Source organism: Erythranthe guttata, chromosome 7 (assembly GCF_056151865.1).
Source record: "Erythranthe guttata isolate IM_541 chromosome 7, IM_541, whole genome shotgun sequence".
Classification (NCBI taxonomy): Eukaryota; Viridiplantae; Streptophyta; class Magnoliopsida; order Lamiales; family Phrymaceae; genus Erythranthe; species Erythranthe guttata.
Window position 1 is genome coordinate 8,637,138 of NC_142539.1, and position 144,179 is coordinate 8,781,316.

General features: G+C 35.2%; 3 protein-coding genes, 1 long non-coding RNA gene and 1 pseudogene across 5 annotated transcripts; 4 read left to right on the forward strand and 1 right to left on the reverse strand.

The window, feature by feature from the left end:
• The first annotated feature begins 19,863 nt into the window (after window positions 1-19,863).
• LOC148769151 (uncharacterized) lies at window positions 19,864-22,100 on the forward strand. Of its 2 annotated transcripts, XR_016032028.1 has the most exons (4): window positions 19,864-19,972; window positions 20,607-20,665; window positions 20,923-21,217; window positions 21,864-22,100. It is a non-coding gene; the product is annotated as an uncharacterized LOC148769151 (long non-coding RNA). The 2 variants fall into 2 exon arrangements; XR_016032027.1 differs by lacking the exon at window positions 19,864-19,972 and having other exon boundaries at window positions 20,561-20,665.
• Window positions 22,101-37,309: 15,209 nt separating this feature from the next.
• LOC105950359 (uncharacterized) lies at window positions 37,310-87,652 on the forward strand (annotated as a pseudogene).
• Window positions 87,653-89,543: 1,891 nt separating this feature from the next.
• On the forward strand, window positions 89,544-92,998 carry LOC105950358 (uncharacterized). Its single transcript, XM_088820264.1, is given in 6 exon segments — window positions 89,544-90,186; window positions 90,281-90,699; window positions 90,758-91,593; window positions 91,595-92,112; window positions 92,115-92,156; window positions 92,652-92,998. Coding segments are annotated over 6 exon segments (2,805 nt in total).
• A 37,708-nt stretch (window positions 92,999-130,706) lies between these two features.
• LOC148769152 (uncharacterized) lies at window positions 130,707-133,075 on the reverse strand. Its single transcript, XM_088820265.1, has 7 exons — window positions 132,889-133,075; window positions 131,912-132,027; window positions 131,682-131,809; window positions 131,411-131,480; window positions 131,120-131,296; window positions 130,975-131,034; window positions 130,707-130,865 (listed from the first exon to the last, which is right to left on the reverse strand). Exons 1-7 carry the CDS (start codon window positions 133,073-133,075, stop codon window positions 130,707-130,709), a joined length of 897 nt encoding a protein of 298 aa, XP_088676391.1.
• A 3,716-nt stretch (window positions 133,076-136,791) lies between these two features.
• LOC105950357 (uncharacterized) lies at window positions 136,792-138,860 on the forward strand. The gene is made up of 3 exons (XM_012973706.2): window positions 136,792-137,356; window positions 137,509-137,880; window positions 137,950-138,860. The coding sequence occupies exons 1-3, from the start codon at window positions 136,792-136,794 to the stop codon at window positions 138,858-138,860; spliced, it is 1,848 nt and encodes a 615-aa protein (XP_012829160.2).
• Window positions 138,861-144,179: the final 5,319 nt, after the last annotated feature.

The window sequence follows — 144,179 nt, forward strand, 5'->3', positions numbered from 1 at the left end:
GGCTTAAGTCATTGGGCTTGACCCACTGATGCATTAAGCCCATTCCCTCGTCGGCCTCGTTTCTAATAAACGATCGTCGATACGAGTGCCTCTTCGAAATTTCCAATTTCCAAAATTGGAAACTTCCTCTTTAGTGGACTTGCTAAATCGGGAAACTTCCCAATTTAGAAAGTTCACTAAATTCCGCATTTCTCTTTCTCCACGTTTATTCCGACTCGTAATCCACAATCACGAATCTTGGACTCAATCATATTGACCTCCAACTTTGCAAAGATTAACATATTAATCTATGCTCATTGTTATCAAGGATCCATGTTACACGAGAAGTGTGACCCTCAATGGTTCAGGTGTATGCTAGCCGTGGGCTCACAACTCTTTGTGATTCGAACAACACATTGTTCTTATACGAACTCCTCCCAAGAGTCCCGATTAGAGTAAAACTCATTTTACCTAATCCCGATCAAATCGGTGCCCAACGAATCAAGATTGGCGTCTAGCAACTACGCATCATGATTCCCTAGATACAAATGAAGTGCCTGCAAGAACCTTATGATATAGTTAGCGTACAGTACGATCCCTTCGTAGCACATGTCCCGATTGAACTAGAGGCATTGGTTCACCGAGACCTCTTATAAAGTTCAATAACCGTGCGAACGTTCTAGGTATTATAAATCCGTTCGTGTGCGACTTAGGGAAACACATTTCCCTAATCACCCCACTATCAACTCTGGCCAGAGATTCCATGGATTATAAACCGTCAGAACACACAGGACATCCATGACTACTCAAGCGCTCGAATCCCCTACTACAATGCACATACTTCACACTAGATTTCGGATTGCACGAACGTTGGCCCTTGGAGCGGTCCGCGGTGGGACTCAGGGACAGGTCACGATACAATCGGTCCTCTAGTGAAGTCACGGTGATGTCTGGGTCTTAAGGACTAATGGTGTACAACTATATCTTAGAAACCTATTACTCGATGAATGAGAACCACTTATAGATTTCTAGGGCGAGGGAGTTCAGTGAACTCATCCAGTATGAGCACCCACTCAAGTATGCCGATGTCACAACACCGAGGACTGATGAGACGCAGTACACATACACTAAGTGCTAGTCTCAAAAGGGAAAGGCCGGTATCCTCATTATTGGCGTAACCCATCGACTAGGAACAAGGTTTAACAGTTACATTACATTGCTGAGTTATCTCATGATTCTACTAGATCAACTCACAGTAATAGAGTAACTCGTTAGGACTATATATATGCTGCTTGCATGGGATAACAGATATAGAATGCCAAATAAGATATTTTATTATTACGAACGAAAAACGATTGTTTTATTACAAAGAAAAGAGAAAGACCACAGCCACAAGTTGGCTTGCCGGTCACCTACTCTAACAATCTCCCACTTGACCTAAAGCCAACTACTCATAAATCTAAGTCCCATCGACTCTCGATGTTTCTCGTGGACCGATCCTGACAATGGCTTGGTGAAGGGATCTGCAATATTGTCCTCCGAGGTGACTCTGTCTAGCTTGACTTCACCTCTCTCTATGATCTCTCTGATCACATGGTATTTTCTCAACACGTGCTTCGACTTCTGATGAGCTCTTGGTTCCTTAGCTTGCGCTACGGCTCCGTTGTTATCGCAGTACAGCCGTACTGGATCGCTAGCGTTCGGAAATACACCCAACTCTTGGATGAATTTCCTAATCCATGACCCTTCCTTTGAAGCATCTGATGCTGCAATATATTCAGCCTCGGTGGTGGAATCAGTCGTCGTGCCTTGTTTGGAACTCTTCCAACACACGGCACCTCCGTTGACTTTGAATATATACCCCGAGTTTGACTTCGAGTCATCCACGTCCGATTGAAAACTAGAATCCGTGAAGCCTTCTATTTTCAACTCGGTATCCCCATAGACCAAAAACAAATCTCGAGTTCTTCGCATGTACTTGAGAATGTCCTTCACAGCCTTCCAATGGGCTGGGCCGGGGTCGGACTGATATCTGCTTGTGACGCTCACAGCATACGCAATATCAGGTCGTGTACACAGCATGCCATACATTATGCTTCCTATAGCGGATGCATAAGGTGTCCTTTTCATCTCCTCGATTTCCATTTGCGTTTGAGGACGCATGGATTTCGAGAGACGAACCCCATGGGACATTGGCAAGAATCCCTTCTTGGATTCTTCCATGCTAAACCGTTTAAGAACGGTGTCTATGTACATGGATTGGGACAAGCCAAGCAATCTCCTCGATCTATCTCTATAGATCCGTATTCCCAATACGTAGGATGCTTCTCCCAAATCCTTCATCGAGAAACGTGTGGATAACCATACTTTAGTCGACTGCAACATCCCTACATCATTCCCAATGAGTAGTATGTCATCAACATAAAGTACAAGAAAAGTCACTGCACTCCCACTAACCTTCTTGTAGACACAAGGCTCCTCCGGGTTTTTCACAAATTCAAACTCTTTGATAGTTGTGTCGAACCTTTTGTTCCAACTACGGGATGCTTGTTTCAATCCATAAATGGATCGCTGGAGTTTGCAAACCTTTTGCTCATCTCCAGAAGATATGAAGCCTTCCGGCTGCGCCATGTAAATTTCTTCCTCAATGTCCCCATTAAGGAAAGCGGTCTTCACATCCATTTGCCATATCTCGTAGTCATACCACGCAGAGATGGCCAGCAAAATCCTAATGGACTTAAGCATAGCAACTGGAGAGAAGGTTTCCTCATAGTCAACTCCTTGCTTTTGAGTATAACCCTTCGCTACCAATCTAGCCTTGTAGGTCGATACCTTTCCATCTACTCCAATTTTCTTCTTATAGATCCACTTGCAGCCTATGGGAACGATTCCCTCGGGTGGATCTACCAAGGTCCATACCTTGTTGGAGTACATAGAGTCCATTTCGGATTTCATGGCATTTAGCCAATGTCCCTTGTCTGTATCCGATACAGCTTCGTTGAAAGTTCTAGGATCACATCCTTGGTCAACTTCATCAACGAGGAATAACCTATCGGGCGCTCTCCGAACTCTTTCGGATCTACGCAGCGACGGTTCAGGAGGTATATTAGTGGTTTGTTGAATTGGTTCATTATCTGATTGTTGTGCTTGAACTTCAGATTGTGGTTCTCGAACTTCTTCGAGATCAACTACACTGCCCTTTCTATCCGATAGAAATTCCTTCTCAAGGAACACGGCATTTCTCGAGACGAACACCTTAGCCTCGGAAACATAGTAGAATTCGTATCCCATGGAATCCTCGGGATACCCCACAAAATAGCATAGGTCGGATTTTCCATCCAACTTATCTCCCACTAGCCGCTTCACGTAAGCGGGACAACCCCATATCCTAATATGTTTAAACGTGGGTTTCTTGGAGTGCCAAAGTTCATAAGGTGTGGAGTTAACTGCTTTGGTATTAACCCTATTCAGCAAATACACGGCAGTTAGGAGTGCATGACCCCACAGGTATGTCGGTAGCTCGGTGAACCCCATCATAGATCGAACCATGTCTAACAGTGTTCGATTCCGACGTTCGGAAACTCCATTAAGTTGAGGAGTTCCAGGAGGAGTCCATTGAGACAGAATCCCATTCTCTTTAAGATAGTCTATAAACTCAGTACTTAAGTATTCGCCACCACGATCGGATCGTAGTTTCTTAATACGTCTACCGAGTTGGTTTTCTACCTGGTGTCTAAAATCTTTGAACCTTTCAAATGTTTCAGACTTATACTTCATTAAGTACACGAAACCATACCTAGAATAATCATCGGTAAAGGTAACGAAGTAGTTAAAACCACCCCTAGCACTAACGCTTAGTGGACCACACACGTCTGAATGGATCAAATCCAAAAGACCCTCGGCCCGTTCCATCTTCCCTTTGAAGGGAGTCTTGGTCATTTTTCCTTTGAGGCAGGATGCACAAGTTTCAAGTGATTTCACGTCCTCCAAGGAGAACATTCCTTCACTTACAAACTTGTCCATCCTTCTCAAGGAAATGTGACCTAGTCGAGCGTGCCAAAGTTGTGCGGGGTTAAGACTTATATCTTTTCGTTTTGCTGATATAACGTTAATAGGTATTTCATTTGGATTCAGTTCATATAAGTTGTTTATAAGTTGTCCCTTACAAATCATATTTTGTTCCTTTTGTATAATGCAAATCGAATTTCCAAAAACAAAAGTAAAACCTTCATTATCCAAAACAGGAATAGAAATAAGGTTTCGAATAAGTGACGGAACAAATAAACAATTGTTCAAAACAATGGAAAAACTAGAATCCGAAACAGAAAGATAAATTGTCCCAATGGCTTCAGCTGCAACCCTTGCTCCGTTGCCCATTCTTAGGTAGGTCTCACCCACATTAAGCTTCCTACTTCTTGTCATGAGCTGCAAATCATTACAAAGATGTGAGCCACAACCAGTATCCAATACCCAAGCAGAAGATTTAACGGACAAGTTAACTTCAACTAAATACGTACCCTTTTCAGAACGTTTCTGATCGAGGTAAGCCTTGCAGTTGTGTCGCCAATGGCCCTTCTTTCCACAATGATGGCAAGCGTCATCAACTTGCTTGGTGACCTTGTCATTCTTCACTCCGCTCGACTCGCCCTTCTCAAGTTTCTTGCTCGGGCCGAAACTCCTTTCTTTCCTTTTCTTCTGGAAAGAACCTTTCTTCACAGAAGGAGCAACTAGGAGAACAAATTTCTCCTTCTTGATTGTGGACTCATAGCTGACCAACATGTTCAACAACTCATCCAATGGTGGATCGAGCTTGTTCATGTTGAAGTTCACTATGAACGATTCATAAGAACTAGGAAGGGACAGTAGGATCAAATCCACCGAGAGCTCGGCCGGGAGGGTGACATCGAGGCTCACCAGCTTCTCAAGGAGAGTGATCATCTTGAGACCGTGCTCGTGGACCGAAGCCCCTTCACGCAGCCTTATGGTGATCAACTCCTTGGTAGCTGAGTACCTCGATGCCCTAGTATTCTCACTGTACATGCTTTCAAGATGGTGCTTGATATCATAAGCATGCACGTGAGACTCATACTTCCTCGCGAGCTCTAGGACCATGGATGCTAGCATGTAGAACCTCGCATGGAGGTCGTCCTTCTTCCATGCCTCGAAAGTGGCAGTCTCGTCAGCAGTAGCAGTCGCAGGAAGAGCAGCGGGGGGACGTTCATTGAGCACATAGAGACGCTCCTCGACTTGGAGCACAAGTTTCAGATTGCGAAGCCAATCCAAATAGTTTGGACCGGTGAGTTTGTTTTGGTCGAGGATTGAGGAAAGGGGATGTTTGGACATTGTTGCTGAGAAAATTTTAAGAAGACAATAATTAGAGTTTAGTTCGTAATAATCGTTACAATTAAAATTTTGGACTTTTATGTTTTAATTGTTCTCCCACTAATTTTATCGAATTCCACCACCCTCTAGCAGACAATCGAGAAAACTTATTTTTCTTTAATGGGCTTTAGGTCCAATAGCGCTAATGTAACCCGTAGTTAATCTATCCCGATTACACAAGCCTAAAGGTAGAGTACTATCAATCACATCACTATGTGACCCTAAAGATCGATTTACCTCACACTTGATAATGACCTAAGTTAATCTAGCGAATATCAAAATCTTCGTGTGTCAAGTCTAGCCTACCAATATGAGATGTCATAGATCCAACTATATCAAACTAATGCAATCCCTAGTTAATCTAGCCGACCACATTAATCCAACATAATTTTATCTATGACCGTATCTCCATCTAATGTCAATTAAATTACAGCTTATCCCACAATAGCACTCCCCGCTAACACGGCTTACTGCACTATTATGAGAGGCTACACATAATTTTATTGTTGGTAGAAGGAAAGAAAAATTCAACAATTTGGTTTTTCTTTATAGCTTGATAATTATTCTTGATTAAGAATGAGGGATTTTATTTATTAAATCTTATTAGCTCATCGGAAGTTTTAGGTTATGATCGTTTGTGATTCCTACAACTATGTTCTCTAGGTATGTGGAAACGCATATTAATCCTAAGAGAGACATACGATCATCATCGTACTTAATCACAATTATTCATCTCATGAATTAATTAATTAATACGATAAATTGCAAATATAATTAACGGACCTCCTTCATTCATAAATCATTCAAATAAGAACGAAGCCCATTAATTATTTGCCATCTAATTTGTGTTCCATTAATTAAACTAATTTAACGATTAAATTAAATAATTAATCCAACACTATCCTTTGAATTCAAATTAAATTAATGGATCAATTATCTAATTGGGTTTAATTGATAAATAATTTCAAAAATTAAAAATCAATTAATTTTAATATTAATCTCAGAAAATCAATAAAAGAATTTTTTTTTTTTTTTTTTTTTTTTTGTTGTTGCTGACCGGACCGGTCGGACCGGTCCGACCGGACCGGTTCGGTCAGCTGGGGAAAAACAGCAGAAAAACGAGTTTTTAAAAAATTTTATATTTTCTGAAATATTCAAAATATTTAATTAATATTAAACCACCCAATTTGATAACACCAAAAATTCAACAATTCAACAAATCGAAGCATGCTTTCGAAAACGATAAACACGTTGACAAATAAACGATTAACCCGTGGCTCTGATACCACTGTTGGGGATCGTGCATGTATACGCAGCGGAATTTAAAATTTATATCGAACTAGTTTCGATTACATGCATAAACTAATCACATAGTCAACGTACCTTAACGCTTCCGCCATACATATGGTAATTTTCGATTTAATTGAAAATACGTATAATCGAAAATCACGAAACATGCTTATACATCATTTAATGAAATCGAAACACGTAATCGCATATTACTCATAATCATAAATTACAATTCATACAAACATGTTCGAATTAATTTACGACAGTTTCGATTTGTTTACCTCTTGTAGCGTGAGATTTCGACGAATCGAAATCAAGAACCAATCACGTACAAGCTGCAATTACCAATCCTCGTGGCTGCAGGAACACCACCGAACGGCAGCTGGTCCGAAGGTGGAGCGACGGCGGCGCGTGGGTGGTGCAGCGGCGCGTGCGGCGGTGTGGCAATTCCGTCGGGGCAGCAGCTCCTCTCCAATTAGGTTTCACCTCGAATAAACGGATCTCCCCCTACTGTAGCACTAGATACAAAGGGGTTAGATAACAAGGGAATACGATAGAGAAAGGAGAGGGAAAAACCGGCGGATTCCGGCGGCGGACGGCGGTGGTGCGGCGGGGCAGCAACGGCCGAGAGGGAGGACGGCTAGGGCTTGAGCGGCTAGGGTTTTGTTGTGTAAAAATCTGATCTCAAACTCTTGTTTGAGGTCTATTTATACCTAGGGTTTTCAACCCTAGCGGGCTTAAGTCATTGGGCTTGACCCACTGATGCATTAAGCCCATTCCCTCGTCGGCCTCGTTTCTAATAAACGATCGTCCACAAAATTATAACAAAATTATATTTGTGACGAGCTCAAAGTCTTCGTCGATACGAGTGCCTCTTCGAAATTTCCAATTTCCAAAATTGGAAACTTCCTCTTTAGTGGACTTGCTAAATCGGGAAACTTCCCAATTTAGAAAGTTCACTAAATTCCGCATTTCTCTTTCTCCACGTTTATTCCGACTCGTAATCCACAATCACGAATCTTGGACTCAATCATATTGACCTCCAACTTTGCAAAGATTAACATATTAATCTATGCTCATTGTTATCAAGGATCCATGTTACACGAGAAGTGTGACCCTCAATGGTTCAGGTGTATGCTAGCCGTGGGCTCACAACTCTTTGTGATTCGAACAACACATTGTTCTTATACGAACTCCTCCCAAGAGTCCCGATTAGAGTAAAACTCATTTTACCTAATCCCGATCAAATCGGTGCCCAACGAATCAAGATTGGCGTCTAGCAACTACGCATCATGATTCCCTAGATACAAATGAAGTGCCTGCAAGAACCTTATGATATAGTTAGCGTACAGTACGATCCCTTCGTAGCACATGTCCCGATTGAACTAGAGGCATTGGTTCACCGAGACCTCTTATAAAGTTCAATAACCGTGCGAACGTTCTAGGTATTATAAATCCGTTCGTGTGCGACTTAGGGAAACACATTTCCCTAATCACCCCACTATCAACTCTGGCCAGAGATTCCATGGATTATAAACCGTCAGAACACACAGGACATCCATGACTACTCAAGCGCTCGAATCCCCTACTACAATGCACAGACTTCACACTAGATTTCGGATTGCACGAACGTTGGCCCTTGGAGCGGTCCGCGGTGGGACTCAGGGACATGTCACGATACAATCGGTCCTCTAGTGAAGTCACGGTGATGTCTGGGTCTTAAGGACTAATGGTGTACAACTATATCTTAGAAACCTATTACTTGATGAATGAGAACCACTTATAGATTTCTAGGGCGAGGGAGTTCAGTGAACTCATCCAGTATGAGCACCCACTCAAGTATGTCGATGTCACAACACCGAGGACTGATGAGACGCAGTACACATACACTAAGTGCTAGTCTCAAAAGGGAAAGGCCGGTATCCTCATTATTGGCGTAACCCATCGACTAGGAACAAGGTTTAACAGTTACATTACATTGCTGAGTTATCTCACGATTCTACTAGATCAACTCACAGTAATAGAGTAACTCGTTAGGACTATATCTATGCTGCTTGCATGGGATAACAGATATAGAATGCCAAATAAGATATTTTATTATTACGAACGAAAAAAGATTGTTTTATTACAAAGAAAAGAGAAAGACCACAGCCACAAGTTGGCTTGCCGGTCACCTACTCTAACAAGTTTTGCGTGAGTACTTTTGTGCATGCTTTTGTACTTTTACTCAAGTGCGTCTCCTTTCTAGCGAGTGTTTTTGTGCACGTTTTTTGATGTGCATTCATGTCCTCGAACTGTAGCACGTATTTTCATGATCACTTTTGGAATCCAATTTTTACCATGTTTGAGTCCGAATTTGGAAATTTGAGGTTAGACAGGAATTGTAGCCAGCTGAAATAGCTTTCTAATGCCGCCGTATCTAGTTGATTTGGATTTCGGACGAGAAAGTTATGCTCGACTTCGTAGACACTACCGAAGATGTTGAGGGATCCTCTCTTCTAATTTGATTTTATTTTCCTAATTGCAACTCTTTTCTTCCTCTTTGATCATTTTTGCTTCATGGACACCGAATTATCGATTTGTACCTATAAGATACTAAATCCACCAATTAAAATTGAAATATAAATTAATTAAAAAAAAATCCACGTAAACGTAAATGTAGAGTGTTATTTCTACACTCCAATGTATCTTTTGTATCTAGTGTATTTGTTATTGTTTGGTTATGCGTATTAAAGTCCTAGTGTTCTAGTTCGTGTTTTTAAGAACAATGTTGCTAATTGACTTTTGCGCATGTTTTTTTACATGTACGTTTGTGCATGTCTAGTTGAGCGAGTGTGTTTGTGCATGTTTGTTGATTTGTTTTAATGTCCTAGGATTGTAGTTTGTGTTTTCATGATCCTTTTTGCGAATGCACTTTTGCGTGAGTACTTTTGTGCATGCTTTTGTACGGTTACTTATGTGCGTATATTTTCTAACGTAGAGTGTTATTTCTACACTCCACTTTATCTTTGTATCTAATGTTTTTGCTGTTGTTTGGTTATGCGTATTAAAGTCCTAGTCTTGTAGTTTGTGTTTTTAAGAACGTTGTTGCGAATGCCCTTTTGCGCATGTGTTTTTACGTGTACGTTTGTGCAGGTCCAGTTGAGCGAGTGTGTTTGTGCATGTTTGTTGATTTGTATTAATCTCCTAGGATTATGGTTTGTGTTTTCATGATCCTTTTTCCGAATGCAGTTTTGCGTGAGTACTTTTGTGCATGATTTTGTACTTTTACTTATGTGCGTATCTTTTCTAGCGAGTGTTTTTGTGCACGTTTTTTTATGTGCCTTCATGTCCTCGAACTGTAGCACGTATTTTCATGATCGTTTTTGGAACCCAATTTAAACCATGTTTGAGTCCGAATTTGGAAATTTGACGTTAGACAGGAATTGTAGCAAACTGAAATAGCTTGCTAATGCCGACAGGAACAAGTTGATTTGGAGTCCGGATGAGAAAGTTATGCTAGAGTTCGTGGACACTACCGGAGTTGTTGATGGATCCTCTCTTCTAATTTTATTTTATTTTCCTAAGTGCAACTCTTTTCTTACTCTTTGATCATTTTCGCTTCATGGACATCTAATTATTGATTTGTACCTATAACATACTAAATCCACAAATTAAAACAGAAGTATAAATTAATCCAAAAAAAAATCAACGTAAACGTAACCGTAGAGTGTTATTTCTAAACTCCACTGTATATATTTTGTATCTAGTGTTTTTGCTGTTTGTTTGGTTATGCCTATTAAAGATCTAGTGTTGTAGTTTGTGTTTTTAAGAACGTTGTTGAGAATGCACTTTTGCCCATGTTTTTTTACATGTACGTTTGTGCATGCCCATTTGTGCGAGTGTGTTTGTGCATGTTTGTTGATTTGTAATAGTGTCCTAGGATTGTAGTTTGTGTTTTCATGATCCTTTTTGCGAATGCACTTTTGCGTGAGTACTTTTGGGCATGCTTTTGTACTGTTACTTATGTGTGTATCTTTTCTAGCGAGTGTTTATGTGGACGTTTCTTGATGCGCATTCATGTCTTCGAACTGTAGCACATATTTTCATGATCACTTTTGGAATCCAATTTTGACAATGTTTGAGTCCGAATTTGGAAATTTTATGTGAGAAAGCAATTGAAGCCAGCTGAAATAGATTTCTAATGCCGCCGGAACTAGTTGATTTGGAATCCGGACGAGTAAGTTATGCTCGACTTCGTGGACACTAACGAAGATGTTGAGCGATCCTCTCTCCTAATTTGAATTTATTTTCCTAATTGCAACACTTTTCTTACTCTTTTATCATTTTTTCTTCAGGGATACGTAATTATCGATTTGTACCTATAAGATACTAAATCCACCAATTAAAACATAAATATAAATTCATCCCAAAAAAAATCCACGTAAACGTATACGTAGAGTATTATTTCTACACTCCACTATATCTTTGTATCTAGTGTTTTTGCTGTCGTTTGGTTATGCGTATTAAAGTCCTAGTCTTGTAGTTCGTGTTTTTAAGAACGTTGTTGCGAATGCACTTTTGTGCATGTGTTTTTACATATACGTTTGTGCATTTCCAGTTGAGCGAGTGTGTTTGTGCATGTTTGTCGATTTGTATTAATGTCCTAGGATTATAGATTGTGGTTTCATGATCCTTTTTGCGAATGCAGTTTTGCGTGAGTACTTTTGTGCATGCTTTTGTACTTTTACTTATGTGCGTATCTTTTCTAGCAAGTGTTTTTGTGCACGTTTTTTGATGTGCATTCATGGCCTCGAACTGTAGCACTTATTTTCATGATCGCTTTTGGAATCCAATTTTGCCCATGTTTGAGTCCGAGTTTGGAAATTTGACGTTAAACAGGAATTGTAGCCAGCTGAAAAAGCTTACTAATGCCGCCGAAACAAGTTGATTTGGAGTCCGGATGAGAAAGGTATGCTCGACTTTGTGGACACTACCGGAGATGTTGAGGGATCCTCTCTTCTAATTTGATTTTATTTTCCTAAGTGCAACTCTTTTCTTACTCTTTGATCATTTTTGGTTCATGGACACCTAATTATTGATTTGTACCTATAACATACCAAATCCACCAATTTAAAGTGAAATATAAATTAATCCAAAAAAAAATCCACGTAAACGTAACCGTAGAGTGTTATTTCTAAACTCCACTGTATATTTTGTATCTAGTGTTTTTGCTGGTTGTTTGGTTATGCCTATTAAAGTCCTAGTGTTGTAGTTCGTGTTTTTAAGAACGTTGTTGCGAATGCACCTTTGCGCAAGTTTATTTACATGTACGTTTGTGCATGTCCATTTGTGCGAGTGTGTTTGTGCATGTTTGTTGATTTGTATTAATGTCCTAGGATTGTAGTTTGTGTTTTCATGATCCTTTTTGCGAATGCACTTTTGCGTGAGTACTTTCGTGCATGCTTTTGTACTGTAACTTATGTGCCTATCTTTTCTAGCGAGTGTTTTTGTTGACGTTTCTTGATGCCCATTCATGTCCTCGAACTGTAGCACGTATTTTCATTATCGCTTTTGCAATCCAATTTTGACCATGTTTGAGTCCGAATTTGGAAATTTGACGTTAGAGAAGAATTGAAGCCAGCTGAAATAGCTTTCTAATGCCAGCGGAACAAGTTGATTTGGAGTCCGGATGAGTAAGTTATGCCCGACTTCGTGGACACTAACGAAGATGTTGAGGGATCCTCTCTTCTAATTTGATTTTATTTCCCTAATTGCAACTCTTTTCTTACTCATGGACACCTAATTATCGATTTGTACCTATAAGATACTAAATCCACCAATTAAAACAGAATTATTAATTAATCTAGAAAAAGAATCCACGTAAACGTAAACGTAGAGTGTTATTTCTTCACTCCACTTTATCTTTGTATCTAATGTTTTTTCTGTTGTTTGGTTATGCGTATTAAAGTCCTAGTCTTGTAGTTCGTGTTTTTAAGAACGTTGTTGCGAATGCACTTTTGCGCATGTGTTGTTACGTGTACGTTTGTGCATGTCCAGTTGAGCGAGTGTGTTTGTGCATGTTTGTTGATTTGTATTAATCTCCTAGGATTAGAGTTTGTGTTTTCATGATCCTTTTTGCGAATGCAGTTTTGCGTGAGTACTTTTGTGCATGCTTTTGTACTTTTACTTATGTGCGTATCTTTTCTAGCAAGTGTTTTTGTGCACGTTTTTTGATGTGCATTCATGGCCTCGAACTGTAGCACTTATTTTCATGATCGCTTTTGGAATCCAATTTTGCCCATGTTTGAGTCCGAGTTTGGAAATTTGACGTTAAACAGGAATTGTAGCCAGCTGAAAAAGCTTACTAATGCCGCCGAAACAAGTTGATTTGGAGTCCGGATGAGAAAGGTATGCTCGACTTTGTGGACACTACCGGAGATGTTGAGGGATCCTCTCTTCTAATTTGATTTTATTTTCCTAAGTGCAACTCTTTTCTTACTCTTTGATCATTTTTGGTTCATGGACACCTAATTATTGATTTGTACCTATAACATACCAAATCCACCAATTTAAAGTGAAATATAAATTAATCCAAAAAAAAATCCACGTAAACGTAACCGTAGAGTGTTATTTCTAAACTCCAATGTATATATTTTGTATCTAGTGTTTTTGCTGTTTGTTTGGTTATGCCTATTAAAGATCTAGTTTTGTAGTTTGTATTTTTAACAACGTTGTTGCGAATGCACTTTTCCCCATGTTTTTTTACATGTACGTTTGTGCATGTCCATTTGTGCGAGTGTGTTTGTACATGTTTGCTGATTTGTATTAATGTCCTAGGATTGTAGTTTGTGTTTTCATGATCATTTTTGCGAATGCACTTTTGCGTGAGTACTTTTGTGCATGCTTTTGTACTGTTACTTATGTGCGTATCTTTTCTAGCGAGTGTTTTTGTGCAAGTTTTTTGATGTGCATTCATGTCCTCGAACTGTAGCACGTATTTTCATTATCGCTTTTGGAACCCAATTTTGACCATGTTTGAGTCCGAATTTGGACATTTGACGTTAGACAGGAATCGTAGCCAGCTAAAACACCTTGCTAATGCCGCCACGAAAAAGTTTATTTGGAGTCCGGATGAGAAAGTTATGGTTGAGTTCGTGGACACTACTGGAGATGTTGATGGATTCTCTCTTCTAATTTTATTTTATTTTCCTAAGTGCAACTCTTTTCTTACTCTTTGATCATTTTTGCTTCATGGACATCTAATTATTGATTTGTACCTATAACATACTAAATCCACAAATTAAAACAGAAGTATAAATTTATCCAAAAAAAAATCAACGTAAACGTAACAGTAGAGTGTTATTTCTAAACTCCAATGTATATATTTTGTATCTAGTGTTTTTGCTGTTTGTTTGGTTATGCCTATTAAAGATCTAGTTTTGTAGTTTGTATTTTTAACAACGTTGTTGCGAATGCACTTTTCCCCATGTTTTTTTACATGTACGTTTGTGCATGTCCATTTGTGCGAGTGTGTTTGTACATGTTTGCTGATTTGTATTAATGTCCTAGGATTGTAGTTTGTGTTTTCATGATCATTTTTGCGAATGCACTTTTGCGTGAGTACTTTTGTGCATGCTTTTGTACTGTTACTTATGTGCGTATCTTTTCTAGCGAGTGTTTTTGTTGACGTTTCTTGATGCGCATTCATGTCGTCGAACTGTAGCACATATTTTCATGATCGCTTTTGGAATCCAATTTTGACAATGTTTGAGTTCGAATTTGGACATTTTATGTGAGAAAGGAATTGAAGCCAGCTGAAAGAGATTTCTAATGCCGCCGGAACTAGTTGATTTGGAATCCGGACGAGTAAGTTATCCTCGACTACATGGACACTAACGAAGATGTTGAGCGATCCTCTCTCCTAATTTGATTTTATTTTCCTAATTCCAACTCTTTTCTTACTCTTTGATCTTTTTTTCTTCATGGACACCTTATTATCGATTTGTACCTACAAAATACTAAATCCACCAATTAAAACAGAAATATAAATTAATCCCAAAAAAATCCACGTAAACGTAAACGTAGAGTGTTATTTCTACACTCCAATGTATCTTTGTATCTAGGGTTTTTGCTGTTGTTTGGTTATGCGTATTAAAGTCCAAGTCTTGTACTTCGTGTTTTTTAGAACGTTGTTGCGAATGCACTTTTGCGCATGTGTTTTTACATGTACGTTTGTGCATGTCCAGTTGAGCGAGTGTGTTTGTGCATGTTTGTTGATTTGTATTAATGTCCTAGGATTATAGTTTGTGTTTTCATGATCCTTTTTGCGAATGCAGTTTTGCGTGAGTACTTTTGTGCATGCTTTTGTACATTTACTCAAGTGCTTATCTTTTCTAGCGAGTGTTTTTGTGCACGTTTTTTGATGCGCATTCATGTCCTCGAACTGTAGCACGTATTTTCATGATCGGTTTTGGAATCCAATTTTGACCATGTTTGAGTCCGAATTTGAAAATTTAAGGTTAGACAGGAATTGTAGCCAGCTAAAATAGCTTTCTAATGCCGCCGGAATAAGTTCAATTGGAATTCGGACGAGAAAGTTATGCTCGACTTCGTAGACACTACCGAAGATGTTGAGGGATCCTCTCTTCTAATTTGATTTTATTTTCCTAATTGCAAGTCTTTTCTTACTCTTTGATCATTTTTGCTTCATGGATAGCGAATTATCGATTTGTACCTATAAGATACTAAATCCACTAATTAAAATTGAAATATAAATTAATCAAAAAAAAATCCACGTAAACGTAAACGTAGAGTGTTATTTCTACACTCCACTGTATTTTTTGTATCTAGTGTTTTTGCTGTTTGTTTAGTTATGCCTATTAAAGTCCTAGTATTGTAGTTCATGTTTTTAAGAACGTTGTTGCGAATTCACTTTTGCGCAGGTTTTTTTACATGTACGTTTGTGCATGTCTAGTTGAGCGACTGTGTTTGTGCATGTTTGTTGATCTGTATTAATGTCCTAGGATTATAGTTTGTGTTTTCATGATCCTTTTCGCGAATGCAGTTTTGCGTGAGTACTTTTGTGCATGCTTTTGTAATTTTACTTATGTGCGTATCTTTTTTAGCGAGTGTTTTTGTGGACGTTTCTTGATGCGCATTCATGTCCTCGAACTGTAGCAAATATTTTCATGATCGCTTTTGGAATCCAATTTTGACCATGTTCGAGTCCGAATTTTGAAATTTGACGTTAGATACCAATTGTAGCCAACTGAAATAGCTTTCTAATGCCGCTGGAACAAGTTGATTCGGAGTCCGGATGAGAAAGTTATGCTCGACTTCGTGGACACTACCGGAGATGTTGAGGGATCCTCTCTTCTAATTTGATTTTATTTTCCTAAGTGCAACTCTTTTCTTACTCTTTGATCATTTTTGCTTCATGGACAACTAATTATCGATTTGTGCCTATAACATACTAAATCCACCAATTAAAACAGAAATATAAATTAATCCAAAAAAAATCCACGTAAACCTAAACGTAGAGTGTTATCTCTAAACTCCATTGTATCTTTTGTATCTAGTGTTTTTGCTGTTTGTATGGTTATGCGTATTAATGTCCTAGTGTTGTAGTTCGTGTTTTTAAGAACGTTGTTGTGAATACACTTTAGCGCATGTTTTTTTAGTTGTACGTTTGTGCATGTCCATTTGAGCGAGTGTGTTTGTGCATGTTTGTTGATTTGTAATAATTTCCTAGGATTGTAGTTTGTGTTTTCATGATCCTTTTAGCGAATGCACTTTTGCGTGAATACTTTGTACATGCTTTTGTACTTTTACTTATGAGCGTATCTTTTATAGCGAGTGTTTTTGTGGATGTTTCATGATACGCATTCATGTCCTCGAACTATAGCACGTATTTTCATGACCGCCTTTGGAATACAACTTTGACCATGTTCGAGTCCGAATTTTGAAATTTGACGTTAGAAAAAACTTGTAGCCAACTGAAATAGCTTTCTAATGCCGCCAGAACTAGTTGATTTGTAGTCCGGATGAGAAAGTTATGCTCGACTTTGTGGACACTACCAAAGATGACGAGGGATCCTCTCTTATAATTTGATTTTATTTTCCTAATTGCAACTCTTTTCTTACTCTTTGATCATTTTTGCTTCATGGACACCTAATTATCAATTTGTACCTATAGAATACTAAATCCACGAATTAAAACACAAATATAAATTAATCCATAAAAAAATCCACGTTAACGTAAACGTTGAGTGTTATTTCTAAACTCCACTGTATCTTTTGTATCTAGTGTTTTTGTTGTTTGTTTGGTTATGCGTATTAAAGTCCTAGTGTTGTAGTTCGTGTTTTTACGAAAGTTGTTGCAAATGCACTTTTGCGCATGTTTTTTTACATGTACGTTTGTGCATGTCCATTTGAGCGAGTTTGTTTGTGCATGTTTGTTGATTTGTATTAATGTCATAGGATTGTAGTTTGTGTATTCATGAACATTTTTGCGAATGCACTTTTGCGTGAGTACTTTCTTACATGTTGTTGTACTTTTACTTATGTGCGTATCTTTTCTGTCGAGTGTTTTTGTGTACGTCTCTTGATGCGCATTCATGTCCTCAAACTATAGCACGTATTTTCATGATCGCTTTTGCAACCAAATTTTGACCAAGTTCGAGTCCGAATTTATAAATTTGACGTTAGACAGGACTTGTAGCCAGCTGAAATAGCTTTCTCATGCCGCCGGAACCATTCGATTTGGAGTCCGGATGAGAATGTTATGCACGACTATGTGGACACTACCGAAGATGTAGAGGGATCCTCTCTTCTAATTTGATTTATTTTCCTAATTGCAACTATTTTCATACTCTTTGGTCATATTTGCTTCATAAACACCTAATTATCGATTTGTACCAATAAGATACTAAATCCACCAATTAAAAAAGAAATGTAAATTAATCAAAAAAAAAATCCACGTAAACGTAGACGTAGAGTGTTATTTCTACACTCCACTGTATCTTTTGTATCTAGTGTTTTTATTGTTGTTTGGTTATGCGTATTAAAGTCCTAGTGTTGTAGTTCGTGTTTTTAAGAACGTTGTTGCGAATGCACTTTTGCGCATGTTTTTTACATGTACGTTTGTGCATGTAAAGTTGAGGGAGTGTGTTTGTGCATGTTTGGTGATTTGTATTAATGTCCTAGCATTGTAGTTTGTCTTTTCATGATCATTTTTACGAATGCACTTTTTCGTGAGTACTTTGTTGCATGCTTTTGTACTTTTACTTATGTGCGTATCTTTTCTAGCAAGTGTTTATGTGCACGTTTCTTGATGCGCATTCAGGTCCTCGAACGGTAGCACGTATTTTTATGATCGCTTTTGGAATCCAATTTTGACCATGTTCGAGTCCGAATTTGGACATTCGACGTTAGACAGGAATTTTAGCCAGCTGAAATAGCTTTGTAATGCCGCCGGAACTAGTTGATTTGGAGTCTGGATGAGAAAAGAATGCTCGACTTCATGGACACTACCGAAGATGTTGAGGGATCCTCTCATCTAATTTGATTTTATTTTCCTAATTGCAACTCCTTCCTTACTCTTTGATCAGTTTTGCTTCATGGACACCTAATTATCGATTTTTACCTATAAGATACTAAATCCTCGAATTATAACAGAAATAAAAATTAATCCAAAGAAAAATCCACGTAAACGTAAACGTAGAGAGTTATTTCTACACTCCTCTGTATCTTTTGTATCTAGTGTTTCTGCTGTTGTTTGGTTATGCGTATTAAAGTCCTATTGTTGTAGTTCGTGTTTTTAAGAACTTTGTTGCGAATGCACTTTTGCGCATGTTTTTTTACATGCACGTCTGTGCATGTCCATTTGAGCGAGTTTGTTTGTGCATGTTTGTTAATTTGTATTAATGTCGTAGGATTGTAGTTTGTGTTTTATCATGATCCATTTTGCGAATGCACTTTTGCGTGACTCCTTTGGTGCATGCTTTTGTACTGTTACTTTTGTTCTTATCTTTTCTAGCGAGTGTTTTTGTGCACGTTTCTTGATGCGCATTCATGCCCTCACACTGTAGCACGTATTTTTTCATGATAGCTTTTGGAATCCAATTTTGACCATGTTCGAGTCCGAATTTGGAAATGTGACATTAGACAGGAATTGTAGCTACCTGAAATAACTTTCTAATGCCGCCGGAACCAGTTGATTTGGAGTCCGGATGCGAAAGTTATGCTCGACTTCGTAGACACTACCAAAGTTGTTGAGCCATCCTCTCTTCTAATTTGATTTTAGTTTCCCAATTGCAACTCTTTTCTTACTCTTTGATCATATTTGCTTCATGGACACCTAATTATCGATTCGTACCTATAAGATACAAAATCCACCAATTAAAAAATAAATATAAATTAATCCAAAAAAAAATCCACATAAACGTAACCGTAGAGTGTTATTTCTACACTCCACTGTATCTTTTGTATCTAGCGTTTCTGCTGTTGTTTGGTTATGCGTATTAAAGTCCTATTTTTGTAGTTCGTGTTTTTAAGAACTTTGTTGCGAATGCACTTTTGCGCATGTTTTTTTACATGTACGTCTATGCATGTCCATTTGAGCGAGTGTGTTTGTGCATGTTTGTTAATTTGTATTAATGTCCTAGGATTGTAGTTTGTGTTTTCATGATCACTTTTGCGTGACTACTTTCGTGCATGCTTTTGTACTGTTACTTATGTGCCTATCTTTTCTAGCGAGTGTTTTTGTGCACGTTTCTTGATGCGCCTTCATGCCCTCGAACTGTAGCACGTATATTCATGATCATTTTTGGAATCCAATTTTGACCATGTTCGAGTCCGAATTTGGAAATGTGACGTTAGACAGAAATTATAGCTAACTGAAATAGCTTTCTAATGCCGCTGGAACCAGTTGATTTGGAGTCCGGATGCGAAAGTTATGCTCGACTTCGTAGACACTACCAAAGGGTTTGAGGGATCCTCTCTTCTAATTTGATTTTATTTTCCTAATTGCAACTTTGTTCTTACTCTTTGATCATATTTGGTTGGGACACTTCATAAGTTGCATCTAATTACCACACCTCTAGGGACATTTATACCTCCAAACTGAATTACCGTAAAAAATAAACAAATTATAGCAAAATAAAAAAACAAAAATAAAGTCGTCTTGAAAGTCTTTTTTTTTTTTTTGAGTAAGAAAGTCTTATTTATTACTTTATTACTTTCTACCCCATTTCTTCATTTCTTCTCCCAGCCCTCATTTCCTGTGCACCACATCACATCTTCTCGAAGTGGAGATTTTATTGAGTGAAAAATTATGAAGGTCAGATCTTCTACTCGCTCTTCCGATTCCCCCCGCCCCCAAATCGTTATAATCTTTTGAGGCTAGGGTTTACAGACAATTTACGTTCGCCGAAAAGAGGTTAGGGCTAGGAATGTTTTCCCCCATTTTCTGTTTGACGGCAATTGATTTTTGTCTCTCTCGCATATCTTTTAATCATTTGAAACTAGATTTTAAAGAAAATTTAAATTCGACAAAAAAAATTAGGAATAGGATTAGGAACGTTTTCCCCAAATTTTTAGTTTCACGGCAACTATCGCAGTGAATGCTGAGCGTTGATGAGTTTAATTCACTTTTGAGTTATGGCGGACATGACAAAACAAGGTATTTTTTTTCTTTTGACGAACTTGGGACAACGAGGCTGTTGAGTTTTGATGTGAATTAATTCTTCATAGAAGTGTTAAGTTGATTGGCGATTTTTGGAAAATCAAGTCAAGGCTCTTTCTCTGGATTCCACATTTGAATTCGTAATTTTTCTTTTGTATTATATTACAGTGCTCAATTTTGATGATCCTGACTATTCTTTTGCAACCTATTTACTTTGTTTAAATTTTGATTTTGATGATACATACTATTATTTTGCAATCTATTTTTTTTTTTTAATAATTGTTTCAAGATGTTTGCTGGCTATAGGGGGAGGCTGACTTTAACAAACCTATAGTCAAGACTATTCCGGTATTATTTTGTTTCCGTTATAGTTCCTTATAAGGTTAATCGTTCATATTCATTGTATGTACTTGAGCCCTCAAGGGATGTCCATTATTATTTTTTGTTACTTGATTGTTTGTTGAAATTGCCCATTTTCTTATGTTTTATGTCATATGTCTTGCAAGAACAAAGTTCAAAGATTTTTATTCAGACTAGAAACATTGGCAAAAGGTTAGGTTTACATTTGCATTATGTTTATCCCTTATTTTGTTTGTTTTGGGCAGTAGGTATTGATTGAGTTGGAGAGTCTTGATATCCATTTGAACAAAGAAGCAAGAATAAGTTTCAAACACACATATGCTCAAACAATTGGATAACTCTTGGAATACATATTGATTGAACTTTTTTATTGGTTTGTTTTCTTTTATTTTCTCCTTGTCTTTTTCTTATTTTTGTTACGAGTTATTGAATTGAGATTCTTGATGCTAGGCAAAAAGAAAGAGACGAAAGATTTTCTCCTCTGATATTGAGATAATTGGAAAGGCTCTTCGAGTACATACCAATTGCCCTCTTTCATTGGTATATTTTCCCTTTTTCCCTTGTTTTTTAACTTGTTATCGATTGCCTCTTTCTTTCGTATGCTTTCTTTTTCTCCTGTTTTCTGTAACTTATTTTCGTTTATATATTATGAACTTATGTTCGTTGGCTATTATATCGAGTTGTCTATTATATTTGGTTATCAGTTGTTTATGCTTAAAGAAAATTGATCTTTGGAGAGAATTAAAGTGAAAAGAATAATCATTTATTTGGATATCTTGCTCATTTCCCATTGAATCTCAATAATGGTAACTAGAACCTTCTGCTATGTTTTGTTTTTGCTGAAAAATAAGAGTTGATCACTATTATTTGGTTGTTACTTGGATGAGTCAAAGGGGGAAAGTTGATAAAGTTACATTTGTAAATGGTTAAGAATACAAATAGTTTTATTAATCTTAATCTTTCAATACCATTCAAATTCTTCTTTGTTATTCCCATTTTTCTTAAGTGCTTGTTACGGTATATTATAAGTTTTTCAATTGTTTGTGGTACTTATTGATGAGAGCTACACTTTTATGGGAGATCTTATGTTGCGTTTTGTTTTTATATGTTTACTCATCACTGAAAGTAATGTTATTATAACTTGGTTTCTTATTGCACTCAGTAATGTGTATTTTTGTACTTGCAGGTTGCTTATGCAGTTGCTTTGAATCATTAATTTCATTGTTGATTCAAGTCATCTAGAATATGATGGGAGGGAATCATCTTCTTTAATTTTTGTAGTGTTAGAGATAATAATATTAGTTAATCCTGATATTCAGATTCTATGTTATAGGATTATGATTCTCATTATGATATTCAGTACTATAACACTGATCAGATACATTTGAAATTTTGATTAATGAAAATCGAGAATATTGTTATATTTTGTTTGTTGCTTACATTTATATTTTGTGTATATTTTAATAATACTAGCAGGATGTGAAGTTTACATAATGACACGTATATTGTCCTAAAATCGAATTCTTGCAACATAAATAAATGTCTCTACGTCTACGCAAGTGTCCCAAAAAGATGATTATCAAAGACATGGAATTCTTAAGAGGATACATATTTGTGTCTCAAAAACAATTTATTGGGACATATATGAGTATCCTGAAAACATAAACTTGTAGGGACATATAATAAATGCCCCAAAGGCTAATGCGACACACAACTAGGCGACATATGTTTTATTTGCCCCTAAAAGAATAAATGTCCCAAAATAGTATAAATTGGGGCATTTTTTTGTGTCTACAAAGATGCTTTTTGTTGTAGTGGTAGAGTGTTATTTCTACATTCCACTGTATCTTTTTTATCTAGTGTTTTTATGGGTTGTTTGGTTATGCGTATTAAAGACCTAGTGTTGTAGTTCGTGTTATTTAGAACGTTGTTGCGAATGCACTTTTGCGGATGTTTTTTTACATGTACGTTTGTGCATGTCCATTTGAGCGAGTGTGTTTGTGCATGTTTGTTGATTTGTATTAATGTCCTAGGATTGTAGTTTGTGTATTCATGATCCTTTTTGCGAATGCACTTTTGCGTGAGTACTTTTGTGCATGCTGTTGTACTTTTACTTATGTGCGTATCTTTTCTAGCGAGTGTTTTTGTGCTCGTTTCATGATGCGCATTCATGTCCTCGAACTGTAGCACGTATTTTCATGATCGCTTTTGGAATCCAATTTTGTAACACCCCGCGTTTCTGATACCCGGTTTCCGTATTTTCCCTCTCGTCTTCTTTGCATGAATATGTGTTTTATGTGCGAATTCAATTAATTGCTTTCTAATTTGCTATATTTGCTATTTATGTGAATTTATGTGAACTAATGTGCATTATATGTCTACATGAATATTCTTGATTTTATTCTCTATTTGCGCAACTAAAATGTATTTCATGTGTTTAATATAATTGAGCACGTGAAGTTATGTGATCTACAAGGTTTAGTTTCCGTAGCCTAAGAATTTATTTTCTCACACTCGAAAGTTTATATGCTTAATTGATAGTAATTTCCCCTCTTTAAATTGCCTAGGATTGTATGTGTTGCATGCATACACTTATTCCATGTGCATTTCCACTTGGCTTTTCATTTAGCCTTATTTTTAAGATAACTTAAATGAAATTGCCTAGAAGTCCCTCTAGATTATTTCAAGTTTCTCCTAATTGCAAAAAAGACCCCTCTTCATAATTACCCATTAAGAATACAAGCCTCTCCAATTCTATAAATACCACCCTCTCCTCTTCATTTCCACACACCAAAAATCAGCTAAGTCCCCTTCTCCTTCCCCATCTCCATCGATCAAAATAGTCCAAGTAGAATAAGAAATCTCTTCTTCTAATTCAAGCCTTCCCCATTAAATCTCTTCCTTCTTCTTCATCTTCTTCTCGTTTTTTTCATTAATTCCTAGCTAGTATAGTTCTTCATCTCCAAAAGGAGATTCTTCAACCAAGAAGGGTAAGCAAATATTTGTTCTTTCTTTCTTTCTTCAATTTTAGAAAATCCCCTAAGAGCTTTCTCTAATTTTTGAATTTCTTGAAGGATTCTCTAGTGGGTTGCAAATATCCACAAAGTTCTTCAAATTTGTAAAAGATCCTAAGGTAAGAATCATGGAATTCTTGCTACATCAAGCTAACATCAATAGTATTTCCTTCTCTTCTCTTTTTGAAAAACTCCCCTTCTTGAGTGTTTGAAGAAATCGAAAGTTTTATGAAAGAAAGTGCTCATAGTATGTTATATTATATGTTTAGTCTCATGCATGTTAAGATCCATGCTTGAATCCTTGATCTTTGATGAGAAAAATGATGATGATGTGTTGATATGTTTAATTTCATGTTTAAAGCTTTGCATGTGAGAATCTAACTCTTGATTCTTGATTCTTGAAAGAAAATAGAAGATTGGTGAGAAACCCGAAATTTGATGATGATATGCTATGAAATTTATTATCCTTATGGTTATAATCATTGCATGTTAATATTATTGATTTACTAGTTGTGATCTTATATGTTTAAGGTTTGGATTTGAGTCATCTAAGTTGATTGAGTCTAGAATCTTGAAATAGATGGTTATATGTAAAATTTACAGATTCATAGGTACGGATTTTAACTCATGTTTCACCCACGAGTTTATTTATGAAAACTACGAAATTTTTTATGAGGATAGATCTCTCTGTTATGGTCATATTGATATGTGACTTGTAATGTTTGGAGAAGAAAAAAATAAGTTATGAATTATTTACCGAAACTGTACAAAACTAGAGTTAGTTTAGAATTAGTAATGAAATCTAACGTTTCCCTCTTTCAAATTTAGTGAATCAACTTGGAACAGAACCCCAACTTAGAAAACACATTTGAGATAATATTTGGCAGTGTTTGACACAGTAGATAATTTATAAGAAATTTTTGAAGTCCCCTCCCCTGTTCTGAGTTTTAAACTGCACTACTGTACCATTTTACTTATTTATCCTAATTTCCTAAGTATTTTCTAAAACTGTTTTTTTGGGGTATATAAGACTCCTAATAGTATATAGAGTTAAAATTTCAAAAGTTTTGGATGAATCTGTAAAGCAAAATGAATTTTTAAAGTCACTCCCTCTGTTCAGATTTCAAAACTGTACCACCTTAGAAATTTATTTATATCTTTTACTCTGATGATGATTTTTATAAATTGTTTCTTACTGGTTTTAAAGACATATAAAGGAGTATGTTGTAAAAGTTTCAAAGGCTTTTGATTGGTGGTTCAAGAGAAATGATTTTTCAAATTTAGGATACCAACACTGTTTGATTTTCTTAAGATGACTATTTTTATCAAAGTATGATTTGTGATCATGGTTCTAATATCCGAGGTAGGAAAGATAAGTTAGTGATGAAGGTGAAATCTCTAAGTTATGGCCTAATAATCTAAGTTTAGGTATCTTGTTGCATGTCCTAAGAAAGAATTACAATCTACTAGCCTAGAATGGTGTTAATGAGCAAGTACAATATTTAGAAATAGGATTAACTGATTTCTATGATGAGTTAGAATACTTGATTGTTCTCGTATATTATTTGTTATGATGTGTGTCACTTTTGAAATAAATGTGTATGTATTAAGTAATTAGAGTAAAGAAATGTCGTATGTGGTAATTTTCATAATTCATGATATGAGTGATATTGATATGCTATGAATGATATGATTATGTTATTATGTGATTATAATATGGTTAAAGTTGAAGAATGCCCTTCTTGGTGTTGCTATGTGATATTAAATGTTTATGTGTACTTATGAAAATGAAATGTGAAACAAAAGTGTTATGCTCTATATGATTATGTGCTCAGTAATTTGATTGAAGTTGTGAAGTATAGATGTTTTCGTACTTGTTACTTTTATGCTTGTTTATGTGGAAGTAAAGATAGATAAATCATATGATTCATTAGAAAGTCTAAGATGCATAAATCATGATTTTTCAAAGTTAAAAATGTTTGGAAATTGGTTGTGGATCTAGGTGAATAAGTATGGGATACGGGGGGCTGGTATTCCGTTAGTGGTTGATAGTTGGGGTCCACATACGGGCCTGTCCACATAGGGACTGATTCACATAGGAATCGGGATTATAAACCACTAACTCGGCTATAGTAAAGTTATAGCCGTGACTATATTCCGGTTAGTGGTTGATAGTTGGGGTCTACATAGGGACCTGTCCACATAGGGACTGATTCACATAGGAATCGGGATTATAAACCACTAACTCGGCTATAGTAAAGTTATAGTCGTGACTATAGTAAAGTTATAGATCACAAGCTCCAAAATACACGGCTTATTGCCGAACTCCACGATTGTTTTTTTCCAAACGGGCCCAATGTTTTCTCATAAAAAGTTTTAAAAGTCTAAAGTCTCATTTTCATGCATATTGCATATTAAAGTAAAGGAAATAAGGGTGTTAAGTACCCGATTTTTGAAAGAAATGAAAGGATGTTAAGTATCCTTGAAAGATTCAAATGAAAGGTAAAGGTAAGGTATAGTAAGCGTAAGTTTGAATGATCGTAAGTTTATTATGTGTTCGTGTATGCCTATATATATGTGTGTGTATATATATAAATTATGTGTAAAGACTTTTTCAAAACCTTGTTATTACTTCCGGATTCTTATTGAGTCTTTTTAAAGGCTCATATAGATGTTATCTTGGTGTAGGTAACTGATGATCCGAATCTGAGGAGCAAAGTTGAACAAAGTTCGGGGAAAGCCGAGGGATCTAGCCGTATGGAATTTATGTGGATTTAAGCCGAGGGATCCACTTAAATGTTTTTAGTGGATTGTAATCCGTATTACTTGAATATGTTTTCGGGAAGCGATTTTAACCCTTATGTATAATATAATGTTTTACGACTATTCTCGTTATTTTCTAATGTTGATTTCTTAAGAGCTCCACCACAACCCGATTCATTATTTGAAGTAAGAAAACGTTTAAAGGAAAATGTGGCACCGAATAAAAAGAGAATGTTTTTTTTTTTTCTAAATCTATGTAGTGTTCGACTTCAAAGGTTTTTCAAGAAAGATTTTTATTGAACGAAAATTGAAGCGAACCACTTCAAGTATTTTGAAAACTATAGAAAACTTTACCACTTTTCTCTAGAACTTTGTTTCGAAAAATAAAACCGTATATTCAAAAGGTCTTCCGCTGCAACTTATTATAAAAACCTTTATACTATTTTCCGGTATAGAGTGTAAAGTAAACGGGGTGCTACAAATTTTGACCATGTTCGAGTCTGAATTTGGAAATTTGACCTTAGATGGGAATTGTAGCCAGCTGAAATAGCTTACTAATGACGCCGGAACCAGTCGATTTAGTGTCCGGATAAGAAAGTTATGCTCGACTTCGTGGACACTACCGAAGATGTTGAGGGATCCTCTCTTCTAATTTGATTTTATTTTCCTAATTGCAACTCTTTTCTTACTCTTTGATCATTTTTGCTTCATGGACACCTAATTATCGACTTGTACCTATAAGATACTAAATCCACCAATTAAAACAGAAATAAAAATTAATCCAAAAAGAAATCCACGTAAACGTAAACATAAGAGTGTTATTTCTACACTCCACTGTATCTTTTCTATTAAGTGCTATTGCGGGTTGTTTGGTTATGCGTATTAAAGTCCTAGTGTTGTAGTTCGTGTTTTTGAGAACGTTGTTGTGAAAGCACTTTTGCGCATGTTTTTTTACATGTACGTTTGTGCATGTCCATTTGAGCGAGTGTGTTTGTGCATGTTTGTTGATTTGTATAAATGTCCTAGGATTGTAGTTTGTGTTTTCATGATCCTTGTTGCGAATACACTTTTGCGTGAGTTCTTTTGTGCATGTTTTTCTACTGTTACTTATGTGATTATCTTTTCTAGCGAGTGTTTTTGTGCACCTTTCTTGATGCGCGTTCATGTCCTCGAATTGTAGCACGTATTTTCATGATCGCTTTTGGAATTAAATTTTGACCATGTTCGAGTCCGAATTTGGAAATTTGACGTTAGACAGGAATTGTAGCCAGCTGAAATAGCTCTCTAATGCAGCCAGAATCACTCGATTTGGAGTCTGGATAAGAAAGTTATGCTCGACTTCGTGGACACTACCGAAGATGTTGAGGGATCCTCTCTTCTAATTTGATTTTATTTTCCTAATTGCAACTCTTTTCTAACTCTTTGATCATTTTTGCTTCATAGACACCTAATTATCCATTTGTACATATAATATACTAAATCAAGCAATGAAAACAGAAATATAAATTAATTCAAAAAAAAATACTGGTTGTTTGGTTATGTGTATTAAATTCCTAGTGTTGTAGTTCGTCTTTTTAAGAATGTTGTTGCGAATGCACTTTTGCGCAGGTTTTTTTACATATACGTTTGTGCATGTCCAGTTGAGCGAGTGTGTTGGTGCATGTTTGTTGATTTGTATTAATGTCCTAGGATTGTAGTTTGTGTTTTCATGATCATTTTTGCGAATGCACTTTTGCGTGAGTACTTTTGTGCATGCTTTTGTTCTTTTACTTATGTGCGTATCTTTTCTAGCGAGTGTTTTTGTGCATGTTTCTTGATGCGCATTCATGTCCTCGAACTGTAGTACGTATTTTCATGATCGCTTTTGGAATCCAATTTTGACCATGTTCGAGTCCGAATTTGGAAATTTGACATTGGACAGGAATTGTAGCCAGCTGAAATAACTTTCTTATGCTGCCAGAACTGGTTGATTTGGAGTCTGGATGAGAAAGTTATGCTCGACTTCGTGGACACTACCAAAGATGTTGAGGGATCCTCTCTTCTAATTTGATTTTATTTTCCAAATTGCAACTCTTTTCTTACTCTTTGGTCATTTTCGGTTCAGGGACACCTAATTATCGATTTGTACCTATAAGATACTAAATCCACCTATTAAAACAGAAGTATAAATTAATCCAAAAAAAAATTCCACGTAATTGTAAACGTAGAGTGTTATTTCTAAACTCCAGTGTATGTTTTGGAGCTAGTGTTTTTGCTATTTGTTTGGTTATGCGTATTAAAGTTCTAGTGTTGTAGTTCATGTTTTTAAGAAAGTTGTTGCGAATGCACTTTTGTGCATGCTTTTTTACATGTATGTTTGTGCATGTCCCTTTGAGCGTGTGTGTTTGTGCTTGTTAGTTGATTTGTATTAATGTCCTTGGATTGTAGTTTGTGTATTCATAATCCTTTTTGCGAATGCACTTTTGCGTGAGTTCTTTTGTGCATGCTGTTGTACTTTTACTTATGTGCGTATCTTTTCTAGCGAGTGTTTTTGTGCTCGTTTCATGATGCGCATTCATGTCCTCGAACTGTAGCACGTATTTTCATGATCGCTTTTGGAATCCAATTTTGACCATGTTCGAGTCTGAATTTGGAAATTTGACCTTAGACGGGAATTGTAGCCAGCTGAAATAGCTTTCTAATGACGCCGGAACCAGTCGATTTAGTGTTCGGATAAGAAAGTTATGCTCGACTTCGTGGACACTACCGAAGATGTTGAGGGATCCTCTCTTCTAATTTGATTTTATTTTCCTAATTGCAACTCTTTTCTTACTCTTTGATCATTTTTTCTTCATGGACACCTAATTATCGACTTGTACTTATAAGATACTAAATCCACCAATTAAAACACAAATAAAACTTAATCCAAAAAGAAATCCACGTAAACGTAAACATAGAGTTTTATTTCTACACTCTACTGTATCTTTTGTATCTAGTGTTATTGCGGGTTGTTTGGTTATGCGTATTAAAGTCCTAGTGTTGTAGTTCGTGTTTTTAAGAACGTTGTTGCGAATACACTTTTGCGCATGTTTTTTTTACATGTACGTTTGTGCATGTGCAGTTGAGTGAGTGTGTTTGTGCATGTTTGTTGATTTGTACTAATGTCCAAGGATTGTAGTTTATGTTTTCATGATCCTTTTTGCGAATGCACTTTTGCGTGAGTACTTTTGTGCATGCTTTTGTACTATTATTTATGTGCGTATCTTTTCTAGCGAGTGTTTTTGTGCACGTTTCTTGATGCGCATCCATGTCCTCGAACTGTAGCACATATTTTCATGATCACTTTTGAATCCAATTTTGACCGTGTTGGAGTCCGAATTTCGAAATTTGACGTTAGACAGGAACTGTAGCCAGCTGAAATAGCTTTCTAATGCTGCCGGAGCTCGGTGATTTGCAATCCTGATGCGAAAGTTATACTCGACTTCATGGACACTACCAATGATGTTGAGGGATCCTCTCTTCTAATATGATTTGATTTTCCTAATATCATTTTTCCTTCATGGACACCAAATTATCGACTTGTACCTATAAGATACTAAATCCACGAAGTTAAAACAGAAATATAAATTAATCCAAAAAAAAATCCACGTAAACGTAAACGTAGAGTATTATTTCTAAACTCCGTTGTATCTTTTGTATCTTGTGTTTTTGCTGTTGTTTGGTTATGCATATTTAAGTCCTAGTGTTGTAGTTCTTTTTAAGAACGTTGATGCGAATGCACTTGTGCGCATGTTTTTTTACATGTACGTTTGTGCATGGCCATTTGAGCGAGTGTGTTTGTGCATGTTTGTTTGATTTGTACTAATGTCCTAGGATTATAGTTTGTGTTTTCATGATCCTTATTGCGAATGCACTTTGGCATGAGTACTTTTGTGCATGCTTTTGTACTGTTACTTATGTGCGTATCTTTTCTAGCGAGTGTTTTTGTGCACGTTTCTTGATGCGCATTCATGTCCTCGAACTGTAGCACGTATTTTCATGAGCGCTTTTGGAATCGAATTTTGACCATGTTCGAGTCCGAATTTGGAAATTTGACGTTAGACAAGAAGTGTAGCCAGCTTAAATAGCTTTCTAATGCCATCGGAACCAGTTGATTTGGAGTCCGGATGAGAAAGTTATGCTCGACTTCGTGGACACTACCGAAAATGTTGAGGGATCCTCTCATCTAATTTGATTTTATTTTCCTAATTGCAACTCTTTTCTTACTCTTTGATCATTTTTGCTTCATGGACACCTGATTATTGATTGTACCTATAAGATACTAAATCCTCCAATTAAAAAAGAAATATAAACTAATCCAAAAAAAAAATCAACGTTAAAGTAAACGTAGAGTGTTATTTCTAAACTCCGCTGTATATTTTGTATCTAGTGTTTTTGCTGTTGTTTGGTTATGCGTATTAAAGTCCTAGTGTTGTAGTTCGTGTTTTTAAGAACGTTGTTGCGAATGCACTTTTGCGCATGTTCTTTTACATGTACGTTTGTGCATATTCAGTTGAGCGAGTGTGTTTGTGCATGTTTGTGTATTTGTATTAATTTCCTAGGATTGTAGTTTGTGTTTTCATGATCCTTTCTGCGAATGCACTTTTGCGTTGGTACTTTTGTCCTTACTTTTGTACCTTTGCTTATGTGCGTAACTTTTATTGTGACTGTTTTTGTGCACGTTTCTTGATGCGCATTCATGTCCTCGAACTGTAGCACGTATTTTCATGATCGCTTTTGGAATCGAATTTTGACCATGTTCGAGTCCGAATTTGGAAATTTGACGTTAGACAGCAATTGTAGCCAGCTCAAATAGCTTTCTAATGCCGCAGGAACCAGTTGATTTGGTGTCCGGATGAGGACGTTATGCTCGACTTCGTGGACACTACAGAAGATGTTGAGGGATCCTCTCTTCTAATTTGATTTTATTTTCCTAATTGCTAGTCTTTTCTTACTCTTTGATCATTTTTGCTTCAAGAACACCTAACTATCGATTTGTAACTATAAGATACTAAATCCTCCAATTAAAACATAAATATAAATTAATCCAAAAAAAATTCCACGTAAAGTGTTTTTGCTGTTGTTTGGTTATGCGTATTAAAGTCCTAGTGTTGTAGTTCGTGTTTTTAAGAACGTTGTTGCGAATGCACTTTTGCGCATGTTTTTTTACATGTACGTTTGTGCATATCCATTTGAGTGAGTGTATTTGTGCATGTTTGTTGATTTTTATTAATGTCCTAGGATTGTAGTTTGTGTTTTCATGATCCTTTTTGCGAATGCACTTTGGCAAGTGTACTTTTGTGCATTCTTTTGTACTGTTACGTATGTGCGTATCTTTTCTAGCGAGTGTTTTTGCTTCATGGACACCTAATTATCGATTTGTACCTATAAGATATTAAATCCTCCAATTAAAAACAGAAATATAAATTAATCCAAAAAAAAATCCACGTAAACGTAAACGTAGAGTGTTAATTCTACACTCCACTGTATGTTTTGTATCTAGTGTTTTTGCTGTTGTTTGGTTATGCGTATTAAAGTCCTAGTGTTGTAGGTTGTGTTTTTAAGAACATTGTTGCGAATGCACTTTTGCGCATGCTTTTTTACATGTACGTTTGTGCATGTCCAGTTGAGCGAGTGTGTTTGTGCATGTTTGTGCATTTGTATTAATGTCCTAGGATTGTAGTTTGTGTTTTCATGATCCTTTTTGCGAATGCACTTTTGCGTGGGTACTTTTGTGCATGCTTTTGTACTTTTAATTATGTGCGTATCTTTTCTAGCGAGTCTTTTTGTGCACATTTCTTGATGCGCATTCATGTCCTCTAATTGTAGCACGTACTTTAATTATCGCATTTGGATTCCAATTTTGACCATGTTCGAGTCCGAATTTGGAAATTTGACGTTAGACAGGAATTGTAGCTAGCTAAAATAGATTTCCAACGCCGCCAGAACCAGTTGATTTGGAATCCGGATGAGATGGTTATGCTCGACTTCGTGGAAACTACCAAAGATGTTGAGGGATCCTCTCTTCTAATTTGATTTGATTTTCCTAATTGCAACTCTTTTCTTACTCTTTGATCATATTTCCTTTATGGATACCAAATTTTCGACTTGTACCTATAAGATACTAAATCCACCAATTAAAAAAGAAGTATAAATTAATCCAATAAAAAAATCCACGTAAACGTAAACGTAAACGTAGAGTGATATTTCTAATCTCTGTTGTGTCTTTTGTATCAAGTGTTTTTGCTGTTGTTTGGTTATGCGTATTAAATTCCAAGTCTTGTAGTTCGTGTTTTTAAGAACATTGTTGCGAATGCACTTTTGCGCATGTTTTTTTACATGTACCTTTATGAATTTCCATTTGAGCGAGTGTGTTTGTCCATGTTTGTTGATTTGTATTAATGTCCTAGGATTGTAGTTTATGTTTTCATGATCCTTTTTAGGAATGCACTTTGGCGTGAGTACTTTTGTGCATGCTTTTGTACTGTTACTTATGTGCGTATCTTTTATAGCGAGTGTTTTTGTGCACGTTTTTTTATGCGCATTCATGTCCTCGAACTGTAGCACGTATTATCATGATTGCTTTTGGAATCGAATTTTGACCATGTTCGGGTCAGAATTTGGAAATTTGATGTTAGACAGGAAGTGTAGCCAGCTGAAATAGATTTCTAATGCCGTCGGAACCAGTTGATTTGGAGTCCGGATGAGAAATTTATGCTCGACTTCGTGGACACTACCGAAGATGTTGAGGGATCCTCTCATCTAATTTGATTTTATTTTCCTAATTGCAACTTTTTTATTACTCTTTGATCATTTTTGCTTCATGGACACCTAATTATCGATTTGTACCTATAAGATACTAAATCCTCCAATTAAAACATAAATATAAATTAATCCAAACAAAAATCCACGTAAACGTAAACGTAGAGTGTTATTTCTACACTCCACTGTATGTTTTGTATCTAATGTTTTTGCTGTTGTTTGGTTATGCGTATTAAAGTCCTAGTGTTGTAGTTCGTGTTTTTAAGAACGTTGTTGCGAATGCACTTTTGCGCATGTTTTTATGCATGTACGTTTGTGCATGTCCAGTTCAGCGAGTGTGTTTGTGCATGTTTGTTGATTTGTATTAATGTCCTATCATTGTAGTTTGTGTTTTCATGATCCTTTTTGCGAATGCACTTTTGTGTGAGTACTTTTGTGCTTGCTTTTGTACTTTTACTTAGGAGTGGATTCGGTACGGTTGCCAAACATTTGGCTCAATACCGTGTACCTACCATACATTGCGGTATTGAAAAATTTCATACTGTTACCGTACCAAAAAGTTCGGTGTACCAATGTTCGGTATACCGTTATTTTCGGTATGGTACAATCGGTACGGGGTACTCTACCGTACTTGGTGATGCATCAAATATTAGAGAAAAATGGTTATCACACACACATATATATATATATATACATATATATATATATATATATATATATATATATATATATATATATATATATATATATATATATATATATATATATATATATATATATATATATATATATATATATATATATATATATATATATATATATATATCCCAATTGAAAATAGTTATAGTTACTCTTGTATGAGTTGTATCTTATTTTCTAAGAAGGTCCGGTGTATAATGGGAATAATTAACATAATTTACTTCATTGAAACAAGAACATATACCATAATAATTTAAATGTTTTTTAATGGAATAACTAGGTATTTATTAGTAACTTGATTGTTCTTAATAATTGTTACATACAATAAATACTTTACCAATGCTATACATACATGTAGGTAAAACAATAAAATATCCATACATCATATATAATAAAATTAGTTGGCTATAGGGAACATAAAAGACAATTTAGTAGAACATATATGTTCAATTACAAAATTCAACTTGGTAGAAAAAAAAAAAAAAAAAAAAAAACAATATACTACCACTAACTTAAGGGAAAAATAATTGTTGCCATTTATAAGCTTCTAAGTAAACAAAATAGAATTACAAAAAATAATATCGAAAAAATATATTAATCGGATTAAATGTAAATTGCGGTACGGTACGGTATTAGCGTGGTATTAGAAATACAATACCAATACCGTACCATATTGTAATGGTACGGTACTAATACCATACCGCAGACAATAATGGTAGTTCTTTCGGTAATCCTTGGTTGGTATACCATGGTATATGGTAATCGGTATTTTTTTTCCAGCCCTACTTTTACTTATGTGCGTATCTTTTATTGCGAGTGTTTTTGTGCACGTTTCTTGATGCGCATTCATGTTCTCGAACTGTAGCACGTATTTTCATTATAGCTTTTGGAATCGAATTTTGACAATGTTCGAGTCTGAATTTGGAAAATTGACGTTAGACATGAATTGTAGCCAGCTGAAATAGCTTTCTAATGCCGCCGGAACCAGTTGCTTTGGAGTCCGGATGATGAAGTTATGCTCGACTTCGTGGACACTACAGAAGATGTTGAGGGATCCTCTCTTCTAATTTGATTTTATTTTCCTAATTGCAACTCTTTTCTTACTCTTTGATCATTTTTTCTTCATGAACACCTAATTATCGATTTGTACCTATAAGATACTAACACTACAAGAAAAACTAGCTTCAGCGACAAAATTCTCAACGACCATAACTAAATGGTCACTGAATATTCACATTTAGTGACCAAAAGTAATTTGGTAGCAAAAGTTGGTAGGGCTAAATCCTTCTGCGACCGGCGAACATTTGGTGGCTATAAGTGGTCACTAATAGTTTGACATCTTATAGCAACTAAATTTAAAGTTTGTAGCGACAATTTTTATGGTCACTATAACTTAGTGTCAATAGTGACCAATTTAACATCAATTTTTTTTTACGGTTGCTACAAGTCTTAATTTAATTATTAACGACCATCTAATTAAGTTGCTACTAACCACTTTAATTTGGTTGTTATGAAACTACTTATGAAAATTTAATCGATTTGGTCAGTAATTTAATTTTTAAACAAATCAAGAAATGAAAAGAATGAAAAGAAAGATGGAGGGCGAAAATGCAAATAATGGAAAAACACAACGAATTCTCATTCTTTCGTTACACGCATTTCTTTCATCCCAAATCATTACTCTGTTCAATCTCTCGCTTACACTCTCTCTCTACCAATTCTCGCCTGATATTACTGAGTAGCAAGACAATGAGCCAAAGTATTACCAGAAGTTCAGAACGTTTAACAAAGGAAAAATCGCAAGAATCGAACGAGATAATAAGGAAGAAACAATAAAGGATTATGTGAATGGATTGTTCTTATAACTTATAAGTTGGTGCAAGATTATGCTGTGATTATGTTCATTAATTACTTGTACGTTGTTCTTTATCCGCTTGTACATTAATTTACATTAATTAATATATTATTTGATTTTTATGTGCTTTAAGGAATTGTGCCTTGTGCATTAGAATACTTGTACTCTCGTCTAAAATAATTTCAAAAAAAATTACCGGCCCTAAATTAAAATACACTCAACTCTCCCTCTCTCTCTCTCTCTCTCTCTCTCTCTCTCCGCCCGCCCTTAACTCTCTCTCTCTCTCTCTCTCTCTCTCTCTCTCTCTCTCTCTCTCTCTCTCTCTCAGTACAGAGCCATTTTCTTATTCACCGGCGAATTCGTCATTTTCTTCCGGCAAGACTCCGCATTTGTGTATTTTCCGGTGAGTGTGCGTTCTCCTCTCTGTCGCAATTGAAACGGCAAACACAAAATTGGGGAGATTAGGGTTTTTAATTTGTATGTGCCGCAAATTATCTATTTTATGCTTTGATTTTTGATTTTTGATTTTTGATTTTTTTTCTTTATTTTCTGCAAATTGAGTTGTTTTCTGACTGTTCACCATTGTTGCCCTTGTTCAAGCAAGAAAATAAAGGAAACAAAATTCATCTCCGTTAAAGCAGTCGACGCCGTCTACTCGGAGGGTTTGGATTGCGAATTTGGGAATCATTTCTTCTCAAAACTCGGAGAGAACCGCGAGTGTTATAAGTAAGTGTTACATTATTTCTAATTCGAGCACGTTGTATAGCCTTTTCCGAGGTCAGAATCATACGACCCTGAATCTGTCAAAACAGGACAGTTTTGAATATCCATCTTACGGGGCTGTTTTTGCTATGTTGAGCTAATAATTTGGGCAGTGTGTCTTCTGAGAACTTGTAGATTACATTGTCAGGTTCAATTTAGTGTATTATTTGAACAATTTGGATAACTCAATAAATTGTTATGATTTTTCAAATAAACAGTGCCAGCAGATGCATTTGTTTTAAAACCTGGCAGTTTCATGTAATCATCTTCCGGGGCAGTTATTGGTGTGTTAGGTTGATAATTTGGGCTCAGGGTCTTCAGTGAACCTGTAGATACATACGTTAGCTTTAATTCGATATATCTTTTAGGTTATTCGGATAAGTATGGTGATCGTAACGATTGTTCGAATAAGCTGTGGCAGCAATATATTCTTAATAAATGTTTCAAGAAATTCTTAATAAATGTTTCAAAAAATTGACTATGTGATATAGTGGAATAATACGGTTATATTAGCATTTAGAATCTTATGAAGTGATAAATATTTTTATAGTTATCGAGCATACTAAAGCTCTCATTCAAGACTTGAGCATGACTCGAGAGTAAGGTATCTTCTTCCACGAACTATTCAAATAAGTTCTCATCTTGATTCAACACTTATTCCAATAATTTGTTTCGTATTGTTTTTTAAGCTTCCTCAATTATTATGTGAAGTAGAACAAATGAATTACAATTTTCATCCTAACTAATAATTCTCAGACGATGTATCACATTAAACACATGAATTGGATGAGGTAAGTAGCTATTTCTGCAAGAGCCCAGATACATTATTGCATTATGAGTGCTACTAAGTGACAAATGATTGAAATTGATTCTATCATATGATTTCTTATCTTCTAATTGAATAATTCTTTTTTTCCCTTTCAGTTTTGCTGATAGAATTTATCGGAATATGCTCCTTGTTCCGATGGATTTGGCCTATACGTTTTCTGAATTATACCCCCCCCCCCCCCACCTTATTCCCGCGGAGCTTAAATTTTGTTACATGCAGGAAATTGATTGGAGCTATTGCTTTAAAAAATGGCTTTTCTTTTAACTATCCTTATAATCCTGTTTTGGCCTTTGTGTTTTTTCTTGAATCTATGGGTTTCATTGCCTCAATAGATGTGGTGCTATCGTTATGAAAGACTGACTGTAATCTGGACTGCAGGGATATTAAGATTTCTAAAAGCTGGTTGAGAGCCTCGGATTTCCCATTTCCTATTCTAGGTCAACATCTACAATGTTCTCTCTAGGCCAATATTGATTGTTCTGTGATTTTTTTCTCTTACTGCTGAACATAGTTTTGTTGAGGATTGCGATACATGGTTTTTGCTTTTCTTTTACAACATTATAATACTCGTCCCTCTTCCTTTTGGTTAAAAAGATTTGTTAGTACCTCTTCTGTTGTTGGTGTTAATCAATTTATTTTGATTTTTATTTTAGGTGAACGGCCTAGTGGGTCTGTTAAGGAGTTTACATGTGGGATGGATGGTCAGTTAGATGATGTTATTGTTAAGGTAAGTTCCGCGAGTGTTTTTTTCTTCTCGTTATTCAGTTTACTTAATTTTTTGTATTTTTGAGTTCTACGATTGACTTGGGCCATTGTCTTACATCACTGATATCTTTGTAGGATGTCCGTGTTCGAAAGGTCGATCAATATGCGAATGATTTTATGTGGTTAGGTTCATCATGGACATGCCGAAAAAGACGTAGGCACTATGGAGCATTCTGTCGAAATGGGGCTGTAATTTCTGTGACTGTTTGATGAAGTGAAAGAACGTTATTGTGGAGTCATATTTGTTGTCGCTTAACAATTTATGAAGTGGAATTTATTATGAAATAATTATAGCAATCTTTCTTATTATTTGGAATGATTGATTTATTATTGTATTGAGTATGATAGACTAAAATTATAATACTTACATTTGATTGATAATATGTAAATTTGCAATCTTTAGTTTTATTTTAATTTTTTTTATGGGTCTGAATTGCTCAGTAAATTAATGCAATTGTTGAGAAACCATGTAAAAACTATTGCAACCAATAATATGGTAACTATATGTATATATTTTAGCAACCAAGAGATATATTATTTATCAACCAATAGATACCGTCACTATATGTATACTATGTAGCAACCAAAAAAATTGGTGGTAAAATATATATCCTATAGCAACAATAAAATATGGTCACTATACGTATCTATCATTTAGTGACCAAAATTATATGGCCACTATATATGTTGCTATAGCAACCATATTAATAATATTGCCACCATAAAATTTACATTAGCGAGTCAAAAATTGGTCGTTAATAATTATATTTTTAGTGACCATTATTAGTTCGCCGCTAAATATCATCTTTTAGCGTCCAATTAATTTTCTTGTCACTGGGTACTTTTAGTAGCTACCCTGTTGTGACCACCGGTGACCAAGCTTAATTTGGTCGCTATAAGTTTTAGCTACCATTTTCTAACTTTTAGCGACCATACAAAATTGTCACTAAAACCAATATTTCTTGTAGTGTAAATACACCAATTAAAACAGAAATATAAATTAATCCAAAAACAAATCCACGTAAACGTAAGCGTAGAGTGTTAATTCTACACTCCACTGTTTGTTTTGTATCTAGTATTTTTGTTGTTGTTCGGTTATGTGTATTAAAGTCCTAGTGTTGTATTTCGTGTTTTTAAGAACGTTGTTGCGAATGCACTTTTGTGCATGTTTTTTTACATATACGTTTGTGCATGTCCATTTGAGCGAGTGTGTTTGTGCATGTTTGTTGATTTGTATTAATGTCCTAGGATTGTAGTTTGTGTTTTCATGATCCTTTTTGCGAATGCACTTTAGCGTGAGTACTTTTGTGCATGCTTTTGTACTATTACTTATGTGCGTATCTATTCTAGCGAGTGTTTTTGTGCACGTTTCTTGATGCTCATTGATGTCCTCGAACTGTAGCACGTATTTTCATGATCGCTTTTCGAATCCAATTTTGACCATGTTCGAGTCCGAATTTGTAAATTTGACATTAGACAGGAATTGTAGCCATCTGAAATAGCTTTCTAATGCCGCCAGAACCAGTTGATTTGGTGTCCGGAAGAGAAAGTTATGCTCGACATCGTGGACACTACCAAAGATGTTGAGGGATCCTCTCTTCTAATTTGATTTGATTTTCCTAATTTCAACTATTTTCTTACTCTTTGATCATTTTTGCTTCATGGACACCAAATTATCGATTTGTACGTATAAGAGACTAAATCCACCAATATAAACTGAAATATAAATTAATCCAAAAAAAAAATCCACGTAAACGTAAATGTAGAGTTTTATTTCTAAACACCGCTAAATCTCTTGTATCTAGTGTTTTCGCTGTTGTTTGGTTATACGTATTAAAGTCCTAGTGTTGTAGTTCGTGTTTTCAAGACCGTTGTTGCGAATGCACTTTTGCGCATGTTTTTTTGCATGTACGTTTGTGCATGTCCAGTTGAGCGAGTGTGTTTATCCATGCTTGTGGATTTGTATTAATGTCCTAGGATTGTAGTTTGTGTTTTCATGATCCTTTTTGCGAATGAACTTTGGCCTGAGTACTTTTTTGCATACTTTTGTACTGTTACATATGTGCGTATCTTTTCTAGCGAGTGTTTTTGTGCACGTTTTTTTATGCGCATTCATGTCCTCCAACTGTGGCAAGTATTTTCATGATCACTTTTGGAATCAAATTTTGACCATGTTCGAGTCCGAAGTAGGAAATTTGACGTTAGACATGAATTGTAGCTAGCTGAAATAGCTTTCTAATGCCGTCGGAACCAGTTGATTTGGAGTCCGGATGAGAAAGTTACGCTCGACTTCGTGGACACTACCGAAGATGTTGAGGGATCCTCTCTTCTAATTTGATTTTAAATTCCTAATTTCAACTCTTTTCTTACTCTTTGATCATTTTTGCTGCATGGACACCTAATTATCGATTTGTACCTATAAGATACTCTATCCTCAAATTAACACAAAAATATAAATTAATCCAAAAAAAAATCCACGTAAACGTAAACGTAGAGTGTTATTTCTACACTCCACTGTATGTTTTGTATTTAGTGTTTTTGCTGTTGTTTGGTCATGGGTATTAAAGTCCTAGTGTTGTAGTTCGTGTTTTTAAGAACGTTGTTGCGAATGCACTTTTGCGCATATTTTTTTACATGTACGTTTGTGCATGTCTAGTTGAGCGAGTGTGTTTGCGCATGTTTGTTGATTTGTATTAATGTCCTAGGATTGTAGTTTGTGTTTTCATGATCCTTTTTTCGAATGCACTTTTGCGTGAGTACTTTTGTGCATGCTTTTGTATTCTTACTTATGTGCATATCTTTTATTGCGAGTCTTTATGTGCACGTTTCTTGATGCGCATTCATGTCCCTGAACTGTAGCACGTATTTTCATGATCGCTTTTGGATTCCAATTTTGACCATGTTCGAGTCCGTATTTGGAAATTTGAAGTTAGACATAAATTATAACTAGCTCGAATAGCTTTCTAATACCGCCGGAACCAGTTGAATTGGAGTCCAGATGAGAAAGTTATGCTCGACTTCGTGGACACTACCGAAGATGTTGAGGGATCCTCTCTTCTAATTTGATTTGATTTTCCTAATTTCAACTCTTTTCTTACTCTTTGATCATTTTTTCTTCATGGACATCTAATTATTGATTTGTACTTACATGATACTAAATCCTCTAATTAAAAGAGTAATATAAATTAATCCAAAAAAAAATCCACGTAAACGTAAACGTAAAGAGTTATTTCTAAACTCCACTGTATCTTTTGTATCTAGTGTTTTTGCTGTTGTTTGGTTATGCGTATTAAAGTCCTAGTATTGTAGTTCGTGTTTTTAAGAACGTTGTTGCGAATGCACTTTCGGGCATGTTTTTTTACATGAACGTTTGTGCATGTCCATTTGAGCGAGTGTGTTTGTCCATGTTTGTTGATTTGTATTAATGTCCTAGGATTGTAGTTGGTTTTTTCATGATCCTTCTTGCGAATGCACTTTTGCGTCGGTACTTTTGTGCATGCTTTTGTATTGTTACTTATGTGCGTATCTTTTCTAGCAAGTGTTTTTGTGCACGTGTCTTGATGCGCATTCATGTCCTATAACTGTAGCACGTACTTTCATTACCGCATTTGGATTCCAATTTTGACCATGTTCGAGTCCGAATTTGGAAATTTGATGTTAGACAGGATATGAACCCTGCTGAAATAGCTTTCTTATGCCCCCAGAACCAGTTGATTTGGAATCCGGATGAGAAAGTTATACTCGACTTCGTGGACACTACCAAAGATGTTGAGGGATCCTCTCTTCTAATTCGATTTGATTTTCTTAATTGCAACTCTTTTCTTACTCTTTGATCATTTTTCCTTCATGGACACCAAATTATCGACTTGTACCTATAAGATACTAAATCCACCAAAAAAAACAGAAATATAAATTAATCAAAAAAATATCCACGTGAACGTAAACGTAGATTGTTATTTCTAAACTCCGTTGTATCTTTTGTACCTAGTGTTTTTGCTGTTGTATGGTTATGTGTATTAATGTCGTAGTGTTGTAGTTCGTGTTTTTAAGAACGTTGTTGCGAATGCATATTTGCGCATGTTTTTTTACATGTACGTTTGTGCATGTCCATTTGAGCGAGTGTGTTTGTGCATGTTTGTTGATTTGTATTAATGTCCTAGGATTGTAGTTTGTGTTTTCATGATCCTTTTTGCGAATGCACTTTGGCGTGCATACTTTTGTGCATGCTTTTGTACTGTTAATTATGTGCGTATCTTTTCTAGCGAAGGTTTTTGTGCACGTTTTTTTATTCATATTCATGTCCTGGAACTGTGGCACGAATTATCATGATCGCTTTTGGAATCGATTTTAACCATGTTCGCGTCCGAATTTGGAAATTTAACGTTACACAGGAAGTGTAGCCAGCTGAAATAGCTTTCTAATGCCGTCGGAACCATGTGATTTGGAGTCCGGATAAGAAAGGTTTGCTCGACTTCGTGGACACTAACGAAGATGTTGAGGGATCCTCTCATCTAATTTGATTTTATTTTCCTAATTTCAACTCTTTTCTTACTCTTTGATCATTTTAGCGTCATGGATACCTAATTATCGATTTGCACCTATAAGATACTAAATTCTCCAATTAAAACAGAAATATAAATTAATCCAAAAAAAATTCCACGTAAACATAAACGTAGAGTGTTATTTCTACACTCCACTTTATGTTTTATATCTAGTGTTTTTGCAGTTCTTTGGTTATGCGTATTAAAGTCCTAGTGTTGTAGTTCATGTTTTTAAGAACGATGTTGCGAATGCACTTTTGCGCAAGTTTTTTTACATGTACGTTTGTGCATGTCCAGTTTAGCGAGTGTGTTTGTGCATGTTTGTGTATTTGTATTAATGTTCTAGGATTGACGTTTGTATTTTCATGATCCTTTTTGCGAATGCACTTTTGCGTGGGTACTTTCGTGCATGCTTTTGTACTGTTACTTATGTGCGTATCTTTTCTAAGTAGTGTTTTTGTGCACGTTTCTTGATGCGCATTCATGTCCTCGAACTGTAGCACGTTATTTTCCAAATTGCAACTCTTTTCTTACTCTTTGGTCATTTTCGGTTCAGGGACACCTAATTATCGATTTGTACCTATAAGATACTAAATCCACCTATTAAAACAGAAATATAAATTAATCCAAAAAAAAAATCCACGTAATCGTAAACGTAGAGTGTTATTTCTAAACTCCAGTGTATGTTTTGGAGCTAGTGTTTTTGCTGTTTGTTTGGTTATGCGTATTAAAGTTCTAGTGTTGTAGTTCATGTTTTTAAGAAAGTTGTTGCGAATGCACTTTTGTGCATGCTTTTTTACATGTATGTTTGTGCATGTCCCTTTGAGCGTGTGTGTTTGTGCATGTTAGTTGATTTGTATTAATGTCCTAGGATTGTAGTTTGTGTATTCATAATCCTTTTTGCGAATGCACTTTTGCGTGAGTTCTTTTGTGCATGCTGTTGTACTTTTACTTATGTGCGTATCTTTTCTAGCGAGTGTTTTTGTGCTCGTTTCATGATGCGCATTCATGTCCTCGAACTGTAGCACGTATTTTCATGATCGCTTTTGGAATCCAATTTTGACCATGTTCGAGTCTGAATTTGGAAATTTGACCTTAGACGGGAATTGTAGCCAGCTGAAATAGCTTTCTAATGACGCCGGAACCAGTCGATTTAGTGTTCGGATAAGAAAGTTATGCTCGACTTCGTATACCTTTAAGATACTAAATCCACCAATTAAAACAGAAATATAAATTAATCCCAAAAAAAATCCACGTAAACTTAATCGTAGAGTGTTAATTCTACACTCCACTGTATATTTTGTATCTAGTGTTTTTGTTGTTGTTTAGTTATGTGTATTATAGTCCTAGTGTTGTAGTCCGTGTTTTTAAGAACGTTGTTGGGAATGCACTTTTGCGCATGTTTTTTTACATGTACGTTTGTGCATGAACATTTGAGCGAGTGTGATTGTGCATGTTTGTTGATTTCTATTAATGTCCTAGGATTTAGTTTGTGTTTTCATGATCCTGTTGCGAATGCACTTTTGCGTGAGTAGTTGTGTGCATGCTTTTATACTGTTACTTATGTGTGTATCTTTTCTAGCGTGTGTTTTTGTGCATGTTTCTTTATGCGCATTCATGTTCTCGAAGTGTAGCACGTATTTTCATGATCGCTTTTAGAATCGAAGTTTTACCATGTTCGAGTCCAAATTTGGAAAGTTGACGTTACACAGGAATTGTAGCTTGCTAAAATAGCTATCTAATGACGCCGGGACCAGTTGATTTGGTGTCTGGATGAGGAAGTTATGCTCGACTTCGTGGACACTACCGAAGATGTTGAAGGATCCTCTCTTCTAATTTGATTTTATTTTCCTAATTTCCACTCATTTCTTACTCTTTGATCACTATTGCTTCATGGACACCTAATTATCGATTTGTACCTATAAGATACTAAATCCTAAAAAAAAAACACGTAAACGTAAACGTAGAGTGTTATTTCTACACTCCACTATATGTTTTGTATCTAGTGTTTTTGTTGTTGTTCGGTTATGTGTATTCAAGTCCTAGTGTTGTAGTCCGTGTTTTTAAGAACGTTGCTGCGAATGCACTTTTGCGCATGTTTTCTTACTTGTACGTTTGTGCATGTCCATTTGAGCGAGTTTGTTTGTGCATGTTTGTGGACTTGTATTAGTGTCCTAGGATTGTAGTTTGTATTTTCATGATCCTTTTTGCGAATGCACTTTTGCGTGGGTACTTTTGTGCAAGCTTTTGTACTGTTTCTTATGTGCGTATCTTTTCTAACGAGTGTTTTTGTGCACTTTTCTTGATGCGCATTCATGTCCTCGAACTGTAGCACATATTTTCATTATCGCTTTTGGAATCGAATTTTGATCATGTTCGAGTCTGAAATGGGAAATTTTACGTTAGACAGGAATTGTAGCCAGCTGAAATAGCTTTCTAATGCCGCAGGAACCAGTTGATTTGGTGTCAGGATGAGGAAGTTATGCTCGACTTCGTAGACATTACAGAAGATGTTGAGGGATCCTCTCTTCTAATTTGATTTTATTTTCCTAATTGCAACTCTTTTCTTACTCTTTGATCATTTTTGCTTCATGGACACCTAATTATCGATTTGTACCTATAAGATACTAAATCCACCAATTAAAAGAGAAATATAAATTAATCCCAAAAAAAATCCACGTAAACGTAATCGTAGAGTGTTAATTCTACACTCCACTGTATATTTTGTATCTAGTGTTTGTGTTGTTGTTCGGTTATGAGTATTAAAGTCCTAGTGTTGTAGTCCGTGTTTTTAAGAACGTTGTTGCGAATGCACTTTTACGCATGTTTTTTTACATGTACGTTTGTGCATGTCCAGTTTAGCGAGTGTGTTTGTGCATGTTTGTGTATTTGTATTAATGTCCTAGGATTGTAGTTTGTATTTTCATGATCCTTTTTGCGAATGCACTTTTGCGTGGGTACTTTTGTGCTTGCTTTTGTACTGTTACTTATGTGCGTATCTTTTCTAACTAGTGTTTTTGTGCACGTTTCTTGATGAGCATTCATGTCTTCGAACTGTAGCACGTATTTTCATGATCGCTTTTGGAATCGAATTTTGACCATGTTCGAGTCTGAATTTGGAAATTTGACGTTAGACAAGAATTGTAGCCAGCTGAAATAGCTTTCTAATGCCGCCGGAACCAGTATATTCGGAGTCCAGATGAGAAAGTTATGCTCGACATCGTGGACACTACCGAAGATGTTGAGGGATCCTCTCTTCTAATTTGATTTGATTTTCCTAATTTCAACTCATTTCTTACTCTTTGATCACTATTGCTTCATGGACACCTAATTATCGATTTGTACCTATAAGATACTAAATCCTAAAATTAAAACAAAATTATAAATTAATCCAAAAAAAAAAAATCCACGTAAACGTAAACGTAAAGTGTTATTTCTACACTCCACTATATGTTTTGTATCTAGTGTTTTTGTTGTTGTTCGGTTATGTGTATTAAAGTCATAATGTTGAAGTCCGTGTTTTTACGAACGTTGCTGCGAATGCACTTTTGCGCATGTTTTTTTACATGTACGTTTGTGCATGTCCATTTGAGCGAGTGTGTTTGTGCATGTTTGTTGATTTGTATTAGTGTCCTAGCATTGTAGTTTGTATTTTCATGATCCTTTTTGCGAATGCACTTTTGCGTGGGTACTTTTGTGCATGCTTTTGTACTGTTACTTATGTGCGTATCTTTTCTAGCCAGTGTTTTTGTGCACGTTTCTTGATGCGCATTCATGTCCTCGAACTGTAGCACGTATTTTCATTATCGCTTTTGGAATCGAATTTTGACAATGTTCGAGGCCGAATTTTGGAAATTTGACGTTAGTTAGGAATTGTAGCCAGCTCAAATAGCTCTCTAATGCCGCCGGAACCAGTTTATTTGGTGTCCGGATAAAGAAGTTATGCTCGACTTCCTGGACACTACAGAAGATGTTGAGGGATCCTCTCTTCTAATTTGATTTTATTTTCCTAATTGAAACTCTTTTCTTTCTCTTTGATCATTTTTGCTTCATGGACACCTAATTATAGATTTGTACCTTTAAGATACTAAATCCACCAATTAAAACCGAAATATAAATTAATCCCAAAAAAAATCCACGTAAACTTAATCGTAGAGTGTTAATTCTACACTCCACTGTATATTTTGTATCTAGTGTTTTTGTTGTTGTTCAGTTATGTGTATTATAGTCCTAGTGTTGTAGTCCGTGTTTTTAAGAACGTTGTTGCGAATGCACTTTTGCGCATGTTTTTTTACATGTACGTTTGTGCATGTGCAGTTGAGTGAGTGTGTTTGTGCATGTTTGTTGATTTGTACTAATGTCCTAGGATTGTAGTTTATGTTTTCATGATCCTTTTTGCGAATGCACTTTTGCGTGAGTACTTTTGTGCATGCTTTTGTACTGTTATTTATGTGCGTATCTTTTCTAGCGAGTGTTTTTGTGCACGTTTCTTAATGCCCATCCATGTCCTCGAACTGTAGCACGTATTTTCATTATCACTTTTGGAATCCAATTTTGACCGTGTTCGAGTCCGAATTTTGAAATTTGACGTTAGACAGGAATTGTAGCCTGCTGAAATAGCTTTCTAATGATGCCGAAACTAGTTGATTTGGAATCCTGATGCGAAAGTTATCCTCGACTTCATGGACACTACCAAAGATGTTGAAGGATCTTCTCTTCTAATATGATTTGATTTTCCTAATTGCAACTCTTTCTTACTCTTTGATCATTTTTCCTTCATGGACACAAAATTATCGACTTGTACCTATAAGATACTAAATCCACGAATTAAAGCAGAAATATAAATTAATCCAAAAAAAAATCCACGTAAACGTAAACGTAGAGTATTATTTCTAAACTCCGTTCTATATTTTGTATCTAGTGTTTTTGCTGTTGTTTGGTTATGCATATTTAAGTCCTAGTGTTGTAGTTCTTGTTTTTAAGAACGTTGTTGTGAATGCACTTGTGCGCATGTTTTTTTACGTGTACGTTTGTGCATGTCCATTTGAGCGAGTGTGTTTGTGCATGTTTGTTGATTTGTACTAATGTCCTAGGATTGTAGTTTGTGTTTTCATGATCCTTTTTGCGAATGCACTTTGGCATGAGTACTTTTGTGCATGCTTTTGTACTGTTACTTATGTGCGTATCTTTTCTAGCGAGTGTTTTTGTGCACGTTTCTTGATGCGCATTCATGTCCTCGAACTGTAGCACGTATTTTCATGATCGCTTTTGGAATCGAATTTTGACCATGTTCGAGTCCGAATTTGGAAATTTGACGTTAGACAGGAAGTGTAGCCAACTTAAATAGCTTTCTAATGCCGTCGGAACCAGTTGATTTGGAGTCCGGATGAGAAAGTTATGCTCGACTTCGTGGACACTACCGAAGATGTTGAGGGATCCTCTCATCTAATTTGATTTGATTTTCCTAATTGCAACACTTTTCTTACTCTTTGATCATTTTTGCTTTATGGACACCTGATTATTGATTGTACCTAAAAGATACGAAATCCTCCAATTAAAATAGAAATATAAACTAATCCAAAGAAAAAATCAACGTTAAAGTAAACGTAGAGTGTTATTTCTAAACTCCGCTGTATATTTTGTATCTAGTGTTTTTGCTGTTGTTTAGTTATGCGTATTAAAGTCCTAGTGTTGTAGTTCGTGTTTTTAAGAACGTTGTTGCGAATGCGCTTTTGCGCATGTTTTTTTACATGTACGTTTGTGCATATCGAGTTGAGCGAGTGTGTTTGTGCATGTTTGTGTATTTGTATTAATGTCCTAGGATTGTAGTTTGTGTTTTCATGATCCTTTTTGCGAATGCACTTTTGCGTTGGTACTTTTGTGCTTGCTTTTGTTCCTTTGCTTATGTGCGTAACTTTTATTGTGACTGTTTTTGTGCACGTTTCTTGATGCGCATTCATGTCCTCGAATTGTAGCACGTATTTTCATGATCGCTATTGGAATCGAATTTTGATCATGTTCGAGTCCGAATTTGGAAATTTGACGTTAGACAGGAATTGTAGCCAGCTCAATTAGCTTTCTAATGCCGCAGGAACCAGTTGATTTGGTGTCCGGATGAGGAAGTTATGCTCGACTTCTTGCACACTAAAGAAGATGTTGAGGGATCCTCTCTTCTAATTTGATTTTATTTTCCTAATTGCAACTCTTTTCTTACTCTTTGATCATTTTTGCTTCATGGACACGTAACTATCGATTTGTACCTATAAGATACTAAATCCTCCAATTAAGACACAAATATAAATTAATCAAAAAAAGATTCCACGTAAAGTGTTTTTGCTGTTGTTTGGTTATGCGTATTAAAGTCCTAGTGTTGTAGTTCGTGTTTTTAAGAACGTTGTTGCGAATGCACTTTTGCGCATGTTTTTTTACATGTACGTTTGTGCATATCCATTTGAGCGAGTGTATTAATGTCCTAGGATTGTAGTTTTTGTTTTCATGATCCTTTTTGCGAATGCACTTTGGCAAGTGTACTTTTGTGCATGCTTTTGTACTGTTACTTATGTGCGTATCTTTTCTAGCGAGTGTTTTTGCTTCATGGACACCTAATTATCGATTTGTACCTATAAGATATTAAATCCTCCAATTAAAAACAGAAATATAAATTAATCCAAAAAAAATCCACGTAAACGTAAACGTAGAGTGTTAATTCTCCACTCCACTGTATGTTTTGTATCTAGTGTTTTTGCTGTTGTTTGGTTATGCGTATTAAAGTCCTAGTGTTGTAGTTTGTGTTTTTAAGAACATTGTTGCGAATGCACTTTTGCGCATGTTTTTTTACATGTACGTTTGTGCATGTCCAGTTGAGCGAGTGTGTTTGTGCATGTTTGTGCATTTGTATTAATGTCCTAGGATTGTAGTTTGTGTTTTCATGATCCTTTTTGCGAATGGACTTTTGCGTGGGTACTTTTGTGCATGCTTTTGTACTTTTAATTATGTGCGTATCTTTTCTAGCGAGTCTTTTTGTGCACGTTTCTTGATGCGCATTCATATCCTCTAACTGTAGCACGTATTTTAATTATCACATTTGGATTCCAATTTTGACCATGTTCGAGTCCGAATTTGGAAATTTGACGTCAGACAGGAACTGTAGCTAGCTAAAATAGATTTCCAACGCCAGAACCAGTTGATTTGGAATCCGGATGAGATGGTTATGCTCGACTTCGTGGAAACTACCAAAGATGTTGAGGGATCCTCTCTTCTAATTCGATTTGATTTTCTTAATTGCAACTCTTTTCTTACTCTTTGATCATTTTTCCTTCATGGACACCAAATTATCGACTTGTACCTATAAGATACTAAATCCACCAAAAAAAACAGAAATATAAATTAATCAAAAAAAAATCCACGTGAACGTAAACGTAGATTGTTATTTCTAAACTCCGTTGTATCTTTTGTATCTAGTGTTTTTGCTGTTGTATGGTTATGCGTATTAATGTCGTAGTGTTGTAGTTCGTGTTTTTAAGAACGTTGTTGCGAATGCATATTTGCGCATGTTTTTTTACATGTACGTTTGTGCATGTCCATTTGAGCGAGTTTGTTTGTGCATGTTTGTTGATTTGTATTAATGTCCTAGGATTGTAGTTTGTGTTTTCATGATCCTTTTTGCGAATGCACTTTGGCGTGCGTACTTTTGTGCATGCTTTTGTACTGTTAATTATGTGCGTATCTTTTCTAGCGAAGGTTTTTGTGCACGTTTTTTTATTCATATTCATGTCCTGGAACTGTGGCACGAATTATCATGATCGCTTTTGGAATCGATTTTGACCATGTTCGAGTCCGAATTTGGAAATTTAACGTTACACATGAAGTGTAGCCAACTGAAATAGCTTTCTAATGCCGTCGTAACCATGTGATTTGGAGTCCGGATAAGAAAGGTTTGCTCGACTTCGTGGACACTAACGAAGATGTTGAGGGATCCTCTCATCTAATTTGATTTTATTTTCCTAATTTCAACTCTTTTCTTACTCTTTGATCATTTTAGCGTCATGGATACCTAATTATCGATTTGCACCTATAAGATACTAAATTCTCCAATTAAAACAGAAATATAAATTAATCCAAAAAAAATTCCACGTAAACATAAACGTAGAGTGTTATTTCTACACTCCACTTTATGTTTTATATCTAGTGTTTTTGCAGTTCTTTGGTTATGCGTATTAAAGTCCTAGTGTTGTAGTTCATGTTTTTAAGAACGATGTTGCGAATGCACTTTTGCGCAAGTTTTTTTACATGTACGTTCGTGCATGTCCAGTTTAGCGAGTGTGTTTGTGCATGTTTGTGTATTTGTATTAATGTTCTAGGATTGACGTTTGTATTTTCATGATCCTTTTTGCGAATGCACTTTTGCGTGGGTACTTTCGTGCATGCTTTTGTACTGTTACTTATGTGCGTATCTTTTCTAAGTAGTGTTTTTGTGCACGTTTCTTGATGCGCATTCATGTCCTCGAACTGTAGCACGTATTTTCATGATCGCTTTTGGAATCGAATTTTGATCATGTTCGAGTCTGAAATTGGAAATTTTACGTTAGACAGGAATTGTAGCCAGCTGAAATAGCTTTCTAATGCCGCAGGAACCAGTTGATTTGGTGTCAGGATGAGGAAGTTATGCTCAACTTCGTAGACATTACAGAAGATGTTGAGGGATCCTCTCTTCTAATTTGATTTTATTTTCCTAATTGCAACTCTTTTCTTACTCTTTGATCATTTTTGCTTCATGGACACCGAATTATCGATTTGTACCTATAAGATACTAAATCCACCAATTAAAACAGAAATATAAATTAATCCCAAAAAAAATCCACGTAAACGTAATCGTAGAGTGTTAATTCTACACTCCACTGTACATTTTGTATCTAGTGTTTGTGTTGTTGTTCGGTTATGTGTATTAAAGTCCTAGTGTTGTAGTCCGTGTTTTTAAGAACGTTGTTGCGAATGCACTTTTGCGCATGTTTTTTTACATGTACGTTTGTGCATGTCCATTTGAGCGAGTGTATTTGTGCATGTTTGTTGATTTGTATTAGTGTCCTAGCATTGTAGTTTGTATTTTCATGATCCTTTTTGCAAATGCACTTTTGCGTGGGTACTTTTGTGCATGCTTTTGTACTGTTACTTATGTGCGTATCTTTTCTAGCGAGTTTTTTTGTGCACGTTTCTTGATGCGCATTCATGTCCTCGAACTGTAGCACGTATATTCATTATCGCTTTTGGAATCGAATTTTGACAATGTTCGAGGCCGAATTTGGAAATTTGACGTGAGATAGGAATTGTAGCAATCTCAAATAGCTCTCTAATGCCGCCGGAACCAGTTTATTTGGTGTCCGGATAAAGAAGTTATGCTCGACTTCCTGGACACTACAGAAGATGTTGAGGGATCCTATCTTCTAATTTGATTTGATTTTCCTAATTGCAACTCTTTTCTTACTCTTTGATCATTTTTGCTTCATGGACACCTAATTACAAATTTGTACCTTTAAGATACTAAATCCACCAATTAAAACAGAAATATAAATTAATCCCAAAAAAAATCCACGTACACTTAATCGTAGAGTGTTAATTCTACACTCCACTGTATATTTTGTATCTAGTGTTTTTGTTGTTGTTCAGTTATGTGTATTATAGTCCTAGCGTTGTAGTCCGTGTTTTTAAGAACGTTGTTGGGAATGCACTTTTGCGCATGTTATTTTACATGTACGTTTGTGCATGAACATTTGAGCGAGTGTGATTGTGCATGTTTGTTGATTTCTATTAATGTCCTAGGATTGTAGTTTGTGTTTTCATGATCCTGTTGCGAATGCACTTTTGCGTGAGTAGTTGTGTGCATGCTTTAGTACTGTTACTTATGTGTGTATCTTTTCTAGCGAGTGTTTTTGTGCATGTTTTTTGATGCGCATTCATGTTCTCGAAGTGTAGCACGTATTTTCATGATCGCTTTTAGAATCGAAGTTTTACCATGTTCGAGTCCAAATTTGGAAAGTTGACGTTACACAGGAATTGTAGCTTGCTAAAATAGCTATCTAATGACGCCGGGACCAGTTGATTTGGTGTCTGGATGAGGAAGTTATGCTCGACTTCGTGGACACTACCGAAGATGTTGAAGGATCCTCTCTTCTAATTTGATTTTATTTTCCTAATTTCCACTCATTTCTTACTCTTTGATCACTATTGCTTCATGGACACCTAATTATCGATTTGTACCTATAAGATACTAAATCCTAAAAAAAAAACACGTAAACGTAAACGTAGAGTGTTATTTCTACACTCCACTATATGTTTTGTATCTAGTGTTTTTGTTGTTGTTCAGTTATGTGTATTCAAGTCCTAGTGTTGTAGTCCGTGTTTTTAAGAACGTTGCTGCGAATGCACTTTTGCGCATGTTTTCTTACTTGTACGTTTGTGCATGTCCATTTGAGCGAGTTTGTTTGTGCATGTTTGTTGACTTGTATTAGTGTCCTAGGATTGTAGTTTGTATTTTCATGATCCTTTTTGCGAATGCACTTTTGCGTGGGTACTTTTGTGCAAGCTTTTGTACTGTTTCTTATGTGCGTATCTTTTCTAACGAGTGTTTTTGTGCACGTTTCTTGATGCGCATTCATGTCCTCGAACTGTAGCACATATTTTCATTATCGCTTTTGGAATCGAATTTTGATCATGTTCGAGTCTGAAATTGGAATTTTTACGTTAGACAGGAATTGTAGCCAGCTGAAATAGCTTTCTAAAGCTGCAGGAACCAGTTGATTTGGTGTCAGGATGAGGAAGTTATGCTCGACTTCGTAGACATTACAGAAGATGTTGAGGGATCCTCTCTTCTAATTTGATTTTATTTTCCTAATTGAAACTCTTTTCTTTCTCTTTGATCATTTTTGCTTCATGGACACCTAATTATAGATTTGTACCTTTAAGATACTAAATCCACCAATTAAAACAGAAATATAAATTAATCCCAAAAAAAATCCACGTAAACTTAATCGTAGAGTGTTAATTCTACACTCCACTGTATATTTTGTATCTAGTGTTTGTGTTGTTGTTCGGTTATGAGTATTAAAGTCCTAGTGTTGTAGTCCGTGTTTTTAAGAACGTTGTTGCGAATGCACTTTTACGCATGTTTTTTTACATGTACGTTTGTGCATGTCCAGTTTAGCGAGTGTGTTTGTGCATGTTTGTGTATTTGTATTAATGTCCTAGGATTGTAGTTTGTTTTTTCATGATCCTTTTTGCGAATGCACTTTTGCGTGGGTACTTTTGTGCTTGCTTTTGTACTGTTACTTATGTGCGTATCTTTTCTAACTAGTGTTTTTGTGCACGTTTCTTGATGAGCATTCATGTCTTCGAACTGTAGCACGTATTTTCATGATCGCTTTTGGAATCGAATTTTGACCATGTTCGAGTCTGAATTTGGAAATTTGACGTTAGACAAGAATTGTAGCCAGCTGAAATAGCTTTCTAATGCCGCCGGAACCAGTATATTCGGAGTCCAGATGAGAAAGTTATGCTCGACATCGTGTACACTACCGAAGATGTTGAGGGATCCTCTCTTCTAATTTGATTTGATTTTCCTAATTTCAACTCATTTCTTACTCTTTGATCACTATTGCTTCATGGACACCTAATTATCGATTTGTACCTATAAGATACTAAATCCTAAAATTAAAACAAAATTATAAATTAATCCAAAAAAAAAAAATCCACGTAAACGTAAACGTAGAGTGTTATTTCTACACTCCATTATATGTTTTGTATCTAGTGTTTTTGTTGTTGTTCGGTTATGTGTATTAAAGTCATAATGTTGAAGTCCGTGTTTTTAAGAACGTTGCTGCGAATGCACTTTTGCGCATGTTTTTTTACATGTACGTTTGTGCATGTCCATTTGAGCGAGTGTGTTTGTGCATGTTTGTTGATTTGTATTAGTGTCCTAGCATTGTAGTTTGTATTTTCATGATCCTTTTTGCGAATGCACTTTTGCGTGGGTACTTTTGTGCATGCTTTTGTACTGTTACTTATGTGCGTATCTTTTCTAGCCAGTGTTTTTGTGCACGTTTCTTGATGCGCATTCATGTCCTCGAACTGTAGCACGTATTTTCATTATCGCTTTTGGAATCGAATTTTGATAATGTTCGAGGCCGAATTTTGGAAATTTGACGTGAGTTAGGAATTGTAGCCAGCTCAAATAGCTCTCTAATGCCGCCGGAACCAGTTTATTTGGTGTCCGGATAAAGAAGTTATGATCGACTTCCTAGACACTACAGAAGATGTTGAGGGATCCTCTCTTCTAATTTGATTTTATTTTCCTAATTGAAACTCTTTTCTTTCTCTTTGATCATTTTTGCTTCATGGACACCTAATTATAGATTTGTACCTTTAAGATACTAAATCCACCAATTAAAACAGAAATATAAATTAATCCCAAAAAAAATCCACGTAAACTTAATCGTAGAGTGTTAATTCTACACTCCACTGTATATTTTGTATCTAGTGTTTTTGTTGTTGTTCAGTTATGTGTATTATAGTCCTAGTGTTGTAGTCCGTGTTTTTAAGAACGTTGTTGCGAATGCACTTTTGCGCATGTTTTTTTACATGTACGTTTGTGCATGTGCAGTTGAGTGAGTGTGTTTGTGCATGTTTGTTGATTTGTACTAATGTCCTAGGATTGTAGTTTATGTTTTCATGATCCTTTTTGCGAATGCACTTTTGCGTGAGTACTTTTGTGCATGTTTTTGTACTGTTATTTATGTGCGTATCTTTTCTAGCGAGTGTTTTTGTGCACGTTTCTTAATGCCCATCCATGTCCTCGAACTGTAGCACATATTTTCATGATCACTTTTGGAATCCAATTTTGACCGTGTTCGAGTCCGAATTTTGAAATTTGACGTTAGACAGGAATTGTAGCCTGCTGAAATAGCTTTCTAATGATGCCGAAACTAGTTGATTTGGAATCCTGATGCGAAAGTTATCCTCGACTTCATGGACACTACCAAAGATGTTGAAGGATCTTCTCTTCTAATATGATTTGATTTTCCTAATTGCAACTCTTTCTTACTCTTTGATCATTTTTCCTTCATGGACACAAAATTATCGACTTGTACGTATAAGATACTAAATCCACGAATTAAATCAGAAATATAAATTAATCAAAAAAAAAATCCACGTAAACGTAAACGTAGAGTATTATTTCTAAACTCCGTTCTATATTTTGTATCTAGTGTTTTTGCTGTTGTTTGGTTATGCATATTTAAGTCCTAGTGTTGTAGTTCTTGTTTTTAAGAACGTTGTTGTGAATGCACTTGTGCGCATGTTTTTTTACGTGTACGTTTGTGCATGTCCATTTGAGCGAGTGTGTTTGTGCATGTTTGTTGATTTGTACTAATGTCCTAGGATTGTAGTTTGTGTTTTCATGATCCTTTTTGCGAATGCACTTTGGCATGAGTACTTTTGTGCATGCTTTTGTACTGTTACTTATGTGCGTATCTTTTCTAGCGAGTGTTTTTGTGCACGTTTCTTGATGCGCATTCATGTCCTCGAACTGTAGCACGTATTTTCATCATCGCTTTTGGAATCGAATTTTGACCATGTTCGAGTCCGAATTTGGAAATTTGACGTTAGACAGGAAGTGTAGCCACCTTAAATAGCTTTCTAATGCCGTCGGAACCAGTTGATTTGGAGTCCGGATGAGAAAGTTATGCTCGACTTCGTGGACACTACCGAAGATGTTGAGGGATCCTCTCATCTAATTTGATTTTATTTTCCTAATTGCAACACTTTTCTTACTCTTTGATCATTTTTGCTTTATGGACACCTGATTATTGATTGTACCTAAAAGATACGAAATCCTCCAATTAAAATAGAAATATAAACTAATCCAAAAAAACATCAACGTTAAAGTAAACGTAGAGTGTTTTTGCTGTTGTTTAGTTATGCGTATTAAAGTCCTAGTGTTGTAGTTCGTGTTTTTAAGAACGTTGTTGCGAATGCGCTTTTGCGCATGTTTTTTTACATGTACGTTTGTGCATATCGAGTTGAGCGAGTGTGTTTGTGCATGTTTGTGTATTTGTATTAATGTCCTAGGATTGTAGTTTGTGTTTTCATGATCCTTTTTGCGAATGCACTTTTGCGTTGGTACTTTTGTGCTTGCTTTTGTTCCTTTGCTTATGTGCGTAACTTTTATTGTGACTGTTTTTGTGCACGTTTCTTGATGCGCATTCATGTCCTCGAATTGTAGCACGTATTTTACTGATCGCTATTGGAATCGAATTTTGACCATGTTCGAGTCCGAATTTGGAAATTTGACATTAGACAGGAATTGTAGCCAGCTCAATTAGCTTTCTAATGCCGCAGGAACCAGTTGATTTGGTGTCCGGATGAGGAAGTTATGCTCGACTTCTTGCACACTAAAGAAGATGTTGAGGGATCCTCTCTTCTAATTTGATTTTATTTTCCTAATTGCAACTCTTTTCTTACTCTTTGATCATTTTTGCTTCATGGACACGTAACTATCGATTTGTACCTATAAGATACTAAATCCTCCAATTAAGACACAAATATAAATTAATCAAAAAAAGATTCCACGTAAAGTGTTTTTGCTGTTGTTTGGTTATGCGTATTAAAGTCCTAGTGTTGTAGTTCGTGTTTTTAAGAACATTGTTGCGAATGCACTTTTGCGCATGTTTTTTTACATGTACCTTTATGAATTTCCATTTGAGCGAGTGTGTTTGTCCATGGTTGTTGATTTGTATTAATGTCCTAGGATTGTAGTTTATGTTTTCATGATCCTTTTTAGGAATGCACTTTGGCGTGAGTACTTTTGTGCATGCTTTTGTACTGTTACTTATGTGCGTATCTTTTCTAGCGAGTGTTTTTGTGCACGTTTTTTTATGCGCATTCATGTCCTCGAACTGTAGCACGTATTATCATGATCGCTTTTGGAATCAAATTTTGACCATGTTCGGGTCCGAATTTGGAAATTTGACGTTAGGCAGGAAGGGTAGCCAGCTAAAATAGCTTTCTAATGCGGTCGGAACCAGTTGATTTGGAGTCCGGATGAGAAATTTATGCTCGACTTCGTGGACACTACCGAAGATGTTGAGGGATCCTCTCATCTAATTTAATTTTATTTCCCTAATTGCAACCTTTTTCTTACTCTTTGATCATTTTTGCTTCATGGACACCTAATTATCTATTTGTACCTATAAGATACTAAATCCTCCAATTAAAACATAAATATAAATTAATCCAAACAAAAATCCACGTAAACGTAAACGTAGAGTGTTATTTCTACACTCCACTGTATGTTTTGTATCTAATGTTTTTGCTGTTGTTTGGTTATGCGTATTAAAGTCCTAGTGTTATAGTTCGTGTTTTTAAGAACGTTGTTGCGAATGCACTTTTGCGCATGTTTTTATGCATGTACGTTTGTGCATGTCCAGTTCAGCGAGTGTGTTTGTGCATGTTTGTTGATTGTATTAAGGTCCTATCATTGTAGTTTGTGTTTTCGTGATCCTTTTTGCGAATGCACTTTTGCGTGAGTACTTTTGTGCTTGCTTTTGTACTTTTACGTAGGGGTGGATTCGGTACGGTTGCCAAACATTTGGCTCAATACCGTGTACCTACCGTACATTGCGGTATTGAAAAACTTCATACCGTTACCGTACCAAAAAGTTCGGTATACCAATGTTCGGTATACCGTTATTTTCGGTATGGTACAATCAGTACGGGGTACTCTACCGTACTTGGTGATGCATCAAATATTAAAGAAAAAATGGTTATCACACACACACACACACACATATATATATATATATATATATATATATATATATATCCCAATTGAAAATAGTTATAGATAGTTACTCTTGTATGAGTTGTATCTTATTTTCTAGTGTATAATGGGAATAATTAACATAATTTGCTTCATTGACACAAGAACATATACCATAATAATGTAAATGTTTTTTTTAATGGAATAACTAGGTATTTATTAGAAACTTGATTGTTCTTAATAATTGTTACATACAATAAATACTTTACCAATGCTATACATACATGTAGGTAAAAAAATAAAATATTCATACATCATATATAATAAAATTAGTTGGCTATAGGGAACATAAAAGACAATTTAGTAGAACATATATGTTAAATTACAAAATTCAACTTGGTAGAAAAAAAAAAAAAAAAAAAAAAAAACAAAAAACAATATACTACCACTAACTTAAGTGAAAAATAATTGTTCCCATTTATAAGCTTCTAAGTAAACAAAATAGAATTACAAAAAATAATATCGAAAAAATATATTAATCGGATTAAATGTAAATTGCGGTACGGTACGGTATTACCGTGGTATTAGAAATACAATACCAATACCGTACCATATTGTAATGGTACGGTACTAATACCATACCGCAGACAATAATGGTAACCGTTCTTTCGGTAATCCTTGGTTGGTATACCATGGTATATGGTAATCGGTATTTTTTTTCCAGCCCTACTTTTACTTATGTGCGTATCTTTTATTGCGAGTGTTTTTCTGCACGTTTCTTGATGCGCATTCATGTTCTCGAACTGTAGCACGTATTTTTATTATCGCTTTTGGAATCGAATTTTGACCATGTTCGAGTCCGAATTTGGAAATTTGACGTTAGACAGGAATTGTAGCCAGCTGAAATAGCTTTCTAATGCCGCCGGAACCAGCTGATTTGGAGTCCGGATGAGAAAGTTATGCTCGACTTCGTGGACACTACAGAAGATGTTGAGGGATCCTCTCTTCTAATTTGATTTTATTCCTAATTGCAACTCTTTTCTTACTCTTTGATCATTTTTGCTTCATGGACACCTAATTATCGATTTGTACCTATAAGATACTAAATGCACCAATTAAAACAGAAATATAAATTAATCCAAAAAAAAATCCACGTAAACGTAAGCGTAGTGTGTTAATTCTACACTCGACTGTATGTTTTGTATCTAGTGTTTTTGTTGTTGTTCGGTTATGTGTATTAAAGTCCTAGTGTTGTATTCCGTGTTTTTAAGAACGTTGTTGCGAATGCACTTTTTTGCATGTTTTTTTACATATATGTTTGTGCATGTCCATTTGAGCGAGTGTGTTTGTGCATGTTTGTTGATTTGTATTAATTTCCTTGGATTGTTGTTTGTTTTTTCATGATCATTTTTGCGAATGCACTTTTCCGTGGGTACTTTTGTGCATGCTTATGTATTGTTACTTATGTGCGTATCTTTTCTAGCGAGTGTTTTTGTGCACGTTTGTTGATGCGCATTCATGTCCTCGAATAGTAGCACGTATTTTCATGATCGCTTTAGGATTCCTATTTTGACAATATTCGAGTCCGAATTTGGAAATTGGATGTGAAACAGGAATTTTAGCTAGCTCAAATAGCTTTCTAATGCCGCCAGAACCAGTTGATTTGGAATCCGAATGAGTTAGTTATGCTCGACTTCGTGGACACTACCAAAGATGTTGAGGGATCCTCTCTTCTAATTTGAATTTTTTTTCCTAATTGCAACTCTTTTCTTACTCTTTGATCATTTTTCCTTCATGGACACCAAATTATTGACTTGTACCTATAAGATACTTAGTCCTCCAATTAAAATAGAAATATAAATTAATCAAAAAACAATCCATGTAAACGTAAACGTAGAGTGTTATTTCTAAACTCCACTGGTATCTAGTGTTTTTGCTGTTGTTTGGTTATGCGTATTAAAGTCCTAGTGTTGTAGTTCGTGTTTTTAAGAACGTTGTTGCGAGTGCACTTTTGCGCATGTTTTTTAACATGTACGTTTGTACATGTCTAGTTGAGCGAGTGTGTTTGCGCATGTTTGATGATTTGTATTAATGTCCTAGGATTGTAGTTTGTGTTTTCATGATCCTTTTTGCGAATGAACTTTGGCGTGATTTCTTTTTTGCATACTTTTGTACTGTTACATATGTGTGTATCTTTTCTAGTGAGTATTTTTGTGCACGTTTTTTTAGGCACATTCATGTCCTCGAACTGTAGCACGTATTTTCATGATCACTTTTGGAATCGAATTTTGACCCTGTTCGAGTCCGAAGTAGGAAATTTGACGTTAGACATGAATTGTAGCTAGCTGAAATAGCTTTCTAATGCCGTTGGAACCAGTTGATTTGGAGTCGGGATGGGGAAGTTATGCTCGACTTCGTGGACACTACCGAAGATGTTGAAGGATCCTCTCTTCTAATTTGATTTTATTTTCCTAATTGCAACTCTTTTCTTACAATTTGATCATTTTTTCTTCATGGACACCTAATTATCGATTTGTACCTATAAGATACTAAATCCTCCAATTAAAAGAGTAATATAAATTAATCTAAAAAAAAAATCCACGTAAACGTAAACGTAGAGATTTATTTCTAAACTCCACTGTATCTTTTGTATCTAGTGTTTTTGCCGTTGTTTGGTTATGCGTATTAAAGTCCTAGTGTTGTAGTTCGTGTTTTTAAGACCGTTGTTGCGAATGCACTTTTGGGCATGTTTTTTTACATGTACGTTTGTGCATGTCCATTTGAGCGAGTGTGTTTGTCCATGTTTGTTGATTTGTATTAATGTCCTAGGATTGTAGTTTGTTTTATCATGATCCTTTTTGCGAATGCACTTTTGCGTGGGTACTTTTGTGCATCCTTTTGTATTGTTACTTATGTGCGTATCTTTTCTAGCCAGTGTTTTTGTGCACGTTTCTTGATGCGCATTCATGTCCTATAACTGTAGCACGTACTTTCACTATCGCATTTGGATTCCAATTTTGACTATGTTCGAGTCCGAATTTGGAAATTTGATGTTAGACAGGATATGTACCCAGCTGAAATAGCTTTTTAATGCAGCCAGAACCAGTTGATTCGGAATCCGGATGAGAAAGTTATACTCGACTTCGTGGACACTACCAAAGATGTTGAGGGATCCTCTCTTCTAATTTGATTTGATTTTTCTAATTACAACTCTTTTCTTACTCTTTGATCGTTTTTCCTTCATGGACACCAAATTATCGACTTGTACCTATAAGATACTAAATCCACCAATTAAAATAGAAAAATAAATTAATCAAAAAAATAAATCCACGTAAACGTAAACATTGAGTGTTATTTCTAAACTCCGTTGTATCTTTTGTATCTAGTGTTTTTGCTGTTGTTAGGTTATGCGTATTAATGTCCTACTGTTGTAGTTCGTGTTTTTAAGAACGTTGTTGCGAATGCACTTTTGCGCATGTTTTTTTTACATGTACGTTTGTGCATGTGCAGTTGAGTGAGTGTGTTTGTGCATGTTTGTTGATTTGTACTAATGTCCTAGGATTGTAGTTTATGGTTTCATGATCCGTTTTGCGAATGCACTTTTGCGTGAGTACTTTTGTGCATGCTTTTGTACTGTTATTTATGTGCGTATCTTTTCTAGGGAGTGTTTTTGTGCACGTGTCTTGATGCGCATCCATGTCCTCGAACTGTAGCACATATTTTCATGATCACTTTTGGAATCCAATTTTGATCGTGTTCGAGTCCGAAGTAGGAAATTTGACGTTAGACATGAATTGTAGCTAGTTGAAATAGCTTTCTAATGGCGTCGGAACCAGTTGATTTGGAGTCCGGATGAGAATGTTACGCTCGACTTCGTGGACACTACCAAGGTGTTGAGAGATCCTCTCTTCTAATTTGATTTTATATTCGTAATTTCAACTCTTTTCTTACTCTTTGATCATTTTTGCTTCATGGACACGTAATTATCGATTTGTACCTATAAGATACTATATCCTCCAATTAAAACAAAAATATAAATTAATCCAAAAAAAAATCCACGTAAACGTAAACATAGAGTATTATTTCTACACTCCACTGTATGTTTTGTATTTAGTGTTTTTGATGTTGTTTGGTTATGGCTATTAAAGTCCTAGTGTTGTAGTTCGTGTTTTTAAGAACGTTGTTGCGGATGCACTTTTGCGCATGTTTTTTCACATGTACGTTTGTGCATGTCTAGTTGAGCGAGTGTGTTTGCGCATGTTTGTTGATTTGTATTAATGTCCTAGGATTGTAGTTTGTGTTTTCATGATCCTTTTTGCGAATGCACTTTTGCGTGAGTACTTATGTGCATATCTTTTGTTTCGAGTCTTTTTGTGCACGTTTCTTGATGCGCATTCATGTCCTCGAACTGTAGCACGTATTTTCATGATCGCTTTTGGATTCCAATTTTGACCATGTTCGAGTCCGTATTTGGAAATTTGAAGTTAGACATAAATTGTAGCCAGCTGGAATAGCTTAATAATGCCGCCCGAAACAGTTGAATTGGAGTCCAGATGAGAAAGTTATGCTCGACTTCGTGGACACTACCAAAGATGTTGAGGGATCCTCACTTCTAATTTGATTTGATTTTCCTAATTTCAACTCTTTTCTTACTCTTTGATCATTTTTGCTTCATGGACACCTAATTATCGATTTGTACCTATAAGATACTAAATTCACCAATTAAAATAGAAATATTAATTAATCCAAAAAAAAAATCCACGTAAACGTAAATGTAGAGTGTTATTTCTAAACTCCGCTAAAACTTTTGTATCTAGTGTTTTCGCTGTTGTTCGGTTATGCGTATTAAAGTCCTAGTGTCATAGTTCGTGTTTTCAAGACCTTTGCTGCGAATGCACCTTTGTGCATGTTTTTTTACATGTACGTTTGTGCATGTCCAGTTGAGCGAGTGTATTTGTCCTTGTTTGTTGATTTGTATTAATATCCTAGGTTTGTAGTTTGTTTTTTCATGATCCTTTTTGCGAATGCACTTTTGCGGGGGTACTTTTGTGCATGCTTTTGTATTGTTACTTATGTGCGTATCTTTTCTAGCGAGTGTTTTTGTGCACGTTTCATGATGCGCATTCATGTCCTCGAGCTGTAGCACGTATTTTCATTATCGCTTTTGGAATCGAATTTTGACCATATTCGAGTCCGAATTTGGAAATTTGATGTTATTCAGGAATTGTAGCCAGCTGAAATAGCTTTCTAATGCCGCCAGAACCAGTTGATTTGGACTCCGGGTGAGAAAGTTACGCTCGACTTCGTGGACACTACCGAAGATGTTGAGGGATCCTCTCTTCTAATTTGATTTTATTTTCCTAATTGCAACTCTATTCTTACTCTTTGATCATTTTTTCTTCATGGACATCTAATTATTGATTTGTACCTACAAGATACTAAATCCTCCAATTAAAAGAGTAATATAAATTAATCCAAAAAAAAATCCACGTAAACGTAAACGTAGAGAGTTATTTCGAAACTCCACTGTATCTTTTGTATCTAGTGTTTTTGCTGTTGTTTGGTTATGCGTATTAAAGTCCTAGTATTGTAGTTCGTGTTTTTAAGAACGTTGTTGCGAATGCACTTTTGCGCATGTTTTTTTACATGAACGTTTGTGCATGTCCATTTGAGCGAGTGTGTTTGTCCATGTTTGTTGATTTGTATTAATGTCCTAGGATTGTCGTTGGTTTTTTCATGATCCTTTTTGCGAATGCACTTTTGCGTCGGTACTTTTGTGCATGCTTTTGTATTGTTACTTATGTGCGTATCTTTTCTAGCAAGTGTTTTTGTGCACGTTTCTTGATGCGCATTCATGTCCTATAATTGTAGCACGTACTTTCATTATCGCATTTGTATTCCAATTTTGACCATGTTCGAGTCCGAATTTGGAAATTTTATGTTAGACAGGATATGAACCCTGCTGAAATAGCTTTCTTATGCCGCCAGAACCAGTTGATTTGGAATACGGATCAGAAAGTTATGCTCGACTTCGTGGACACTACCAAAGATGTTGAGGGATCCTCTCTTCTAATTCGATTTGATTTTCTTAATTGCAACTCTTTTCTTACTCTTTGATCATTTTTCCTTCATGGACACCAAATTATCGACTTGTACCTATAAGATACTAAATCCACCAAAAAAAACAGAAATATAAATTAATCAAAAAAAAAATACACGTAAACGTAAACGTAGATTGTTATTTCTAAACTCCGTTGTATCTTTTGTATCTAGTGTTTTTGCTGTTGTTTGGTTATGCGTATTAATGTCGTAGTGTTGTAGTTCGTGTTTTTAAGAACGTTGTTGCGAATGCACTTTTGCGCATGTTTTTTTACATGTACGTTTGTGCATGTCCATTTGAGCGAGTGTGTTTGTACATGTTTGTTGATTTGTATTAATGTCCTAGGATTGAAGTTTGTGTTTTCATGATCCTTTTTGCGAATGCACTTTGGCGTGCGTACTTTTGTGCATGCTTTTGTACTGTTACTTACGTGCGTATCTTTTCTAGCGAATGTTTTTGTGCACGTTTTTTTATTAGTATTCATGTCCTGGAACTGTGGCACGAATTATACTGATCGCTTTTGGAATCGATTTTGACCATGTTCGAGTGCGAATTTGGAAATTTGACGTTACACAGGAAGTGTAGCCATCTGAAATAGCTTTCTAATGCCGTCGGAACCATTTGATTTGGATTCCGGATAAGAAAGGTATGCTCGACTTCGTGGACACTACCGAAGATGTTGAGGAATCCTCTCATCTAATTTGATTTTATTTTCCTAATTTCAACTCTTTTCTTACTCTTTGATCATTTTAGCTTCATGGATACCTAATTATCGATTTGTACCTATAAGATACTAAATCCTCCAATTAAAACAGAAATATAAATTAATCAAAAAAAAATTCCACGTAAACATAAACGTAGAGTGTTATTTCTACACTCCACTTTATGTTTTATATCTAGTGTTTTTGCTGTTCTTTGGTTATGCGTATTAAAGTCCTAGTGTTGTAGTTCATGTTTTTAAGAACGATGTTGCGAATGCACTTTTGCGCAAGTTTTTTCACATGTACGTTTGTGCATGTCCAGTTTAGCGAGTGTGTTTGTGCATGTTTGTCTATTTGTATTAATGTTCTAGGATTGAAGTTTGTATTTTCATGATCCTTTTTGCGAATGCACTTTTGCGTGGGTACTTGTGTGCATGCTTTTGTACTGTTACTTATGTGCGTATCTTTTCTAACTAGTGTTTTTGTGCACGTTTCTTGATGCGCATTCATGTCCTTGAACTGTAGCACGTATTTTCATGATCGCTTTTGCAATCGAATTTTCACCATGTTCGAGTCTGAATTTGGAAATTTGACATTAGACAGGAATTGTAGCCAGCTGAAATAGCTTTCTAATGCTGTCGGAACCAGTTGATTTGGAGTTCAGATGGGAACGTTATGCTCGACATCCTGGACACTACCGAAGATGTTGAGGGATCCTCTCTTCTAATTTTATGTTATTTTCCTAATTTCAACTCATTTCTTACTCTTTGATCACTATTGCTTCATGGACACCTAATTATCGATTTGTACCTATAAGATACTAAATCCTAAAAAAAAAACACGTAAACGTAAACGTAGAGTGTTATTTCTACACTCCACTATGTGTTTTGTATCTAGTGTTTTTGTTGTTGTTCGATTATGTGTATTCAAGTCCTAGTGTTGTAGTCCATGTTTTTAAGAACGTTGCTGCGAATGCACTTTTGCGCATGTTTTCTTACTTGTACGTTTGTGCATGTCCATTTGAGCGAGTGTGTTAGTGCATGTTTGTTGACTTTTATTAGTGTCCTAGGATTGTAGTTTGTATTTTCATGATCCTTTTTGTGAATGCACTTTTGCGTGGGTACTTTTGTGCATGCTTTTGTACTGTTACTTATGTGCGTATCTTTTCTAACGAGTGTTTTTTTGCACGTTTCTTGATGTGCATTCATGTCCTCGAACTGTAGCACATATTTTCATTATCGCTTTTGGAATCAAATTTTGACCATGTTCGAGGCCGAATTTGGAAATTTGACGTTAGACAGGAATTGTAGCCAGCTAAAATAGCTTTCTAATGCCGCCGGAACCAGTTGATTTGGTGTCCGGATGAGGAACTTATGCTCGACTTCGTGGACATTACAGAAGATGTTGAGGGATCCTCTGTTCTAATTTGATTTTATTTTCCTAATTGCAACTCTTTTCATACTCTTTGATCGTTTTTTCTTCATGGACACCTAATTATCGATTTGTACCTATAAGATACTAAATCCACCAATTAAAAGAGAAATATAAATTAATCCCTCAAAAAATCCACGTAAACGTAATCGTAGAGTGTTAATTCTACAGGCCACTGTATATTTTGTATCTAGTGCTTGTGTTGTTGTTCGGTTATGTGTATTAAAGTCCTAGTGTTGTAGTCCGTGTTTTTATGAACGTTGTTGCGAATGCCCTTTTGCGCATATTTTTTTACATGTACGTTTGTGCATGTCCAGTTTAGCGAGTGTGTTTGTGCATGTTTGTGTATTTGTATTAATGTTCTTGGATTGAAGTTTGTATTTTCATGATCCTTTTTGCGAAGGCACTTTTGCGTGGGTACTTGTGTGCATGCTTTTGTACTGTTACTTATGTGCGTATCTTTTCTAACTAGTGTTTTTGTGCACGTTTCTTGATGCGCATTCATGTCCTCGAACTGTAGCACGTATTTTCATGATCGCTTTTGGAATCGAATTTTGACCATGTTTGAGTCTGAATTTTGAAATTTGACGTTAGACAGGAATTGTAGCTAGCTGAAATAGCTTTCTAATGCTGTCGGAACCAGTTGATTTGGAGTCCAGATGAGAAAGTTATGCTCGACATCGTGGACACTACCGAAGATGTTGAGGGATCCTCTCTTCTAATTTGATTTTATGTTCCTAATTTCAACTCATTTCTTACTCTTTGATCACTATTTCTTCATGGACACCTAATTATCGATTTGTACCTATAAGATACTAAATCCTAAAAATAAACACGTAAACGTAAACGTAGAGTGTTATTTCTACACTCCACTATATGTTTTGTATCTAGTGTTTTTGTTGTTGTTCGGTTATGTGTATTCAAGTCCTAGTGTTGTAGTCCATGTTTTTAAGAACGTTGCTGCGAATGCACTTTTGCGCATGTTTTCTTACTTGTACATTTGTGCATGTCCATTTGAGCGAGTGTGTTTGTGCATGTTTGTTGACTTTTATTAGTGTCCTAGGATTGTAGTTTGTATTTTCATGATCCTTTTTTTGAATGCACTTTTGCGTGGGTACTTTTGTGCATGCTTTTGTACTGTTACTTATGTGCCTATCTTTTCTAACGAGTGTTTTTTTGCACGTTTCTTGATGCGCCTTCATGTCCTCGAACTGTAGCACATATTTTCATTATCGCTTTTGGAATCAAATTTTTACCATGTTCGAGGACGAATTTGGAAATTTGACGTTAGCCAGGAATTGTAGCCAGCTGAAATAGCTTTCTAATGCCGTCGGAACCAGTTGATTTGGTGTTCGGATGAGGAAGTTATGCTCGACTTCGTGGACATTACAGAAGATGTTGAGGGATCCTCTCTTCTAATTTGATTTTATTTTCCTAATTGCAACTCTATTCTTACTCTTTGATCGTTTTTGCTTCATGGACACCTAATTATCGATTTGTACCTATAAGATACTAAATCCACCAATTAAAAGAGAAATATAAATTAATCCCTAAAAAAATCCACGTAAACGTAATCGTAGAGTGTTAATTCTATACTCCATTGTATATTTTGTATCTAGTGTTTGTGTTGTTGTTCGGTTATGTGTATTAAAGTCCTAGTGTTGTAGTCCGTGTTTTTAAGAATGTTGTTGCGAATGCACTTTTGCGCATGTTTTTTTACATGTACGTTTGTGCATGTCCAGTTTAGCGAGTGTGTTTGTGCATGTTTGTGTATTTGTATTAATGTTCTAGGATTGAAGTTTGTATTTTCATGATCCTTTTTGCGAATGCAATTTTGCGTGGGTACTTGTGTGCATGCTTTTGTACTGTTACTTATGTGCGTATCTTTTCTAACTAGTGTTTTTGTGCACGTTTCTTGATGCGCAATCATGTCCTCGAACTGTAGCACGTGTTTTTCATGATCGCTTTTGGAATCGAATTTTGACCATGTTCGAGTCTGAATTTGGAAATTTGACGTAAGACAGGAATTGTAGCCAGCTAAAATAGCTTTTTAATGCTGTCGGAACCAGTTGATTTGGAGTCCAGATGAGAAAGTTATGCTCGACATCGTGGATACTACCGAAGATGTTGAGGGATCCTCTCTTCTTATTTGATTTGATTTTCCTAATTTAAACTCATTTCTTACACTTTGATCACTATTGCTTCATGGACACCTAATTATCGATTTGTACCTAAGATACTAAATCCACGTAAACGTAAACGTAGAGTGTTATTTCTACACTCCACTATATTTTTGTATCTAGTGTTTTTGTTGTTGTTCGGTTATGTGTATTAAAGTCCTAGTGTTGAAGTCCGTGTTTTTAAGAACGTTGTTGCGAATGTACTTTTGCGCATGTTTTTTTACATGTACGTTTGTGCATGTCCATTTGAGCGAGTGTGTTTGTGCATCTTTGTTGATTTGTATTAGTGTCCTAGCAATGTAGTTTGTATTTTCATGATCCTTTTTGCGAATGCACTTTCGCGTGGGTACTTTTGTGCATGCTTTTGTACTGTTACTTATGTGCGTATCTTTTCTAGCGAGTTTTTTTGTGCACGTTTCTTGATGCGCATTCATGTCCTCGAACTGTAGCACGTATTTTCATTATCGCTTTTGGAATCGAATTTTGACAATGTTCGAGGCCGAATTTGGAAATTTGACGTTAGAAAGGAATTGTAGCCAGCTCAAATAGCTCTCTAATGCCGCCGGAACCAGTTTATTTGGTGTCCGGATAAAGAAGTTATGCTCGACTTCGTGGACACTACAGAAGATATTGAGGGATCCTCTCTTCTAATTTGATTTTATTTTTCTAATTGAAAGTCTTTTCTTACTCTTTGAACATTTTTGCTTCATGGACACCTAATTATAGATTTGTACCTTTAAGATACTAAATCCACCAATTAAAACAGAAATATAAATTAATCCCAAAAAAAATCCACGTAAACTTAATCGTAGAGTGTTAATTCTACACTCCACTGTATATTTTGTATCTAGTGTTTTTGTTGTTGTTCAGTTATGTGTATTATAGTCGTAGTGTTGTAGTCCGTGTTTTTAAGAACGTTGTTGCGAATGCACTTTTGCGCATGTTTTTTTACATGTACGTTTGTGCATGTCCATTTGAGCGAGTGTGTTTGTGCATGTGTGTTGATTTCTATTAATGTCCTAGGATTGTAGTTTGTGTTTTCATGATCCTTTTGCGAATGCACTTTTGCGTGAGTACTTTTGTGCATGCTTTTGTATTGTTACTTATGTGTGTATCTTTTCTAGCGAGTGTTTTTGTGCATGTTTCTTGATGCGCATTCATGTTCTCGAAGTGTAGCACGTATTTTCATGATCGCTTTTAGAATCGAAGTTTTACCATGTTCGAGTCCAAATTTGGAAATTTGACGTTACACAGGAATTGTAGCTTGCTAAAATAGCTATCTAATGACGCCAGAAACAGTTGATTTGGTGTCTGGATGAGGAAGTTATGCTCGACTTCGTGGACACTACCGAAGATGTTGAAGGATCCTCTCTTCTAATTTGATTTTATTTTCCTAATTGCAACTCTTTTCTTACAATTTGATCATTTTTTCTTCATGGACACCTAATTATCGATTTGTACCTATAAGATACTAAATCCTCCAATTAAAAGAGTAATATAAGTTAATCAAAAAAAAAATCCACGTAAACGTAAACGTAGAGATTTATTTCTAAACTCCAATGTATCTTTTGTATCTAGTGTTTTTGCTGTTGTTTGGTTATGCGTATTAAAGTCCTAGTGTTGTAGTTCGTGTTTTTAAGAACGTTGTTGCGAATGCACGTTTGTCCATGTCCATTTGAGCGAGTGTGTTTGTCCATGTTTGTTGATTTGTATTAATGTCCTAGATTGTAGTTTGTTTTTTCATGATCCTTTTTGCGAATGCACTTTTGCGTGGGTACTTTTGTGCATCCTTTTGTATTGTTACTTATGTGCGTATCTTTTCTAGCAAGTGTTTTTGTGCACGTTTCTTTATGCGCATTCATGTCCTATAACTGTAGCACGTACTTTCACTATCCCATTTGGATTCCAATTTTGACTATGTTCGAGTCCGAATTTGGAAATTTGATGTTAGACAGGATATGTACCCAGCTGAAATAGCTTTTTAATGCCGCCAGAACCAGTTGATTCGGAATCCGGATGAGAAAGTTATACTCGACTTCGTGGACACTACCAAAGATGTTGAGGGATCCTCTCTTCTAATTTGATTTGATTTTTCTAATTACAACTCTTTTCTTACTCTTTGATCATTTTTCCTTCATGGACACCAAATTATCGACTTGTACCTATAAGATAGTAAATCCACCAATTAAAATAGAAAAATAAATTAATCAAAAAAAAAATCCACGTAAACGTAAACATTGAGTGTTATTTCTAAACTCCGTTGTATCTTTTGTATCTAGTGTTTTTGCTGTTGTTTGGTTATGCGTATTAATTTCCTAGTGTTGTAGTTCGTGTTTTTAAGAACGTTGTTGTGAATGCACTTTTGCGCATGTTTTTTTACATGTACGTTTGTGCATGTCCAGTTGATGGAGTGTGTTTGTGCATGTTTGTTGATTTCCATTAATGGCCTAGGATTTTAGTTTGTGTTTTCATGATCCTTTTTGCGAATGCACTTTTGCGTGAGTACTTTTGGGCATGCTTTTGTCCTTTTACTTATGTGCGTATCTTTTATTGCGAATGTTTTTGTGCACGTTTCTTGATGCGCATTCATGTCCTCGAAGTGTAGCACATATTTTCATGATCGCTTTTGGATTCCAATTTTGACCACATTTGAGTCCGAATTAGGAAATTTGACGTTAGACAGGAATTGTAGCCAGCTGAAATAGCTTTCTAATGCCGCCGGAACCACTTGATTTGGAGTCCGGATGAGAATGTTCTGCTCCACTTCGTGGACACTACCAAAGATGTTGAGGGATCCTCTCTTCTAATTTGATTTGATTTTCCTAATTTCAACTCTTTTCTTACTCTTTGATCATTTTTGCTTCATGGCGACCTAATTATCGATTTTTCCGTATAAGATACTACATCCACCAATTCAAACAGAAATATAAATTAATCAAAAAAAAAAAAATCCACGTAAACGTAAATGTAGAGTGTTATTTCTAAACTCAGCTGTATCTTTTGTATCTAGTGTTTTCGCTGTTGTTGGTTATGCGTATTAATGTCCTAGTGTTCTAGTTCGTGTTTTCAAGACCATTTTTGCGAATGCACTTTTGCGCATGTTTTATTACATGTACGTTTGTGCATGTCCAGTTGAGCGAGTGTGTTTGTGCATGTTTGTGTATTTGTATTAGTGTCCAAGGATTGTAGTTTGTATTTTCATGATCCTTTTTGCGAATGCACTTTTGCGTGGGTACTTTTGTGCTTGCTTTTGTACTGTTACTTATGTGCGTATCTTTTCTAACTAGTGTTTTTGTGCACGTTTCTTGATGCGCATTCATGTCCTCGAACTGTAGCACGTATTTTCATGATCGCTTTTGGAATCGAATTTTGACCATGTTCGAGTGTGAATTTGGAAATTTGACGTTAGGCAAGAATTGTAGCCAGCTGAAATAGCTTTCTAATGCCGCCGGAACCAGTATATTTGGTGTCAGGATGAGGAAGTTATGCTCGACATCGTGGACATTACAGAAGATGTTGACGGATCCTCTCTTCTAATTTGATTTTATTTTCCTAATTGCAACTCTTTTCTTACTCTTTGATCATTTTTGCTTCATGGACACCGAATTATCGATTTGTACCTATAAGATACTAAATCCACCAATTGAAACAGAAATATAAATTAATCCCAAAAAAAATCCACGTAAACGTAATCGTAGAGTGTTAATTCTACACTCCACTGTATATTTTGTATCTAGTGTTTGTGTTGTTGTTCGGTTACGTGTATTAAAGACCTAGTGTTGTAGTCCGTGTTTTTAAGAACGTTGTTGCGAATGCACTTTTGCGCATGTTTTTTTACATGTACGTTTGTGCATGTCCAGTTTAGCGAGTGCGTTTGTGCATGTTTGTGTATTTGTATTAATGTTCTAGGATTGAAGTTTGTATTTTCATGATCCTTTTTGCGAATGCACTTTTGCGTGGGTACTTGTGTGCATGCTTTTGTACTCTTACTTATGCGCGTATCTTTTCTAACTAGTGTTTTTGTGCACGTTTCTTGATGCGTATTCATGTACTCGAACTGTAGCACGTATTTTCATGATCGCTTTTGGAATCGAATTTTGACCATGTTCGAGTCTGAATTTGGAAATTTGACGTTAGACAGGAATTGTAGCCAGCTCAAATAGCTTTCTAATGATGTCGGAACCAGTTGATTTGGAGTCCAGATGAGAACGTTATGCTCTACAACGTGGACACTACCGAAGATGTTGAGGGATCCTCTCTTCTAATTTGATTTTATTTTCCAAATTTCAACTCATTTCTTACTCTAAGATCACTATTGCTTCATGGACACCTAATTATCGATTTGTACCTATAAGATACTAAATCCTAAAATTAAAACAGACATATAAATTAATTCAAAAAAAAAATCCACGTAAACGTAAACGTAGAGTGTTAATTCTACACTCCACTATATCTTTTGTATCTAGTGTTTGTGTTGTTGTTCGTTTATGTGTATTAAAGACCTAGTGTTGTAGTCCGTGTTTTTAAGGACGTTGTTGCGAATGCACTTTTGCGCATGTTTTTTTACATGTACGTTTGTGCATGTCCAGTTTAGCGAGTGTGTTTGTGCATGTTTGTGTATTTGTATTAATGTTCTAGGATTGAAGTTTGTATTTTCATGATCCTTTTTGCGAATGCACTTTTGCGTGGGTACTTGTGTGCATGCTTTTGTACTGTTACATATGTGCGTATCTTTTCTAACTAGTGTTTTTGTGCACGTTTCTTGATGCGCATTCATGTCCTCGAACTGTAGCACACATTTTCATTATCGCTTTTGGAATCGAATTTTGACCATGTTCGAGGCCGAATTCGGAAATTTGACGTTAGACAGGAATTGTAGCCAGATGAAACAGCTTTCTAATGTCGCCGGAACCAGTTGATTTGGTGTCCGGATGAGGAATTTATGCTCGAATTCGTGGACATTACAGAAGATGTTGAGGGATCCTCTCTTCTAATTTGATTTTATTTTCCTAATTGCAACTCTTTTCTTACTCTTTGATCATTTTTGCTTCATGGACACCAAATTATCGATTTGTACCTATAAGATACTAAATTCACCAATTAAAACAGAAATATAAATTAATCCCAAAAAAAATCCACGTAAACGTAATCGTAGAGTGTTAATTCTACACTCCACTGTATATTTTGTATATAGTGTTTGTGTTGTTGTTCGGTTATGTGTATTAAAGTCCTAGTGTAGTAGTCCGTGTTTTTAAGAACGTTGTTGCGAATGCAGTTTTGCGCATGTTTTTTTACATGTACGTTTGTGCATGTCCAGTTTAGCGAGTGTGTTTGTGCATGTTTGTGTATTTGTATTAATGTCCTAGGATTGTAGTTTGTGTTTTCATGGTCCTTTTTGCGGATGCACTTTTGCGTGGGTACTTTTGTGCATGCTTTTGTACTGTTACTTATGTGCGTATCTTTTCTAGCGAGTGTTTTTGTGCACGTTTCTTGATGAGCATTCATGTGCTCGAACTGTAGCACGTATTTTCATGATGGCTTTTGGATTCTAATTTTGACCATGTTCAAGTCCGAATTTGGAAATTTGACTTTAGACAGGAATTGTAGCCAGCTGAAATAGCTTTCTAATGCCGCCGGAACCAGTTGATTTGGAGTCCGGATGAGAAAGTTATGCTCAACTTCGTGGATAATACCAAATATGTTTAGGGATCCTCTCTTCTAATTTGATTTGATTTTCCTAATTTCAACTATTTTCTTACTCTTTGATCATTTTTGCTTCATGGACAGCTAATTATGGATTTGCACGTATAAGATAATAAATCCACCAATTAAAACAGAAATATAAATTAATCCAAAAAAAATTCCACGTAAACGTAAACATAGAGTGTTATTTCTAAACTCCGTTGTATCTTTTGTATGTAGTGTTTTTGTTGTTGTTTGATCATGTGTATTAAAGTCCTACTGTTGTAGTCCGTGTTTTTAAGGACGTTGTTGCGAATGCACTTTTGCGCATGTTTTTTTACATGAACGTTTGTGCATGTCCATGTGAGCGAGTGTGTTTGTGCATGTTTGTTGACTTGTATTAATGTCCTAGGATAGTAGTTTGTGTTTTCATGATCCTTTTTGCGAATGCACTTTTGCCTGAGTACTTTTGTTCGTGCTTTTGTACTGTTACCTATGTGCGTATCTTTTCTAGCGAGTGTTTTTGTGCACGTTTCTTGATGCGCATTCATGTCCTCGAACTCTAGCACGTATTTTCATGATCGCTTTTGGAATCGAATTTTGACCATGTTCGAGTCTGAATTTGGAAATTTGACGTTAGACAGGAATTGTAGCCAGCTAAAATAGCTTTTTAATGCTGTCGGAACCAGTTGATTTGGAGTCCAGATGAGAAAGTTATGCTCGACATCGTGGATACTACCGAAGATGTTGAGGGATCCTCTCTTCTTATTTGATTTGATTTTCCTAATTAATACTCATTTCTTACTCTTTGATCACTATTGCTTCATGGACACCTAATTATCGATTTGTACCTATTAGATACTAAATCCACGTAAACGTAAACGTAGAGTGTTATTTCTACACTCCACTATATTTTTGTATCTAGTGTTTTTGTTGTTGTTCGGTTATGTGTATTAAAGTCCTAGTGTTGAAGTCCGTGTTTTTAAGAACGTTGTTGCGAATGTACTTTTGCGCATGTTTTTTTACATGTACGTTTGTGCATGTCCATTTGAGCGAGTGTGTTTGTGCATCTTTGTTGATTTGTATTAGTGTCCTAGCAATGTAGTTTGTATTTTCATGATCGTTTTTGCGAATGCAGTTTCGCGTGGGTACTTTTGTGCATGCTTTTGTACTGTTACTTATGTGCGTATCTTTTCTAGCGAGTTTTTTTGTGCACGTTTCTTGATGCGCATTCATGTCCTCGAACTGTAGCACGTATTTTCATTATCGCTTTTGAAATCGAATTTTGACAATGTTCGAGGCCGAATTTGGAAATTTGACGTTAGATAGGAATTGTAGCCAGCTCAAATAGCTCTCTAATGCCGCCGGAACCAGTTTATTTGGTGTCCGGATAAAGAAGTTATGCTCGACTTCGTGGACACTACAGAAGATGTTGAGGGATCCTCTCTTCTAATTTGATTTTATTTTCCTAATTGAAAGTCTTTTCTTACTCTTTGAACATTTTTGCTTCATGGACACCTAATTATAGATTTGTACCTTTAAGATACTAAATCCACCAATTAAAACAGAAATATAAATTAATCCCAAAAAAAATCCACGTAAACTTAATCGTAGAGTGTTAATTCTACACTCCACTGTATATTTTGTATCTAGTGTTTTTGTTGTTGTTCAGTTATGTGTATTATAGTCCTAGTGTTGTAGTCCGTGTTTTTAAGAACGTTGTTGCGAATGCACTTTTGCGCATGTTTTTTTACATGTACGTTTGTGCATGTCTATTTGAGCGAGTGTGTTTGTGCATGTTTGTTGATTTCTATTAATGTCCTAGGATTGTAGTTTGTGTTTTCATGATCCTTTTGCGAATGCACTTTTGCGTGAGTACTTTTGTGCATGCTTTTGTATTGTTACTTATGTGTGTATCTTTTCTAGCGAGTGTTTTTGTGCATGTTTCTTGATGCGCATTCATGTTCTCGAAGTTTAGCACGTATTTTCATGATCGCTTTTAGAATCGATGTTTTACCATGTTCGAGTCCAAATTTGGAAATTTGACGTTACACAGGAATTGTAGCTTGCTAAAATAGCTATCTAATGACGCCGGAACCAGTTGATTTGGTGTCTGGATGAGGAAGTTATGCTCGACTTCGTGGACACTACCGAAGATGTTGAAGGATCCTCTCTTCTAATTTGATTTTATTTTCCTAATTGCAACTCTTTTCTTACAATTTGATCATTTTTTCTTCGTGGACACCTAATTATCGATTTGTACCTATAAGATACTAAATCCTCCAATTAAAATAGTAATATAAATTAATCAAAAAAAAAAAATCCACGTAAACGTAAACGTAGAGATTTATTTCTAAACTCCAATGTATCTTTTGTATCTAGTGTTTTTGCTGTTGTTTGGTTATGCGTATTAAAGTCCTAGTGTTGTAGTTCGTGTTTTTAAGAACGTTGTTGCGAATGCACTTTTGCGCATGTTTTTTTTACATGTACGTTTGTGCATGTCCATTTGAGCGAGTGTGTTTGTCCATGTTTGTTGATTTGTATTAATGTCCTAGATTGTAGTTTGTTTTTTCATGATCCTTTTTGCGAATGCACTTTTGCGTGGGTACTTTTGTGCATGCTTTTGTATTGTTACTTATGTGCGTATCTTTTCTAGCAAGTGTTTTTGTGCACGTTTCTTTATGCGCATTCATGTCCTATAACTGTAGCACGTACTTTCACTATCGCATTTGGATTCCAATTTTGACCATGTTCGAGTCCGAATTTGGAAATTTGATGTTAGACAGGATATGTACCCAGCTGAAATAGCTTTTTAATGCCGCCAGAACCAGTTGATTCGGAATCCGGATGAGAAAGTTATACTCGACTTCGTGGACACTACCAAAGATGGTGAGGGATCCTCTCTTCTAATTTGATTTGATTTTTCTAATTACAACTCTTTTCTTACTCTTTGATCATTTTTCCTTCATGGAAACCAAATTATCGACTTGTACCTATAAGATACTAAATCCACCAATTAAAATAGAAAAATAAATTAATCAAAAAAAAAATCCACGTAAACGTAAACATTGAGTGTTATTTCTAAACTCCGTTGTATCTTTTGTATCTAGTGTTTTTGCTGTTGTTTGGTTATGCGTATTAATGTCCTAGTGTTGTAGTTCGTGTTTTTAAGAACGTTGTTGTGAATGCACTTTTTCGCATGTTTTTTTACATGTACGTTTGTGCATGTCCAGTTGATGGAGTGTGTTTGTGCATGTTTGTTGATTTCCATTAATGGCCTAGGATTTTAGTTTGTGTTTTCATGATCCTTTTTGCGAATGCACTTTTGCGTGAGTACTTTTGGGCATGCTTTTGTCCTTTTACTTATGTGCGTATCTTTTATTGCGAGTGTTTTTGTGCACGTTTCTTGATGCGCATTCATGTCCTCGAAGTGTAGCACATATTTTCATGATCGCTTTTGGATTCCAATTTTGACCACATTTGAGTCCGAATTAGGAAATTTGACGTTAGACAGGAATTGTAGCCAGCTGAAATAGCTTTCTAATGCCGCCGGAACCACTTGATTTGGAGTCCGGATGAGAATGTTCTGCTCCACTTCGTGGACACTACCAAAGATGTTGAGGGATCCTCTCTTCTAATTTGATTTGATTTTCCTAATTTCAACTCTTTTCTTACTCTTTGATCATTTTTGCTTCATGGCGACCTAATTATCGATTTTTCCGTATAAGATACTACATCCACCAATTCAAACAGAAATATAAATTAATCAAAAAAAAAAATCCACGTAAACGTAAATGTAGAGTGTTATTTCTAAACTCAGTTGTATCTTTTGTATCTAGTGTTTTCGCTGTTGTTGGTTATGCGTATTAATGTCCTAGTGTTCTAGTTCGTGTTTTCAAGACCATTGTTGCGAATGCACTTTTGCGCATGTTTTATTACATGTACGTTTGTGCATGTCCAGTTGAGCGAGTGTGTTTGTGCATGTTTGTGTATTTGTATTAATGTCCTAGGATTGTAGTTTGTATTTTCATGATCCTTTTTGCGAATGCACTTTTGCGTGGGTACTTTTGTGCTTGCTTTTGTACTGTTACTTATGTGCGTATCTTTTCTAACTAGTGTTTTTGTGCACGTTTCTTGATGCGCATTCATGTCCTCGAACTGTAGCACGTATTTTCATGATCGCTTTTGGAATCGAATTTTGACCATGTTCGAGTCTGAATTTGGAAATTTGACGTTAGACAAGATTTGTAGCCAGCTGAAATAGCTTTCTAATGCCGCCGGAACCAGTATATTTGGTGTCAGGATGAGGAAGTTATGCTCGACTTCGTGGACATTACAGAAGATGTTGAGGGATCCTCTCTTCTAATTTGATTTTATTTTCCTAATTGCAACTCTTTTCTTACTCTTTGATCATTTTTGCTTCATGGACACCGAATTATCGATTTGTACCTATAAGATACTAAATCCACCAATTGAAACAGAAATATAAATTAATCCCAAAAAAAATCCACGTAAACGTAATCGTAGAGTGTTAATTCTACACTCCACTGTATATTTTGTATCTAGTGTTTGTGTTGTTGTTCGGTTACGTGTATTAAAGACCTAGTGTTGTAGTCCGTGTTTTTGAGAACGTTGTTGCGAATGCACTTTTGCGCATGTTTTTTTACATGTACGTTTGTGCATGTCCAGTTTAGCGAGTGCGTTTGTGCATGTTTGTGTATTTGTATTAATGTTCTAGGATTGAAGTTTGTATTTTCATGATCCTTTTTGCGAATGCACTTTTGCGTGGGTACTTGTGTGCATGTTTTTGTACTCTTACTTATGTGCGTATCTTTTCTAACTAGTGTTTTTGTGCACGTTTCTTGATGCGTATTCATGTCCTCGAACTGTAGCACGTATTTTCATGATCGCTTTTGGAATCGAATTTTGACCATGTTCGAGTCTGAATTTGGAAATTTGACGTTAGACAGGAATTGTAGCCAGCTGAAATAGCTTTCTAATGCTGTCGGAACCAGTTGATTTGGAGTCCAGATGAGAACGTTATGCTCGACATCGTGGACACTACCGAAGATGTTGAGGGATCCTCTCTTCTAATTTGATTTTATTTTCCTAATTTCAACTCATTTCTTACTCTAAGATCACTATTGCTTCATGGACACCTAATTATCGATTTGTACCTAAAAGATACTAAATCCTAAAATTAAAACAGACATATAAATTAATTCAAAAAAAAAATCCACGTAAACGTAAACGTAGAGTGTTAATTCTACACTCCACTATATGTTTTGTATCTAGTGTTTGTGTTGTTGTTCGTTTATGTGTATTAAAGACCTAGTGTTGTAGTCCGTGTTTTTAAGGACGTTGTTGCGAATGCACTTTTGCGCATGTTTTTTTACATGTACGTTTGTGCATGTCCAGTTTAGCGAGTGTGTTTGTGCATGTTTGTGTATTTGTATTAATGTTCTAGGATTGAAGTTTGTATTTTCATGATCCTTTTTGCGAATGCACTTTTGCGTGGGTACTTGTGTGCATGCTTTTGTACTGTTACATATGTGCGTATCTTTTCTAACTAGTGTTTTTGTGCACGTTTCTTGATGCGCATTCATGTCCTCGAACTGTAGCACACATTTTCATTATCGCTTTTGGAATCGAATTTTGACCATGTTCGAGGCCGAATTCGGAAATTTGACGTTAGACAGGAAGTGTAGCCAGATGAAACAACTTTCTAATGCCGCCGGGACCAGTTGATTTGGTGTCCGGATGAGGAATTTATGCTCGAATTCGTGGACATTACAGAAGATGTTGAGGGATCCTCTCTTCTAATTTGATTTTATTTTCCTAATTGCAACTCTTTTCTTACTCTTTGATCATTTTTGCTTCATGGACACCGAATTATCGATTTGTACCTATAAGATACTAAATTCACCAATTAAAACAGAAATATAAATTAATCCCAAAAAAATCCACGTAAACGTAATCGTAGAGTGTTAATTCTACACTCCACTGTATATTTTGTATCTAGTGTTTGTGTTGTTGTTCGGTTATGTGTATTAAAGTCCTAGTGTAGTAGTCCGTGTTTTTAAGAACGTTGTTGCGAATGCACTTTTGCGCATGTTTTTTTACATGTACGTTTGTGCATGTCCAGTTTAGCGAGTGTGTTTGTGCATGTTTGTGTATTTGTATTAATGTCCTAGGATTGTAGTTTGTGTTTTCATGGTCCTTTTTGCGAATGCACTTTTGCGTGGGTACTTTTGTGCATGCTTTTGTACTGTTACTTATGTGCGTATCTTTTCTAGCGAGTGTTTTTGTGCACGTTTCTTGATGAGCATTCATGTGCTCGAACTGTAGCACGTATTTTCATGATGGCTTTTGGATTCCAATTTTGACCATGTTCAAGTCCGAATTTGGAAATTTGACTTTAGACAGGAATTGTAGCCAGCTGAAATAGCTTTCTAATGCCGCCGGAACCAGTTGATTTGGAGTCCGGATGAGAAAGTTATGCTCAACTTCGTGGATAATACCAAAGATGTTTAGGGATCCTCTCTTCTAATTTGATTCTACATCAATTTTATTGTGCCTTAAAAAATATAGTTATATTTACCAAAGTTACATGCCCGCAAAAAACAAAAACTTTTAAACAAAATAAAAAAAAAAACTTTAATATGAACACTCCCATGAACATCATGGCAACAACAGTTACCATTACACCGACGGTTGTTCCACAATTAATGAACGTGTGAATAACTTTCCCTTCTACCCACATTCTTATGTGTTAATTAAAATTAAACTCAAAATTCTGCACCATTTTTCATTTTCTCATACTAACAAAATTTCTAATGTCTCCCTATTTCTCAACGTGTTTTCTTTTTTTATGTGCTAATTAACTTCAGTTGTTTGTCATCGTTTTTTCACCCTTCATCTTTACTAACTGCTGATTGACAACACGTGCTTATGCCTATAAGAGCAACTCCAACGGGGTTATTAAATGGGTTATCAAACCCCTTAACCTCCATTTGACTCCTCAATTTTAAAAACTCTCTCCTCCAATGGGGTTATTAAAATAGAGTTCTATTTTGATAACTCATCCTTCGGAAAGTAAAAATACATCCCAAATAAATAGTTATCAAATATTCTCCTAAAATATAGGAGCCTGTGAAAAAAAAAAACCTCAACATAATTGAGTTTTCTTTTCTTTTTACGTAAAAATCTCAACAGAATAAAATTAAATTCTCAACATAATTGAATTTTCTTTTCTTTATTCTACGTAGAAATCTCAACAGAATAAAATTAAATTCTCTACATCTTCAACAACTTTCTACTGGAAAAAAAATCACAACATACTAAAATTAAATTCTCTACGTATTCAACATATTTTTTTTTCTTTCTCTAAAGCTTCAACAAAGTTCCACGGAAAAAAAAATCTCTATTTCTATATAATTTTTTTCTATTGAAAAAGTAAAAAAACTTGATTAATATTGATTTTGAAGATAGTTTACCAAAATAATCGGTTTGTATGGTTATTTAAAATGAATTAAAAAATAAATAATATATAAATAATCATGAATTTGTTTGATAATTGTTTTTTGATATTTGTGGTTGGAGTTCACCAGTTGTATAAAGATATCAAAATATAACCCTGATTATCAAATGAGTATTTGATTACCCCATTTGATAACAATGAGTTGGAGTTGCTCTAACAAGGGTAAGATATATATATCACTTTTGTATATTTATCGTCTGTATATTCATACAAAATGCGCTTCATTTTTATGCCAATAAGAAAATAATTTATATTGTCAAATAAAATACTTATTTTATATATATCCTGACTTTCAATATTGAAATATCTACTAAAGAAATGAGTTTGTTTTTTTTTTCCCGCATGTAAATGTCCATGTTGTAGATGTTGTTCTCTTTTTGTTTTTGTTTTTTTTCCCTCTCTTTTTTTGAGAAAAACTAACATTATTTGTCGATGCTAAAAGATAAAATCAGAAGAAACTTCGCACATTTCTTTATGATTTTTATACAGTTGGTATGTTTTAATTGAGGTTACCACAAACAAATATAAGTTATTCCAATGTTTTTCTTCAACCATTCAAGTTTTGGTTACACCCGCAATCATGTTATTTTAGCCATGTTGGTTGTAATTCATATTTATGTCTTATTATATTAGTTAATGGATCGATCATTACCTGAATGAGCAACTTCGAAAAAACGCCCATTTCCTGTTACTTCCAATAATGAAATCAATGAAGACAACACATTAGGTGAATGCACAACTAATCTCCAATACGATATTTTAGGTAAATTTTATTTCATTTCTTAATTACTTATTATTGATCAAAACTATGTATTACAAATAAAGTATAGTTATGCCATATGATCATTCATATTTTTGTTATCTTACTTTTAATTGCACATATTTTAAGATTTCGAAGTAGAAGGAAATGTAACTGAAGAAGATGCGGATGAGCATCAAATAGTTCAATCAATAATAGATGAACGTAACACTATTTCAAAGACAGGTATCTTAACAAATACTTTCATGTCATATATTATGAAAAAATGGCGTGAACACATTTTGTCATAAAATTAATTTTTCGCAATTCTACATTGTTTAATACTTAAAAAGCCATATAACTTATAAACTACAGAATATTGGGACATTGGTGATCCAATTTATAAATGCAAGCATTGTGGTGCAGTGATGTGGTTAAACGAAAGAGTAAAGAGTAGTGGGAGTATAAACGATCCAATATTCTCATTATGTTGTTTGCAAGATAAGATTGAACTTCCCTTGCTTACAGATTGTCCTCAAACTCTTTACAATCTTTACTTCAACAATGATGCAAGAAGTAAATATTTTTTGGAGAATATTCGATCCTTTAACATGATGTTTCTTTCACATCTTTGGGAGGCGGAATTGAGAAAACCATGAATAACGGAACATCACCACCCACATTCATTATGTGTGGTCAAAACGACCACAAAATTGGAAGTTTGCTTCCATCTGAGGGTTCGACACCAAAATTTGCACAACTGTACATTTACGACACGACTAATGAAGTATCAAATAGGATGAATGTCGTTGGGTATACTATCGTTCTGTTTTTATTTCAATTTATTGTATTTAAATGTGCGTAAATTTATAGGTTAATGATATGTTGTAAAACAATATATTATGTTTTACACATAATGGAAGCAAGCAATGATGGTATACGGGATTCCATTGTTGTTGATCTTAAGGATTTTCTTGATCAAAACAATCCGTACGCACAATCGTACAGAATGGTGAGAGATAAAGTTGAAAGTTCAAATTGCCGTGATGTCAAATTACGCCTTATAGGAAAAAGGGGCCACGATGGTAGAAGATACAATCTCCCTTCCGCGTCTGAAGTTGCAGCACTTTTAGTTGGTGATTTTGATTTTGCAGACGTCGACAGAGACGTTATTGTAGAGACTCAATCTGGATCATTGCGGCGTGTCTCTTTATTATCTCCTGCTTATCTTCCACTTCAATAACCTTTATTGTTTCCACGTGGAGAAGATGGTTATAGGGACGACATTGCATTAAAAGATAGTAGCAATTCAACATTTCGAAAGAGACGGAAGGTTTCAATGAGAGAATTCTTGGCTTATCGAATTCAACTACGACCCAATGAGAGTGGAATTATTTTCCATTCCAAGCGTTTGTTTCAACAATTAGTGGTAGATGTTTTTAGCATGGTCGAAATAGCACGTCTGACATTCATTCGGACACATCAGAAAGAGTTGAGAGCAGAAATGTACAAGGGTTACGCATAAGCAATATTGAGAGGCGAAACTGACAGCTCGAAAAGGGGAAACCGAGTCATAATACCACCTACATTCACGGGTGGACCTCGCTATATGATCCAAAATTATCAAGATGCAATGGATATATGCTGATGGGCCGGATATCCTGATTTGTTTGTTACTTTTACCTGCAATCCATGTTGGATAGAGATAACAAGAATACTAAAGGATCATGAATTGAAACCTGAAGATAGACCAGACATTATTTGTCGGGTTTTCAAAATGAAACTCAATCAACTGATCAAGGATATAAAGGATGGAAAAGTTTTCGGAAAAGTGAAATGAGGTATTACGAACATCTTTTATTGTTTCGAAAAATCTTACATACGTTCAATTGTGTCGAAATTAATTTTATAGTTGTTACTATTTTATTAGTTGGATAGTAATAAACTTTTAATTAATCAATTTTTTTTTTGGGAATAACTTATATTTCTTACATGGGTAAATAATATTAATTATAATATGACTATTTTTGGAAATTAAACACATTACAAATATAATTAATATATAATATATTTATAAAAAAATGTTACTTTAACACTGAATTATGAAAACTCTATTGTGTTTATATTACACAAATATTTTAATACCAGCATGTATTACTAATATGACATGCTCAATTTTTTATGTAGTTATGTACACAATTGAATTTTAGAAGCGAGGATTGCCGCACGCTCATATACTCATCTTTTTACATCCCGATTATAAATATCCAAATCCAGAGGATATTGACAAAATAATATCTGCTGAAATACCCGATGTAAATGAAGATCCAATACGTTATAGTTGTGTTAGTTCTCTTATGATCCATGGTCCGTGTGGTGTATTTAATCCCAAATCTTCGTGCATGGAAGATGGAAAATGTACAAAATACTTTCCGAAAAAATTTAACGATCAAACATCGAATGATGAAGATGGCTATCCACTCTACAGAAGAAGAGATAATGGAAATGTGTTCAAAAAAGGAAAAAAATGTTGTGGATAATAGATTTGTTGTGCCTTACAATCCATATCTCTTAAAAAGGTAAAGTCCCTTACTTATGCTCAATTTCCAAGCAAATTTGTTTGGAAGCAACAAGAGCATGCGTGGCGTCCAAGAAAACAAGGATTTTATGTTGGAAGAGTTCATTATGTACCTCCAGGGAGTGGCGAGCTATATTATTTTAGAATCTTGCTCAATACGGCTAAAGGGCCTTCTTCTTATATTGAGTTAAGAACCGTCGATAATGTAGTTTACCCTACATTTAGAGATACTTGCTTTGCAATTGGTATGTTAGATGATGACAGAGAGTACATAGGCGGCATTGAAGAAGCAAATAGTTGGGGATCTGGCACGTACCTGCGGCATATGTTCTCAACATTATTGTTGTCGAGTCAGATTGCACGACCAGAAATTGTTTGGGAAAAAACGTGGCGTTACTTAAGCGATGATATTTTATGTAGGAAAAGAAGGTTACTTCGGTGTGAAGGTAATATTTCATTTATTGTTAATATATTATATGTTTATACAAAAAAAAATTTATTGTTCTTGAAATGTATTTAATTGCAAAACGCCGATTTATATATAACAAATTTGCAACTTGATGAAGATGACTTGCAAAATTTTGCTCTTGCGGAAATAGAAACTATTTTACGAAGTAGTAATAGAAGCCTCTCAGATTTTCCCACAATGCCTTTCCCAACTATGTCTGTTATCACCCATGTTCAAAACATACTTATCTATGATGAACTGAATTACGACATAAGTGAATTAGCTACCGAACATGCTAGATTGTTCTCAAGTCTTAATGACGAACAAAGGATGATATATGATAATATTATGCTTTGTATAAATGAGAAATGTGGAGGTTTATTTTTCCTTTACGGTTACGGGGGTACTGGTAAAACATTTATTTGGAGAACACTTTCGGCAGCATTAAGATCAAAGGGTGAAATAGTGTTGACAGTAGCTTCAAGTGGGATAGCAGCTTTGTTGATTCCAGGTGGAAGAACATCACACTCTAGGTTTGCAATTCCTTTCAACGTTGATGATGAATCAACTTGCAACATTAAGTGTGACACTCCTTTGGCTGATTTGATAATCAAGGCGAAGTTGATCATTGGGGATGAAGCACCAATGACTCACAAGCATTGCTTTGAGTCCGTGGATAAGAGTTTCTGGGATATATTAAAGCACTATGTTCATGATAGTAAGAACAAGCCATTTGGTGGGAAAGCAGTTGTTTTCGGGGGTGATTTTAGACAAATCCTACCTGTCATTCCAAAAGGTACAAGACAAGAAATTGTGTCTGCAAGCATAAATTCTTCATATTTGTGGTATGACTGTCAAGTGTTAAAATTGACGAAAAATATGCGGCGTTGTTCGAACAATTTTGATTGCGCTGATGTGAAGAAATTTTCAGATTGGGTGTTGAGTACAGGTGATGGTGTTGCTGGTGAAGCTAATGATGGGGTGAAAGAAATTGAGATTCCTGAAGAACTACTGATACAATCATCAGGTGATCATATAGCTTCTATTGCGGAATCTACGTATCCAAACCTCATGGCCAATGTCAAAGATTCTAATTATTTACGAGAGAGAGAGCTATATTGGCGCCTACAAATGAAATTGTTGACATGGTAAACAACTACATGTTATCTTTGATTCTGGGTGATGAAAGGACGTATCTTAGTTTTGATAGTCCACGTACTGCCAATGAGAGTTCCTCCGTACATAATGACATATATACACCAGAATTTCTGAATACCATTACATCTTCAGGTCTTCCAAACCATGAGTTAAAGTTGAAAATTGGTGTTCCTGTTATGTTGTTGAGGAATATTGGCCAGACAAGCGGTTTGTGTAATGGTACAAGATTGTTAATTACTCGATTAGGAACACGAGTTCTGGAAGCAGAGATTATATCAGGTTCAAATATTGGAGACAAAGTCTTCATACCAAGATTGTCGTTAACCCCATTAGACAAGAGGATTCCATTTCATTTTCAACGTCGACAATTCCCTATTGCTCTTTCATTTGCTATGACAATAAATAAAAGTCAAGGGCAGTCACTGAAATGTGTTGGTCTATATCTTCCGAAGCCCGTTTTCTCTCATGGACAACTGTATGTTGTTGTGCCGAGGGTTACCGCTCGAAATGGTTTGAAAATACTTATAGTTGACAAAGAAGGAAATACTTCCAACAGTACAACAAATGTTGTTTATAAAGAAGTATTCCGAAATATCAGGTGACTAATTTTGTACATTATTCACATTCATTATTATGCACAATTAACTTTTGCATCATTAACACATTTTAAATTATTGTACAGCATGTGAAGGTGGATTCAACGCTTTGAAGATGTTGTTGTTATGTTATACTTTGCTACGCATTAAGAACGGCAATCTTTTCACCCAAAGTTGTTTCATTTATGTTCTTGCAAGTATATTTGTATTTACAACAATTTATGTTCGTATATTGTTTGTTGTTAGTTTATTTTTTATTATAACATTCTCTTCCATATTCCCATTTTACATGTCAATTATTTAAACTATTTTTTTTCTTATTTAATTTCGGAAACATCCACCGTGCAACGCACGGGTTAAGGTACTAGTGATATATAAAATACGAATAATACTACATTATAAAATTTTACTATCTTAGTGTACTATATTTTCTTATTATGTATTAAATTGATTATTTATTTTTCACTTTTAAAATAATATCCCGTGCACCGCACGGGAAAAAAATGCTAGTACATATTAAAGGGATGAGCTTATTGGCGAAAGAGATATAACTCCTAAACGTAGATAATAAAGATGGTTGGTCAGGGACTTATGCACGAAAACCCTTAATTTAATTGCACCATAGTTTATAATTTAATTAAATTTAGTTTTATAAGCATTATTTTTATTTAATTTTGTGATATTAAATTTTTTATATGTTTTTTAATTTTTATTTTTTTTTACATTTAAATTACATAAAGACAAAAAAGAGTGATACTTAAAGTTTCGGTCCCTATATTATACATCTCTTTTTTATTTTGGTCCTTAGACTTTTTCTGGCACGAAATTGGTCCTCAAATAACTAGTTTTTTTACAATTTTCGTCCATAGTTGAAATTGTTGATTGTTTGGACGGAAAAGTCACGTGCGAGGCATTTGATCATGCACTTCTACCCCATGTCTTACCTATATTTTCATTTGGCCCCAGTTTAACTTTACTATCATAAATTCGTCCGAAAACAATCAAATCCCCAAAAATCTATTACGAGTGCCCCAGCCCCGCCGCATCTGCCATTTCACCTCCGTCGCCGAGCCATCAGCTGTATATATGTGTCAATGTTTTGTTTAGTTATGATTTTTAATTGATTTCTTTTTTTTTTCTTTTTTTGTTTTTTTTTTTTTTGCATTTTCATTTAAAATTGAAATACCATTAATTTTTTTTAAGAATAATAAAAACAAAAAATAAATTATAAGATTAGGTAAAATCGACTTTATTGTATAAACAACTAAAAATAATATTTCTGAAATTACAATATATGTTTAATTATTTTTACATATTAATAATTACAAATAATGAAATAAATTATATTAATAAAATTATATAAAAAAAAAAGACTCTTTAATAAAATTTGGTATAATCAAATTAGGTATAACGTTTTCGATTCAAAATGTTAAAATAAAGAAATAAATAATATTTGTGAATAAAATATAATGTACTCATTCCTAGAAACCCTCCTTACTTTTGTCATTTCACATGTTTAGTACATTTCTCGAATCTAATTTTATTTGGACGAAATTGTAAGAATAAATTGATACTGAGTTAAATTAACAATATAGGTAAAATGAAGGAGTTAATGTGCACTGTCATGAAGGAGTTAATCCTCTCGGTCAATTTATTGTTAGTCCGTCAGTTAAGGCCGATGAACACATGTCTGAATCTATTAATTTGAACGGAAAATTAACGAAAATAGTATCGTTGCATTTTTTAAACATAAGGGACTGAATGTGTTTTTGATGAACATGAGGAACCACATGTGAAATCGATGCAAACTTGAAGGATGAAAGCTTTATTTTCCCTGCAATTAATATATATATACATGACAAAAACCAAGTAAAAAAGCATCACCATTCCAAAAAAAATGGCGAAATCAATCATCATCGTTTCTTTTTTCATCATCTATTCTCTTGCCCTATATAGTCCAGCAACATGTTTTAGAAGTAACTTAACAGATTTTCTTTCATTGCTGGCTTTAAGAAGCATCGATGTCGATCCAAATGGAGCTCTAAACTCATGGAATCAAATGACAAGCTTTTGCACGTGGAACGGAGCCGCATGCGGTCGCAGGTACCCGAATAGAGTTGTTGCCATAAAGTTGGATTCTCAAGGCTTGATTGGATCACTCTCATCTCATAAAGGTAATCTCTCATTCCTTAGAGTAATAAATCTCGGAAATAATATGTTCAATGGCCGAATTCCTCAAGTAATCGGTCTTTTAAGAGGACTAGAGTATATAGAGTTTAGCAACAATTCTTTCATGGGAACAATAATGCCCGAAAATATTACCCAATGGAAGAATCTAGTTTATCTTAATTTGATCGACAACAATCTCTCCGGGCCCATACCTTCGGAGCTTCGTTTTTTGGAGAAACTAGAAGCTCTAGGCTTGAGTGAGAACAAAATTTCCGGGCCTATCCCTCACTATATAGGAAACCTAACATCTGTTATACGATTTTCTTTAAGGTCTTGCGACTTCAACGGAAAAATTCCGGATTTCCCAGCTTGTGAGACTTAGACTTCTTAATTTGGGCAAAAACAATCTCACATGCATCATTCCTTCAGGTTTGTTCAATATATCTACTATTGAGCGATTTGTAGTTGATTTTAGTGGTCTTCATGGATCCATACCCTCTACTATAGGCCTGACTCTCCCTAATTTGAGTTTTCTTAGTTTGGGGAGGAATCAATTTAGTGGGAGGGTTCAGATTTCAATATCGAACGCTTCTTCACTTGAATCGTTGGTATTATCATTCAATGATTTTCCCGGGCCAATGCCAATATTCGGAGGTCTTTCGCGGTTTAGTTCCTTATACGATGCAGAAACCTTAGTTGAAGATGATTTTAGTTTCATTTCATCGCTCACGAATTGCACAAACCTACGTGCTTTTGATCTTTCTAGCCCATTCATTAGTGGTCAAATCCCAGAAAGCATCGGAAATATTACCGTTAACCTTGCTGCTATAAGGATTAGTGATACACAACTACGAGGAAAAATTCCATCCGGTATCGGAAACCTCGTTAGTCTCACTTACTTGTATCTTGTTAACCATCATCTCGGGTCCTTTACCTTTTGAGATTGGGAAACTTTTTAATCCGAATATTCTCAACTTGGCACAAAATAGGTTTACGGGTGACATACCGTCTTTATTTGGAAACATAAGTTCGATTACTAAATTAAACTTGTACGAAAACAATTTTTCCGGAGCTATTCCTAAGAGCCTTGGGAACTGCACAAACATGACAGAGTTAAATCTTTTGAAAAAAAATTTAAGTGGCTCCATACCTCAAGAGATTCTTATTTCCACCATTTCTGTCTCATTGGATCTATCTTACAATGTATTGACCAGTTCGATTCCATCTCAAGTTGGATCTTTGTCGAGCCTAGTTATGTTAGATTTCTCCAACAACAGATTGTCTGGACTTATTCCGAACTCTTTAGCAACGTGCATTAGCTTGGAACGACTTTACCTAGAGGGTAATTTATTCGAAGGACAAATACCGCAGGGTCTAAGTCCTCTTGTAGGCTTAACATATTTGGATCTTTCACGAAATAATTTATCCGGGACAATCCCAAGTTTCCTCGGTTTGCTACGACTCGAGCAATTGAATCTATCGTTCAATATGTTGCAAGGCCAAGTGCCAACAACCGGAGTGTTAAAAAATAAGACCATAACTTCCCTACAAGATAACAAAGAATTATGCAGAGGAATTCTTGAGTTCAACCTTCCACTTTGCACTTCATCTTCCTCAAAGAAAAACTTATCAACGCCACTCAAAATCGCGATCCTAATAGTCGGAGATTTAGTAGTGTTATGCATCATTATTTTTCTATACAAGAGCGGAGCACACAAAAAAGTTTTGCCTTCTCTGCCATCATTTATGGGTACACAATTCTTGAGGCTTTCCTATTCCGAAAGCAACGGGTGGATTCACCGAGACTAGCCTAGTAGGCGCCGGGAGTTTTGGATATGCTTACAAAGGTGTACTTGATGACGAGGTGATGGTTATAGCCGTGAAAGTGCTTAATCTTGTTGTTAAAGGAGCCTCCAAGAGCTTCTTGGCGGAATACAATGCCTTGAGAGGTATCAGAAATATCATGAAAATATTGAGTGTTTGTGAGAGCATAGACTTCCAAGGAAACGATTTCAAAGCATTGGTTTATGAATTTAAGACTAACGGGAGTTTGGACAAATGGTTGTACTTCAACGGCGAACAAGAAGAGGAATCTGATGCACAACTTAGAAATCTTGATTTGATCGAGAGGCTCGATATCGCTATCGATGTTGCTCATGCACTGGAGTATCTCCATTCCGGTAGTGGTTTGATAATTGTTCATGGCGATTTGAAGCCGAGTAATATTCTTTTAGATGAAGATATGACTGCCTGTGTTGGTGATTTCGGATTGTCCAATATTGTTTCGAGTGTACTTCCACCGCAATTGGGATCTAGGGTACAATCGGCTATGTCCCTCAAGGTATATTTGATTTTAATCATCTCATTTTCATAGTTTTGTATCAGGACAAAATGCACTTCACCCTTCTATAACTTTTCGGTTTTCGCACATTCCCCCCTACAAATTCAAAAAGGGGATATTCACCCTTCGAAATATTATTTTGGTTGCACTTTGCCCAGAAGCCAATTTTGGAGGGCACTGTGCAATAAAAATAACATTTTAAAGGGGCAACGTGCAAAAAAGTAGTGTTTTTTAGGGGTGAAGTGTAACAATAATAACATTTAAAGGGGCAATGTGCAACAAAAATACCGAATTCCGATGAATTGTCCATCGGAGTTTTGCTGTTGGAGCAATGTGCAACAAGAATAACATTTTGAAGGAGGACATTCACTTTTAAAAAAATTGAGGGGGTAAAGTGTGAAAATTAGAAATTTACAGGGGGTGATGTGCAATTTGTTCTTTATAGCAACCAAATTATATGTCGTTTGCCGTTAATATCTCGAAACGTATGTGGAGAGTATGGGATGAGTAACGTGATCTCGACAGAGAAGGATGTGTATAGCTACGGCATCCTCGTATTGGAGATGTTCACAAATAAAAGGCCAACGGACGATTCGTTCATGGATCATGTCAATCTTCACAATTTTGTGGATTCTACGTTGCCGGATCATGTGATGGAAATATTGGATCCCCAAGTTCAAATAGGCCCTCGCCAGAATAACAATATGTTCGAGGATCGCATGTCTTGCATTCTTAATATTGGAGTGTCGTGTTCAAATGAAATGCCGAGAGACAGGATTTCTATGTCGGATGTCGTTAGTGAATTGAGTCTGTTTCAAAAAGAATTATCTATAGCTAGTTGAAGAACATAGATTTGCTGATTGATCTTGTGTTCCTTTCTCTTTCTTTTTGCTATTTCATGTAATTTTTTGTTTAAAAAAAATGTGGAGTAATCTCACCTAAGTAAAATTTTTTGAATCTTTACGTGTATGATTCTAACAAAAAGGAGAAAATGAAAGGGAATAGGGAAATTGTAATATATAGTTCGTAAACTACACGAGCGTCTTAAATCACCCTATATGCACCATTTGGGACGAGCTTGAACTAGAAACTGTTGACACATGGGTTATTTTGGCAAGAGCATGTTGGAATAAATTGACTTGATGTGAATTCAATAATGGAATTAGTGGCAATTCAATATTGGAAGAAGTGGGCATTCATGTTGGAATAAGTGGATGATTGAATGTTAGAATAAATGTGAATTTGAAGCATCTTTGTCTAGATGTATCTAGACAATTGTCTTTTGATTTTCCTATGTATTAAATTAGAATTACAAGAGTTGTTAGTCTAAAAGTCATCTTGTAATTTATTAGAATATTAATGTACCCCTCACTATAAATATGGAGTGCTAGAGATGATTTTAAGTAAGACAAAAAAAAAAAAAAAAAAAACAAAAAAAAAAAAACAAAAAAAAAAAACAAAAAGAAAAAAACAAAAAGAGAAGTAATTTTTCCATCCACAAAACACTTGTCTTTTACTTTCTCTACTCAAAAATATTATTTTTCAAGTCTTCACAAAATAACTAAAATCCAAATTCGGGATTAATCATTTTATCCCATCCTGGTGCCTCAAATTGGCATCATAGCCATCTTAAAAATGTCCACCAACCTTGCTTCTCTTATACCTCATTTCAATGGAGAAAAATTCGATTATTGGAGTAATGTTATGAAGCATTGTGTTGAATCTCAAGACATTTGGAGCGTTGTTGAAGACGGTGTTCAGACTCCCGAAAATGAGGATCAACATGACGAATGCACAAAGGCAAACTTTAAGAACCGAAAGGCAAAAAGATCGAAAAGCTCTTTTCCAAATATATGAAGCCATCGAAGCTCCCGTCTATGAAAGACTAACCAAGGCGAGTAGTTCCATGGAGGCATGGGAAATTCTACAAACAACCTATGCCGGGAAAAATGAAGTAAACAAGGTTCGTTTGCAATCTTTGAGGGCTGAATTCGAAAAATTGGAGATGAAAGAAAACGAAAAAATTGTTGAATATTTTACAAGAATCACCTCTCTTGTAAATCAAATGGCGACAAATGGCGAAGTCATGGAAACCCAAAGGGTTGTCGAAAAAATTATGCGAAGCTTGCCGGTGAAATTTGATCATGTTGTTTGTGGCTATCGAAGAGTCACAAGATCTTTCATCAATGGCGTTGGAGAGTCTACAAGGACATTTACGCTTGGAGATGGATACACATACGCATTAGAATGTGTTTGAGAAATTGTCTTCAAAACAAAATCCGAAAAAGTCGAAAAAATGTCCGAGGTTTACCATGTACCTAACTTGGCAAGTAATTTGCTAAGTGTTGGTCACTTGATGAGGAAAGGTTTCAACTTGTTTTTCGACGACTTCACTTGCATTTTTAAAAAGAAGGATCAACACATTGCAAATATCGGTATAACCGGAAATAATATTTTTCCGATCAAACTTGATAATTTTGAAGCCTCTTGCCATTTAACTGTGAAGAACGATGTTTCAAAGTTGTGGCATGACCGGTTGGGGCATCTGAATTTCCAAAATTTGAAGGAGTTATCGAACAAGGAAATTGTTCAAGGATTGCCGAACATTAAAGCCATGGACGAAATTTGTGAAGAATGCCAATTGGGGAAGCAACACCGAGAGCCATTTCCTTCCAAATCAAATTGTAAATCAAAGTCACCATTGGAGCTCATTCATAGTGACCTTTGTGGACCATTTAAAGTTCTCTCACGCGGTGGTAATCGATATTTCTTGTTATTTATTGATGATCTTACAAGAAAAGTTTGGGCTTATTTTGTGAAAGAAAAATTTGAAACTCTTTCATGCTTCAAAGATTTTAAAATCCAAGTTGAGAAATTTTCAGGTTTCAAAATAAAAAAATTGAGGAGTGATCGTGGGGGAGAATATTTATCTTCTTTATTTGAAGACTTTTGTCGAATTCATGGGATAAGACATGATTGACGGCCCGGTATACACCAATAAAGTGGCGTGGCGGAGCGAAGAAATCGAACAATCATGGATATGGTTCGGTGTATGTTGAAAAAGAAAAATATTCCATCGGAGTTTTGGGCTGAACTGGTCGCTTGTGCCATTTATTTGATCAACCGATCACCGACGAAGAGCTTGGAGAATTCTACTCCAAATTAGGTGTGGTATGGTAAGAAGCCAAATGTTAGTCATCTTAAAACATTTGGTTGTCTTGCATATTCACATATTCCAAATGCTATGAGGACCAAGCTCGACGATAAAGCCGAAAAATGCATTTTCATTGGGTATAGTGATTTTTCAAAAAATTCAGAATCATTAACTTGGCCGACCCTTGGAGACGAAGAAGGCGATTCTCAAGCAATGCAACCAAATGATGGTGAAAATGAGTCTCCACAAAATTCACCATCACCCCCGCCAAGAAAAACGATGAGTTTGAGAGAACTCTATGATGAAACGGAGGAGGTGAATGCAACAAATCCTATTTTCTTTTCATTCTTTGCCGGGGAGGATCCAATCTCTTTTGAAGAAGCCTCAAAAGAAGAAAAGTGGAATCAAGCGATGAAAGAAGAGATGAAGGCGATTGAAAAAAATGAAACTTGGGAGCTCACACCTTTACCTTCACACATATCTCATATTGGTGTGAAATAGGTGTTCAAACCAAAAACCAATCTTGATGGTTCCATCAACAAATACAAGGCGAGGCTTGTTGCAAAAGGATACAAGCAAAAAAGAGAAGACTTTAATGAGGTACTTTCTCCCGTTTCAAGACTTGATACAATTCGCTTAATTATCTCTCTTGCGGAAATTTTCACTAAGCCACTTGGAGGTCCCGTTTTCTCCAAAAAATGTTGAAGGTTTGGGAATCAAAAGCAAATTCAATTTACGGGAGGCAATGTTGGAATTAATTGACTTAATGTGAATTCAATATTAGAATTAGTGGCAATTCAATATTGGAAGAAGTGGGCATTCATGTTGGAATAAGTGGAGGATTGAATGTTAGAATAAATGTGAATTTGAAGCATCATTGTCTAGATGTATCTAGACAATTGTATTTTGATTTTCCTATGTATTAAATTAGAATTACAAGAGTTGTTAGTCTAAGGGTCATCTTGTAATTTATTATAATATTAATGTACTCCTCACTATAAATATGGAGGGCTAGAGATGATTGTAAGTAAGACAAAAAAAAAAAAAAAAAAACAAGAGAAGTAATTTTTCCATCCACAAAACACTAGTCTATTACTTTCTCTAATCAAAAATATTATTTTTTCAAGTCTTCACAAAATCACTAAAATCCGAATTCGGGATTAATCATTTTATCCCATCCTGGTGCCTACTGAGCAAACAAGGGCGTAAAATATTTTAAACAATTGCAAATCTGAGTAGTTCACAAACCTCGTGCTAGAACAATGTTACACTAGTTAGAAAAGATACGCACATAAGTAACAGTACAAAAGCATGCACAAAAGTACCCACGCAAAAGTGCATTCGCAAAAAGGATCATGAAAATACAAACTACAATCCTAGGACATTAATACAAATACACAAACATGCACAAACACACTCGCTCAACTGGACATGCACAAACGTACATGTAATAAAACATGCGCAAAAGTGCATTCGCAACAACGGTTTTGAAAACACGAACTAGAACACTAGGACATTAATACGCATAACCAACAACAGCGAAAACACTAGATACCAAAGATACAGCTGAGTTTAGAAATAACACTCTACATTTACGTTTACGTGGATTTTTTTATTTATTAATTTATATTTCTGTTTGAATTGGTGGATTTAGTATCTTATACGTACAAATCGATAATTAGGTGGCCATGAAGCAAAAATGTTCAAAGAGTAACAAAAGAGTTGAAATTAGGAAAATCAAATCAAATTAGAAGAGAGGATCCCTCAACATCTTTGGTAGTGTCCACGAAGTCGAGCATAACAATCTCTCCGGACTCCAAATCATGTGGTTCCGGCGGCATAAGAAAGCTATTTCAGCTGGCTACAATTCCTGAGTAACGTCAAATTTCCAAATTCAGACTCGAACATGGTAAAACTTCGATTCTTAAAGCGATCATGAAAATACGTGCTACAGTTCGAGGACATGAATGCGCATCAAGAAACATGCACAAAAACACTCGCTAGAAAAGATACACACATAAGTAAGAATACAAAAACATGCACAAAAGTACCCACGCAAAAGTGCATTCGCAAAAGGATCATGAAAATACAAACTTCAATCCTAGAACATTAATACAAATACACAAACATGCACAAACACAATCGCTCAAATGGACATGCACACACGTACATGTAAAAAAACATGCGCAAAAGTGCATTCGCAACATCGTTCTTAAAAACACGGACTACAACACTAGGACTTTAATACGCATAACTGAACAACAACAAAAACACTAGATACAAAACATAAAGTGGAGTGTAGAATTAACACTCTACGTTTATGTTTACGTGGAATTTTTTTTGGATTAATTTATATTTCTGTTTTAATTGGAGGATTTAGTATCTTATAGGTACAAATCGATAATTAGGTATCCTTGAAGCAAAAATGATCAAAGAGTAAGAAAAGAGTTTCAATTAGGAAAATAAAATCAAATTAGATGAGAGGATCCCTCAACATCTTCTGTAGTGTCCAGGAAGTCGAGCATAACTTCTTTATCCGGACACCCAATAAACTGGTTCCGGCGGCATTAGAAAGCTATTTGAGCTGGTTACAATTCCTATCTAACGTCAAATTTCCAAATTCGGCCTCGAACGTTGTCAAAATTCGATTCCAAAAGCGATAATGAAAATACGTGCTACAGTTCCAGGACATGAATGCGAATAAAAAAACGTGCACAAAAAAACTCGCTAGAAAAGATACGCACATAAGTAACAGAGTAAAAGCATGCAAAAAAGTACGCACGCAAAAGTGCATTCGCAAAAAGGATCATGAAAATACAAACTACAATCCTAGGAAACTAATACAAATCAACAAACATGCACAAACACACTTGCTCAAATGGACATGCACAAACGTACATGTAAAAAAACATGCGCAAAAGCGCATTCGCAGCAACGTTCTTAAAAACACGGACTTCAACACTAGGACTTTAATACACATAACCGAACAACAATTAAAACACTAGATACAAAACATATAGTGGAGTGTAGAAATAACACTCTACGTTTACGTTTACGTGGATTTTTTTTTTGGATTAATTTATAATTATGTTTTAATTTTAGGATTTAGTATCTTATAGGTACAAATCGATAATAAGGTGTCCATGAAGCAATAGTGATCAAAGAGTAAGAAATGAGTTTAAATTAGGAAAATCAAATCAAATTAGAAGAGAGGATCCCTCAACATCTTCGGTAGTGTCCACGAAGTCGAGCATAACTTTCTTATCCGAATTCCAAATCAACTGGTTCTGACAGCATTAGAAAGCTATTTCAGCTGGGTTCATATCCTGTCTAACATCAAATTTCCAAATTCGGACTCGAACATGGTCAAAATTGGAATCCAAATGCGATAATGAAAGTACGTGCTACAGTTATAGGACATGAATGCGCATCAAGAAACGTGCACAAAAACACTAGTTAGAAAAGATACGCACATAAGTAACAGTACAAAAGCATGCACAAAAGTATCCACGCAAAAGTGCATTCGCAATAAGGATCATGAAAGCACAAACTTCAATCCTAGGACATTAATACAAATACACAAACATGCACAAACACACTCGCTCAACTGGACATGCACCAACGTACATGTAAAAAACATGCGCGAAAGTGTATTCGCAACAACAATCTTAAAAGCACGAACTACAAAACTAGGACTTTAATACGCATAACCAAACAACAGCAAAAACACTAGATACAAAAGATACAGTGGAGTTTAGAAATAACACTCTACGTTTATGTGTACGTGGATTTTTTTTTGGGGGTGTGTTAAGTGTATATTTATACACTTAATTGTACCTTTTAATTGGGGCTTTTGGTGTGTTTTAACGATAATTGGTGCTTAAAATGGCTATTATTTGTATTTTAGGTGCAAATTGAAGAATTGGCAACTTATGGGGTGAAAACTGCAAATTCGGAGAAAAAAGGGGCCAAAAGTGAAAATATCGAAACTCTGAAGAATTGAAGACCGGACGGCCGTCCGGATTTTATAGCGTATTCTCGCACGGCCGTCCGGAGGAACGTATTGGCGCAGTGAAGGAATTTTAATTACACAAGGAAACCGCCCTTTTATATTTTTGCACCCTATTTAAAGGCCAAAAAGCACACAATTAAAGGGACCTTTTATCTATCTTTTATCTTTCATCTTTCTACACGCGATCAAGAAGCACAAGAACGAAGACGAAGACTTGACGAATCTTCATCATAGTTCTCCTTTTTTATTTTTATTCATAGCTTTTATGGTTTTTCGTATTTTTATTATGCTTTTCGTTAAGAATATGAGTAGCTAAGTTTTTATTCTAGGATTTTATTGGAACCCTATGTGGTCACTCGAACCTGTTTTTCTACTTTTATGCAAGTTTAATTCTTCGATTATTTCTTCTATTTTGATCTTATTTAGCGCATGAACGTAGCTAATTTATGTTGCTATTAGTTATTGTTAGAACTGATTGACAGATCGTTTTAATAATTAGAACAGGGATAGAAGAGCCTTCGAGTAGTTTTTCACCGAATGCGTGTGTTGATTGCATGTATTATCGTAGACATACAGATAATACCTTAGGTAGCCGTTTTCGAGACTTGTTATTTAATGCTTTATTCATACTAGGTTTGCATAGACATATAGTGAATCTTTTATGAATAATAGACTTATAATACAGCAACAGCTGGTTATGAGTAATTTCGTGTCTTGGGTTAATAATCGGGAATCGTAACTTGCATGATAGAGATTAATTGGATGAAGAATTATCGCATAGGGGGAAGATAAAATCCTAGATCCGTTTTATATTGATATTTCCTCTTGTTTAATTGCTTTCTTAATTAGTTTATTTTATTTAGTTAATTAAATTGACAAACTTGCGTAGGCTGGATAAAAATCGTAATTGTTAAAATTTGATACTTAGGATTAAATAATTTGCGTATTCCCTGTGGGATCGACATCCGACTCTCACGAGTCTACTTTACTACTTGTTGCGCTACGTACACTTGCGTGTTGGTATTTAGCACCCAACAAGTTTTTGGCGCCGTTGCCGGGGACTTACGGCCAAATTATTTATTTATCCTAATATTAAATTTGAGCAATTTTTCTTACTTCCGCCGTTTTATTTATTTTATTTAATTATTTCTTTTTTTTATTTTGTTTTAGGTACTTTTTATGCGAAGAGGACACGATACGAACTTGTTACCTCTCGATCCTGAAATTGAGCGAACGTTTAGGCAAGCCAGGAGAAATCAAAGGTTAGCTCAAAACGCTCCCGCAACAATGGAAGAAGAGATTAACCGTGGGGAGGGTGACCAAAGGCGCCCACCGAATGTTGCGAGAGAAATCGTCAACGAGCAAGAGCAACGCCAGCTAATTAATCCACCACCTCGTCAACGAGCATTGCATGAGTACACTGTTCCGACACTCAATGGGTTTCAATCAAGCATCCAGCAGCCCCCCATTGAAGCCAACAATTTCGAAATTCGAGCGGGACTCCTCACTATGCTCCAAAACAATGGATTATTCAGCGGCCTAGCTCATGAAGATCCACATCTCCACTTGGTGAATTTTCTCGAGACGTGTGATTCGCACAAGATGAACGGAGTATCACCCGAAGCACTGCAACTCCGCCTGTTCAAGCATTCCTTACAAGGCGCAGCCCGAGAATGGTTACAAATGCGCGCACCGCACTCCATCTCGTCTTGGGCCCAGTTAGCACAACTTTTCATGAACACATACAACTCCCCAACAAAAACTGAGAGAATCCGGAGAGAAATTCAAAATTTCATACAAGAAGCCGGTGAAGCATTATTCGAGACGTGGGAGCGGTTCAAACAGTTAGTAAGGAGGTGCCCGAATCACGGACTTCAAGAGTGGCGCCAGCTGCAAATATTTTACGATGGGCTACAAGACAACTCGAGAACCGTGCTCGACTCTACAGCTGGAGGAATGTTCATGAGTTTGACTTACGATGAAGCATACGAGCTTTTGGAGCGAATCGCCAGAAATAAATACATGCGGGCATCGGATCGGTCGAATAGCGGAGCCGTCAAGACGGGAGGAATTTTGGAGTTAGACGGGGTCACTACAATCACGGCCCAGTTAGAAAAGCTATCGAAGCAAGTAGCGGCTTTGCAGACTCAGCAAGTCCATGCAGTCCAAGCTCCCGACCAAGGCGTAGACGAAACGGAGTCTCTAAATTATGTGCATGACACCAATCGACAACAGAGGAACCCGTACTCCAACACATACAATCCGGGATGGAAAGATCACCCAAATTTTGGGTGGGGAGGAAATCAGCAAGGACAAAGGCAAGCACCACCTCAAGGTCAACCGCCTAATTATTCACGACCAGCTCCCGGATTCCAAAATCCGCCTCAAGCTCAACCTCAAGGTGGTGATCTCGCAAATATCTTGGCGCAATTTATGACAACCACCCAAGCCTCCATCCGAAATCTGGAAACACAAATGGGTCAACTTGCAACCCAACTAACCGCGAGGCCATCGGGAGCACTGCCGTCGAATACGGAAGACCCTCGCAAGGGCACCAACGAGCAATGCAAAGCTGTTAGTTTGAGGAATGGAAGACAACTGGAAGAATTGACGAAGAAGGCAACAAGCAAGGATGGGGAGGAGCAACAAGAAAAAGAAGCGGAGACTCTGACAGATCCACCAGGTGAGAAAAGGGTCGTTGCGCCTAAGCCGACTCCTCAGGTACCTTATCCTCAACGCCAGATAAAGGCGAAAAATGAGTCACATTACAAAAGTTTTCTTGAGCAATTGAATGAATTACATATTAATATTCCTTTTATTCGAGCACTTGAACTAATGCCTCATTGGGTTAAATTTTTGAAAGACATGGTATCAAAGAAACGAAAATTCGGTGAACATGAGATGATAGCTTTAACCGAACAATGCTGTGCCATTCTTACTCGCCCAATTCCACCAAAGCTTGGATTCCAGTCGCTATCGGAGGTAAGTTCTTTGCAAAATCTCTCATAGATTTAGGTGCAAGCATTAATCTCATGCCTTTCTCAGTTTTTCAAAGTTTGGGATTAGGAGATATAAAATTGGTATCTGTGACTTTACAGTTAGCCGATAGATCACTCATATACCCAAAAGGAATAGTAGAGGATGTGTTAGTTAAAGTAGATAAATTCATCTTTCCTGCAGATTTTGTAGTTCTTGATATGGAAAAAGATAAAGAAATTCCCTTGATTTTGGGAAGACCTTTTTTGAGAACGGGTAGAACTATAATTGATGTGTATAACGGAATTTTATCTATGTCTTTGGGGGATGAAACGATTAAATTTGATGTTTTCCGTACAATGAAACACCCTCAAGAGGTTAATGAATGCTTTGCTTTTGATGTGTTAGATCAATTGAATTTTGATTTTGTTGAACCTTTAATTGCGGATCCGTTGGAAGCATCTTTGAGTGTAGGAACATCAGTTGAAGAAGAAGAAGTGACGGAACAGTCATGTTGGTTGGATTCGGCAAAGCCGCTGTCAAGACCACGCTTTGAGAGTTTGGAGACGGAGATCCCGTTATCTATCACTTTTAAGCCTTCAGTGATCGAACCTCCGAAACTTGAGCTTAAAGTTTTACCATCTCATCTAAAATATGTGTATCTTGGAGCTCATGAGACCTTACCTGTTATTATTTCTTCATCTTTGACAGGTCAACAGGAAAAGAGACTTTTGGAGGTCTTGCGGGAGCACAAGCTAGCACTTGGATGGACAATTGCCGACATCAAGGGCATAAGTCCAACTTTGTGCATGCATAAGATCATATTGGAGGAGAGCCATAAATCTTCGGTGGAACAACAGAGGCGATTGAACCCCATCATGAAGGAAGTTGTGAAGAAAGAAATCATCAAGTGGCTAGACGCATGTATTATTTTTCCTATTTCCGATAGTGCGTGGGTGAGTCCGTTACAATGTGTACCCAAGAAGGGGGGAATGACTGTTATAAAAAACGAAAAAAATGAATTAATCCCTTCTAGGACAGCAACGGGTTGGCGAATTTGCATGGATTATAGAAAATTGAATAAAGCCACTCGAAAAGATCAATTCTCGTTGCCCTTTATTGATCAAATGCTTGATAGGCTAGCTTGTCAAGAATTTTATTGCTTTTTAGATGGGTATTCCGGTTATAACCAAATTGCCATAGCTCCCGAGGATCAAGACAAAACTACTTTTACTTGTCCTTTTGGTACCTTTGCTTTTAGACGTATGCCTTTTGGTTTATGCAATGCTCCTGGTACTTTTCAACGTTGTATGATGGCAATTTTTACGGACATGGTTGAATGTGGTCTTGAAATTTTTATGGATGATTTTTCTGTCTTCGGTGATACGTATGACACTTGTCTCGAAATACTGGCTAAGGTTCTTCGCAGGTGTGAAGAGACAAATTTGGTGCTCAACTGGGAAAAATGCCACTTTATGGTACAAGAGGGGATCGTGCTAGGACACAAGGTGTCAAAGAAGGGGTTAGAAGTCGATCGAGCAAAAATCGAGACAATCGAAACGAGTTCAAACCTACATAAAATGAGGATTATCAGTTTAGGGTTGTGTATTAGAAACAAAATTAAACTATTACAAATAAAATATTTTGATTATAGTATTAAACCCTGTATTTTATTTTGTAATTTTACAAAACCTAATAAAACAAAACTATTATCATTAACTATAAATTCTATGTTTAGGATTTAAATATAATTTTGGTTCATAATTAATATATGCATATGATAGTTTGGTTAACTGTTAAATAAATCATTGATCCTGATAGTTTGGTTAACTGTTAAATAAATCATTGATCTTGATAGTTTAGTTAAACAATAAATAAAATATTGATCTTATAAAATAAAATTTCTAATAAAAATATATGGTTAAATATTATTTATTTTTTTCTTAAGAAAAAAAGAGAAAAAGGAAAATGAGTACAAAATAAATAATAAACAATTAATATAGTTATATTTTTTTTCATTAACATACCATATATCAACGAAATTAAATCTATATAATTCCCAAGATAATAGGCAATTTTTGTGTTTGCAATTACGCAGAATTCATATTTGCACATAAAATTATATGCATTTTATATGCATTAAATAAAAAAATAATAAAAAAGAGAATAAGTCAAAATAAAGAAAATGTCAACTAAGAATATGCACATGTCCATGATTTCCTAATTTCAACTATTTTCTTACTCTTTGATATTTTTGCTTCATGGACAGCTAATTATGGATTTGCACGTATAAGATAATAAATCCACCAATTAAAACAGAAATATAAATTAATCCAAAAAAAATTCCACGTAAACGTAAACATAGAGTGTTATTTCTAAACTCCGCTGTATCTTTTGTATGTAGTGTTTTTGTTGTTGTTTGATTATGTGTATTAAAGTCCTACTGTTGTAGTCCGTGTTTTTAAGGACGTTGTTGCGAATGCACTTTTGCGCATGTTTTTTTACATGAACGTTTGTGCATGTCCATGTGAGCGAGTGTGTTTGTGCATGTTTGTTGACTTGTATTAATGTCCTAGGATAGTAGTTTGTGTTTTCATGATCCTTTTTGCGAATGCACTTTTGCCTGAGTACTTTTGTACATGCTTTTGTACTGTTACTTATGTGCGTATCTTTTCTAGCGAGTGTTTTTGTGCACGTTTCTTGATGCGCATTCATGTCCTCGAACTCTAGCACGTATTTTCATTATCGCTTTTGTAATCGAATTTTGACCATGTTCGTGTCCGAATTTGAAAATTTGATGTTCGACAGAAATTGTAGCCAGCTAAAATAGCTTTCTAATGCCGCTGCAACCAGTTGATTTGGAGTCCGGATGAGGAAGTTATGATCGACTTGGTGGACACTACCGAAGATGTTGAGGGATCCTCTTTTCTAATTGGATTTTATTTTCCTAATTGCAACTCCTTTCTTACTCTTTGATCATTTTTTCTTCATGGACACCTAATTATCAATTTGTACCTATAAGATACTAAATCCACCAATTAAAAAAGAAATATAAATTAATCCAAAAAAAAATCGACGTAAACGTAAACGTAGAGTGTTAATTCTACACTCCACTGTATGTTTTGTATCTAGTGTTTTTGTTGTTGTTCGGTTATGTGTATTAAAGTCCTAGTGTTGTAGTCCGTGTTTTTAAGAACATTGGTGCGAATGCACTTTTGCGCATGTTTTTTTACATGTACGTTTGTGCATGTCCATTTGAGCGAGTGTGTTTGTGCATGTTTGTTGATTTGTATTAATGTCCTAGGATAGTAATTGTGTTTTCATGATCCTTTTTGCGAATGCACTTTTGCCTGAGTACTTTTGTGCATGCTTTCGTATTGTAACTTATGTGCGTATCTTTTCTAGCGAGTGTTTTTGTACACGTTTCTTGATTCCCATTCATGTCCTCGAACTGTAGCACGTATTTTCATGATCGCTTTTGGAATCCAATTTTGACCATGTTCGAGTCCGAATTTAGAAATTTGACGTTAGACAGGAATTGTAGCCAGCTGAAATAGCTTTCTAATGCCGCCGGAACCAGTTGATATGGAGTCTGGATAAGAAAGTTATGCTCGACTTCGTGGACACTACCAAATATGTTGAGGGATCCTCTCTTCTAATTTGATTTTATTTTCCGAATTGCAACTCTTTTCTTACTCTTTGATCATTTTAGTTTCATGGACACCTAATTATTGATTTGTATGTATAAAATACTAAATCCAGCAATTAAAACAGAAATATAAATTAATCCAAAAAAAATCCACGTAAACGTAAACGTAGAGTGTTATTTCTAAACTCCGCAGTATCTTATGTATCTAGTGTTTTTGCTGTTGTTTGGTTATGCGTATTGAAGTCCTAGTGTTGTAATTCGTGTTTTTAAGAACGTTGTTGCGAATGCACTTTTGCGCATGTTTTTTTACATGTACGTTTGTGCATGTCCAGTTGAGCGAGTGTGTTTGTGCATGTTTGTGTATTTGTATTATTGTCCTAGGATTGTAGTTTGTTTTTTCATGATCCTTTTTGCGAATGCACTTTTGCGTGGGTACTTTTGTGCATGCTTTTGTATTGATACTTATATGCGTATCTGATCTAGCGAGTGTTTTTGTGCACGTGTCTTGATGCGCATTTATGTCCTCGAACTGTAGCACGTATTTTCATTATTGCTTTTGGATTCCAATTTTGACCATATTCGAGTCCGAATTTGGAAATTTGATGTTAGACAGGAATTGTAGCCAGCTGAAATAGCATTCTAATGCTGGCGCAACCAGTTGATTTGGAGTCCGGATGAGAAAGTAATGCTCGACTTCGTGGACACTACCAAAGATGTTGAGGGATCCTCTCTTCTAATTTGATTTGATTTTCCTAATTGCAGCTCTTTTCTTACTCTTTGATCATTTTTCCTTCATGGACACCAAATTGTCGACTTGTACCTTTAAGATACTAAATCCATCAATTAAAACAGAAATATAAATTAATCCAAAAAAAATCCAAGTAAACGTAAACGTAGAGTGTTAATTATACACTCCGATGTATGTTTTGTATCTAGTGTTTTTGTTGTTGTTATGTTATGTGTATTAAAGTCCTAGTGTTGTAGTCCGTGTTTTTAAGAACGTTGTTGCGAATGCACTTTTGCGCATGTTTTTTACATGTACGTTTGTGCATGTCCATTTGAGCGAGTGTGTTTGTGCATGTTCGTTGATTTGTATCAATGTCCTAGGATTGTAGTTTGTGTTTTCATGATCCTTTTCTTGCGAGTGTTTTTGTACACGTTTCTTGATGCCCATTGATGTCCTCGAACTGTAGGACGTATTTTCATGATCGCTTTTGGAATCTAATTTTGCCCATGTTCGAGTCCGAATTTGGAAATTTGATGGAAGGCATGAATTGTAGCCAGCTGAAATAGCTTTCTAATGCCACCGGAACCAGTTGATTTGGAGTCCGGATGAGAAAGTTATGCTCGACTTCGTGGACACTACCGAAGATGTTGAGGGATCCTCTCTTCTAATTTGATTTTATTTTCCTAATTGCAACTCTTTTCTTACTCTTTGATCATTCTTGCTTCATAGACACCTAGTTATCGATTATTACGTATAAGATACTAAATCCACAAATTAAAACAGAAATATAAATTAATCCAAAAAAAAATCCACGTAAACGTAGAGTGTTATTTCTAAACTCCGCTGTATCTTTTGTATCTAGTGTTTTTGCTGTTGTTTGGTTATGCATATTAATGTCCTAGTGTTGTAGTTCGTGTTTTAAGAATGTTGTTGCAAATGCACTTTTGCGCATGTTTTTTTACATGTACGTTTGTGCATGTCCATTTGAGCGAGTGTGTTTGTGCATGTTTGTTGATTTGTATTAATGTCTTAGGATTGTAGTTTATGTTTTCATGATCCTTTTTGTGAATGCACTTTGGCGTGAGTACTTTTAGGCATGCTTATGTACTGTTACTTATGTGCGTATCTTTTATACCGAGTGTTTTCGTGCACGTTTTTTTGATGCGCATTCATGCCCTCGAACTGTAGCACGTATTTTCATGATCACTTTTGGAATCTAATTTTGACCATGTTCGAGTCCGAAGTTGGAAATTTGACATTCGACAGGAATTGTAGCCACCTGAAATAGCTCTCTAATGCCGTCGGAACCATTTTATTTGGAGTCCGGATGAGAAAGTTATGCTCGACTTCGTGGACACCTAATTTGATTTGATTTTCCTAATTTATAGTTACTGATACTGATACTGATACTAATATTCATACTAAAACTCGTACTCGTACTCATACTCGTTATCATACTAACACTGATACAAATACTAATAGTTATATTGATACTCATTCTCATACTCATATTGATACTCATACTCATACTGATAGTATTAATACTAATATTTATATTAATACTTATACTAATATTGATACTCATATTGATCCTGATATTCATACTGATACTGATATTGATACTCATACATATACTAATACTCATATTAATATGCATATTGATATTGTTACTTATACTTGTTGGGTTTCGGGCACGCATACGCAGCGGAAAACAAAAATTTATGCGAATTAAACGAGTTTAAAACGCACATAGTACATGCCCGACAAATTAAATCAATTAATTGCGTACCTTTGCGCTTCCAGCGAAATTAAAAACAACATACATGCTAATAAATTTAACCGAATTTAAATCAATTAACATGCTCGCGTTTAAACCAAATAACATGCTTGTAATGATTTAAAACGATTACACATAATCACATAAAATCATACGAAACAAACATGAAATCATAGTCTAAACCTAATCGAAAACGAAACTAGGGTTTCGTGGATTTACCTCTTGACGCGTGAGGTAGGAGCGTTTAACACGTCGAGATTGCTACGGAAACCAATCCGTACAATCGGGGCAGCAGCGGTGCAGCGGCAGCAGCGGCGCGTGAGGTCACGGCGGCGCGTGCGGTATACGCGCGGCTTCGGGGCGGCGCGTGGGGCAGCGTGCAGCTTCGGCTCGTGCGTTGCTCCTCGATTCTTCGATCTACGATCTTCCTCCTCTCGGATTTCACCTCGTATACTTCGATCTACTAAAACGTGGCACTAGACACGAAGTAGTTAGAATAAAACGGAAGAAACGAAAAGAGAAAGAATACCGAAAGAGGAACAGCCGATGAACGGCTGATTCCGGCGACGGAACGGCGACGGTGGCGCGGTGATGGCCGCGGAAAGAGAGGCCGAGAGAGAGAGTGGACGGCCGCTTAGGGTTAGGGTTTTTTGTGTTTTTGTGCAAGGCCTATAAATCATGTATTTATAGTCCCTTGCATAAAACCCTAGCGGGCTTAAGTTGGACCGGGCCCAACAGCTTAAGTTCGCTAGTACTTTTACTTGCTCGTTTCTCTCAATTCAATGACCGAAAAATTGCAACGATTACATTTTCGGAATCATTATAATTCCCTCGTCATTACGAGTGCCATCTTTCATTTTCCAACTTTCCAAAAGTGGAAACCCTAGTTCAGTGCACTTTCTAAATTTGGAAACTTCCCGATTTAGAAAGTTCACTAACACGTTCGCCTATTCTTTTCCTTTTCTTATTCTCATTCATAATTCCAAATTATGAATGTTGGACTCAATCATATTGACTTCCAATCATGCAAAGATAAACTATTTTATCTATGACCGTTTATTCAAAGATCTCATGTGCACGAGCAGTGTGACCCTCGATGGTTCAGGTGTAAGCTAGCCGTGGGCCCACAACCCTTTGTGGTCAAAACTCGTCCCCTTCGAGTTACGATTAAGATGAAGCTCGTTTCACCTTAATCACCCAACGAATCAAGATTGGCGTCTAGCAACTACGCGTCATGATTCCCTAGATACAAATGAAGTGCCTGCAAGAACCTTCAGATATAGTTAACGTACAGTACGGTCCCTTCGATGCATATGTCCCGATCGAACTAGAGGCATTGGTTCATCGAGACCTCTTTTATATGTTCGATGACGGTGCGATCGTTCCAAGTGTTGTAATCGTCACGTGCATGACTTAGAGAATCAAATTCTCTAATCATCACTTAGTCAGCTCTGGCCAGAGACTTAGAATGATTACAAACTTTCAAAACACACAGGACATCCAAGACTGTTCTAGCGATCGAATCCCCGACTACAATGCACAGACCTCCCACTAGATTTCGGACTGCACGAACACTGGCCCTTGGGATGGTCCTCGGTGGAACTCAGGGACAGGTCACGATACAGCTGGTCCTCTAGTGAAGTCACGGTGATGTCTAGGTCATAAGGACTAATGGTGTACAACTATACCATAGATATCTCTACTCGATTATTGGGAACCACTTAGAGATTTCTAGGGTGAGGGAGTTCAGTGAACTCGTCAACTTACGAGCACCCACTTATGCATGCCGATATCACAATACCGTTTACTGATGAGATGCAGTACACATACACTAAGTGCTAGTCTTAATGGGAAAGGCCGATATCCTCATTCGTGGCGTAACCCTTCGACTAGGAACACGTTTAACAGTTATAATACTTAAGTAAATATCTCACTATCCTAACGATCAATTACTAGTACTTGTAATAACTGTAAGGACTATATCTATGCTTGTGACAAAGGGACAAAGATATAGAATGCCAAGGTGTTTTATCATTAATACGAATAAAGGTTCGTTTATTACAATAATAAATACGAAAGACCACAGCCACAGGTTGGCTTGTTGGTCACCTACTCTAACAATACTGATACTAATATTCATACTAATACTTATGCTAACACTCATACTAATACTCATACTAATCCTAATGTCCATACTTTTACTAATACAGTCATACTCATACTCATACTCTTACTCATACTTATGCACATATCCATACTTATACTGATGCTTATGATCATACTCATGCTCATACTAATACTCATGCATACTCATACTCATACTCAACTCATTCTCATACTCGTACTCATACTTATACTCATACTCATATTCATACTCTAATATTGATACTAATACTGATGCTAATATTGATACTTATACGATGCTAGTAACACTTTACAATCCCCTAAAATTATAACATAGGATTATAATAAATCTTATTTTATTTTGTTTCTGATGCGTAATAAATGACGTGTTACAATATAATAATATAATAATCCTCACAACACTTCATAATAAAATGCATTTTGCGTACACTTCATATTCGCTTAATAACGTTAATAATATTTAATGTATAATTAATTTAATTTCTAAGATTAGAATTACAGTGGATGGAGCAGGATGAATCTGATGTGATGTACGTAACTATTTAAAAGATTAATAGCAAGCAAATTACAATGAACGTACAAATTAATAATAATGTGTGTACATATCAATACAATGGATAAAAATAAGCATTATTAATGGACATACAAATTAATATTGTTACAAAAATATGTAAAAAAAATTATTACATGCTCAACTTCATTAATCTCAACTTGCTTTTCATCGAAACCAAGCTTACAATCATCTCACATATAATCAAAAGATGGAAAAACATAAGTATTTTTTTTTTAAATTCATCAACACAATATATGTGGATCATATTTTTTCATGATATACAACGTTGTAACACTTCTCTCTTGCCGATGTCCATGTGTATAACACATACGAAGCTATCCAAGGTTATGCAAAAAGAAATCAAAACAAACATAACTTAGATTGTTTCATAAATACATACATAATAAACGAATAATGTCATAAACATTCAACGGAAAATAAAATGCTTCAAGCAAACGGATCGAAAAAAAAATAGTGGAACAAAGTATAGTTGAATTTTCGACTAAAGTATTGCCATATTTAAACATATGCGGAAATGTTTCTAACAAAAAAACGTGTTTAAATAGCAAATCAATTGCAAAATACAATGTTTCATTATGGAATGAGATTTGTTATCAATTACGTCTATTAACAGATTTTCATAATAAATAGATAAATAATTGGTGGAAAAAAATCAACTACCGATGGCGGCCCATGGAAAAATATGCATATACGAACACAGTAAATTAATGAAGTACAATAATTTTAGTCCATAATTAAATAAATTTTGATATGCAAGAAAGGCAAAATTTATTGTCGACGTAGAGAAAGAGTTAATATAAGATAAAACTAATAATTTTTTAAATTCATTATGGAGGAAACTTAATAATAAATACTTTAGAAAATAAACTTATTTTTGTAATTTATATGTAATGATATTTATGAAACAAATTAATCAAAATCATGGATTTTATGAAACCGAAAATTTCAGTTATTTAAATACAATAAAAAAAATTGCACACGAATTCAAAATCACAGATTTTATGATATTAAGTACTTTATAAAATTATAAAAAAATTCAACTAATGCAACAAAAGAAAGATGGAATGAAAAAATGTACAAATGTTACTTAAATTAAATAAGAAAATCTAATTGAATATAACAGGAAGTTGTGGGGTGGAAATTAAAAATGTCACTCAATTGTAAATTTTGACTTTGTATATAATAATATTTTTTACAGTTGGATATTAGTAGTAGGAATCGAATCTATCCTATCCCCTACTCTTTCCCATGGTAACATAATTTGAATTTGCTAAAAAAACGAAGAAAAATCCAAGCTAAAACAAATACATAACTCTCAAAATCCCTATTCATTTTGGGGGTCTTTCTAGGGTGAGACCACCCATGTTCTAAACTTATTTGAGATATGCATTAATCATCATTAATTTTCTAAGATTAAATCTGGACCCTAGGAAAATAACATGGCTTATGTTCTAAAAAATGAAGTACTTTACCAAATTATCCTTCGATTATTTTTTTTATTAAATTAATATAAAATTGATTAACATTGAATTGTCTAATTTACCCCCTACTATATTTTAATTAAATAATTAATTTAAATTTATTGTGACTGAGATTTATTTGATAAATAATCGAAAAAAATGCATTCATTAGGAATAGAACTTGTGACCTCTTAATACATTTATCACTCCTAACCATCCAAGCACATTAACTTATTATGATATAATTAACCATAATTGTATAAATACTGTTAATTCAAATATTAATTGCAACATTCATTATTATTAAATGATATTAAATAAATTATTAACAAATTTAATAAAATAAAGTTTAAAAAATATAAATAATTGCAGTTCAATACGCCAAAGATCTATCATTAATTATATAATATTAGAAGTATTAATAAACTCCACCATTTAAAAATGTAAAGAATGCTCAATTAAATATAAAAAAATACATAACTTAATTCAAACTCACTTATGTTATTTAATTGATAGTGTGACAAATCCAAATAAAAAATAAAATAATATGTTTGTTTAGAAGAAGAAACAATTATAACTCATTCCAATTAGTAGTTTTCTTACTTTAAAATAAAATTATATACTACAAATACTATATTGTGAATTTTCTTTTAATATTTAATTTAATCAACTAGTAAGATTTGAATCTATGAATTACAAATCCTTTCAATTAGTAAACATTATTCAAATATTTTAATTGGTTGCTTAACTATTGACATAACATGTTACATAATTGATTTAACTATTTATAAGTAATGTCTAATATCTTTTTAATTCAATTGTGTCATAAAAAATAGTAAATTTAATTCCTAACACATGTAAGAACCTAATCGTAAATCATAATATTTTATCAAAGCGTAATATTTGAACCAATTAAGCTCAAGTCCTTTCAATTCGTAAAAATTATTCAAATATTTGAATCGATTCATTAGCGCGCTCAACTATTGACAAGAACGTCTTAATCAAATTAACTATTATTAATTAAAGTGTAATACATTTTTAATTCAATTTTATCATAAAAAAATAATTCCTAAATTACGCAAGAATCAAATCATAGGATTAATTAAAGCGTATGATTTGAATCAATTAAGCGCAAATCCTTTTAATTTGTAAATATTATTCAAAAATTTGAATCGATTAAGTTCAACCACCGACAAGAACGCATTAATCAAGTTAACTATTTATAATTAAAGTCTACTATCCTTTTAATTCAATTTTAACAACAAAATAATAATTTAATTCGTAAAATTGTAAAAATCATATCGTAAATCGTAAGATTTAATCTAACCATGAACCGATTAAATCTTACGATTTTTACGAATTAAATTTTATTATTTTTTATGATAAAATTCAATAAAAAAGGTTACTAAACTTTAACTATACACAGATTGATTAATACGCTATTGTAAATTATTGAGTTTAACCGATTCAAATATTTGAATATTGTATACGAATTGAAATGAGTTGAGCTTAATCGATCAAATCTTTGAATATTGTTTTTGAATTGAAAACACATGAGTTTAATTGATTCAAATATTACGATTTAATTAAATCTTCCAATTTACGATTCAATTCAAACTTCAAATTCTTTCGAAACTCATTTTTAAATTACACGAGTTGAACAACCCTTCCTTAGATTTTTAAATTATATTATATAAAGATTTGTTAGTATGGGATATTTTTAATATATAATAATAATAATTATATGAGAATTAATAATTTATTTAACATTATTTATATAAGTTTTATAACCATTATAAATTGTAGCTTTGTGATATATATCCGTATTGTTAGTTTATTGTTAATTATGTGTTGTGTCTTAATGGTAAGTATTCTTGTGTGTTTTCAGATGGTCACGAGTTCGAATTCAGGTTGATGCAATTTTGGATGGGTGGTTTAATGATTTTTACGAATAATGATATAATTGACATTATAAATTTTAGAGGGTAAAATTGACATTACATTAATAATATATAATGGCCGATTTTTTGAAAAAATTAATTATACGAAGGGTATTTACGACAATACGTAAATGAGGAAAAAATGGATTTTTTGGCAGGGACACGTGGCGCAATATAAAGGGGGTATCTCATAAAAGTTTAGAACATGGGATCTCACCCTAGAAAGACCCTCATTTTGGTGGGATTAAGGATTAATTTCCATACTTCTTCTTTAATTAAGGGATTTATATTGGGAAAAAACCCCGATAAAATAGGATTTTGACAATCAAAACAATATATATTAAAAGGAACAGTTGTTAAGTTTAAAGAATAATTTATAACATTATATTAATAAAAAAAATATTAAATATTAATATAAAATAACTAAACAAAAAAAAACTAAATAGAACCATAAATGGATTACTGAAAATTACTCAAACTACTTAAAAGAATAACATAAAGAAGATTATAACAACAAATAACAATGAAAAAAATAACTATGTAATATCAAAATATTTACAAACCACAATATATTTTTCAACAAAAATAAGAAAGAAGGAACGAAAAAGAAAACAAAGAAGAAGAAGAAATTAAACAATTTAAAAATAATAACGACTAATATATCAAAAGGAATATCAAGAAAAAATAAATAATAATGAAATACAATTAAAATTTGTATCAAGAACAAATAAACATTAGCATGGAAAAAAAAATCGGTGGAATAGGACATGAAAACGAAGCAAACAAAAATATTTCGGTGAGGTATGAGCTAACGATGGGAAAAAATGAGAGAAAAGAATGGAGTATTTATAGTGTTTAAGATGTGGTGTAAGTATTTTAGAAATATGGAAATTATCTTCATAAAATCTATATAATATAATTGATGTGTATTAAATATTGATTTATATATGACATAAATAGAAAATGGAGCAACCTAGATAATTGGCCGTATGAAAGTTATACATGACATTTGCAATAAATACACATGTTTAATTATGTTAATTTGCATTAAAATATTGAATTATACATGATTACATTACCAAACAAAGATTACTTAAAATCGAAAAATACCAATCAAATCAAATCAAATTAGTATACAATAAATAAGAATTGAAATAAAACATTAATTATTAAAGTAATTATGGAAAGTATGCATTTATGAGTATTAAACAATCTTTCCTTTTAAAAGTGAAAAAAAAAAGGAGGAAAACGGGATAAACATAATGTAAAGAACCAAAAATAAATTAATAACTTTTGTATATAAACAAATCATGTTAAATAAATAAGAATTGAAATTCAATCATCTAAATTCGGTTAATTGATTTGACTTTCCTTTTCATAAATATTTGTATAGCCATGTCCTTTAAAGGATAAAAGTATAAAATATTAATTAAAGTAAGTGAATTTTTTTTAATCCGCGTAAATAGTCAATAAAATAATAAACTGAAAATTATATATAAATTACTCTATACTATAATGATGTTTAATTACATTTATGTATTAATAATTATTTCTGAATTTAATTTTCATAAAAACAATGAATATATGAAAAATACTATAAACAATAAAATTAAAATTAAAAATAAGATAATCTTTTTGAACTTAAAATTAAAAATAATATAATTAAAAATAAGATATTATAAATAATTTTATTATAAAAATAATGTAATTTTAAACATATATAAATGTTATAGATTAAAAAAAATAAAATTTATTGAACTTGTTATATATATAGTAATCAAATAAAGATTACATTAAAACAAAATAAGAATATAATTTATTAATTTACTCTAATGTACTATATTAAGTCGGAAAAATATTTAAAATTCATAATATATTCTAATTAATAATATTTACATTTCAGTAATTATCTTCGCATAATATTTTTTAATAATAAAAATATAAATTTTGATTATATGTTGAAATTGATATATTAATTTTATTTTTACACATCTAATTCTATAAATATATTATATTTCAAGGAATTAATTCTAAAAGAATACAAAAAAATACGAAAATAAATAATACTATAAAAAAATTCGAATATATATAAATAATATAAAAAAACTCGTAAATATATACATAATATAAAAAATTTGAATATTCATACATTAAAAATTTTGAATATTTATATATTAAAAATTTTGAATATTCATTTAAAAATTCGAATTGATAGTATATTAAATGCATTAAATATATTTATGTGTGGCAATTTTTTAAATGAATGTGCAAATGTTAAATAGGAAAGAACTTAAAAACACACGAAGATTAAAATGCCTAATAAGCAATTGAGTATTACACATCATCAATTGAGTGCCAACTAAGCGATTTGAGAAAATGACATAGGAATTTGCCACATGTCATTCAAAGATGGCATATATCCTCTTTTTGTATAATATATAGATATGGAAATTTTGACTTGGATTTATACACATAAATTATGATATAGAGGGACCTATAGAAAATTACCCCTTTATAAATACACCTTTAACAAATCTGTAAATAAATAAATAATTAATAATGAAGTAAAAAGCAAATCGGTAAACATAAATAATTGAAATTAAAATAAGTATTTGAAGGTAGAAAGTAATTTGATGAAGGTTGAACCCTAATAATCAATTAATTAATTGAATAAAACAATTAGTGGATAACATAATATAAAGGTTATTGAGTTGTACAAGGTGACTAGTTGCCTATTCTAATTTGAGATTCCGAATCCATCCATGCCAAAACTCATCTAAGCAAACACAATCTATTCATCCTACTATAAAATTAGGGTTACAAAACTTTCACCAAGTTATTTGTCCACTAATTAATTATATTTGTTTTTACAGGTAGTAGTAGTAATCCCTCGCCGGAATGGACCGAGTAGTGGATCGAAGTCTTGGCCGGAGCTTTTGACGATCGTACGGGGGTCTATAAATTATGCTTGTTTTATTTTGGTGATGTAAACTTAAAACAATTTCCGTATTTACATTTTTCTTAAACTCTATTATTTCCTCGTTAGGGGAATTAAACTCTTATCCTAGTACGGGCCTTATTTTGGAATATTAATATAGTTGGTCCGCTTATTTTGGTAATTGTATTTCTTACCCGAAAACCTTTACTCACCAAATACCTTTAAACTCTGATTTCTTCTCGAACCAAAAAATGAAACCTATAGTTAGATAAATGTAGCACTCGAATAATAATCTCCCTTTCCAAAGTTATTTTGAAACGAACAGTTTAGACGACCAAAATAACCCTAAGAAAGTTTTCGAAATTCTTAAGGTTTCCCAAGGCTTTCAAATGTCCTAAAATGAGATTTTTAGTAATTACATTTTGGTCCTACTCAAATTTTTTTAAAAATTACAAAGAGATCTTTTTGCTTTCGCTATCTAAATAAAGTGTTCTGATAAACCGGTTCGATTTATCGCCCGACCCGAGGGGGGTGCTACAACGGTGGTATCAGAGCATTGTTTATAGAAACCTCGTACGAACCAAAAGCCGGGCTTCAAGACTAACGAGACACGATGACTCGTCCATTCGGTAACGTTATGTGTATTTTATGTTTTATTTATTTATGTGCTTTAATTATAAATTGCATAATAGGTTATAGAAATTATGGCAAGACGACTAACCTGGAGTTCTCAAGGCACTCCCACTAATGAACCAACCGACCTTAACCAAATCATTCATACCCTCTCGAACCTTATTCGAGAAGAAGCCCAAAACCACCAAAGACAAATTGACCAACTCCTCCAACGAAACCATCCTCCTCCGCCTCCTCTTCAAGCAGCACCTCACGCCATTTACGAACGATTCCTCAAAATGAACCCCTCCAAATTTCATGGTGGAACCGATCTAACAATAGCCGAAGAATGGGTCAAATCCCTAGAAGTGATCTACGACTACATGCAAATGACCGATCGTGGTCGTGTGCATTGCGCTCTATTCCTACTTCGACACGAAGCTCGTCACTGGTGTTAAGGAGTCAAGGAGGGAGTCGACCTCGAGACTATACAATGGACCGACTTCAAGCTACAATTCTTCGAGAAATATTTCTCCAAAGACGTACGTGCCCACAAACTGAAGGAATTTTTAGAACATCGTCAAGGTGAACCGCCAATGCTTGAGTACATCCGTCGCTTCGAACGTGGCTGTCTCTATGCCCCATTCATCGCTCGAGACCCTGAAGAGAAAAAGAATCACTTCAACCTCGACATTCAGACAGCTAGTGGACAAAGCCCTGATGGCAGCCCAAGATGAAAAGGAAATTCAGCAAAACCGTCGATCCCAAGGCACGAGTCAACGCCCGTGGAAGAAGTCTAACCTCGGCAACCACAAATTCAAGGGAAACCGAAGCCAACCACCGAATCAATCTGGACTCCCACAGCCGCCCAAACCAACTTGCCAACAATGCGGGAAAGCACACTTTGGAGCTTGTGTACAAGGGACGAACACGTGCTTGAGATGTAGAAAGACCGGAAACATAGCAAGGGATTGTCCAAACGCTCAGAATCGTGCTCAAGGACGTGTGTTTGCTATGACAAATGAGCAGATTGAGCAAGATCCCTCAGTGATAACACGTACTATATACATTTTCGACGAACCTGTCTGAGCCTTAATAGATTCCGGCTCTACTCAGTCTTTCATATCAAAGAATATGATTAGAAGACTTAAGATCAAACCTAGTCAGTAGAGTCACGACTATAGTATACTCATTCGCTCTGGAGATGAAATGATCTCGAACCTAGTGGTAACCAACTGTTCAATCCGAATTCATTCACAACCTATGAATTTCGACCTCCTTGTCCTACTGATCCACAATTTTAATATCATTCTAGGAATGGATTGGTTAACCGAATATAAGGCCCAAATTGACTGTGCCCCGAAAACAGTTATTTTTCCTCTTCCAAACGGCCAAACGCTAAAATTCCAAAGCCAAGCCAAAACTTCGATTCCAATTATCTCAGCCATAAAAGCCGTCAAACTCATTCATAAAAGGGCATTTCGGCTATCTAGTTGATGTCGTAAATCGCGAACCCGACGCCAAACCTCAATTGTCTGATGTTCGAACAGTACAAGAATTTCCCGACGAAATTCTCAGACTTCCACCCGACCGAGAAATTTAATTCAAAATTGATCTAATTCCCGGAGCCCCACCAATTTCCAAAGCCCCATCTTTCGGGTTTAGCTCGATTGCATTCTCTGATTCATGATGCTTAAGCGTCTGTGTAAGTTGTTTTTCCCTCTCATCGACACTATTTTCTAGGTCTAGTATTTTTCTCACTACAAGTTTCAGACTGATTTTCTCTGCTGCAACTATTCTCGGTATCGTATGGAATATTTTCAAGAGACCTCTGGAACTTGATCTCTTTGAACTGTATATCCAGTCTTCAGATAGATGCTTGAGTGGATTTCATAAAATCTTCAAGGATGGATTTCAAATAAGGTTTCCTTGCATAATAGGTTTTAAAATCATCAAATTGTGGCTCTCCATGTTGAAAATCATTGTAATCTTGGCTCGAAACGCTTTCGTACGTGTTGGTGTATGTGTTCCAATAACCTCTGTTAGTATTATCGATGGAATTATTCGCTTTCGGTGCTTACCAACATTGGTTAGTGTTATGATTTTCACCACAAGTTGAACAAAATAGCGACATATCATAGGTGTTTTGAGGTATTCGCCACACAATAGCCATTCATATCCCGTTTGAGGTGCGCGGAAATTGTAACCTGACATGTAACCAAACAAAGAAAAAAAAATATAAAAAAAAATTAAAAAAAAAAAATAATGTGGGTGAATCGAAAGAATTGTTCATATCTTGACTCAGAATAAATAGACAGTTAAAATACTCATGGGCAACGGCGCCAAAAATCTGTTTGTTGGAAATACCCATACGCAAGTACACGTATCGTACAAGTAATTTAGTGGACAGTTAAGTGCGGATATCGATCCCACGAGGAATATTCAACGATCTTATTCAAAGCGCTAGATTATCCCAACTATGTTCAAGCTCACCCTACACAGTCAACTTTAAGGTTGATTAAGATAAATAAATCTAAATAATAAAACGCAAATTAAATAGCAAGAAAAGCAGATAAACACGAAGATTATCAAACTAAACATGCCTAGGATTTTATCTTCGCCCTATGTGATTATTGATCCCCCAATTCCTTCAATTATGCAAGCAAGTAATTTGGATTACTAACCTGAGACGCTAAATTAATCATAACTAGCTTCCGCATGTATTACGATTTTATTATTCAGAATTAAATTACTGTATTCCGACGCAATTCAATCAAGAACAAAGCATTAAGCACAAATCTCAATAATGGCTACCTAAGAGGTTAACTATATTCCTATGCTAACCCAACAAAGGTTCTTCTACCACAGTTCAAATTGTTAAACCGATCTTCCGATTCATGCATACAACAATAACAATAAAGCACGTAAAGTGATCAAGTTCATGAACTTAATAAACCAAGTAGAAGAAATAATCCAAATTAATACTTGCATATAATCAAAGAATTGGGTTCACATCCCACACAGGGTTCGAATAAAATCCTAGAAATAAAGACATAAAAGAAATAAGAAAAAACTATGCTTGAGTCTTCGATCTTCGTTCTTCGCGTTTTTTGCTATCAAATTTCGTCTTTATGGTGTAGAGACTTGTTGATTTTATATGCTTTTCTTGATAAGGAAGTAGTGTTAATCTAATAGGAATCAATTTCCGCCACTTTCCCATCAGGATTTGTTCTTCGATTTTGGCCATGTTGGAGTCCGAATTTCGGAATGTTGCGTGAAATAAGAATTGTAGCCCTTGCAATTTGCTTTCCAATGCCACCAAAATCAGCTGATTTGAAGTTCGTATGAGAGAGATATGCTGGAAATAGTGGACACTGCCAAAACAATTTGCGAGATTCCTTCTTCCAAATTTATTTACTTCTTCATTTGCATCTTTTTAATTTATTTTTGATCATTTTTCCTTTATGGACACAGAATTCTCATTTTTCACCTATAAAACACAAAATCAATCAATTAAAGCACACATATAATTAAATCTAAATAAAAGATCCACGTAAAGGAAACGTATTGAGTACAAAATCTACACTCAACAATTTTGTACATCATCAACAAGTCAAGTATGGATGTACAAGAAAGACGTGAATGAAGAAACAATTATTATATCTACTTAGTATACTTCTCTTTTTTTCAAGCCATTCGCTCTCTAAATGTTTGTTGTCCTTCGCCTCACCTAGACTTGTACCAATTCGCACTTTCCGTACATGAATAAAACAAGTTTTTTCCATCACTCTCAATGTTGTTTTTTCTGTACTACTTAACTATCATCTGAAGTTAATATCCTTACAACCCTAAGCACACTTAGAGATATTAAGCTGATCTATATCACATGGCTAGCTTGATCATCTAAAGCTCTCTACTTTCTTTTAATGGGTCCTCTATTTAAAAGGTGGCCACGGTCCTGACAAATATACCACCCACAAGGTCCAAACAAAGGGCACGATCCCTAGCGAAAAAATCTTTAGAGATTGATCCTCTCATCAAGTGCATCATGTGCAATGCTAAATGTAAAACATTTAAGGCAACGCGTCACACCATTGACAATGTGAATATATAAAAAATAAAAATAACTCCAACATAAAAGTTCAAGATTAAAAATGCAAACCAATATCAAATAGTAATGCATACAAAATAGTAGTGGGCATACCCATTTACTTCCATAAAAAAAATGCCTAAGTCCTCTTCCCAAGGGAAGAGAGGCAACTATCATACCGAGCTAAATTATACTACTCTAAGCATCCCTATCGTGATTCGAAGTCGCTCCGGTAGTCTGGTCATCTGCCTGAGCATCTAATGCCATATCGTTGCCTGCACCATCGATAGAATATAGACCGCCGCTACGCTTGCACGTCCTAACTAATAGAGTATAGACCGCCGCTATGCTTGCTCCTCAATCATCGCTTGGCAGGCATCACTCTCCTGAAAGTGGTGCTCAGCTTGTTTCACGACCAACGCCTTGCAGGCTGCTCTAGCAGAGGAAGCATAAACCTCTTCCCCGTTAATTTCTTGGTATCATATTTCTTCTTCACTCCATCATAGCACTTTTCCAATTTTTTTAACTCGATTCTACTTGCCTTAGTCTCGCCCCTACTAATCTCAAGCTCGTCGGTCATATGAATGAGCGTGGACTGCGCTACGTCTAATTTGGATTGCGTTGCCCCTAACTGAGCCCATAGGTCTTTTTCCCGGCACATGTCTCCTCCAGCCAACATAAGCATATGAGCATGACCTTTGCCTGACTTCCGATCTCGGTCGTACTCTCCAATAAAACCCTCGGTCTTCCTCATCGCGATTTTATGATATGTTGTATCCCACAAGGAACCGTTCCCATCTCGGTTCACTCCATAAGTGAATATGCACTTGCCTGCCCCACCTTGAGATGCATAAGAAACCTCAGGATCCACTCGAAAGCATTTCAGTTCAGGCACGCACTCAATCTTCACCAACTTATCATTCCCATTATTATCCATAGGATCACGGACCTCTCCCTCAACATCACGATTACGATCATCTCCAGTCACGTAAGCGGTCTCCACGCGAGTCACCTCTTAGCGATCTACTACTACTTGACTTTCCTTGCATCGGAGTGGCCTTCTTCACTGGCTTTCTCGCACCTCCATCAGCCTTAGCCCGGAGGGCTAGAAAATCAATACATCCATCTGCAACCAAAAAGAAAAATAAAAAAAATCAACCGTTACTACCAGATGGATAAATAATAACAAAACCAGGAAAAAGTAAGGTACACATCCATAATTAAATCAAGTAGACTACACGAGAGGATATAAGCTGCTGACCCTCCAGAATCATATGCTTCGGATCAAACTCTACATCACATAACCTCGACTCTGTAATCCGCTTCCCAATATTCTTCGTGATCTTGAAAGTCGCACATACAGGATTCCAGACAGTGGGAACATTGAACGTCGGAGCGTTCACATAGAAAAAAAAAAAACCCCATTTCCCCCATACCATCTTAATCGCCTTCCAAAATTGTGCGGAATCCGATGATGTGTGCAGAAGAACAGTAAACTACTCGCACGATGTAACGTAAACAATGCCTTGAACATATCGACGCTAACCGGTAATCCTACTTGCGTCATTCTTCGACGAAACGCCTCGAACCTGAGAATCACGTTAGGAGTTAATTGACTATACCCTATCCCAAACTCCTCGAATATCTTCAAGAGGGTCATTTCAGGCACAATTTGCTAAGTACACGTCAAATAAGCAACATGCACCATATGGAACCCATCAAGTGGTGCTACAATTGTTCCTTTTTTTTGGTAAACACATCTCAACATTCCTCGAATTACATGATGTTAGATTTCTATTACAATTGTTCGTATTTTTATTATGTTTTTCGTATTTTTATTATGCTTTTCGTTAAGAACATGAGTAGCTAAGTTTTTATTCTAGGATTTTATCTTCCCCATATGCGATAATTCTTCACCCAATTAATCTCCTATCATGCAAGTTACGATTCCCGATTATTAACCCAAGACACGAAATTACTCATAACCAGCTGTCGATGTATTATAAGTCTATTATTCATAAAAGATTCACTATATGTCTATGCAAACCTAGTATGAATAAAGCATTAAATAACAAGTCTCGAAAACGGCTACCTAAGGTATTATCTGTATGTCTACGATAATACATGCAATCAACACACGCATTCGGTGAAAAACTACTCGAAGGCTCTTCTATCCCTGTTCTAATTATTAAAACGATCTGTCAATCAATTCTAACAATAACTAATAGCAACATAAATTAGCTACGTTCATGCGCTAAATAAGATCAAAATAGAAGAAATAATCGAAGAATTAAACTTGCATAAAAGTAGAAAAACAGGTTCGAGTTACCACATAGGGTTCCAATAAAATCCTAGAATAAAAACTTAGCTACTCATGTTCTTAACGAAAAGCATAATAAAAATACGAAAAACCATAAAAGCTATGAATAAAAATAAAAAAGGAGAACTATGATGAAGATTCGTCAAGTCTTCGTCTTCGTTCTTGTGCTTCTTGACCGCGTGTAGAAAGATGAAAGATAAAAGATAGATAAAAGGTCCCTTTAATTGTGTGCTTTTTGGCCTTTAAATAGGGTGCAAAAATATAAAAGGGCGGTTTCCTTGTGTAATTAAAATTCCTTCACTGCGCCAATACGTTCCTCCGGACGGCCGTGCGAGAATACGCTTTAAAATCCGGACGGCCGTCCGGTCTTCAATTCTTCAGAGTTTCGATATTTTCACTTTTGGCCCACTTTTTCTCCGAATTTGCAGTTTTCACCCCATAAGTTGCCAATTCTTCAATTTGCACCTAAAATACAAATAATAGCCATTTTAAGCACCAATTATCGTTAAAACACACCAAAAGCCCCAATTAAAAGGTACAATTATAAATATACACTTAACACACCCCCAAACTTGAACTTTTGCTTGTCCTCAAGTAAAATCAATTTAAGAGCACAAAACACGACTATACATCTCATTACACAGATCGATTGGTCAACTTCGCGTTTTCAGAACTTGCGATTATGATGATAATTCCTAGGTATTCGCAAGCTTAACATTCAACGGCACTTAGTCACTCACTATTACCAAAAACCACAAATCATACAATTGCTTCAAGTATCCAATATTTGCAAGTTAAAGATAGAAAGAATTTATACTTACATGCATATATTTGACTCCAAATACTCACCAAATTATTCTACTCAACTAATATTGAACAATAAGCTATTGGGATCATTGGGACTTTGTGGCTTTCAATTGTTAGGCTCTTTGGTCCGAGGTAGGTAATATGGGTATGTGTGGCTAATTTTTCTTAAAGTGAGGTGATTACGCCAAAATTTGAAAGATAGGCGTTTGAAACAATGAATTCACCTCTAGGGACTTTAATAAACTCGATTCTCCAAAATTCACACGTCAATACTTTTGCCTTTTAGGCAATGGATCGAGTTTTCAACACAATTCAACAACTAGTCCTTATTTCTCCCTTCTAATCTATTCTTCTTCTTCTTTTTCTAATTTTTTTTTTTATTTATTTATTTTTTTATTTATTTTTTATTTATTTTTTTCGAATCGAAGAATTTAGATATATATATATATATATATATATATATATATATATATAAGGATGCACATATATATATATATATATCTTTTTTTTTTTTTTTTTTTTTTTTTTTTTCGAAGAAGAAGAAGAAGAAAGATCTTATAAGAATTTTCGATCGACCTCCAAGGGATAATTATTCAACAATCTACACTTTTCTACCTTCCACAAATTGGCTAAAAGAAAGAACACCTTTTCTCCGAGGCTCAAATCAAGGTTCTAAGGATAATTGACAAAAATGGTAGGCTTGAAAGGCTCAAACGGTTCAAAGAAGGCCCAAATCATATCCCAAATCACTTACTACCCAACACTTCGTATCATAAATGTCCTAAGGTGAGATTTAAAACCGAACAAAGCATGATTTAGCACAAATAAATTCCAAATTTAAAATACAAAACATTCAACCAAAGCAATGCATAAAGCGTGATTCCTAGCAATAATTCACTTCTACGTTCCGTTGAATCGAAAGCTAAATGAATATCTACTCCTTATCAACATAAAACAAGTAATCTCATCATCAAACATTAACCATCTCCCATCATCATAGTTCATCGATGCATCGAACAATTTTTTATTTTTTTTATTTTTTTATTTTTTTTTTTCTAAAAAGAATAAAACGGAAATAACAAAACGCAAATAAAGCATGCAAACTAAAAAAAAATTAAAACACAAATAAAGCGCATATAAAATAAAACAAGTAGTTAACCACCCCCAAACTTAAAATTCACATTGCCCTCAATGTGATTCGCCCGGAGTTTAAGGATAGAAAACACCTGTTTACGCGTCGGGACCATCGTTGGGTTGCTCACCAACTCCACCTTGCGCATGAGCATCACCATCCTCCTCATCATCCGAAAGCTCGGGTACCAGCTCAAGAATCGGCGCAGGCAACGGAGCCGGTTCGGCGCACTCGGGATTGCCGCATGCCAAATGGCGCACAATGGCTTGGAGCATCTTCCCCGACCACCGTTGGAGGGATTCAATCGTGCTCACCTTGTGCTCCACCGTGGCAAGCCGATTTCTCGTGATCACCAACTCTCGCTCCATTCTTCTTTGAAATCGCCGGTCCGAACTTGTACTTGGACCCTCGGGTGGAGCTATTGGTTGGTTATCGACGGGTTGCTCGCCACCTTAGATGGGTGCCTTGAATTGTCGGGCCGCGAGATTATTCATTGGCTTCCGAATTTGTGTGAGGATATCCGTCGGTTTGGTTGGGACCTTCGCCTTCTTGCATAAGCCGGTAACGAGGCAAGGGAAATAAAACCCTTTGGCATTGTTGACCATGGAGATCCAAAAACGTTCGGTAATAATTTTGCCTATGTTGATCGGTGTGCCCTTGAGGATGTAGTATGCAAGAGCGCACCGTTCGGGGTCCACGTGAGTCCACGAGCGGGTGGGAATGAGGTTGGCACAAATGAACGTAAGGCACGCCTTGCCTACTTGGTTGATGCATTTCCACTCTAACTCGTACGACTCCTCGGTTGAGAGTTCGGACCAAATTGGGGGTCCATCGCACAACACCTCGGCTAGTTGATCTCTTGTGACCGCGAGTTTCATTTGCTCCCAATTGAATGGCGCATGTCGGAGGTGATAAAAGGAGTTGATGGCTTGGGCACACCAATCGACGCGCTTTCCTCGAACCGTACTCGACTTCCGATCCGTTGATAGGAGGATACGAGTGTTGGCGTAGAACTCGCGGACTAATGATAAGTTGATCGACCCCTCCGGTTCCAATAGTGCTTGCCACCCTCGTCGTATGAATTCTTGATGTAACGGGGCAAATTGTGGAAGGGTGATCTCATAGGCACGCTCCGTCACTAGTTTCTTCACCTTTTGCTTCTCGAAACGAGCACTGGCGCCTTCGACACAAAAAGCATGGTCGTCGGGGGTTGGAATTTGATCGGTTTTGTTGCCCTTCCCCTTGCCTTTTGAAGTGCCTTCGCCTTGTGAAGTGCCCTCCCTGTCACGTCCTTGTTTCCCCATACTTTGAGAATGCTTGTGGAGGAGATTTGGAATGAATTGGTGTGCAAAATTTCCCCCAAACTTGACTTCGGTAATTCGTCGAACACCTTGTGGGCGTTCTTGGTGGAATGGATTTTTGGAGAAATTTGTACCTTTCTTGAATCCTCCCTGCACAAATCAACAACAACCCACCTTGATTAAGTAATATATGTGTATAATTGGTGAATGTTCGGTGAAATTTGGCAAAGAAAAGTAGAAAATTCGAAAAAGGAAGACAAGGGTTCGAAGGATGAGAGAGGGGGTTTTTGGATATGTGAAGATTGGGGTGTTAAGAATTCTACTTAAACTGCCCGTTTTTTCACTTTCGGACGGCCGTGCTAGATTGTGGCCTAACATCCGCACGGCCGCACCGTTTCTCGAAATTGGGCAGAAGCTGCTCCTAAACTCGGACGGCCGTGCGAGATTTTAGGCATAAATCCGCACGGCCGCACCAATTTGCCAATTTGGACAGTAGCTCCTCTTAATTTCGGACGGCCGTGCGAGATTTTAGGTATAAATCCGCGCGGCCGCACCAATGTGTGTTTTTGTCCAGTAGCTGCTCCAAAATCTCACACGGCCGCGTGAGATTCCTGCCTTTTTCTTGCACGACCGTGTGAATAATTGCAATTAGGTCCCTGCAAAATAAAAACTTCATATTAGTGCCCCTGAAACTTTTTTTTTTTTTTTAGAAAAATAAAATAAAAACAAACTAAAAATTAACATAAAATAAGAAAAACGAAAGCTCGGGTTGCCTCCCGAGAAGCGCTAAGTTTACAGTCTTCAGCCGGACTTTGTCTGCTTCTTTGTTCAAGCTAACGTGACCGAAGTCACTTGGCGATTGAATTCCCCTCCACGATAATGCTTGAGGCGTTGCCCATTGACTTTGAACGATTTTTTGGTTTCGGGATCCAATAATTCGACTGCGCCGTAAGGAAACACGTCTAGGATAGTAAACGGTCCGGACCATCTTGACTTCAGTTTTCCCGGAAACAACTTTAGACGGGAGTTGTAGAGGAGAACCAATTGCCCCTTTTGAAATTCTCGATGCAATATCTTGTTATCGTGCCAACGCTTGATTTTTTCCTTGTATACAGGATTACTTTCATACGCATTCAATCTCAATTCATCGAGCTCGTTGAGTTGCATCATTCGTTTCTCCTTGCACGCTTCAATATCGAAATTCAGCTTTTTAATTGCCCAAAACGCATTATGCTCCAATTCAACTGGTAGATGACACGCCTTGCCATAAATCGAACGAAACGGTGTCATCCCAAGTTGAGTTTTGTAAGCTGTACGATATGCCCAAAGTGCATCATCCAATTTTCTCGACCAATCTTTCCGGGTAGGACTCACAACCTTTTCGAGGATGTTTTTGATTTCACGATTCGTGACCTCGGCTTGCCCGTTCGTCTGAGGGTGGTAGGCCAATGCGACCTTGTGCTTTACTCCATACTTGGCCAAGAGTGCTTCGAATTGTTTATTGCAAAAGTGAGTGCCTCCATCACTAATAATTGCTCGTGGCGTTCCAAAATGAGTGAAAATCTGTCTTTTTAAGAAAGTACAAACCACTGCAGAATCATTAGTAGGAAAGGCGGCCGCCTCAACCCATTTAGATACATAATCGACGGCCACTAAGATGTATAGGTTATTGAATGATGGGACAAAAGGCCCCATAAAATCTATCCCCCATACATCAAATGGCTCTACTTCGATCATTGTATTCAATGGGAGTTCGTGCCTCCTTGAAATATTACCAACTCGCTGGCATCTATCACAACTTGAAACAAAATTATAGCAATATTTAAACAAAGTTGGCCAAAAGAAACCTGATTGAAGCACCTTTCTCGCCGTGCGCTCACCTCTATAATGCCCCGCATAATCCGAGCCATGGCAGTGAAAGAGTATATCTCCTTGCTCGCTTTCCAGTACACATCTTCGAATGACTAAATCGCTGCATTGTGTAAACAAAAAGGGTTCTTCCCAAAAGTAGAAATTCACATCGTGTAAAAACTTTTTTCGTTGATGAAAAGTGAGCTCGGGTGGAAGTACATGGCTAACTAAATAATTCACAAAATCCGTATCCCATGGTACTTCTTGATTATTAACGACAAGCAATTGTTCATCCGGAAAATTTTCATTAATGCAAATTTGATCTTTGACTTCCGTTTCTAGCCTAGATAAATGATCGGCTACATGGTTCTCGCTACCCTTACGGTCACGAATTTCCAAATCGAACTCTTGCAACAATAACACCCACCTAATAAGTCTAGGTTTTGCCTCTTTCTTTTCTATCAAATATTTTAAAGCCGAGTGATCCGTGAAGACAATGACTTTAGTGCCTATAAGATATGATCTAAATTTTTCGAATGCAAAAACAACTGCTAGCAACTCTTTTTCAGTGGTGGTATAATTCAATTGTGCATCGTTTAGAGTTTTACTAGCATAGTAAATTGAATGAAAAATTTTATTCTTTCTTTGACCCAACACGGCACCTACCGCAAAATCGCTGGCATCACACATAAGCTCAAAAGGTTCATTCCAATCGGGCACAACAATAATAGGAGCAGTTACTAACCTTGTTTTCAAGTCGTCGAAGGCTTTGAGGCATTCGTCATTGAAATCGAATTTGACGTCCTTCTCCAACAAATTGCATAATGGTTTGGCTACCTTGGAGAAATCCTTGATGAACCGCCTATAGAATCCCGCATGTCCCAAGAAACTTCGAATCCCCTTTACGGAAATTGGTGGCGGTAGTTTAACACTACAACTAAAATAGCGACTAAAATTTATAAAATCTGAAAACATAACTAAACTAAGTACTAAATGTCTAAAACTGAAAAACGAAAGTGTTCAGACAAAACATAACATTAAAATATGCAAAGATTAAAAAAAAATATACTCAAATTCTACGACAATCACTTCGAAAGCTTCTCAATCTTGATCTTCTTCAACGTTGTAGTAGAGGACATCTGAGTTGTATCATCGTCAGATAAATTAGATATAGCACCCTCGTCAACTCGCTTCTCAACCAAATAAATCATAGGAGTATTGTCATCAATACTTGTACTCAAAGCCTTTAAAATATTTACACGAAAATTATATGTTAATAGTATTTCCAATTTATAGATTCATCAACTATATTTGATCATGTGTTTAATTAATTAGATAATATATATGCAGTACATTAGAACTGTCATCTTGATGCTGAACAGAATTTCCAATGGATTCGTCTTCGTCGGATTCCTGCAATATAAATAAATAAATATAGATGTGCTCATTGCAATAAAAAAAAAAAAACGTAAATAATATGTATTTTTTTGGTATATACCTTGATGCAGTACATAGCCTTAAATTGGCGAATAAGTTTTTCTTCATCGTGCATCGACTTAATAGTATAGAGGGGCCAATTCTTTTGTATGTTCATTGCACCGATTTGAACTTTAAAAATAAATTCCTTGTTAACTATTGTGTCAAACTCAATAGGGAATTTATTAGTACAGTTTTCCTACATAAAAAGTACATGTGATACATTGTGTTAATAATATATAAGAAATAATTTTGAATAATTTGAGCAAACAGATTCGTCAAAAATTATTATCGCTTTTGAATCTCCTATTACATCTGACGCGCTTTTCCCAATAAATTGACTAATGATTCGATAAAAAATGACCAAATCAATCGACCTGGTACTGTTTATAACCGTAACCTCAATGCGAAATATGTACAAAATAAATAAATAAATAAATATATATATATATATATATATATATATATATATATATATATATATATATATATATGTGTGTGTGTGTGTGTGTGTGTGTGTGTTTGTAAAATTATGAATTATTAATTAAATCTTTTGTATTGAGTCAAACGTATGTGAAAAATACCTTTGAACAACAACGACATATTTTTCACATTTGTCACAGAAGTACTTCACTCCAGCTGGTTGAACCTTTTTGCAACATTTTTCGCATGATACGTACCACCAATTCTTATCGGAATTAATTTTGATGACCTTTGCAAGCAACAATACATCACATTCCTACAATATCGATATACAATTAATTTGTTGTTCGAAAATAATAACACATGTAATTGATGATAGTACATAACATACATATGTTGCATCAACCAATTCTTGTATAGTCATTCGGTCGGTTTGTAGAATGATAGCAAACGTAGACTTAGAATCTTTACTTGATATGCTTATCGGCTGGGTGAATGTCATATCGCCTTTCAAAAGTCTGGGTATATAAAATCATTTAAGACATAAAATGTATATATATATATATATATATATATATATATATATATATATATATATATATATATATATATATATATATATATATATATATATATATATATATATATATTAACATGAAACAATTATGGACAAACAAACCTTTCTTTGTACTCAGCAATTTGAGGCAAGGCAGGATTTATGAGCATCCTTGTTGCATTGTAGAAACTGGCAATACTATATATAATTCTTTAAAATATTGTTCAAAACATACAAATTAATTTAAACTATATATCTATCTTTCTATATAAACAAAACTGGACTTTAACTAATAAGTAATAGAGAATAATTATGAAAATAATATGTGGAAACTGGATATATATTGTAGTAATTAATAAATTTTAAAAATAATAATTTACCTTTGAAGCTCTTTATTTGACACAGTTGTATAATAATAATGGGAGATTTTTCATCATGTTTGGCTAGAAAACTTTCGAAATCATCAACATAATTGTTCCAAAGTGCACATTTAAGAGTATTGCCTCTAAAAATGTACAAAATATTTTTGTCCAATATGATGTCAGTGAATATACATGAATAAAAAATTACAAAACTTTTAAACCAAAAAAGAAAATACATACTCTAAATCCCGAAGAACCACCTCCATTAGGTTGTATTTCCTTCCATTTTTCGATACGTCCTTCATTGGTTTTTTTTAATAACATGACCAATGATATCTTAAAAACCAAAAAAAAATATAATCTTTATATATCAAAGAACTACATATGAATAAAATATGGTGGAATGTTAAAAAAATATTTATTTAACTAATGCAAGAGTGTTTTTATTACCTATGAGCAAACTTTCATCTGCACCATTTATGACCTTGCTGAAACTCATAAAGTCGAATCTCAGGGTGGGGATTATGTCGGCAGCAAACTCGGTGACCGTGGTAGCGCCTACAAAGGTAATTTTATTCATATGTAGCGTAGCACGGTTAGTGGAATCGTTTTGAGCAACCAACACATTACGGAACATGTAAGTTTTTCCTTCTTTCAAAAAATTTTGAAACTTGTTGAAGTGTTTTTATGTGACCGAAGCTGGTATCTTCCCTCCCTATCATAATTAGAAGGCGTTATTATACATCTATACATGTATACGCGTAAAATAATGAAAAATATATGTAAAGTTTAAGAATAACCTTGTCATCCATTAACACCATCTCTATGGCATATGGTTCCTTTGAACCATTGGAACGGGAAACAAACCAGATAATCATGATGCGGGCAATGAATTTCCACTCAATTTCCCCAACTCTAATATCAGATATGCTTGTAACCTTTGGAGCCATAGTGAGAAGAATTACGAATTAAGTATTATCGGGCCAACGATTTGGAAGTGATGAACTTGTATTTATAGAGTGGTAGATAATGCGTATGGTGGGAATGAACGGTTGTAGATAGTGTGAAGGTGGTGAGAAACTGGTGTGTAAAATAAAGGTGGAAGTGGACGGTTTTTCATCATGTGAAGGATGGTTAACATAATTGAATCACTAAAATATTATTTCTTTATTATCTTTTTTATTTATTTATGCTCTACTTTTTCTCCATCTATTTAGCAAACAGTTCGTGAAGTTTTATTTTCCACCTTTTTTGGGAATTTTATTTGAACATGTCGGTTGGTTGCTCAATTGTTTATTTTTTTTTTATTCTCTTTTTCAGTTTTTTTTTAAACGTATTAATAATTAAGATTATGTTAAGTTTGTTATAGCAATTTCAAAAGTTGTATTCTAATCAATTGAATTAATAACAATAAATAAATAAAACTGAAAACAAAGTTATTTTGAAAATAACCATGATTATTAATACGAAAATTATTCTCACTCTAAATGTTCGTTGAAAATTGGAAACAAAGTTATTTTAACCTAATTGAAAATTTCATGGTTATTTATTTTTTTATTGTCTTAGTTTCCATAAATAAAAATAATTTTCAATTAGGTTAAAATATCCACATCTCATGAGGTGTTTGTTTGCTACTTTTTAATTTTTTCCGTCATTTAATTTTGTTCAGAACTTGAAATTTAAAAATTTATCTGCAACCTTATAATATTTTATAAATTTTAGAATACATGAGGTTGCCAAATTGAATGGTGTTTCTTAAGGTTAAGATAAATAAGTTGTATGATAATATTTTGTAATGAATTAACTGCATGTCGTGTAATCAGAAGCTAATTTATCAAATTAAGTTGATATGATAATAGATTAAAGTAAATACAAATATTATAAGAAACATAGAAGAACAATACAACCTAAGAGAAATAAAATTTACATATCATATTTAAGTGGATAAAAATTAGCTAGTTCGATTGCGCAAAGCATGCAGATCAAACCATGAGAAAACGCATCATCGAATTGATCATACTCGGTGTCAATTTAAAATCTTGATCGATAATCAGTTTCTTTGCATTGAGTGCAACATATTTTTTGCTCATTATCTTCCCGATAATTAATGCAGTTGATCCATACAATACCATCTTCATTGTTGCTTGATACGCTACGCATTTCTTTTCGACTTGAAACATAACGAAACAATCGAACATTGATGAAGATAAATAAAAATAATGCAATGAGACAGATAAGCATAGCGAAGAAGTAATTGTGGAAAGCCGGCCACGTATACTAAAAGTGTGTTTCCATCTGGACAAAGCTGAAAAAGGTGGAAGGGGATCAAAAATTAGATGATGTGAAAAAAATAATTAAAAAATCGACATATAAAAAAGAATGTGGCATCCTGAACAATGACATATTTCGATTAAAATTAAAAAAAAAAAGAGAAAGGTTTATTTCAAAGTTGCAGTTGGAAAATGTTATATCTCCGGTAAAAAAAAAAGTTGATAATTAAACGATAAAATAACAATGTCTTAACAAAATAGCTACTACAAATGATAAAACTCCTACACAAAAAAAAAAAAAAAAAAAAAAAAAAAAAACAGATTCATCTACAAAGTCTGAAGAAACTGCAAAAAAACTAAAATTGTTAGCAGCTAAGAAAACATTGACCGGCAAGAGGGAAATAACAGATATTTCAGGCTATTCTCCACTAAGGAAATCAATTAAGGCAAACAAATGTACAAATTATTAGCAACTCGGAGAAAATACAAAGGAATGAGACAACTCGGAGAAAATACAAAGGAATGAGACAACTTGGAGAAAATACAAAGGAATGAGACGATTGTTAGAAGAAGAGAGAAAATATAATAACACCAATAATAAGTGTATATATAGATCTATTTAAATATATAAATATATATCCTGTTTTGTAGACAATAACCACCCCTGTAGTGAAGAAGTGGGAAGGATATTATGTTTTATAGAGAATAACCACCTTTATAGTGAAAGAGTGGGAGAGTAGGAAGGATATTAAAATATTATTTAGTTTCTTTTTTTTTTTTGAAAAAAATTAGTTTCTCGTACATATGTAATATGTAAGTAAATTAACACTAATCTATGTTTAAGGGTTTAATTAATTAAAATGCAAATCATTTATATAAATACTGAAAATTAGCAAATGGTTTATGATGGAAATGAAGATATGGTCATGATTTTGTCTCCCTCCACTAAAATGAAGGTCACATATTTTCCTGCGGAAATGGCGCTAATATGTTTATATATAATAATAGGGAAAATTTGACAAAACCCCCTAATTACACAAGTGTCGTTACAATGAGCCCAATTTTATTTTGCATTTTCAAGATAAATCCAAAATATTTTTTTTAATTAAAACTACCTAATTATCACCATTATACCACTAATTAAAAATTAATGTACATTTAATTTTAATATTAAAAGATATATAATATCTTTTCTAATTAAGGGATGCTAATAATTAGGAAATTAATTACCCGTTTTAATGACATCCACTCTCTCTCTCTCTCTCGAAATTTTGTGCAGCCGATGGGGGTTATCATTTTAAGAAGACAATCTCTCTCTCTCTCTCTCTCTCTCTCTCTATATATATATATATATATATATATATATATATATATATATATGGGAAATATGCAATCCCCCTAGAATGGAAAATATTATGTAAAAAACCCATTTGACTTTTAAGACTTTTTCTCACACCCATATCTAAATCTTAATTAGTGAGACCCCCTTATTAAGATAGGATAAGACACAATTACCCTTAACAGCAGTTATTAAAATAAATCAAATATTTAATAATAATAAATTTGTATAACCGTTTCCTTTTTTGTAGAGGGACGTGATATCCTCAGCATAATCTTCAGCCGATTTTCACCGTGATTTTAGCAGACACAATCAAATATATTGTTGGGCGAGATCGAAGTACCTAGTCGTCTTCTGTATTCTGTTATGTGCTTCGTGTTGAAGAAAACGTCGAGGAAAAAGGTGAGCGATGAATGGGAAGTGTTTTATTTGTAATTAAGATAATGATTAAGATGTTTTTGATTCGCAAGTTTTTTATTGCTATTTTGTTCCGATCCGATTGATATGGGTTTGTCGTGTATATGTTGTATTTGACTTCTGCTTTATACCGATTTACAGAGTAGTCACATTGCATGTAGTGATTACACATTTGTTTTGTTGCGTTTTTGTGTTTTTTACAGTAATTTGTGAGGTTCTTAGTTTGACATAATTGATTCAAGAGTAGTCTTATTTTTAGGCAGTTGTGATGAATATTATAGGTCTGAGCAGTCATATTCGCCATTTTTTTCTTCAGTCGTGCACAGTATGTCGTCCAGCATGATGGTTGTTCTGAAGTACGGAGGGTCGTTCGGGGTGAAGATATGCCGGGCTGATTTTGTGTATGAAGACCTTGTTGGATTTGTGGCCGAGAAGTGGTGCAGCTTGAATGCGAGGGATGTTACGATGACATACAATGTTGATGGTTATGGCGAGGGCATGCTGGGTGACAATGATGAGGTAATGTATATGAAATCATTGGTTCGACAACTAGGTCTTGACCGTGTTGAGATAACTGTGAAGCGTAAGGACAATGTTAATGCAGTAGTGTTGGCGAGGGTTCCACAATCTGCCTCTCTCAATTCGATGGGTAATTATCTGAGTAACGACATGTGTGTTTGTCCGAATGCGTTGACATTTGATAACACACAGTTATTGAGTACCAATTGGAGAAATATTATTAGGGAAGTAGGACAAGGATTTCGGAACGGGGCTGTTGATTTCCGGGATGCATTGCTGAAATACGCTGTTGAAGTTGGGTTTGAATTTAACTATGTGAAGAATGAACCTACAAGGACTACGGCAGAGTGCAAATACAGGGTGATGAAGAAGTGTATGTGGAGGATTCATGCCTCGCTACAGAAAGCAAATGGATTCTTTTATATTAGGACATTTGAAAAACATCATACGTGCGGAGCTTCATTTGGTTCATCGAGCAAAAATAGATTGACCTCTGATTTATTTCGGGTTTGATCATGAATGCAGTTAGAATCAAACCTGAAATGGCGCCGAATGATGTCGTGCTCAATGTCAAATTGTACTATGGCATTGACATCAGCTATTTTTTTGCTTGGAAGGCACTTGGTGCGGGGAAGCATCATGTGTTTGGTGACGCTACGGCGTCGTACTCGTACTTGCCCTTGTATTTTGAAGATCTTGGGCGTAGCAATCCGGGAAGCGTGTACCATCTTGATGTCGATCCAGTATCAATGAAGTTTAAGAGGTGTTTTTTTGCTTTCGAAGGGAGTTTGCCGGGGTTTAAGGCATGTCGACCTATGCTGGCTCTTGATGGGACCTTTTTGTCTGGGAAACACAGGGGAATCCATCTAAGTGCGTTGGGGAAAGACAGTGAAAACGGTACAACCCATTTTTTTTAACATGACTATATATGACTACAGTACTAACTGTATGTTTCCATTTGCTCAGGTTTTTTTCCAGTAGCTTTTGGAATAGTGAACGAGGAGACTGACGACAACTGGGCGTATTCTCTACGACATTTAAAAACTGCTATTGGAACAGATCGCGTGCTGACATTCTTATCGGATCGTAACCATGGAATTTTGCGCGGTGTGAAGGAAATATTCCCTTATTGTGGACACATATTTTGCCTTGTCCACCTGCAGAACAACCTACTGCACAAGTGTAGAGGTTTCCCGACTAATTTTCGAGAGGGTATTGTTGCTAAATTCAATGCTTGTGCATATGCACCGACGAAGATTGAGTTTCATCAGAAATTGAATGAGTTGAAAGAATATGGAGGCGCAAGGGTAGATAATTTCATTGCTGACTTACCCTTTGTTAACTGGACATGTTCGTATTTTGTTGGAGATCGGCATAATGAGATGACCTCAAATGCTGCTGAGTCGTGGAACTCGAAGATCAAGGGTGCTCGTGATTTGCCTATCACAAATTTTATCGATTATATCAGGGGTGAAGTCATGATAAATATTAGCATTAGGGCTGAGGAAGGGGCGACGATGACAACGGAGCTTAGCTCCAAAGTCCATGAGCAGGTGGATCAGTTGGTTCAAGAAGGTAGAGTATGGGTAGCGAGGAAGTCGTCGGATCATATGTTTGAGGTTCTATGTGACCCAACTGCAGTTGTTGATATAAAAGAAAGGGTGTGTTCGTGCAGGATGTGGCAGATCACTGGATTGCCTTGTGCTCATGCTGCTTGTGTGTTGTTCAATAATTCTAATGAGGGCTATAAATACGTTGACAAATATTACCGCACTGAGTCGTACCGGGAGACTTACTCGCACCCTGTTGTGCCGTTTGTGCAGCCTACGATTGACAATAACATGCCGATTGTTGGGCCCCCTGACCACCACGTTTAGTGGAATACAACCCTTTGTTTTGTCTCGTTCCTTTGCAATATGTATTTGATGCTGAAGGAACTCTGTTATACCCATTGGCCAGTTGTACGCCATCGTTTGATCAATGTCTCGCACGTACTTGAACATCCACCATGCAACTATTTCAGCAGATGTGTTGAAGAAAACCGTAGACATGAGGAGCAAAATGATAAGGCGGACTGCATCTTCAACGTCGACTAAAGAATCGCTCCACAAGCACTCTAGCAGCTTCACTTTTAAATCTGTTAGATAACAAACACTATCTTCTGCGAACCGTCGTAAAGCCAGGCCGTCTCTCGGTCTAAATGATTTTGTAATATCAATCCTGCGAATTCCGATAGGTATCCCAAATATAAGTTGGCAATCATTGGGTGTGATTCTGAGCGACTTCCCACCAAGTGAGTATGTTCGTGTTGCTTTGTCGTATGTCCATAGGATCGTTAGGGATGCAATACGAGACCCAATAACACTATCTTTTGTGATCTTGTGCTTTGCAAACGGGAGTACGAAGTTGTAGAAGGGTGTACGCCGCAAGCATTCGTAATGTGCTGGTGCAAGTGTTACATCCTCAAAGAATGAAACAACTGACTTCAAGCTCCCTCTTAATTGTGAGGTCCACGTACCATGGTCAAGCACTTGACGTGCCATGTTTCGAGTTTCATCTGAAAAAAATCAATTTTGGTCTGTTACACACTAATCAATAATATGAATAAATACATATAGTCATCAATACTTTTACATGTTTGGAGTAATGTAACACATATGCAGCCATATAAAATCATTCTACCAATATGACTACAGAAGGTTACTACATCAATACACCAATTCAATTACAGGTTTTTAATTATATGCTCAAACCAGATCACATTCCCACTGCAAAAGTTAAAAAATCATAGCATGGAATTTGGTAATGTGGCTGTATAACTACATATTCTGGCCTAGTCACATATAGTTATGATGGTAATGTGACTATGAACTACGTAATCAGAAACTGTCTTGTAATTAATAGTTTACCAACTTAGTTAACATTATCTATCTATGCCAGTGGAGGTCTTAATCACAGGACTACAACACGACTCCATATGAATATTCCACAACATCTATTGCTGGGAACTAATACATCAACGCATACCAAACATGACTGCTGCCCCAAAAAATCTGTGTGTACAAAAGTAAATCCCATCTGAAACAACAAAATGGATCTAATCTGGATCTATGATCACACATGCAGACATATACAACTAATTTCATCAACATGCAGACATACACCATACATTATATCAACATGACTACATAAAACGACTATAACAATACACTAATTTAGTTTCAATTTTTTTATAACATACTCAAATCAGAGCATATTTCTGCTGCAAATATTAAGAAGGCATAACATTATTAACATTGGTATACAATTAATTACATCAACATGCAGACATATACCATACATTATATCAACATGACTATATAAAACGACTATAACAATTTTAATTTAGTTTCAAATTTTTATAGCATACTCAAATCAGAGCATATTTTATGCTGCAAATGTTAAGAAGTCAGAACATTATTAACATTGGTATATAATTAATTACATCAACATGTGGCTGTATAACTACATATTCTGGCCTAGTCACATATAGTTATGATGGTAATGTGACTATGTAACTACGTAATCAGAAACTGTCTTGTAATTAATAGTTTACCAACTTAGTTAACATTATTTATCTATGGCAGTGGAGGTCTTAATCACAGGGCTACAACATGACTCCATATGAATATACCACAACATCTATTGCTGGGAACTAATACATCAACGCATACTAAACATGACTGCTGCCCCAAAAACTCTGTGTGTACAAAAGTAAATCCCATCTGAAACAACAAAATGGATCTAATCTGGATCTACGATCACACATGCAGACATATACAACTAATTTCATCAACATGCAGACATACACCATACATTATATCAACATGACTACATAAAACGACTATAACAATACACTAATTTAGTTTCAATTTTTTTTAACATACTCAAATCAGAGCATATTTCGGCTGCAGATGTTAAGAAGTCAGAACATTATTAACATTGGTTAAATTGCAGTTTGGGCATACATACAGAATAGATTCCAATGAAATCCGAACAACCATAGATTCAATGTGTATGTAGCATAGTCACATATAGTCATGATGAAACCATAAATCATCCCCAAAAAACTATATTTTTGCAATATATGGTACAAAAATTGATTGGCAAAAAAAAAGGATTTAGGTATACGAACTAACCGGCATCAAGATGCATAATGTCCTGAGGATTGGGTCTTCGTTTACGCTTCTGTGACGCTTTCTTCTTCATTTCAAAAAGCAGATTCGAATGTGACTATCGAAACTCAAATTCACGGGATTATGACTACCGAAACACCACTGAAATAAAACACGACTGTGAATGAGGAAAGTGGGTGGACGATTTTGTAGCAACGATCTTCGATTCTGGAATGTGACTGCAGATTCGCAACGAGTGTTTTGATTTTTTTCCAGTTTTTGATTTTGGGGAGAAATCCCTGTGCGTCCTTCTTAACGATGGTGCGGTTTAATTTTTTTTTCTTTTTAAATGTTTAATTAAGAGTAGTTTATTAGAGAAACTAAATAATTAAACATAAATAGCGGGATTAGGTCCCTTGTTAATAGGGATTTTGAAAACAATATATAAATATAAAAAATAAATGTGAGATGCTACTAGAGGGGTAAGATGGGAATTAAATAATTTAGGGGGTTTTCACAAAGAAAGAATTATGGTATGGACTTATCACTAGTTTTTATCTATAAGAGGGGTGTATTGCTAATGACCTCATATATATATATATATATATATATATATATATATATATATATATATATATATATATATATATATATATATATATATATAAATATATTAATCTGGCGTTTTTATTTGCTCAGATGTATGAACATGTTTGTGTTGCTTGAACGTTATGTTATTGTTTATACAGAGTGATTTTCATGTTTACATAGATGTTATACAGAGTGGTTTTCATGTTTACATAGTTGTTATACATAGTGGTTTTCATGTTACATAACTGTCATACACATAGTGGTTTTCGATGAACATGTAGTGAATTACACTAATTTAATAGTGGATTACGTTAATATTAATGTGGATTATGCTTATTTATAGTAAATTTTTACTTTAATTTCATAGTGTTTTCCGATAAATTTAGTGGTTTTCGATGAGTATGTAGTGGATTTTAATTTTTTTTAAATATAAACCATTTAAAACACTGAAGAAAGAAAAAAACATTGCAACAATTTTTGTTTTAAATTGTAAAAAATAAAACTATTAAAAAAAAAAAATGGGATAGCATAAACTAAAATTAACGTGAGATATGTGATAGGAGAGATAATAGGGGATGGTGTGAGATGGGGAGAGAACAGGGGGGGATTTGCATATCTACCAAAAATGGATTGATTTTTCCACAATAATATAATATAGTAATTTCAATAATAGTAAATAGGGGCATTTTGGATAATTAGAGTTAATTGGATTTATAACAAATATCAATTAAAAAAAATGGATTTATCAAGAAGTCAAAATTGAATGAGGGGTGGTTGACAAATAGCCCCATAATAATATGTAAGTAAATTAATAAAAAAAAATGTATTTCCTGAAATTATATATGATTGCACAAAGATTTATATAATATCAAAACTCGGTTATACCTCTTACATATTAGCTAACATTTGACCCATATGTTAAGTTTTTTAAATAATAATAATAACTCAACAACTCAACATTAGGAGTAGTTTAATAATAATTGGATGCTGGCATTTGTAATTTATTGCATATCAGAATGTGAGGACTATAATTGGGTCTATGTAATGCAATAATATAGAACACATGCATGGGAAAAGTCCTCGTATGGTAACAATAAAGCTATTGAGCATAATATATTAATTAATTGAAAATATTTACAAAGGAACAAAACGAAAATGGAATATGTGATCAACCGTGCAACATGATGATAAAAAATAAGAAGAAAATTGCGAACATTCTACGTTATTCGCAAATACACTTGAAACTACCAAAACATGTTGTTTAATCAGCTAAAAGCCGATAAAAAACAACAAATCTAATGGCACAAACCTACAAATCCAACCCGGTTGATAAAGATTAAGCGTAACATCAGATGGCATATCTCATATACAGCCTGGGTGCATGGTGGTGTATTTACAATGAGTGCAACGCACTATTTCATAAGATCTTGCACGTTCATTGCACCTCATACATAATTTGCAGCTTGCAAGGAATTGAGCTTCAAAAATTTCTTTACAGTCTTCTGAGCGCCCTGATGCAATTGATTCACAATAGTCTGGTAAAACAACTTGGTGGTCTTCTGGGATGACTGATTGTGAATTAAAGGGACATTGCCTACGAAAGCTATGAAACATGTATTTACAGAAGAAGAAGAAAGTTAGGACGATCGTTGTCCAATAAAAAATTACAATGCTAATGAAAAGATGTTGTCCATAAATTGGTATGTTACGGACTCCAATTCGAACGGCTGAATTTTGAGCCTGAAAAATAACAAGTAAAGAGTAAAAAAAAAAAAAGAACGTGATAAAAAAAAAGTTAATGAAATATATCAAAAATACCAAGATTAATGAAACAAATAGAACGAACGCCATGATAATTGATGCAGCAGCAAAGGAAGTCGGCATTGTTGATAATATAATTACTTGATCGGAGAAATTACCTAATAGCCAAAATAAATTGTGAAGTCGTTAATATTCCTACAAAATTTGTACCGTAGTAAAGAATGTTAAGAAAACGAAAAAAATAACATAATTGAATTGTTAGCTAAGACAAAAACATATGATTTCTTATGTTGAAAATTATTGATGTGATGAAAGAGAGGACAATTATAGTGTTCTTCGATGTTCTTGATAACATGTATATATAGGAAAATTTATGGGGGTTGAGATGGAGAATAGTGGGGAAGTTAAGAAAAGAAGTTAAAGATGACGTTGAGTGGAAAACCAAAAAATAAAATAAAAAATATCATAGCTAATTGTGATTAGTGGGGATGAAAAAAAAACGAAACAAAATAATAATTATATAAGAAAAGAGATTAGAAACGTGCAATAAGAACTATTTGAAGGTAGATATAAAAGAGGAGAAAATAGGATAAAATAAGAAAAGGCAAATATAATTAATTATATATATAAAAAAAAACGTGCTATTAAAACTATTTCCCGTCACACGATAAAAGAGCAAACGGTAAAATT

What these genes read in the sequence shown, in the direction of transcription:
- LOC148769152 (XM_088820265.1), bottom strand. Translation starts at nt 133,075, where the DNA reads ATGTTCCGTAATGTGTTGGTTGCTCAAAACGATTCCACTAACCGTGCT. An exon ending in AGATGAAAGTTTGCTCATAG is followed by an intron (nt 132,028 to 132,888) that starts GTAATAAAAACA and finishes GACTTTTGAAAG; the next exon opens with GCGATATGACATTCACCCAG. An exon ending in AGGCTATGTACTGCATCAAG is followed by an intron (nt 131,035 to 131,119) that starts GTATATACCAAA and finishes TTTATATTGCAG; the next exon opens with GAATCCGACGAAGACGAATC.
- LOC105950357 (XM_012973706.2), top strand. Translation starts at nt 136,792, where the DNA reads ATGTCGTCCAGCATGATGGTTGTTCTGAAGTACGGAGGGTCGTTCGGG. An exon ending in ATACAGGGTGATGAAGAAGT is followed by an intron (nt 137,357 to 137,508) that starts GTATGTGGAGGA and finishes TCATGAATGCAG; the next exon opens with TTAGAATCAAACCTGAAATG. An exon ending in GGGGAAAGACAGTGAAAACG is followed by an intron (nt 137,881 to 137,949) that starts GTACAACCCATT and finishes CCATTTGCTCAG; the next exon opens with GTTTTTTTCCAGTAGCTTTT.